The sequence below is a fragment of the Myxocyprinus asiaticus genome, chromosome 26 (assembly GCF_019703515.2).
Source record: "Myxocyprinus asiaticus isolate MX2 ecotype Aquarium Trade chromosome 26, UBuf_Myxa_2, whole genome shotgun sequence".
NCBI classification, from domain to species: Eukaryota; Metazoa; Chordata; class Actinopteri; order Cypriniformes; family Catostomidae; genus Myxocyprinus; species Myxocyprinus asiaticus.
Window position 1 is genome coordinate 13,288,350 of NC_059369.1, and position 144,179 is coordinate 13,432,528.

The 144,179-nt window shown below is 38.2% G+C and overlaps 3 protein-coding genes and 1 pseudogene across 12 annotated transcripts; 3 read left to right on the plus strand and 1 right to left on the minus strand.

Annotated features, from left to right (window-relative positions):
• The first annotated feature begins 2,057 nt into the window (after positions 1-2,057).
• On the plus strand, positions 2,058-16,068 carry napab (N-ethylmaleimide-sensitive factor attachment protein, alpha b). The gene is made up of 11 exons (XM_051656621.1): positions 2,058-2,239; positions 4,041-4,120; positions 4,308-4,424; positions 4,618-4,664; positions 6,180-6,257; positions 6,412-6,467; positions 6,819-6,903; positions 13,324-13,428; positions 13,531-13,599; positions 14,429-14,479; positions 14,933-16,068. The coding sequence occupies exons 1-11, from the start codon at positions 2,142-2,144 to the stop codon at positions 15,032-15,034; spliced, it is 888 nt and encodes a 295-aa protein (XP_051512581.1). The 5' UTR covers positions 2,058-2,141; the 3' UTR covers positions 15,035-16,068.
• Positions 16,069-20,001: 3,933 nt separating this feature from the next.
• Positions 20,002-56,400, plus strand: LOC127416961 (N-acetyllactosaminide beta-1,3-N-acetylglucosaminyltransferase 2-like). Of its 7 annotated transcripts, XR_007893211.1 has the most exons (4): positions 20,002-20,123; positions 36,605-36,659; positions 37,218-37,314; positions 37,438-37,576. XR_007893211.1 is itself a non-coding variant. In XM_051656612.1 (3 exons), the coding sequence occupies exon 3, from the start codon at positions 53,106-53,108 to the stop codon at positions 54,381-54,383; it is 1,278 nt and encodes a 425-aa protein (XP_051512572.1). In that variant the 5' UTR covers positions 20,050-20,123; positions 36,605-36,659; positions 52,838-53,105; the 3' UTR covers positions 54,384-56,400. The 7 variants fall into 7 exon arrangements, 5 of the variants coding, with proteins under 5 accessions (XP_051512570.1, XP_051512572.1, XP_051512571.1 ...); XR_007893210.1 differs by having other exon boundaries at positions 37,218-37,576; XM_051656612.1 differs by lacking the exons at positions 37,218-37,314; positions 37,438-37,576 and adding an exon at positions 52,838-56,400 and having other exon boundaries at positions 20,050-20,123.
• A 7,812-nt stretch (positions 56,401-64,212) lies between these two features.
• Positions 64,213-85,555, minus strand: LOC127416962 (sialic acid-binding Ig-like lectin 7). 4 transcript variants are annotated; one of them, XM_051656614.1, is made up of 8 exons: positions 85,326-85,555; positions 83,807-84,062; positions 82,773-83,135; positions 77,145-77,453; positions 72,537-72,797; positions 72,116-72,200; positions 72,003-72,024; positions 64,213-65,610 (listed from the first exon to the last, which is right to left on the minus strand). In XM_051656614.1, exons 2-8 carry the CDS (start codon positions 83,844-83,846, stop codon positions 65,464-65,466), a joined length of 1,227 nt encoding a protein of 408 aa, XP_051512574.1. In that variant the 5' UTR covers positions 83,847-84,062; positions 85,326-85,555; the 3' UTR covers positions 64,213-65,463. The 4 variants fall into 4 exon arrangements, with proteins under 4 accessions (XP_051512574.1, XP_051512575.1, XP_051512576.1 ...); XM_051656615.1 differs by lacking the exon at positions 85,326-85,555 and adding an exon at positions 84,377-84,673; XM_051656616.1 differs by lacking the exon at positions 83,807-84,062.
• A 49,057-nt stretch (positions 85,556-134,612) lies between these two features.
• Positions 134,613-140,770, plus strand: LOC127416710 (beta-galactosidase-1-like protein 2; annotated as a pseudogene).
• The last annotated feature ends 3,409 nt before the right edge of the window (positions 140,771-144,179 follow it).

The window sequence follows — 144,179 nt, forward strand, 5'->3', positions numbered from 1 at the left end:
CATTAGGAAATCAGTGTTACCGTTTACATAACGTTTCAAAACGCCGCTTTCTGCTAAAACCCTGGAATAAACTGTTTTCTTAAATGCATGTAAATGTGGTCATTGTGGGTCTGTTGTCCGATATTTTTTCATCAGTTCTACAAGTGTGTAAATAACAAAGCTTTACACTATACACTGCAAAATACTTCTGATATCATTGAGTGTAATGTCTAAAGTTTGAGTTTGAGGTACTTTGATCTAATATTTAATCATTTTACAATGTTGCAAATTTATCTATCTTTAATGAAAATCCCTGAAATTATCATATTTATTTTAAGACAAAATACTTGTTTTGTTCAAGGTGATTATATAAAGAATTGTTCAATAACTGTGCAATAAGTGAAAGGATAGTATTTGGGGTAAAAAGCATGCCTGTTGCAGGAGCTAAAGCCCCATAAAACACATTATTTTTCTTAAGTGGGGTGAATACATTTGTTATGAAAATTGTTCAAAGTGGGCTCACATTGACTGATTCAATCACAATAGAGATTAATTTGTTTGTAGAATACTTGAGATGTGATGAAATGCCAAATGTGACTGAAATGAACAAGACAATATGCACAAGTTGCTATTTTGAATAAGCTTCATTTTAATTTGAAAGAATCTTTTTTATTTATTTATTTATTTTTTTAAACATGTTACTGTCCCAAAATTATTTGCATGGTATAATTATAACCCCCTGGTGGCCTTTTACCACAAGTGTTTTATCCCTCACCACTTTTTCTCACAAAATGTCCTGGTCGTATTTAACTTCAAAATCAAGAGAAACAAATAAGATATTAATTTATTGTGTTTTGCAAAAAGAATAAGACTTAAGCAAATTTAACCCACAAATTCTCATTACGGCAATACATCTTTTATGTTTAACTTTCACTATTCCCATTGTTTATGATTCTTATTGCTGTAACACTTTAACGTGAAAAAAGATTGGAATTATGATATTGTCATTATCGCATTACCAAAAAAATAAAAATAAAATAAATGAATAAATAAAAAATATATATATTTCAATTGTATAAGGTACATTATAGTAGTAGTACTCCCATGTGTTACCTTTCATTTTCTCTGATTTTAATCAAATAAAATAAAAACATCTTGTTTACTTTAAAAAAGATACTAAGTTATGGTAATGAACTAAAAACAAAGGAACTAGTAAAAGTTACCACATTACTGTAATGAAAAATGTGAGAATTGGCGGGTAAAATATGCTTAAGTGTCCTGAAAATAATGTCACAATGCAAAAACTCTTTAGAATGCTAAATGGTGTCATTTTTTATTTTATTTATTTATTTATTTTGTATATGACTAGGACGTTTTCTTGACAGACTTCGTTAAAATCACTCTACTACTACTACTAATACTACACTGCAAATAATAATAATAATAATTTTCTTAATAATTTTTTTTAATTAATTTCTTAATTTACTTGACAAGCAAAATGGCATAAGATATTTTGCTTTGTTTTCAGAGAGATCTACATTTAGTGAGGTGTATGCTTAAAAAAAAACTATTTGCCAATGGGGTATGAAAAACAAACATTTATTTTACAAGTTATTTTTCTTGCCCCATTGGCAGATTTTTCTTTCTTTTTTGTTTTAAGTATAAAGTTTACTAAATTTTGTCCGATTTCTCTGACAACAAGACAAAATATCTTATGCCATTTTGCTTGTCAAAGTAAACGTATCTTGTTTTAAGAATGTTTAGCTATTTTTTACTGGAAAACATGAGAAGAATGCTAATTAATTTTATTTATTATTTTGTTTAATATTTTAATTTTTAATTTTTAATTATTATTATTATTATTATTATTATTATATTTTTTTGCAGTGTACAACTTCTACAACGGCTACTACTGGTACTACTACTACTACTGCTAATAATAATAATAATAATAATAATATGGCTATACATGATTGTTTATTAACTTTAAAGAATAAAGTTTTATATTTATTTGTTTAGTCTGCAATAAGCCCTTGAATAAGCCTAAAGACTTTTATTTTGAAATGGAACCGCAAGCGGCCTCGTTGAGAGTTTCCGTCGAGTTGTGTTGATGTGGCTGGATTCCAGAGTCTGCTGCTGCAGTTGAACTGTAAACAAACTTCATGGATAACTCCAGTAAAGAAAAAGAGGCTATGGCTCTCATGGCAGAGGCCGAGAAGAAAGTGAAATCCTCGCAGTCGTTCTTTGGCTCTCTGTTTGGGTAAGTTTTACGTCTATTTTCAACCGGGATAAATACACAGTTAGCCGTTTATATAAGTGACAATCAGAGCGAAAACAGTTATAAAACACTTGTTTTCTGTCACATGATATTGATAGGATGTGAAGTATGAAGACACTGAAAACGTCTTAACGTTTTTAGGTGCCAGTTCGAGTTTTGGCTAATTGTATTATACATTTTACTTCAAAAGATGTGTCAGGATAAATCTTACCGTTTTAACAGTTCGATATCGAGTCTTGTTAGCGTAATGCTTTAATGAAATATAGTATAAGAAGACCGTGTAATAACAGAAGGCTTTGACTGTAGTCAGCTGACATCCACTTGAGTCATAAGCGATATCAAGCGTGTTTGAGGCCACAGGCCCCTTTTAATAACTCAAGAAACATAACATTTGAAGTGTCAGATTCGTACATCGTGCTTTTACAGTATGAGATCTGATTTTTAACCCAATTTCAACTCAACAACTTGTTTCACCGCAGGTAAAAACCCTGAATAAACACAATGAATTGTCACATGATTCTCTCATTGGTGCACACACTGTAGCAGTAGTATTTTAATTAGCTGTATTTTACTGTATATTTCTACACTGTGTTCTTATTGGGGTCAAATTGACCAAATTTGTTTCAGTACTTTGTGTTAAACCCTAGAATTAAATCTTTAATAATATCTGTATGCTGAGTTTTGATTTGGTCAACATTAAGGGGCAAAATTTGTCCTGTGGATTTGATTTTCAGGGGCATTTTTTTACCTTAATGAGGGCAAAAAATGTTTTCTAACTATTTAAAAAAAGTCATCCTTTTATGCCAAATACGTTAAACTAATTCAATAATAAAAATTCTAAAGATTGAGAATATATTACCTCTTACCCCAAGAATTAGAATCAATAACTAATATTTATGCCATAATATTTATAACTCGGGGTCATAATAAAATATTAAGATCTATATGAAATGTTACAGATAAAAAAATAAAATTAATAATGAGGGCATTTTTTGCCCCCTTTTTCTCCCCAATCTGGAATGCCCAATTCCCAATGTGCTCTAAGTCCTCATGGTGGCATAGTAACTCGCCTCAATCCGTGTGGCGGAGGACGAATCTCAGTTGCCTCCGTGTCTGAGACCATCAATCTTTGCATCTTATCACGTGGCTTGTTGAGCGCGTTACCGCAGAGACTTAGCGCGTGTGGAGGCTTCACACTATTCTCCGCGGCATCCACGCACAACTCACCACGCGCCCCACCAAGAGCGAGAACCACATTACAGCGACCACGAGGAGGTTACCCCATGTGATTCTACCCACCCTAGCAACCGGGCCAGTTTGGTTGCTTAGGAGACCTGGCTGGAGTCACTCAGCACGCCCTGGATTCGAACTCATGACTCCAGGGGTGGTAGTCAGCGTCAATACTCGCTGAGCTTCCAAGGCCCTCTGCCCCCACATTTTTAATTTCGGGTGCATTTTTGTCTTAATTTCTGACCCTGGCTCAGAAAACATATATAAAGAATTTGAAAGGAAATGTATAGTTTAATTTCCAAATTACTATTATTGTTTATACATACAGCATTTGATTCCCTATGACCTCAGAAAAAGAGACATAAAAAGTTTGCCTAATTTTAGTAGAAAATGAGGATTGAAAGATGGAAAAAACGACTTGCCTTTTAATATTAGTTCACTTTTTGATGTTTGACTAGTCATCCATGTAATGTTTCTTATATTGTTATAGTATATATAGTGGTTGAGCTCCAAAGTGTTATAGAATGAGATCAGCATTTTGATATTTTACCAGGGGCTCTTCAAAGATGGAGGATGCCTGTGACATGTATGGAAGAGCAGCAAACATGTTCAAGATGGCCAAAAACTGGAGCGGTAAAGACAAAAAATCATCATACATTCAGTATAAACAGCATATTAACAAATCTCCATGTTACTTCTGTGAATCTGTCCTCTTTCTTTAAAATGCCTTGAATTCTAAAGGAGAGAGAGGATTCCTGTTACAGCTTACATGAAGGATGTGTCTGTTTAATATTTGGATTTTTTTGCATGTATATGTTAGCTGCAGGTAATGCCTTCTCCCAGGCAGCTCTTCTACACCTGCAGATGCAGAGTAAACATGATGCAGCCACAAACTTCATTGATGCCGGCAATGCCTTTAGAAAATCAGATCCCCAGGGTATTTATATGTAAAACACTTCATCTCGCTCATCATCATCCATCTGCTGTTAAAAAGTTTTTGTGTGCCAGAAAAGCCCTCTTTTAATTGGAGTGAATGATTATCTTGCTGTCTATGTATTCTCAAAGAATTCAGTAGAAAACTGTCAAGGGTCATTCACCTTTAAGTCAGTTGACTTTCATTCTCTCCGCAGAGGCCATAAACTGCCTGAACCGGGCCATTGAGATCTATACAGACATGGTGAGAGTCTTTCAGAGAGCTGTGAAGAACAGGGAGTGTTTACAGGGACTGATGTTTTAAATAGTTTTTTTTTTTTGTTTTTTTTTTTTGGTGTAAAATAAGTGTGCTCCATCCTTTTAGCAAGTTATGTTGTGAAAATAAAGAAAAATGGGAATTGGGTAATTCATGGTTAAAGGGATAATTCACCCCAAAATGAAAATTCTCTCATCATTTAGTCACCCCCATGCCATCCCGGATGTGTATGACTTTCTTTCTTCAGCAGAACACAAATTTAGATTTTTAGAAGAATATTTCAGCTCTGTAGGTCCATACAATGCAAGTGAATGGGTGCCAAAACTTTGAAACTCCAAAATCAACATAAAGGCAACATAAAAGTACTCCATAAGACTCCAGTGGTTAAATCCATATTTTCAGACATGACATGATAGGTGTGGGTGAGAAACAGATCAATATTTAATAACTTTTTAATCATAAAGGACGAGAATTTATTGGAGAGAAAAAAAGGACTTAAATATTTATCTGTTTCCAACCTACACCTATCAGATCGCTTAGGAATATATGGATTTAACCACCAGAGTTGTCTGGAGTACTTTTATATTGCCCTTGTGTGGATTTTGTAGCTTCAAATTTTGCCACCCATTCACTTGCATTGTATGGACCTACAGAGCTGAAATATTCTTCTAAAAATCTTAATTTGTGTTCAGCAGAAGAAAGTCATACACGTCTATGATGGCATGAGGGTGACTAAATGATGAGAGAATTTACATTTTTGGGTGAACTATCCCTTTAACATCCAATCATTAATAAGACAGATTGCAAGTTTCTCAAGGCACCTCCAGAGGGCACTGTAACACAACGCATATGTTTTTACTGCACACTTTGAGTCAGTGTGCAAACACCATAAAATGGTTTGTGCAGCCAAACATGACAATTATAGTCATTTACTCACCCTCATGTTATTTCAAAACCCATATGACATCCTTTCTTTCCACGGAACACAAGGAGAAATTTTGAAAAAATTCAACACAATGAAAGTGATTGGCGACTGAGGCTGTGAGTCCCTGACATTTTGTCTGACATCTTTTGTGTTTTACGGAAAATAAGGAAGTTGTACAGGTTTGGATTGACATGAGGGTGAGTAAATGATGACAGAGTTTTCAGTTTTCAAAACCTAAAAATGCAATTCTGTCATCATCTAGCTAGCAGAATGTCCTGGCAGTTTTTTTCCTGTCATTGAACAAAAGTGAGTAGTGACTAGGGCTGTCAAGTCTCATTAAGAACATTAAGTAATAATGTAAAAGTTAAAAGTCCTCTAAAGCTATACAGTAGCCTTTTATAAGGAACAAACCGAGATTCAAGTCATTTTTTAAAGATAAGTTGTTTGCAATTTATATGAACTATCCCTGGTTTGTAAAACTTTTTATATTAACCCTGATAATTGTTCTGGTCTAGAATGAACAGAGGATTATTCAGCAAAAATGACACTTTTGTTCATGTGTTTGTCTTGTGTTGTAGGGTCGATTTACAATCGCAGCAAAACACCACGTCACCATTGCCGAGATATACGAGAGCGAACTTGTTGACATTGACAAGGTCCAGACATCTGTTTTGTCACATTGTACATTTTTTTACTTAAAACCAGGATCTGTCATTCTTAAAACGTATCTGAATGCTGAAAGTTTAATATTTAATCACCTTATATGTTGAGGGGATGTAATTATTGTACTTTTAAATTTTTTTTTTGTAGGCCATTGCTCACTATGAACAGGCAGCAGACTATTATAAAGGCGAGGAGTCCACCAGGTAAGGGAATTGGTATAGTTAGTTTCACTCCTATTGCTCAATGTAAATCTTTTATAAATGATGCTAAATAGGATAGTTTAAAATGGGTAACTTATAAATTATCATTTACTCCAGTGTATTGGTATAGATTACAATTCATATCAGGATATGATGCATAGAAAGCATGTTTGTTGAAGGCAAACCTTTGCCCACCATCTCATATTTCCAATACGTGTATTAGGGTGAAGGGACCTGTAGGCGGTTTTTGACACATGACTCCTGTGATTGACTTTCTCAAGACTGTAATTGTATCAGTCATACTCTCTCTTTGTGAAAGGGTTGATAATCCATTTCTTCTGTCTTGTGCCATAGTTCGGCCAACAAGTGTCTTCTCAAAGTTGCCACATATGCAGCTCAGCTGGAGCAGTACCCCAAAGCAATTGAGATCTATGAACAGGTAAAAAAAAAAAAAATATTTATAATTGTTAGGCTGTCACTAAGGGTTTTCTTAACTATAGGAGTTGTCTGCAAAAGGGCTGCAGAAATGTTTAACCAGAAATGTTCATTCAATGGTCATTCATATTTAGCCTCTATTTACAAATATATAGTTAACATTTGTAGGTTTCAGATATGTAAATTAAAGGAATATTCTGGGTTCAATACAAGTTAAGCTCAGTCAGCAGCATTTGTGGCATAATGTTGATTACCACAAAATGTATTTAGTCTCCCTCTTTTTCGTCTTTTTTTTAATTAAAAAATAAATAAATAAATCAATAAATCAAGGCACTTACAATGGAAGTGAATGGGGCCAGGCCATAAACATTTAAATGTACACTGTTTTAAAAATATAGCCACATAAGTAAAAATTATATTTGTTAATATGATTCTAGTGTGATAAAATCAGGGATTTACCAGCATTATGCCATCTACCAGATTACAGGGTTTACCGGCATTATGTTACAATGGCTATAACTTTACACAGAAAAGGTTGGTGTGTGTATATATATATATATTTTTTTTTTTTTTTTTTTTGTCTTATTGTGTATTCTATATATACTTTATTTTCAATTACGTTTTTATTTTTAATAATTTTCTATTATTATCTCGTCGTCTTGTTGTATTGTTTGTGCACTGGAAGCTTCTGTCACCAAGACAAATTCCTTGTATGTGTAAGCATACTTGGCAATAAAGCTCATTCTGATTCTGATTAGTAAGTGATTTTATCACACTTAACTCGTTAAACTCTGATGCATGTTTGCGCTGCCGCCTGCAATTTTTTGCACTCAAATGTAAAAGCTCACCATTCACACACACTGACTAAATGCAAAAAATTTGGTCTAATTTTTTTCAGAAAACCCCACAAATAAAACAGATTTAATTATTTTTTATTTTATTTTTTTATTTCCCTCAAAACTTTGTAAGCATGTAATTCTGCTTCTTCACACTCTCTCACTTTGAAAAGTCTTATTTTGTTCCACTAGATGGCAGCAAGTACTAGAATTTTTTTTTTTCTCTCTATCAATCACATTCATCACAATATACAGATCTGAAATGTAGGTGGCGCTCTAACGTATTTTAGCCCTCACAGATGTGCTCGTCCATGGATACAGTCGGCAAGGAGACCCCGACCACTCATGGGGGAAAGCAAATTGTTACCATAGTTACTCATACATTCAAATGAGGAAAAAGGGGAGACATATCCAATAGGTTTGGCATTTTTAACAATGAAAAACATGATGAAAAGCTGTTGTGTAGTTTTTTGCTCTTCTAACAATGCCAAAAATCCATAAACTGATTTTTTTATTACCCATCAACTGACAGAAATATAAGCCTAAAGAAGAGCACTGTGGCTGCTGTTCAGCCATAAAGTAGTTTCTTATCAGTGCCAGGCCACCCCAAGAAAAAAAAGTTTACATGTTATGACTGTCACTTTAATATTTAGTCATTTGATTGTTATCTTAAAACATTTTTATTTATACCTTATTAATATGTTTAATGGTTAATGAAATAACTGTACACATACAATAGCTCAAATTTCATATTTAACAGCAACTTTACCAGAAACTCCATTTACTAAATACTTCGCCAAACCGAACTTACCAAGAAATACATCTCCTTAGAAATGTTTAATTGATTAAAGCATGAAAAACAATAAGCAGCGCTCCATCTCCAATCATGTCAAGTTTTCTCATGTATCTTGTCTTGTTTTGTGGTGTTAACTCATCATTATGTCTCTGTTGGAACCGCTGTTGTGATGATATGATAATCGATTTAGTCTTGAATCCGTTCTGATGTTTCCCACATACATTAAAGCACGTATCCAGCATATGGTTGACCACAGTGCTCTTGTTTGGGCTTCTATTTCTGTCAGTTGGCGGGAAATAAAAATCAGTTTTGGGGTTTTTGGCATTGTTTGAAGCGCACAAAACTACACAACAGCACAACAATTGTTAAAATAGCCAAATTTGTTGGATATTTCTCCCCTTTTTCCTCATAGGAATGTATGAGTAATTATGGAAACAAGGCTTTGCTTTCCCCCACGCTAAACCACACCCACTCGTATGACGCGTTGCCAACTGTATCTATAGACATTCAGTCTGATTTTCAGTTTATGCATCACCCTCATTGTTTCATTGAACATCTCGGCTTCTGAGAGAACTAGAAGCTCAATCTAGGTGTCAGAAAGCTGAGAAACTCATCTTTGCAATGATATATAACATTTGATCATCAGTAGTCGAAAACATATTTTTACGATTTGTTTAGCATGCTTTTCCTGCTGGATGGCATATTTTGTTCTGGACATCTAAGATTTAACATTAAGCTCACTGACAAGTAAAAAATGGCTAATTGTTTTGGACAACTGCCTAAGGTAAAAGCAGATATAAAGTTTTAGCTATTTGGGGCTTACAGCTTCAATAATTGGTGCATAAATGTATTTGATGTATATATTTGATGACTTACAGAAATCATATTTCAGTTTGTAATTCTTATGAAAATCTTTTGAACTGTGGTATTAGGGCAACAATATAAACTATGCAATCACATTCCTAAGAATGAGAGCTTTCAAATTATATGACTTGTCCATTTAAGTGCCATGTTATAGACTTTTATATTCAAATTAATATTTCTACCATTACCTCTAAGGGGCGCTAATTTCTGACGCAAATTATTTCAGGCCTTATTTTGTTATTTTGTGTAACATGCAAATTCTCTGAAAAGTTCAGATTCTAAGCTTTCAAACGATGCCTCATATGACCTATACATTAAAGTAAAAATTTTTTCGCGATATAGCGCCCCCCTGTGGACCCGCCAGCGGGAGGCTATACTTTTAAAACAGTGTGTATTTTAATATTTATGGACAAGCCCCATTCACTTCCAGTTTTAAGTACCTCACTGAAACTGCATTTCAGGACAAATGTAAATTATTTTTGTGGTAATCCACATTATGCCACGAATGCTGTCGATTGAGCTTAACTTGTATTGAATCCGGAATATTTCTTTAAAGTAACAACTTTGACAAACCACATACATTTTATCGGATCTTTCACCTTTAAGAGGTGCAATACATTTAACAAAACAAGTTATTACTCATGCATTTTCCTCAAAGACGTTTTGTTCTTTATTAATTAAAACATAATTCCCATAGTTCCATTTCTGTTATTCCATAGTTTTGATGACTTCACTATTATTCTAAAATGTGAAATAATAATAATAAAGAATAAGTAAGTGACCCTAAACTTTTGACCGGTAGTGTATTTGAATTTAACTGTTTCTCTTCTGGTTTATTTACAGTACAAAGATTAATTGTGAAAGTAAGATAAGAAAAGAGATACACTGTAAACTTAATACAAAATGAATATTTTTGGAGATAATATTTGAGATTTTTATAATTTCTTTTGGCTTTAGAACAATGAGAATATAATTATTTAAAATGTGAAAACCCCTGATCTAAAACAAAAACGATTTAGAGGCAAAGGTGGGTAGTAACGCACTTCATTTACTCCGTTACATTTACTTGAGTAACTTTTTGAGGAAAACAATTACTTTTAGAGTAGGTTTAAAAGTGGGTACTTTTTACTCTCACTCAAGTAAATTTCTAATGAAAAAAATGTACATTTACTTCGTTACAATGGGCGGCGATCCTGACATTACATTACAGGGTTTAATTTTAATTAATGCGTAATTTATTGAGAGATTACTGAATGGGACTTTTACAACAACGGATGTTCTCACAGCTGTGCGTGCTGTCACAGACTGTCACTCAAATGAGTCCATCACTGCTGCAGCATCAAGCTTTTCAAAGTTATACACTTTGTTTGCTCCACTTAATGAGAAAATAAGTTTCGTCATGCAGTGCCTTCATTTAACACCAAGACAAGTGGATATTTCAAGATTAAATTGAAGCTCCAACTTATGGCAGCACGGTAAGTTCTGGCTCTAATGATAATGCAGGCTTTTCTGTGACATGATGATGGTCATTTTCAGGGTGATTCTCTAAATATGGGCTCTTGAGACATCAGTTTTTGTGTACATTTTTAAATCAATGCAGCAATAATATATCAGTGCGCTTTGTCCCGCATGTCATGAGCAGTATTCACGCATTTACCACGCACCCTCTCGGGTGTACTGGCAATTATCGCAGCTACTTAGGGCTGATTAACTGAATAAATCCATGTAAACATCCAAGTTAAGTGTAAATGCCTTTTGCTCTGCCGTTCATGTGATTGACAACTGGAGCACGAACAGACAGCATTTCTGCACATGCACAGCGAGATGTGCAGGTGCGAGACGATCGTATGATAAAGAGAGTGCTGTGTCCGAAAACATTCACTCATTCACTATTTCCTATATAGTGAATGGTAGTTAGTGCACTATATCTCAGCAGTGAGTGAACGAAATGAGTGAGTGAATTCAGACGCTGACATATACATCGAGTGTCGGATCTCTGGGGTTGTTGCAGAAACAACGTCATGTATAAACTTTTAAAATACTTGGGCCTTACTTGTTATTTTTATTAAATATATTAATACAATAAATCTTCATTCTGTTTGTTATTTTTAATATATATGTTAATATAAAGAGTAAACACATTTTATCAAATGTACATTATTGTATTTATTTGTTATACTTTAGTATCTTTAAACTCCAATTCTCGGCACATAGCACCATCATCCGACCAAATTATCATAACCTACAGTACATGTTATAACCAAATATTTAAATCATCCACAGAATTATCATTTCCACTGTGTGCAGTCTCCTGAGTTAAAGTAACATCACCTCAGTAATTTTATTTAAATATAAATAAAGAGTACATTTTAAAATATATCTGTATGTTTTGCCTCTCTATATGTTATTGTTAATTTAATCAAGTAATGATTTGTCAAAAATTAATTTATTGCAGGAGTGAATGAAGTAGTAAACTGGCGTCTCTCTCTTGCCCGATCGCGCTCACATTTTCACTGTAATAATTACTAGAAATGTTTCCAAACCTCTCTTATTGACAAATTCATCCAGATCTGACAAGAACCCTTAAAGGGATAGTTTACCAAAAAATTTAAATTCTGATTATTTACTCACCCTCATGCCACCCCAGATTTATATGACTTTCTTTCATCTGCTGATCTCAAATGAAGATTTTTAGAATAATTTCTCTCTTTTGGTCCATACAATGCAAGTGAATGGGTGCCAACATTTTAAAGCTAAAAAAATAAATAATAAAAGCATAAAAGTAATTCATAAGACTCCAGTGGTTAAATCAATATCTTCATCACTTTCACATTCTTCTTCTTGTGTTTTTGGTGATTCACATTCTTCTCTGCATATCGCCCCCTGCTGGGCAGGGAGAAGAATTTCTAGCAAAAAATGACTTTAATATTGATCTGTTTCTCACCCACACCTATCATAGTATCACTTCTGAAGATATGGATTTAACTACTGGAGTCTTATAGATTACATTTATGATTCCTTTATATGCTTTTTGGAGCATCAACATTTTGGCACCCATTCACTTGCATTGTACAGAGGTGAAATATTCTTCTAAAAATCATAATTTGTGTTCTGCAGAAGAAAGGAAGTCATACATATCTGGGTTGGCATGAGGGTGAGTAAATGATAAGAGAATTTTCATTTTTGGGTGAACTATCCCTTTAAAGTGATAGCTCAGCCATAATTTAATATTCCGTCATCATTTCCCAACCCTCATGTTGTTCCAAACCCATGTTGCCTTCTGTGTTCTGTGGAACACAAAATATGTTAGACAGAATGTTAGAGACTGACAATCTCAGTCACCGTTCACTTTCAAAATATGGAGAAAAAAAAACACATTCACTGAAAGTAAATAGTGACTCAGGCAAACATTCTGTCTAATATCTCCTTATTGTGTTGCATGGAAGAAAGTAAGTCATACGGGTTTGTAACAACATGATGGTGAATGATGACAGAATTTCCATTAATAAAAATAATAATTCTGTAATACATGTGTGTATTATGTAATGGAATATAGGGGAGTAAACGTCTATTATGTCATTTGTGAAAGTAACGAGTTACTCACTACTTGAGTACTCTTTTAATTGGATACTTTCTTACAGTTAAGTAATTATTTATGTTAGTACTTCTACTTGAGTAATTATTTATTTATTTTTTTAAAGTAATTGTACATTTACTTGAGTACAGTTTTGGCTACTCTATCCACCTCTGTTTAAAGGATACATGATTTAAAAACAAACTAATCATTTGTTCAACTCTTTAGTCTGATGCAAAATGTAGCATGTTATTTATTTGTATATCTTTGTTTCCTTATGCTCATGGCAAAATGCAGATTACAAAATCGCAAAACACTATTCAGCAATTCTCTATATTTGTGATGTTTTTTTAGGTTGCAACACATGCAATGGACAGCAATCTGCTGAAATACAGTGCAAAGGACTATTTCTTTAAGGCAGCTCTATGCCACTTCTGTGTGGACATGCTTAATGCTAAGGTATAGAACACCCTGCCCACAATTCCTTCCTTCCAACTAACTAACAGCTGTGTCTTTAGGAGTTCCCTTTCATAATCCTTGTCTTGTAATCTCCCCCTGCAGCTTGCCCTCCAGAAGTATGAGGAAATGTTTCCAGCTTTTTCAGATTCACGTGAATGCAAATTAGTGAAGGTATGGTTAGCTCTCAGTTCATGTTTCCTAAGTTTAGCCCATGGGCGGCACTAGGGGTGGGCTACCGGATCTTAAACTCCAAATTAATTTAGTATAGCCATGGATGTTTTTTGCAGGAATGTCAAAAGTACCAGTAAATTGCTATTGAGATAATAAAATATAAATATATTGTAATGTTAAGTACTATATATGTGTGTCTATATACAGTATCCGTAATACCAAATTTTGAATCAGTTCGTTACCCACACACCCACTGGCAGCTGCTTTCTAGGGGAGAAAAAAATCAAGTTTTAAAATACATAGTGTTAAAAGCACACAACTTCTTATCTTTGAGCCAATCTGAGGCTGAGATCTAAGTTAGGAGGACCTTTTAGATTTTGTTCCAGTAATATTTAAAGATTTTCTTTATTCAAATGACTCCTTACTGATGTAACAAATGAACTTTTATTATAAAGTGTATTATATTCCAATATGTATCCACAGAGTTCTGGGCTAAGCCCGAAATATCCACTGAGCCTAGAACCGCCTCTGATAAAGCCACAGCAACCAAAAAAAAAAAAAAAAGGCAAATTACTCTCAAAAATAACTTTGCAGTCAGCTGAAAACTTAATGACACCTTTATGATACTGAGCACAAATAATTGTATAAAGGTTCCTGTTTTTATGTCTCTTGTTTTTTTTTTTTTTGTTTTTTTTTTTTATGTATGTGAATTTTTCATTTCTTTGTAAAGCTTTTGACTCTTGTGTTGGGGAACAGAAGCAAATGGTGAAGCATTGCATAAGATCATGGATGAATTATGTGCTTAATTTTCTATTCTTTCATTTATCAGAAACTTTTAGAGGCCTTTGAAGAACAGAATGTGGACACATACACTGACGCTGTAAGAGCCACTATTTATCATGTCCACTCTTTTCAACCTTTTGTTTTGTTTTTTTCTGATCTTTTGAACTTAACTAAATGTCCCATATGATGTCATGGTAAACATTTGCATGGCAACATGTATTGTATAGAAACAAGATGAACAATACTAATCTTCAAAGGCAAAAAGCATCAACTACAAAGCTTTTTCATGGTCCAGGCAAATGTGGATTATCACATTTTTCACACTCCATTTTCTCTGAATCTGAGCATAGTGGAGCCGAACCCGTCTGTTATACGACAGATCATAATAAAAGAGACCCGACGTGTAGTTACTGCATTTTCCCTTTGTATGGTTATAACCAGAAAAAGATTAATGATTATCTGAACAATACAGGCTTTGTAGTTATAAGAGAGTGTTTAGCACACCCTTTCTACATCAGTTTCACTCTCTCTCGCTCTCTTCGTATTTCAGGTGAAAGAATATGACACCATCTCTCGACTGGATCAGTGGCTCACCACCATGCTGCTGCGTATCAAGAAAACTATACAAGATGAAGAAAGTGACCTTCGCTAATACCTTCTTCCTTTCCTGTGGCCCATCTCCTGTCCATTACGCTCACTCTCCCTCATGCCTTAAACACTATGACCCTCTGTGACTGCAGAATGATGGTCAATTATCACCATCGTACTCTCTATTTTACCACCAGCTCGTTGTCTTAAAGGGATAGTTCACCCAAAAATGAAAATTCTGTAATCATTTAGTTCCAACCGCATAAGTTTCTTTTATCCACAGATCACAAAAGTAGTTGTTAGGGAGAGTCTTAACCTCGGTCACTATTAAAATGAACTAAATAAGGGTGATTTAATCATGACAGCATTTTCATTTTTGGGTGAACTATCACTTTAAATTCTGTGTTTCTTCTCAGACCCCTCTCTCTCTCACACACATACACACACATGACACTGCATGCTGCTCAGACATGGACACGGTTATACTGCCAGACCTCAAAGAACACTCAATGAAGAAAGGCTGGTTGTTGAAAATGGGATTTGAGGGAGCATTGGGTGGGAACTGAAACCAGCAACCAGTAATAATATGGGGTGCTGTGCACACCAGGCTTCAGAAGAGAAGCCAGTGCCTTTTTTGCTCTGCTTGACACAGAGCACCTGTATTGCTGTGCACAAAAAGCCTTTGTTATTCTATCATGCTCTTTAGTAAAGGCATATATTTGTATTCTTATCAGAAATATTACCTAGCATATTTTGCTTGCTGTTTCCTGCATAGACTAACCTTGGGAAAATATTTGAAATTCTCATGTCTTTTTTTTTTTGTTGTTTTTTTGTGTTTTTTTTTACATTATTTTGAAATAATCATAGAAATGATAGAAAAACTGAGTAAAAGGATGATTCAGTCCATACCTTGTTGAAATGATGCTTCACCTTTGAACATTTCTCATGATTGGGTTATCAAATGCTTTTAATTCCTTCTTAATTATTTAATTATTTAATGTCTTGCTATGAATGCATGGTCCTCTTTGAAATTAAATTCTGAACTACTCTAGGCTTATTAGAGTGGTTAGTTTCTTATTAAAAGTATATGCTCCATGATCTTTGAAATATTTTGACGTTTGTTGATAAAGGATAGTTCACCCAAAAATGAAAGTTCTCATCATTTACTCACACTTATGCCATACCAGATGTGTATGACTTTCTTTCTTCAGCAGAACACAAATGAAGATTTTTAGAAGAATATCTCAGCTCTGTAGGTACATACAACAAGTGAATGGTGACCAAAACTTTGAATCTCCAATAAGCACATAAAGGCAGCATAAAAGTAATCCATATGACTCCAGTGGTTTAATCCATGTCTTCAAAAGTAATATGATAGGTGTGGGTGAGAAATAGGTAATATATTTAAGTACTTTTTTACAAAAAAACTCTCCTTTCTGCCCAGTAGGTGGCGATATGCATGAAAAATTTGATTCGCTTAAAACAAAAAAAGACTGAAAGTGGAGAATGATGGTAAAAATATTGAGAACTTAATATTGATGTGTTTCTCACCCACATCTATTATATCACTTCAGAAGACACTAGAATCAGCTTTATTGCCAAGTATGCTTAAACATACAAGGAATTTGTCTTGGTGACAGAAGCTTCCAGTGCACAACAATACAATACAGCAACAAGACAAGAGATAATAATAAAAAATTGTATTAAAATAAATAAAAATTGAATAGAAAATAAAGTATATATAGAATACACAATAAGACAATATATATATATATATATATATATATATATATATATATATATATATATGTATTGTCTTATTGTGTAATGGCAGAAGAGTTTGGATGTGTTGGATAAATATAAAAAGACTAGACTGTGAATTGCACATAATTATTGCTCAATTGGGCAGTTTTAACTGTTCATGAGATGGATAGCCTGAGGGAAAAAACTGTTCCTATGCCTGATGGTTCTGGTGCTCAAAGCTCTGAAGCGTCAACCAGAAGGCAAGAGTTCAAAAAGGTAAATGTGGGAACAAAGAGCTGGTGTAGTTTAGTCTGGAAAATAGCTGGGATGATGGTGCTGAAAGCCAAACTGAAGTCCACAAAAAGGATCCTTGCATATGTCCCCGGTCTGTCCAGATGTTGCAGGATATGATGCAATCCCATGTTGACTGCATCCTCCAAAGACTTGTTTGCTCGATAAGCAAATTGAAGGGGATCTAGAAAGGGTCCAGTGATGTCCTTCAGGTGTGGCCAACACCAGTCTCTCAAATGATTTTGTGACCACAGACGTCAGGGTGACAGGTCTGTAGTCATTAAGTACTGTGATTTTTGGTTTCTTTGGGACAGGAATGATGATTGAGCGTTTGAAGCAGCATGGGACTTCACACTGTTCCAGTGATCTATTGAAAATCAGTGTGAAAATGGGGGCCAGCTGGGTAGCACAGGATCTAAGACACACGGGTGAAATGCCATCTGGGCCCTGCTGCTTTCCTTGTCTTTTGTTTTCAGAAGCCACGGCACACCTCTTCTTCACAGATCTTAAGTGCAGGTTGAGTAGCAGGAGGGGAGAGGAGGGGGGTTGCAGGAGGTGTTGGTGTTTGTGTGAAGTGAAGGTCAGAATGGGTGTGGGGTGTGAGATTAGGGCTTTCAAATCTACAGTAGAACACATTCAGGTTGTCAGCCAGTTGTTGGTCCACCACAGGGGTTGGGGGCATGAGTTCTGTAATTTGTAAGTTGTTTCATGCCACTTCACACTGATGCAGGGTTGTTAGCTGAAAACTTGTTTTTCAGCTTCTCAGAGTATCTTCTTTTAGCCACTCTGATTTCCTTGTTCAGTGTGTTCCTGGCCTGATTGTACAAGACTTTGTCCCCACCTCTGTAAGCATCCTCTTTGGCCTGACGAAGCTGCCTGAGTTCTGCTGTAAAGCATGGTTTGTCATTGTTGAACGTTAAATAAGTCCTAGTAGGAATGCACATATCCTCACAGAAACTGATATATGATGTCACAGTATCTGTGAGCTCGTCCAGGTCTGTAGCTGCAGCCTCCAATCAGTGCAGTCAAAGCAGGCTTGTAGTTCCATCTCTGCTACATTGGTTCATCCTTTACAGTCCTTATTACAGGCTTAGATGATTTTAGTTTCTGTCTGTAGTTTGGAAGAAGATGAACCAGATAGTGATCAGATAGTCCCAAAGCTGTACAGAGTGACACTGAGCACTGCCTCTACCTGTTAATTGGTCATTGCTCCTGAAGAGCCACTATTGGTGAACTTCATGTCATCATGTGCTCTTCTGTCATTTTTATGGGGATTAACAATACCTTATAAAGTAAAAAGCAGATTTTTACAGTTTCAGAAGTTTAATGTCAAGTTTATGACATTTTTTTTTATTATTATTATTTTTTTTACTGTAAATGTAACTTTGCCAGCATGGTCATGTAAATTACAACAGTTTTAAACTATAACATTTACAGGTTGTTCTGTAAAGTTGTTTACATTTTTACTGTACATTTTTACATGGTGGAACGACGTGTCTTAGGGGCCGTTTACACGACAACATTTTCAACTAAAAACGAAAAATGTTTTATGCGTTTTGGCTGTTCGTTTACACGACAACAGTTTTTTGGGGCCTGAAAACGCAAACTTTTGAAAACAGGTTTCAAAGTACAAATTTGTGAAAATGATGACGTCATGTGCACGCGTATTACGTGTTCAGTCTATAGGCATGCACGTGAGTACTTCAAAACAATGCGTGAGACATTCAAAACTACAATGGCGGACTACAGGACTGTGTTTGTGCTGCTCAAGATTTTGAGTTTATTGATGCTTCTCCGGCAAAGTGTAGATCTTCATTGTTTGTATTCACCGCTCTGTGGAGAATTCATATGTGCGCAGGTGCGTAGTGTTTCTTTACAAAGTAACATCGCCAACTACTGGCCTGGCATGCATAATACAGCGTTTTTAGTAGTTTTCGCGGATCCCTGTGAACGGGGATCATTTTGACAAAGTTGTCGTCTGTACGCAAAACTTTTCAAAAACGCAAAGGAAAAACTTTTCCATTTTTAGTACATCGTTGTTGTGTAAACGTACCCTTAGTTGGCTTCTTTTGAAGCTTGGTGCCATCTTGTATGCCACAGAAGTGGCACAGGTCTGACAGATCATCTAGACGAAATACATGCATAGATGGGCAATGCCAGGCAAATATTTAACATCATATGTAAATTTGAGTAGTTACAGCAACTGTAAAGTTTAATATAACACACCAACAAATGTGAAACACTGGTACTTGTTCGTCATAAATAGTAAATAGCAAAACAAAAACCATAGGGCAGTTTGGGTGCAAAGGTAGAAGACTTTTCCACTTATTTATGTATTTGCTTTCTCTGTTTTGAATTAAACACACTTGTAAATATCTGTAGAGGAAACCAAAAAATAAAACCTGTCTCTTCAAGTGAGTGCAATCTCCTTTCTGTATTTCTCCAGGTCATCCATAGAAGATGGGAAGTTAATGCCCTCAGATACCAGCAGATTTTCAGCAAACTAAATTAAAAGACAGCACATTAAAAAATAGCAAGCTATACTGCATACAATATTATTGTTATTACAATAAATATAATATTTTAAAGTATTATTAAAATGAACAACATTTACATCGCAAATTACGTCACACTTATATCATTAACAGAGAACAAATTCTAAACTTATTCTAAACCATTCTTTGGTTTACATGAATTATAATTTTGTACTAGTAATAATAATGCTGATAATAATAATTATTATACTTTTATAAATATACTTTATACATAAATAACAATCAAAATAGTAAACACAAAAACAATTAAAATGAACAATTAAAACATCCAGATGGACTACACATCGTTTTATTAATGTATTTGATGCATAAATAACATTCACAATGGCAAAACACAAACAGAAAACAACACTAAAGAGCATGGACAGCTTGTCTAATAAGGATATTTATTTAAGTAAATGAACCCGTTTTACAATATCGTATACTCGACTCTCCAGGCGCGGTCACGATAACCAGCACGTGCGCCAAGCGCGTTCTCGCGTCTACGGCTGATGAACAGCGATCTCTAGTCACAGATTTCCCTTGGTCACCAGTTTCAGCATAGCAGTTATAGACGCTCTCACGGTAAGTCATGGTATTTTCCCTTCTGTTTTCTGTTCAAACTCTTGATAGCAGTTGTCCACCAACACATCAAATAATCTCATTTATAAACGTTCACTTTAGTTCCATTTTCAAACGGACCTCTTTAATGCTCTTAAAGATTTGCCTTGGTAACTACTGAATAAAAAAAAAAAAACAATCGTTATTGTAACAACAAAGGATATTAATGCATTCTTGTGTTGATATCTGTATTTTACTCATGTAAAACCGTAATAAATTAATATCACCTGAAAAGTGTTCAGAATAAGCTTTTCAAAGGTATGTCTGTCATTCTAATGCAATTTTATGTCTCTGGTGGCTAATACTAAATTGGAGAAGTTTGTAGTGAAATTTTTGTTTCTGTCGAAAAATATGTCCTTGTAACCAAGTAAGGTGCCTACCTAGGCAGCATTTTTATTTCTAAATAAGTAGCAGTTCACTTAGTTTTGAGACACTTAAAAACATTAAACATTAATGTGTGTTAACAGACACGGGAGAGGATCAAGTTTCAATGACAATCATAATACCCCTCCTGAAAGATTATAATCCATCTCAGAATGTGAAATTGTTTGCTTAAGGAGCGTCAACAAGCTTTTAAGACCTCATGCTCACTTTCTCTTAGGTGCTGATTATTGTCTGTCATTGATTGTCACTGTTCTCATGGGAGTGAACTAAGCTGTACTTCAGGTTAGAGCAGGGCTACTGAACTTCGGAAAGGTCGGGGACCACAAAGCTGGATCCCTGTACCCTCGAGGGCTGCACTCTAATTTTTATGATATATATATATATATATATATATATATGAGTCATTCTGCGAAACAGGTTTTCAAAATTTTCATTAAGAATAAACTTTTTTTTTTTTTTTTTTTTTTTTTAAACTCACAACTTGAAAGATATGTTAATCCTCCAAAAAACATATTTTCCCACCTCAGGCACAAAATCCTTATTAATATTATCCTTTTTATTCAGGCAAGGGAGCCTTTCTTGTACCACCCCGTTACGGACAATATGTATGCAATTAGAGTAGTAAAACAAAAAATAGATTTTTAAAATCTAATGTTTTCCTAATAGTAAAATTTCCCTTTTTTGGAAACCATCAATAGAAAGTCTGTAATTTAATCAATTTTTTTTATTCTTAGATTTTTATTCTTGAAATATGAATTCGATATTTCAGTGGCCTCATTGTTTGTACTGAAAAAACGAATTCACTTAAAAAATAAAGTTACATTTATTTGATTAGTCCACACAACAAGAACATTATTCAACATTAATTTATGTAACGTTTCATTTCCATAAAATTTTAACAAAATGACCCTGTGACGGGGTGATAACTGATGTGGCGGGGTGGTTCACTGTGACAGGGTGGTATGGACAAAATGTTTCTGTATATGATCTGCTGGTTTTAAACTTTATAAAACTGGGGGAGGGGAAACATTACAATTGGAGATGTAATGGAAAACTTTGGTCATGGTCTGAAAAACTGAAAAGAGCATCATAACAGTGACTGGGAGAGTCGCATCCACACATCCCTCTGGATTTCCATGTGGCGGGATGTCACAGGCTGTGGTGCTTGAATGATTTCGAGCACATCATCAAAGAGATACCACAGGAAGTCATCTCTTGGAGGCCAGAAGAACCTGTTGGCACCAACACGGTGCATACATTTTACAAGGGCATGTGTTTCATCTGGATCCCAGGATAAAGGTCATTGTCGTATTTAAGCACGCACCACTTCCCAATGAGATCTCCACTTTCCCAAGCAATTGCTTCTGTTGGCACCTTTTGGGCTGTCTTGTTAAAAATTAAATGCTGTGTGGTGAAGCACTGACATCTCAGCTGCTTTTGCTTGGAGCACATGCAACTAACTTCCCTGTAAAGGATTTCTCCTGGAGTGAATGTGACCACTTAGTGGGTTTTCATTGTGAATGGCACTGGTGGAATCTGGCCTGGCATCTTTTCCATTGTCTGCTCCACTGCTTCAGATGCTACATAAAACAACTTAACAGTTGTAGATGTTTCTGTGAGGGCCTTATATAGCTCATGGGCATCGGGTATGTCATGGTCGTTGGTCACCAGCTTGTCCGCTGTTCTTTTCAAGGTTCCCCCAACACTGTCAGGGGCCCCCTTGCCATGGCTTGCCTCAAAAAAGTTCTATGTTCCACCTTTCAGACCTCGTCTTGTGAGCTCTGTGCTGAAAAGGAAGAAATTCCCTTTCTGTTTGTATTAGGTACATGGTCCATCACTCAAAGTGTAGAACAGATACATGTGGGTATGTGGCTTGTAGATAATTCAGCACCGGATTCATGTGTTCCCATATAGCTGGGGGGCTTTTGTGTTTGGAGGGTGACACTGTGCTAAAACAGATGGGCTCTTTTCACCACCTATGTACAAAACACCAGTGTGCAGAGTAGCTTGTTGGTGCGAGGAGCCAAAGTGGACAGCTTGAATCTCTGAGCTGTATTTGCATGTGTAATTTTCAGAGAAGTCAATGTGGATCCCTGCCTCCATTTTTGACAGGTTCTTTTTCAACTCTCTGCAGTAGGAGTACTGTTGATTTATGTTGAATGTGTGTCTTTTGAATTTATGAAGAAGAGTGTGGAATAACTCCACAAGATTGTCTTGTGTGTCCTCCATTGTTTTCTTCACTGTGATCTTAACAGTGGTAGGACCCTCCCTCACATCTTCCCTTGCTTTCTCTGCTGTGGCCCATTGAGTGTATGCAACCTTTGCTAAGCCATCAAATCTGGAGAGCCGAACAGTCTTGTCTTTGCATTCCTCGCACTCATCATACATGCACATTTTCCTAGAGGTGTCACAGGTTATCATTTTAGTCAAACTCTCGAGATCTGAAGTATCTGTGAGCCTCAAATTATGTAGCTTCTCAGTGACAAATCTGAGATTTTCATGGATCTTGCACAGACATATGCATTCCTTTCAGAGGGAGTGGGATGTACAACCCAAAATGGGTGAAGCTTACAGAAAAGGGAGTATGATATGTTGTTTGTGTTTTCAGTGAGAAATATTTTGTGAAAATTTTTCATTGTGTCAACCAGAAACCTTTTCTGCTTCTTCACCTTGTTTCTGGTAATTGTTTGTTTTCGTCCAGTCGTTATCCGACTGTTGTCATCTCGGGTGAAGAAGGTTTTGATTTTGGACTTGAAAGCAGCAATGAACCTGTTTGTGGGATTTCTGTTGGTGGAACAGAGGTCTTCACTCAGAACACTGCGATGCTTCTTTGAAAATCCGAGGGCATTTTCGGCAAATCCTTATTTGAATTTAAATTCCTTCTTTGCAATCCTCCCCGCTGTTACCTTTGCTATTAGTTGTTTTTCTTTTTCTTTTCTTGCTTTACAGTACTTATTCTTTATGTCTTCAATCAAGGCTTCATGATAGAGTAGTGTTTTTCTGATTTTGGAGCTTACTCTGCCTGTCTTAGTTAATTCATTTATTTTTGAACGAGGAGAGTCATTCTTATTTAAGCGCTTATATCTTTTTCTGTATTTGTCAGCGCGTTTTCTTTCCTTCTCTAGCGATTTCTTTAGTTTTTCAATTTCTTTGCGTAGTGTATCCCTGTTCTTCCTAGAAATTCACTTTCCTTCTTTATGTTGCCTGAAACAAAACAAAAATCTACTGGTAACTTAGGGGTTTAAGTCATGTACACCATATGTAAAAACAATTACTCATCAATGATAGGCCTGCTTCTTATTCTCTACATTTGTCCATTTATTTATAATCCTAACTGCGCACTACCCTGACCTTGAAGATCCTAACTGCTGCTTTGACTGTTGGACAGGGTCTGGACTTAGAGGAAAGGTGTCCAGTCTGTGCTTCCTAGCCTCTGCTTTCTCTTTTCTCTTCTTGTTCTGCTTCCTTCACTTTTTACGCAGCTGACGCTTTCCTCGCTCACTTAGATCACTAATCTTCTTCTGTTTTCCTTGCACTACATCCCGTCTCCATCTCTGACGCTCACTCTCTAGATATTTTTGCCTACTCTCAGGATCAGCATCCCGACGTGCACGGCATCACCGTTGTCTCTCAGCAGCGCTTAATGGAGCCATGATGGAAACAGATCTATCTGCAAATGTTATAAAATGTAACATTCTTCATTAAACACCGAGAGTGAGTGAGTGAGTGAGAGAACCAAACAGGGTTAAGTTAACAGAAAATATATAGATTAGCCTATATTAGAATCCTTGATTTCACACATCCTCACATTCAAATGGGAAGCAGAACCACCCCATCACATCCTTTACCACCACGTCACAATAAAATGTGATGGGGTGGTATGTGACGGGGTGGTAAATTTCATGCCAAAATGGCTGCAGATCTCACATGTGGTCAAGTTCCTCACCTAGCTTAAATGCATTCAATCTGAAATATAATTTTCTTTGCATTTTAATAATGTAAATTTTTTTTAATAAAAAACAGTTTTCCATTTCTATTTTGCATGACGGGGTGGTTGGTTTGAGCTTGATGGACCCTGCCTAACATGAAAAAGCAACACATAAACAATGTAAAAGAATGTCAGTACTTGCCTGCTTTTGTTCTTGGTGGCTACAAGGCTTAAATGATGTCACTTCTGCTTTGTGATGTCACTTAAAGCAACAGTACATTATTTATAGATAAAACAAGTTAGTTTGACGGGGTGGTAAGTCAAACTGAGGGATGCACACAAATCATAAAATATTTACAAAAAAATAAGGTTTATTTTGAATAAATATATCTTATGTAAACAGGGACACACATATAATCCTGAAAATAATAAATGTTTGAAAAAAATATATAACTTATTTGGTGATATTTTAGATGCAAATGTCATGTTGGTCAACATGGACATGTGAAATTGGCTATGTACTAATGAAAATTGATTTAAAATAGTATGTTACTCTTTAAGAATAGTATTTTTTTTAATCATATATCATGTTAACAAGAACACTTGAATTAATAACTTTAAGCTTTGGAAACACACTTTGGGACATTTTTTGTGCCTAATGCATCTCATCAAATGTTGCGGACACAAATGGCACCCGTTTCATAGAATGACTCATATATATATATATATATATATATATATATATATATATATATATATATATATATATACAGTACTGTGCAAAAGTCTTAGGCACATAATATGTTTCACAAAAGCATTTGTCTTAAGATGGTTATTTATATCTTCAGCTTTAGTGTGTCAATAGGAAAAATACATTTTAGACTCCCAAACATTACTTTTGCAAATAGAAAAGATTACAATAGAAGAACAGGGAGCCCTGCAACAGATGTCATGGCCCCCACATAGCCCCCCACTGAACATCGTGTCAGTCTGAGATTACATGAAGAGACAGAAGCAATTGAGACAGCCTAAACAGATAGAAGAACTGTGTTGAATTCTCCAAGAAGCTTGGTACATCCTATCTGCCAGCAACCAAGAAAAACTGTGTCCAGGTGTACCTAGGAAAATTGGTGCTGTTTTAAAGGCAAAGGTGGTCACACCAAATATTGATTTAACTTTTTATGTTTACTGGACTTTGTATGATGTTAACTGATAAATTAAAACTATTTATGGCATTATTTTTGAAGATATCCTCACTATGCAACATTTTTCACAAGTGCCTAAAACTTTTGCACAGTACATAGTATATATATACAACAGTTAGTTCCGATCCTCGAATCTGATTGGACGAGAGACGTTCGATGAGTATTGATGGTCACACCATCAGCACTCGGATGCTTCACTGTGTGTATCACTCCACTTGTGTTCGTGCCGTTCTAAACTAAAGTGTAAGAACAGTGCAGATGTGTTAAGAGCCATCTGTCTCTTTACATTTAATTTTGTGACTTATGTTAGCCAACAGTTGGAGGCAAAAGACAATTTTTGTGTGTAATATGAGCCAGTTGGTGACGTGAAGTCAGCATCACTCAGTGTATACATTCAACAGCACTACGTGATCACTCGTATTACTACTACACTACTAAAGCTAGGAAATAGCTGTAAACGGCTTTAAACTAACAACTTCAGCATTAAGGCTCATCACAGCTGAGAGACACAACAGACTGATTAATTACAGAACTCAAGGTGCTTACCCCTTACCGGACTTTCCACATCGGAGAGGACAAAATGGCGCAGGACATTGCAGTTTCTATAGTGAATGACTCTTGCGCACCTGCTACCGCGAAATAGGGAGGAATACCTCCGCTTGGACGGCTATTTTTCCACTGAGAAAATAGGATGCATTTCACCAAAATGACATTGTCTTCAGATAGCTGACCAACAGACTACAGCATCATCAACAGGTGATCGCACACGCTCCATCTCTCTCTTTCTCTCTCTCTCTCTCTCACTCACTCACACACACACACACACACACACACACACACACACACACACACACACACACACACACACACACACACACATCCTTGTTTCTCCAATAACATGTTAGAAACAGGCTAAGCTGTGATACTAGTACTTCTGAAGTGATGTTTTTGAGAGGCTAGGACGCATCATTTGGTTTGAACCAGCAACAGCAGATTCTGATACGTCACATAAGAAAGCAGTTCCATGTACAAATGCGTTTTTATGACCGTACTCAGTTTTTCCTAATTTTTTAAAATTGACTTGTTCATTGAACTGTTGTATATAAGCAATATCACACTTGCAATCTTGCGATATGGCCCTAAATTAGCACCTCTGTGATTACCTACGGCCGAATCACAGCAGTGCTAATGTAGGGCCATATCGCACTTATATATATTTATATACAGGGCCGGAGTGGGATTCATTTTCAGCCCGTCATGTCCAAGTCAGCTCATACCCAAAAGAGGGGTGGGGGTTGGCGGTGAAGATGATAACAATAAAAGGTCACAGCAAAAATATGCAATTATTGAAAATTATTTAAGCTCTCCATGTCATTATACCACATATGGCATTCACTAAGATTTTCACTTTCTGACATAAGACTTCATTGTATGTGTTGTAAAAATAAGTGAATGTTAAAGGGATAGTTGACTAATTTCCTCACCCTCATGCCATCCCAGATGTGTATGTCTTTCTTCTGCAGAACATGAATGTAGATTTTTAAAAGAATATCTCAGCTCTGTTGGTCCATTCAATGCAAGTAAATGAGAAGTCATTTTTTACTATAAATCTCCACTTTCACTTTCATAAGCGCTCTTCTCTCTTAAGAGTTCTTCTTCTTTTTTGCTCCCAACTGGGCAGGGAGGAGAATTCATAGTAAAAAAGGACTTAAATATTGATCTGTTTCTCACCCACACCTAGCATATCACTTCTGAAGACATAGATTAAACCACTGGAGTTGTATGGATTACTTTTATGTTGCCTTTATGTGATTTGTGGACCTTCTGAGTTCTGATCACCATTCACTTGCATTGAAAGTACCAACAGAACTGAAAAATTCTTCTAAAAAGCTTAATTTGTTTTCAGCAGAAGAAAGTAAGTCACACATTTGGGATGGCATGAGGGTGAGTAAATGATGAGAGAAATTTCATTTTTGGGTAAACTAAGTTTATTTTAAAGACTATCTAGGCACATAATAACACTGTAGAACTGTAACTGTTTATAACTCTTTCAAGATGTGCAGGCTCACACTTTAAATGGTCAGTGCTTTGTATTTTAGATAATTAAAATAGCAACAGATCCAGTGAAACAATTAAGGTTGAGTGATTGTTTTTACATTTTTACATGCCATTCAAAAACGTGCCATTTTACAATGATAAGAGTGAAATAAAAGACTAAAAATAACACATTTGTACTTTTCTTTTACTTGGAATGTAAATGTTCAGGACAAAGGCAAAATGGTTACTGTCTCTTTAAGAGGGTTTTATCGCATGATACAATATTGAAGGCACTCTGAACAGTTTGTTTTTGTCGAGTTTAATCTTTTTAGAGCTGTAAAGTCCCATTATTTTCATGTCGTGTTGTTGAATCTGTATTTATTTACTTTAAGTACTCTGTTATTTTGTGACAAAAAATAATTTTATTATCATTCTGCACTGCTAGGGAAGAGGATTTCAGAGATTAATTGATTGAGATTGTGATACTATAGTCAGTATTAAACTTGTGATGGTCTTGTACCTGAAGCACGTTCATCCATTCAGCTATTAGTAGCCTATGTGTTCTTGATGGATCTTCCACGATCCTTCTCGCGCTGTTAAGTGAAGCGCAACATCAGTTTCGTCTCTCACAGGCTACTCCCCCATTTGTTTGGGTGTGAGATGATAAAATACAGACTGCGTCCGCTATAATACGGAACACAATTCTGATCCCTTAAATACCGGATGTTACGGACTGTTGGCAACTGTTATGAGACACGTGATGAAAGTTTGTCAATCAACATGCGGACCTAACCGGCCCAATTTTTGACCGGCCCAGCGGGAATTATCCCGATCTTCCGGATTAGCCACTCCGGCTCTGTGTGTGTATGTATGCGTGTGTGTAATATATATATATATATATATATATATAATATATTAGAGGTGTAACGGTACATGTATTCTTCCTGAACCATCACGGTACTGACGTCACGGTTCGGTGCATGCAGTCAGACGAAGAATACATCTGAGTCAGTCATAGGCGATCCATTCCAATCCAGTATGGCGTGCGAAATGGTTCAAAAATAAGACTAATGATTTGCCGAGGGAAGCCACTCAGCTATTGAGTCACTCACTGATAGAGCAGCGCTGACTACTGAGAAGTTACTACTGTTCTTTTCTGCAGATCGCTGCCCCCTTCCGCATATCGCGGTGCCATTTTGTGGTGTGTTCTGCATAACGCGGCGGCCCCATTTCACGGACGGCCCACCGGGAAAAGTCCCGGTTCTCCCAATGACCAGTCTGTGCCGGTTCATAAGCAGAAACTTGCTAATAGAAAACCTAATATCCACTAATTATATCCCCTCTCCTTTTCTTAAATTGTTACATTGACCACCAAAAAACAACAACCAAATTTTTCATTGAAACGCTGTATCAGAGCTTTATTCATTTTTTTTTTTACCAAAAGCATGATCTACAACATCCGACGCCTGAAAACCACGTGACTGCTTCAGTATCTGGTTCAAGCAACCCCAGGGTGGTCTTCCTGACTTTAATCCATTATAATGTTTTGTTTAATATTATAATTCATATATGAAGCCTAGGAGTCTATGAAATAACAGATGAAGGAGAAGGACTGAGGCATGGTTAAATAGACGGATCGCAAATTTTCTTTTTATGAATTTTCTTTTATTTATTTGACTTATATTAGTTCCAATACAACCAAACGACTTAATTACTTCAACAAATGACTTTTAGTTATTTAAAATAAGAATCAGTTGCAGAACCAGATGTGAAACCAGCATCTGTAAAGAGACATAGCTGTTTCTTATGTGTTATTCTTTGCTTTGACCACCAGATGGCCGCAGCGTACACAATGTTGAAAAGCTTCCAGTAATGTATGAACCCTTAAGATGCAATTGAGATGAAACCTTAGTTTCTTCGCAAATCTTTGTTTCACCATCAGCGAACGTCAGCGGCTGAATTTCGCACTTTATTTCATTAACTCCTTGCTGATATAATGCATTAGGGATGGGCGGATCGATACTAAAGTATCGATACTTCCGATACTGATGTGGTATCAAGCATATCGATCCTCACAAAGTTCTTAGTTTTTTTTTTAAACTAGTGATCTTATTATTTAGATTACATGAATATTAATGCATCTCATAAGCTTTGAAGTGGAAAAAAGGGATTATATGAGCGAATTGTTGCATGGCACCGGAACAATTTTTTCTTCCGCTCATCTTGGCGTGCCAGAAATGCTAAAATACAGACAGCGCTCACTCTTTCAGTCATAGTGCACGTTCAAAGAGTGAGCATCTGGAGTTATTCACACTAAGTAATGACAAACCTAAACGTGAAATGTATTATAATGGGCTTGTGTGACTATATGTACAGGCTTATTTAAATTCAGAGGTGTTAAAACATTGATAATGATCTGTAATCCTTGTTAATAAATGATACCCTTATGAAAACTACCCATGGATTTACTGTAGTAATATTGTAGTAACCACGACGGTAGTAACCGTTTTTTTTTTTTTTTTTGGCACTAACAAAGGTTTTGATACAATTAACTATGGTTTTGCTACAGCATTACTGACGTATCCACATTGTAACTTGGTTTTAGTAATAGTAAACATATAATAATATCTATGGTTAATTTTGTGGTTTTAACGTTTCTTCCCCTCTCTGTAAGAAAACTCTCAAAGTCAGGAGTTCCAGGTGTCAAATGTTAGCGTTTATTGAACATACCAACAAACCCGAGATGTCAGCTGAGATCTGACTCTCTGTCAAAACCCTTTTGTTATCTAGCATTACCTCATGCCTACGCCATCTTAATATCTTTTGTATCCAATGGATTCTGTTTCCCACCATTATTTCACAGAGCCTCTGACTTCTTTTCAATGGTGGGAACCTGGCTTTTAATTCAAAAATAAAATTTTAATTAATTTATCATGAAACTATACTTTCAGTTACTTTGATTATTGGTTGTGTTCATTTTTTGACTTTGCTGTACTTTCCCAGAGCTTTCTCATGACTCGGTACCATTGTTCTGTGCATAGTCTTGCTCTTGCTGCTAAGCACTGAGGTGCTTGATTCTGTCTTTTGTGATGTTTAATTCTCTGGACCTCCAGTGGCACTTTCAGTGTTTTTAGAGTTCATAAATGCACATTCTATATTAATTTACTTGGTTATTAGTACCTTCAGAGATGATTCGAACATCTAAAACATTTATAAAGTACATATAGTGAAGATAATCACAGTAAACCTTTCATTTTAAACTGTGGCTACATTACCTAGTTAAATTACCTCATAACATGGATAATGATCTGCTTCAGACCTTCATCATTCACTTTCATTCACATAGTTTGATTAAACAACAAACATCTTTTAAAAGAAAATAATCACTTCAGGAAAGGGTACATGCCAAAATAACAAACATAATACCCTCTAACTTCCTGCCTACACTATACATTCTAAAGTACTACCTAATTTTATTATGAAAGAAAATACAGTGAGTATACTGACTCCCTTGCTATTCAAAAACAAGAGAAAATTGAAAATAGAGAGTCAAAACAAAAGGCTCCCCTTCCCTACCATTCTTGTATACTTCCAGAGATTTTCTAGAATTCGTCCAGCTCATTCAGACCAGGGCCTATGGTAAATACGGTGGCCCCAATATCAATTCCATATGGCTTTACAGTCACATTGATCATCTGTTTGACTGCAGCTCTGGCCAGCATTGATCTGAGAAGAGGCACAAAACAACAACACAAAAATAACAACAGCTATGGCTATTATTACTCCCACTTTAGTAAGCCATTCTCCCCAGGATCCAAATAGGTTGTCAAACCATTTGCCAATATGTTGATCTCTTCCAGCATTGGCAGTCACTTCCTCTTGTAAGTTTTTTAGCTTTTGCATGGCTATGGTAAAGGATCCATCAACAGCTGTATTGTTTGGGATATAAGTACAACTGTCAGCTCCAAACATTACACAAACCCCTCCTTTTTCTGCCAATAGCCAGTCTAGGGCCTGTCTATTTTGCCATGTCATTTTACTGGTTGCAGCTAACTGTTCACCTAAGACCTTCAATGCTTCATCAGTGTAATTAATAAATCTCTGCTGATTATAATAAATGTAATCAATCCATTCTGCATTGTTATTGGGTGTTATCCATACAAATATAGACTCAAAGCCTGATTTTATTTCATCTCTGGCCTTAAATTCTTGTGGTATTCCTCTTGGTTGACGATTGCATCTAAATAAACATTGGGGTCTGGTTTGTATGCTCCCTTTACTCTGTGTTTGTTTGGGACAATTTTTCTTGATTCAGTCTGGGTTTCAGATTCTTGGGGGTCCCATGTTAACATAGTTACTTCTTGTGCTAGTCTTACTCTAGTACATATTCCTTTCCAATTTTTAGGTAATATAGCTCTCAACCGTCTTCCTCCGCAAATCCAAAAGTAATCTGCTATGGCTGCTGTTTGTTCCTCATATATTTTTATTACAGGTGAGACTAGAGTCTGGTTCTCACAATTTATAAGGCAGTTTCCCGTGGGTTTGCCCACACACCTTGCAGCTTCTATTTGAGATGGTATGCCAAATCTTGTAATGTTATCACAGTTTGAGCTCCCTGGTCTGCTGATGGTACTGCCTCTACCCATCTGCTGAATCTGTCTATTATCACCAACATGTATCTTTTTCCTCTTATCAATCTTGCCATGTCAACATAGTCCATTACAAGATGTTTAAATGGTTCTTCTGGGACTGGTATGTGATCTATTGGTACCAATGTACCCTTTCTGACATTGTTTTGGGCACAATTTTCACATTCAGCCAAAAATTCATCTACCATTGCCTGTAGATATGGGGACCAAAATCCCTGACTTCTTATTTTCCTAATTACCTTCCCCCTTGCGCAATGGTCAAAACCATGCGCATCTGAGATTAAAATGGTAAAGAGTGCTGTTGGTGCAATCATATGTCCTTCATGAGATCGCCATATGCCATTTACATCTCTGCGTGCACCTCTTTGTTGCCATACCCCATGTACATAAGGGCCAGCTTGATGCTGCATTCGTGCAGTGTCATCTAATTGTGGTTGAGGCTGAAGCAAAACTGATACAGTTGCCATTACTGCTGCATGGCATCCTGAGGCCTTTTTGGCATGCAAGTCTGCAGCATTATTTCCCTGAATAACAAAATCATTGCCTTTATTATGTGCTTGACATTTGATGATGCCAATTTCTTTGGATGCATCATGGCTGAAATGAGCTTGATTATTTGGTCACAATGATGAATTGGTATCCCATCAGTCTTTTTGAAACCTCTTTGTTTCCAAACTGCTCCAAATAAATGACATACTCCATGTGCATATTCGGAATCTGTATAAATATTAACAGTTTGATTTTTAGCAAAGAGACAAGCCTCAGTCAATGCTTTCAATTCAGGCAATTGTGCTGAGCATGGCTGCTCACAATGCTGCATCACAATTGGAACAAAATTATCATTTCTTTTGACAACAGCGTACACGGCATGATTTCCTAGATGGTCTCTAAAGCATGACCCATCCACAAAATGATCTGCTTCAGCATCTATGATTGGTGTTGATTCAAGATCTGGTCTTAAACGAGTAAAAGCTAGAGAGTCTATTACGCATTCATGAGGTGTTCCCTCCCCTTCTAGAGGAATGAAATTGGCTGGATTTATTGTTCTACATTGTTTTATGGAAATGTCTGGGTAAGTTAACAGTGTTGAATATGTCAAACACCTTGCTTGTGTTAAAACAAATCTACCTTGCTCTAATAACTCTGTTACTTTGTGATGTGTGCAAATTATCACTGGATTGCCCATGGTCACAGTGGAAGCTTTATCATAAGCAAAATACACTGCTGCAAGTCCTTGATAGAATGGTGGGTAGCCTTGTGTTACATAGTCCAATTTGGTGCTATAATAAGCTATTGGTTGCTTTGTTCTTCCATTACAGGTCTCCTGCATTAAGATTGCTGAGGCATATCCATCTTTTCTATCTGCCACATACAAATTGTAGGGCTTTACCAGTTGTTTAGATCAGTGTTACTATCAGAAATAATTAATAATTATTTCTGTAGTTATTAATTAATATTTAAATTAATTAATTGGATCTAACTCATTAAAACCTCATATGGGGCTCCAGTAAATGTAGTGCGCTACGTTTAGGAGCAAGTTTGGTTATTAGCAATAATTAATAATTATCAAAGATAATTATTAATTATTAAAATCAATAGAACATTGATGAGAATCAATGTTAGCTTTTTAAAATCCTTTAAATCAACAATTATCAAAGATAATCGTTAATTGATAACATCGATGAAATATTAATTAAAATTAACACTAGCTTATTGATCATTCAAATTCAATCATCAAAGATAATGATCAATTATCAAAAATCAATAGAATATTAATAAGGATTAACATTGATGGGGCACCACCCTGGAATTAGGGACTAATAACCAAATAGTAAAACAGTCTCAATATTAGATTGTTTTCTTAGGAAAATCGACATCCGAAGAATATCGATTTTCGGGAAAAAAAACAATGAATGAAGGTTTGAATCCGAGCACTGACATCCCGTCAGCATGACACAGGCGTATGCAAAACAAACCAAAACACTTCTCTTTGTAATATAAACAAAGTTTATTTATGCAGTAATATCAATTAATAATTAATACAATGCAGTCAATAAACTTCCGACTTACAACTACAAACTAAACAGTGAAATGATTAGATATGGAAATCAAAATAATCCTATAACACATAAGGTGTGTGTGTGTGTGTGGGTGTGTGGTTAGTACGAGAGAGAGAGAGAGAGAGAGAGAGATGATTAAGTGACAGCCCTAAAGCCAATTTCGCGATAGCGGGAGAGAAAGCAGCTGTGTTTATCACTCAGAGACGCGGTGGACGGCTCGTAAAAGTCCCGCGTTATTTGACTCTTTAATGGATGAACTCAGTTGCTGTCTCGCCCGCGATGGCGAAATTGCACAACAGTCCAATTTGGTTGGACCACAATACAGCAAAACAAATTTGTGATAATTAATACCCTGAGTATTAATAATGAGCGGACATGGCGGTCCGTAAACTGTACAAGCAAAAACCTTGAAACACAAGAATAACACACTATAATATTCTATCTCTGCCCAGATGTAAACCTCTTACTTGAATCGCATGAGAACACAGGTAGAATGTGTTTTCTTCCGTCCTTTAACTCTGACCCAGTTCCTTGAGGCTTGGGTGATGACGGGAGGCTGTTTCCTCGCTCTGTCGGCAGGTGGTATGGCTGTTGATTCTCGGCGAGCTGGCGGAGAACTCAGAAATGTCGACTTGATTGAAGATGGAAGAGAAATCTTTTATCTCTTCACTTCTGTAGGCAAACGGATGAAGATGCGGATTGCTCGGCGGTCTCCTTCGGATCCGTTAGAGTGTTCGGTTGAACACAGAGTAATCTCAACTCGTCCAGCGAGATGGAGATTGTATGGCTACAGTTTCAAGTCGGACGTTACTTCCTCGTGCCACGAGGTTGCACCTGAGAGCAGCAAAGAGCTACGTCTATATTCGGTGAACAAAGTCGCTGGAAGCCACTCTGGAAGCATTTCAGAGGTATTTCAACTCCCGATGATGTCATGTTTGAGGGACATTCTGTTGTGTGCCTCATCCAATAGGAGTTGAGAGTTCGATCCTTTAGTAAGCAAGGCTTCATGGATTTGTAGTCTGTTTTGGATTCCCTTTGTTTGATTTTGGCGCGATTTTTATCAGTAAGATTTACGACTTGGAAGGTGGGGGCTTGAGTTAGGTTTTTATGACTGTATTAGGCCTGCCTTTGTCTTCTATCTGAATACATGAGGCCCAACAAAATGAAATGGTTTAGTATAGTCTGGGGTTGCTAGTGTTGGAGCTGTCTGAAGCTCTTTTTTCCAATGCATCCGTATCCCATGTTAGTCGAGCTCGGAGATTTTGATGCCATGTCTGTTTCATAAGTGCTCTTAAGGGAGCATAGTCTTAATAGCATAGTTTTCTATCCAATCAGCACTAAAACCTGTCATGCCCAAAAAGGTCATCGTTTGTCCCACTGTTTGTGGTTGGGGTGCTTTGCTTATACCTTCCAATTGGCTTGGTGATATAGCTTTAGTTTTATGTGCAATGATTCGTCCTATGTATTCAACATGTGGTAGGCAGTATTGAAGTTTCTCTTTTGAGACCTTATGACCTCCTTCAGCTAATTTAGTGAGCACTTTGAGTCTTGGTGGCATTGCTCTAATGTTGTTGAACAAATCATCTACATATTGTGTATCAATGTGCTATCTAATCTAAGGTCTTCCAAATCAGCTTTCAAAACTTGATTGAACACATGTGGTGATTGTTGTGAATTCTGGTGTATGTATATTGTTTACCTTAATAGGTGAATGCAAAAAGGTGTCTGCTTTCCTCTGCAAAAGGGATGCTGAAAAAAGCAGAGCACAGGTCAATAACAGTAAAATAATTGGCAGCAGGAGGAACATTAGCCAACAGCGTATGTGGATTTGGAACTTCTGCTGGCCAGTCTTCCGTTACCTCATTAACTGCTCTCAAATCATGCACTAAGCGCCATTTTGATTTATCTGCCTTAGCAACAGGCAATATGGGTGTGTTGCAATAACTTGCTGTTTCAGTTAACACCCCTGCCTTATTCAATCCCTCAATTGTTTTTTCAATTCCTTCTACAGCATCCTGTTTTAAAGGATATTGTTGTTTTCTTGGTAGTTTTACTCTTGGTTTATGTTTAATTCTAATTGGATTAGCAGATTTTACTAAGCCTACGTCTGTATCATGTTGAGACCACAGATCAGCAGGCATATGTTTTTCCATTTCTAACATAAATTTTTCTTTTTCTTTAGTAGTCACCACCACCCTTGGAATGCCCCCCATAGCAGTGTAACACAGAATTTTTAGGTATGTTTTATGTGCTGATTCAAAGATTAAAGGATTTTCTGTGGCTTCCCACTTTTTCTTTTCCGCTCTTTTCATCATTGGTCCTAGATCTTTTGCCTGACTTCCCTTACTCACGTATAAGGTCACAGGGAGGTGGTCTCCCTGTTTTTTCACTTTTATCATCTACTGGTCTTTTTGCCTGTCTCTCAGCTTTTATTAATTTTATTCCATGATTTTTAAACAACTGCAATACTTGCTCTTTTTCTCTCTTATCTTCCCTTTTTTGCTCTTGTTTTTTGGCTTTGTGATTTTTGATCAGTGCTTCCATTTCTCTACACATAGCCACATCAAATGCTCCCTCTGCTTGCCATTTTGTGTTTAAGCTCTTTGTTCTCCCCCCCCCCCCCCCCCCCCATTTTGTTTTTAGACAGCTCCCTTATTGTGTCTTTACATATTGGATACATTGAGCACATCTGCTCTACTGGTGTTGATGTCATTGTTGCTTAACTTTTATTATCACAGTGTATATTATATTTCAATGTACCTCTCTAACCCAAGCTCGTATCTATACTTAACTAGTCTTCACCAGGCTGGTCAGACGAGGATCACTAAAAGTATCCAACCCCTGACTTCCCCTGGGCTTTTGCTGAGTTGAGGACTTGTCACAGTTCCTAAAGTATTGTATTGGTCTTTCTCAGTTATTTCAGAATAGCGTTTAATGGTTTTAAAGGCACTTTCTCTGCTCCTAACCAATGTGAATTGTTCTGCATCCTGATAATGTCTCCTCCTGTTTCCCAAGGTCTCTCACTGTCTGTATCACATCAACTAATTTTCCCTTGACACAGAAAGGCCTTACACAGAGAGCAACTGCAAACTAAGCTGTTTTCCATAGTTTCAGACTGCATCAGAGTAAATCAGAGTATTAAATCAATAAAAGAATGATTAAATATGTAACACATCATTCATCTCCTCATACATATCTTCATTGGAGGAATCAATTTCCTCCCAATTTAGTCATTCTGTCCATCCAGGGTAGTTGTCATTGTATTGCACTAGACCATTCACATTGATCAGTGTCATCTGTTTCTTTATAGCTCAGATCAAGAATGATTTGATCAATGGTAACACACAACAGAATATTATTCCTCCCACAAAATTGTTGTTTCAATCATTATATCAATTTTAGCCAACCATGCACCCCTATTTCTTAAACAATTCCATTTAGATTGCTTGTCTTGTTTGTTTATAACAATCTTAATCTTTAGTCACCACCATGTTTTTTTTTTCCATTCTTCATTACTATTAAAATGTACATGAGTTCAATAAATGCATAAGTAATAAATCGTCTTCCAATCTAAATTAATCATACAAACATTCCCAGGCTTGTTTAATACTTCTTTATTAAGTCAAGCACTCCCTTGTCTGCAACGGCTCTCAAAACTTTACCCCCAAAACCCAATCTATAAATTATCTTATACACAGGGTATGATCCCCTGATGTCACAGTGACAAAATGCTTGGTATTTAACACTGTGATAAGTTGTTTTAGTAAAGCGGTTATTAAAATGCAGTCGGGCTGTGTGGAACTCAGTTTTTGAGCAGGTCTCTTCTAGACCTCCCTTTTGATGCTTCTGACCTAAGAGCATTCATCCACTTCCTTAAACCCATATCAAACCTTCTTGGGCAGTTTCCAGGGCGGTGATGTCCTGCCTTAGCTTGCCCCCCTTTTTGCCATTGGAGAGTCTTACCCGTCATTGGGTCATCACCTCTTGCCACTGGTCTCGATACCACTCAGTCCTATTGGCCAGTCCTTAATAATCTGGTATCAGTAAACAGATATTTTCTTTTCAGGGAGTATCACCTGAGAACCATCACAGCCAATGAAACCATCTACAATTGCTTAAATATGGAGACAGTTCAAAAATGGTTAAATTCAAAAAGCATTATTCAAAATTCACCAATCTATTAAAATTGTCCAAATTAAAAGTGAAATAACAATGCTAAAATTGAACTCATTTACAGATCACTAATTTCCATTCTGGTTGTATTTCAGCTACTTTAGCAAATGTCACAAAAGACCATGTACCATGGTGGGGACTAACATCAGAACAAAACAAAATAAAGGTAGTCTCTGTCAAGCTTCTAGGAAGCTTAATTTAAAAACATCACCTTAATTCAGTAATAGTCTCTAGATTGTTTTAAACCTACATTAAGTGTGTCAGATCAACTTTCAACTGAATCTCTTGTCTTTAGTATAAACCCTTAACTTTAGATTGCCCTCTGAATATATAAAATCTTTAATCATGATGAGAAAAGCTGTTTGAACCTTTCCTTCATATCACTGTATCTAACATTATTGTCAAATCACATCATTTTCCATATACAATCAAAAGAAAATAAGACAACTTAGAGATGTGCCTTTTAAGCTCTGCTCTTGTGTTTCTGTTTCAAGCAGACACTTATCAAACTTAGCCTGAGAGTGTGAGTGAGAGGAGGGCGGGGGAGAAATTAGGAGGACGGACATTCCACTCCCTCACGCTGTTTCTAATCTCATTACAGCTATTCCTTCTTTTTTCATTTTAGTATCTCACAATAATATATTTAAGTTATTCTTCAACAGTGAAAATAGTAATAATAACTCTCTTTCCTTACTCTCTCAGGATAAGGAACTTCCATTCTATCTAATAAAGTAACATTAATCAAATTTTTAAACTAACAGAAAAGTAAGTAAAAGTTTAAACAGAATAAAGTAGTAAAGAGGCACAATGGAAATTCAAACAAATCTCTTGTGTTTTGAAATAATTGCTCATTACACTACGTCGTTTTAATTTCTCATGACTTAATTTCTCATGATTTTCACCTGCAGTATTAGTAGCTTCAATAAATCATCTGGCCCAGCCATCTGCAATGGTGAGAGACTAGTTCCAGAATGAGTTAGTGAAACAACATACACATAATGATGACAAAAGAAAGGGTAAAACATAGTTAGTATCAAGAACACACACAGAATAGACTCATGAATATGAAGTTATTAACATTCATAATTGAGGAAGTTATGATGTTCAATTTAATCTTAATGTTTCTCCATGGGTTTCACCTGCCTCCAATGACCAATTTTTCCTTAGCATTATCAATATTTTTTTTTAACAATCAAATACATCAAAGATAATTCTTAATTCTTAAAATCAGATCTTCTAGCACGAATAACATTTTCCATTATATGCACTTTCAAAAGAAGAAAACTTCTCTTTTATTAGATACCAGAGCATCTATGCAAAACTGTTTACAATGTTTGCTTAGTTCTTCCTCCTTATTAGGAGGTTGGAACTTTATTTTCCATTTTTGGTCACAGATCAAACCCAAGGAAAAGCATCACAATGTTGGTAAGGCTGCCACACATAAAAATCAGAAAACCAGGTATTAAGAACACAACTTCAGCTGGTTGGAACTGCAGAGAACATGAAATGATCCAAATCATTCTTAAATTTCTTTTCCTTTAATTTTAGTCTCAAAGACAGCTTCTCAGTGTACCCATGACCAACCAATGCCTACAATGTGCATATAAAACAGGAAAATAAAAGAAACAATATCTAATCTTAACTAAAAGAGTCTGCTATCTATCTTTTCTAAATTCAGGGTGCCCCTGTCTGAGTGGAGACACCGAGAGAGACGATTTTCCCATTCAGAGTCTGCAAACAATCATTTGCAGTACGGAGTGTAACCCAATCCCTCTATCAGACAGTCCCTAACAAAATAATAAACTCTACCTATCTTATTTTTGTTGGTTGATCAAGTTTACACCGACAAAGCTGCAACTCGCATGTAAATTTGCTCTCCAGTCATACTCAAATACATACTCCAAAAAAAAAAATAAATAAATATAATAATAATCATGGGTTCTTACATTTAAATATGTGAGACTTTACAGCGTTTAATATTGTTCAAAATTGTATTCTCTCATAAACTGGACCAGACAGAATGTAAAACAGACACATGAATGTGAAGTCTTCTCATTTAAGGTTTACTTTTCATACTCGAGTTAAAAAAAACAAAAACAAATTATTAGTCGGTTTCACCTTTTTTCCTCTTTCCCATTTCTTTGATTTTATTAATCAGTTTTTTACACAGTGGATTTCTAGATGTTAGTATTTCCACTGGAGTGTTTGCCATAATTATACCTTATTGTAATATGACTACACTTATCTTCAATACAACTTTTGTTTAAAATCCAATTATTTAGTTGACTTTAGTTTAAAGTAATACACTGGACTCAAAACGTTATTTTTTTACATTTTCACAAACACAGAAACTTTCACACTCTTTACAAACATAAGGCCTTTGTAAACACAGAGCTCTCAAAAATACAATACAATCCTAAAACAGAACTATGACTTCAGCCCCTCCCTTCGCACTCCTCCTCCTCTCAGTCATACACTCTCAATCCTGTACTCATTTACTCCCACTGTGGAAGAGAGAAACAGGTGCTTTTTCTTAAGTTTAGTTTCTTTATTAATAATTGTGTTTGTTTATCTGGATCACACCAGCTACAATTTGGATGATGTCCAGATAAGCAACAAAGCCAATTTCTCTGAATATTGTAATTATTTTCTCAATTTTTATCTTCATTTATTACTATCCAATAGTAGGCCTAATAACTCTTATTTGCTTTACAACACATTTCTCATGAGAAACTTACATGGATACATATTAACATCACACATAGTACAACACATTGCAGCCAGCATAAGCAAGTACATTACAGTCAGTCAACATAAACACATCAACCCACGCAGCCTAAATACAACAACAATGCAACTGATTTTGTACACAACTTAACACAACCAACATACTTATTTACATCAACGTATTCAACACAAACATGTTTATAATCTTCAGCACATTCTTTGAAATATCCAGATAGCACCTCTTGGGTGACCATGCCTCTTGCGTGCCTGCCAATTCAGCTCAAAATGCAGCGCTATTTTGAGAACAAGGCCAACCATCCAATGTGGGCTACCTGTTTCTCAGCCAGGTCAAAGGCCAACCATCTATGTGGGCTCCTTATCATTTACTGGTGTCGCTACACATTGTGGTATCCGCAGGTTTTCTAACACTGCCAATTCAGCCCACCTCCAGACTCCTGGGGGTGCGGTATCTGCAGGAATTTCAAACTTGCCCATTCAGCCCTCCCAGGGGTGCTATATTTACAAGCAGTGCTAACCATCAAAGTGGGCTCACTGCCTCTCTACCAGCTCAGGGGCCTCTGTCTCTGCAGGCTCCCCTTCGTCGCTGGCGCTCCCCTGAGAGCGGTATCCACAAAGTTTTTGTGCACTTCAACTTATTTACAAGACATATTTACATTTGCATGCATAGTTTTTTTAAACCTGAAACCCAGTCCTCTATTTCATCCAATTAGTCATTCAATTCAGTTCGAGACTGGAAAGGCCTTTTTCAGAGTTACCACCTGGGCCAAACCTTGCAACAGACTGCACAAAAACACCATTTAAGCAAAATGCTTACCTCAGTTTTTTTGGCACCAGTGAGTCTGTTCAGTCAGTACAAGGAAGCCCACAGCAGTTCCCCTTGGCCCTGTGCCAATCCCTTCGTGGTCACCAAATTATGTTGTGGAATGTAGAAGATGTTTCTTCCCTCTCTGTAAGAAAACTCGAAGTCAGGAGTTCCAGGTGTCTAAGGTTAGAGTTTATTGAACAAACCAACAAACCCGAGATGTCAGCTGAGATCTGACTGTCTCGGTCAAAAACCTATTTTTTGTATCCAATGGATTCTGTTTCCCACCATTATTTCACAGAGCCTCTGACTTCTTTTTAATGGTGGGAACCTGGCTTTTTTTTTTAAATAAAATGTATCATGAAAGTATACATTCAGTTACTTTGATTATTGGTTGTGTTAATTTTTTAACTTTGCTGTACTTTCTCAGAGCTTTCTCATGACTCAGTACCATTGTTCTTTGCTTACAGCTGAGGACACAGAGTGTTTTCTTGCAACATCAGCACTGTCAGTAACCTCATATGCCCTCTACTGGGTCACACAAAGTCCACACTTGTAGTATTTTTCTACATTTTATATATAAAAATCTACTTTATTATTTCCTTTTTAAATCCGCACGTAAGTTTAAACATTTGTTTGGCGGGTGATTGACTGGTGAGAGGTGGTGCTTTGCTGCCGTCCGGGATGCATCAGGACGGCATTTTAAACCTCAAATGCCATGTGGTATTTAACTACCTCTGTATGTATTTCTTGTGATCCAATCACAAAACACTTTGCACCCCATTTACAACTATATTTAGCGCTGACCATTTGCAATCAGATAATCCAAAACATGTTTTAATACCAGGGTAAACAGGGTCTAAAATGACTGCAGCCAGAGCAAGGGAATGCTATAGAACGACTTCTGGCGGAAGTCCCACCCACGTTCGTTTCCTCAGGAAGTCCCCCAGGAAAAAGGTGGATACTGTAAATCCCATTCACTGCTTTATTATGTAGGTCAACTTGTTTGAGAAGAGTGGGTTGAAGTTATGGGAAGGGAAGTCCAGTTTTCAATGTGCTGCCAATTCTTAAATGTCAAATGCCCTCATGCAACTCAAATCAATGCAGTTAGTTGACTCCCATTGAATCTGTATGTTACTTTTGAGTATACACTATGTTGAAGGTGAATTATCAAATAGATTTGAAATTATAAATATTCCAACATCCAGAAAAGAAAGAAAATACAACTTTATTTAGTAGAAATCTATTCATATTTCAGTTGCCTTCTGAATTTTTCTGAAGATTTGTGGTATAAAAGTATAAATAGCTGGCCTAAAATCATTCAGAATATTTTAACTTCTGCTTTTGCATGAGTCATATCACACTTTTGGTATCCAATCTGTAGCAAGCGTTATTATTTGAGGTGTTTGTTGATCCTGATAAGAAAAAATTTGTGAAAATTAAGTCGATCTGTTAAGGGTGCTGTTTGGGGAACTGCATGTATCAGATCTACCATGGTACTTGAACAAATATGATGGTAAATTACCAGGGTTGGGGAGTAATGGAATACATGTAACAGGATTACGTATTTAAAATACAAAATATAAGTAACTGTATTCCACAACAGTTACAATTTAAATCATTGGTAATTAGAATACAGTTACATTCAAAAAGTATTTTGATTACTGAAGAGATTACTTTGCATTTTATTGTCATTTGTTTCATTTAATATTTAGTCCTTTCAGATGGAAAACATTTATACATATAAATGATGCGATCCAAAGTGCATTTGAACAGCGGTGAAACACTTTCTTATGATGTGTTACATTCATACGAGCAGACAGAGAAGTAAGTTTGAAGTAAGTTTGGAGCAGAAGAAATAGAAATAAACCTTGTGTAAATGGTCAGCTTTAGGCTAAGCTAAAATGCTATTTCTATCCATTTTACATGCACGTTACCAGGCACGATCTTATTTTATCAAGAAAATTTACATTGGATCATAATTTCTTTTTTCTAGTAAGACCTTTGATATTAGGGCAAAAATCATATTCTTGATAAGTTTTGTATTGTTTTCCTGTAAAAATATCTAAAAATCCTTAAAACAAGATCAATTTGATTTATCTTGTTTTAGAAACAACACTGCATAAGATATTTAGGTTTTTCAGAGAATGTATTTTTAACATGTATTTTGTCTTACTGTACTGGCAGAGTTTTTATAGTCAAAACAAGTGAAAAAATCTACCAGTGCTGAAGAAGTAATCCAAAGTATGTAGAATACGTTACTGACCTTGAGTAATCTAACGGAATACATTACAAATTACAGTTTACAGCATGTATTCTGTAATCTGTAGTGGAATACATTTCAAAAGTAACCCTCCCAACCCTGATTATTACCATGTTAATGTACATTGGTCTTTACTCATACTTTAAAAATGCCATGATACAACCATGGTATATCGCCACAAAAAAAAAAAAAAAAAAAACATGGTAATGCCATGCTTTTGTGTACTATTTTTATACTCTTTTGGTTGTAAAATGGCTTTACCTACAGAACAGAGTCGTTCACAAGCTGCACATGCAGGTGTTGAACTTGAGACCTTCTTCACATCTGTAGGTTTTGTTTCAATAGATTTAATGGAACAGTTCACCCAAAAATGAAAATTAGCTGATAATTTACTCACCCTCAGGCCATCCAAGATGTATCTGAGTTTCTTTCTTCATCAAAACAGAATTTAAGACTTTTAGGATTTCATTTCAGGCCGCCTCCTCTAAACAATGCAAGTGAATGTCCTCCATTTTTTGGCGGTCCAAAATGCATATTTAGGGTGCATCAAAATAATCCACACGACTCCAGTCGACAAATAAAGTTCTTCTGAACCCAAACGATTGATTATTTTGAGAAACAAAACAATACCTATAAACTTTTTAACTACAAATGTTCGCTTCAGTACATCTCTGTGACATGTGCTCATGAGAGGGATGACGTAAGCTCGTTGGTAAGGTCACGCGTCATGTGGAGTCAGGAAGCGCGTCATTGTATACAAGATAAAGTTGTGCTGTTCAGAAATCAAAACAGTCCAAAACAATTTCAAAACAATATAAAATAAAAAATAAAAACATTTCCAAAAAAAAAAAAACAATGTAAACAATGACGCGCTTCCTGTCTCCTCCACGTGACGCTTGACCTTACCAACGAGCTTACGACATCCCTCTCATGAGTGCACGTCACAGAGATGTACGGACGCGAACATTTGTAGTTAAAAAGTATAAAAGTATTTTGTTTCTAAAAATAGTCAATCGTTTGGGTTTGGGTGATCTGACCATTTGTGATCGGATCATCCAAAAAAAAGTGGGTTCACATTGAATGAGCTCCAAGTCACAACTGCAGCGATGTGAACCAATGACAGGAAAAAGGTGTTTAGTAGTGGTACAAAGTTTTACTGAAATTTTGCACTGGCGAGCTGTTACGACCCACAGAATCTAACTAAAAAACACCATCGTTTTGGCCAGATTTTGTTCTAAATTACGTCACACCCGTTCATTCTTGAAGTATGCCGGGGTCTTGAGGGTCTTCATTTCCATGCTATTATCTTCATGAAATTAGTTGCATCAGGGATTTATCTTTACTACTATTAATAGATTTGTATCAGCTACATGTACTGAAAGTATGTGTGTGCAGTGTGGTTTTTATTGTGGGGGCAGAACACAGCAACATTAAAGACATAGCAAACCAAACCCAAACACAACAGCATCCTGTGTTCTGGGTTAATGTTATTGTGCCATTGTCACTTAAAGGGGTATTTTGCCCAAAAATGGCAAAAAGCACCATAAATGTAGTCCAAATTACTGGTGTGGCATATTCCATGTTTTCTAAAGTCATGCGATAGCTGTTTGACCAGACCAAAACTGAAGTCATTATGTAAGGGATAATGTACATTCATACACATTATCGCTAAATAAAGCCTGACAGGGTGATCAGGTCTTAAATAAATAAAGGGGTTTATTTTGTGATAACAACAGGCTGATTGTACATTATCCCGCTTCTTACAAGGCAACAAACAAAATAAATAAATAGATGGACATACAATATTGACATGCGTTGAAATTATATAATTATATGAGAAAAATGAAATCGCTGAACAGCTGAAATCCATCGTCGATTTGTGTCAGAGTTCTGCTGGAGTTTATTTTGTAATAAATGACTGCTCATTATGCATCTTATTACAAGACTACTTGCCAAATAAATATATAAATGCACATAAAACATTTATTTGAGTTGAAATTATTTTATTAGCTTACTTGTAGAGACTGCACAGTGATCTCAGAAGCAGGAAAGATGACTCGCAAATTCGCAGTACCAATATGAGCGATCTGCAATGTGGATGTGCAGTTGTTACTCTGAGATATCAGACCACTAGATGCCGCCATTGACCAATCAGAATAGAGTATTCCAGAGAGGCGTGTAATAATCACTGATATTCTTCCTCTCCAGCAAGCTGAGAGCATAAGTCAATTCAATATTTCTATAATATTTTTATAGTTTTTGGGGCCTAGATTTTATTTTAGTTATGCCATTTGAACACGAACAAGTGTAATCATTTAGTAAAATTATAATATTCATTTCATTTTAATTATTCCAAACAAAGGCTAAATTTAAAGTTCAGGTTTTTGGTTTTGTGGCCGGACAAGAATTTTCATTTGTGTGCTTTACTACAGTTTATCAGTGTTCAAATAAAAAGTCATTCATTGCAGCCTTATATTTCTGTTCTTGAAAGTTTAAGGAAGACTAAAAGGACACATTTGTCAAGACACTCAGTCAAGGGTGTTAATTGTGAGAACTGCAGTTTCCTTTGATACAATTCAGTTCCTTCACATCTGTGCTGAATTCAGAGAAGTAAAGGTTGGTTGGTCATCTTTTTCTGGGTTTCTGTTCAGTGTCATGAAAAACTACTCAAGGTAAACTATCATATTTCTCTTGAATTGCAAATCATTTAAATGTGAATTGTTACAATTAAGACAAATGGGCAAAAAATGAGAGATGCTTTTAATGCTGCACATTTAGAGCTGTTTATTATTAAGACCTAATGGCTTTTATTAATTCCGTAATTTGATAGTTGTTTTATGCATTTTTATATATTTTTGAGTGTTTAAGCAAGGTCAGATACAGCCTGCATTAGGCCGTGTGTCCACCAAAGCGTTTTTTGCCAGTTCAAAATGCCAGGCATTCTCCTGAAAATGCCCAGCTGGCAGCGTTTGTGAGCCCTTTGGAGGCGCAGCATTTTTTCGCTTTGGTATGATACAGAATATCCGCAGGAGTATTGCAAGTACCTAATTTCACAGATAGTTTGTGTTATCAACAAGTACTGAATGTAAAAATGTCGGCACAAGGAAGTGTACTTGCTCTGGATGAAGGGAAGACTGAAGCATTATTTTTCATATTAATATTGTGGTAGTCATAAACTGTATGAACTGTTTAATAAACTGTCAAAATTAAGTTACTTTATTTAACTGCAAAAGTGAAAAATCTGGAGTGGGTTTATAAAAAACATGTGTACCAATTAAGCCCACATGTGTTCTTAATAAGCCCATGGGGCAGACCTCTGCCTTCCCTATCGAAGGAGGAAGTGGGAACTGGTAAACACTTCACATAGGACTTAAAACAGTTCACTCAGACACAACATACAAAGTGCTATCTAGCACACACGCCGGCAGACACACGCACATCTCCGTGTGACGCTCACTGTTGACCTTCCTGGCCCAATGCAGAATGCACACGTTTGCATGTTGTGTGAAACTCTCTCTCGAACTGGCGTCTCCAGCTGCTCTTTAACCCTCTCCCGGCTGATTGGGGTAATTCAGCGGCAGGCGTCCATCCTCACGGCCCGGACACGCCCTCCTCCTCGTTGCAGCACACTATGCTTTTAAAAAATTTAAATGCTTTACATTTGACTAAATAAACACCTACATTTTGATTATTATTTTAGATTTAGACCTCAAACCAGTAAATGTTTAATTTCTGAATCTGACAGTCCTAATAATTTTTTTTCTGTACCTATTCATTTTTCTCCCTGCAATGAAAATGGATTCAGTATGTAGCGTTGACAAGGAGTTCAGTTTAATGAGGATCAATGGGTTATTTGCTCAGTGGGCTTATTAGGAACTATAGTGGTCAGTGGGAAATAAACCGAAATAATTTAGAGTCAAGGTAAACACATAATATATATATTTTTTTAATGAATAAAAAACACAATGTTTCACATTGTAGAACATGTTTGTTATTGTTTAAACAAATAAAATAATTATTCTGCATTTAAGCAATGAGCAAACAGGCTTTTCAAAGGCACTGTTCTTTATAAGCCCACATGAAAAGAAAGTTATATTTCTGGATTATAATTATAGACAGATCAGTTAAACTTGTTTGTGTTTATCAGCTGTTTTTATTCATTTATTTTCTTGAGCATCACTCAGGCAGTGTCCTGCACTTTTGAAAAATCTTTTGAAAATCCATCTTTTCAAATACTAAGTATTGCTGTTAAATACAAATAAAATAAATATGATCAAGTATCATTTGATTTATTAATCTCTAAATGTGAGATTTTTTTTTACCATTCCTCTCCTGGTTTGTTCATCTGTTTTTGAGGGCAAAACAGAGAAAGTTTGAGCAACTTCCAAACTGGCAGCCATACAGTGGTAGCACATGTTCCCAAATAAAGGCCAAAGTATACTTTGCGCGTTGCGGATCTCTCTGCGCACAGTATGTGTGACGCAAATTGCATCATCAGCACAGCTGCACAGCTTGACCGTGCTGCCTAGATTTTCTTGAGTCGCGCACGTGGTCCTCGGCTGCACGTGTCGTCTGTGCATGCGCTGGCCATTGCCTGTACTAAAAGAGGGTGAATTCCAAATGGAAGTGAGCATCTCTATGCCCAACTCCCTCCAAAGGGCTGAGCCCTTGACGTGGGAACTCTGGAGGGAGCAGGGCACTCACGTCTCATGTATGGCTGTTCGGAACACCCTTGATGATGGGAGTAATGAAAGACACACACTTCCACTTTATCTTCGCCTGAAACGTTACCATGAGGACGCAGCGCAGCCGTTCTAACAAGAATCTCTTATTTATTGCTGTAAATTTGTTGCAAATAAATATAGTTTTTGCAGTAGTTTTTATTTTTTCAAACATTACCTTTTGTGTTTTATTTAAAATTGCTTAGGCTACTGTTGCTGTTATAATAATAATAATAATAATAATAATAATATTAATATATCTGTACATAAATGTATATAAAATACATGAATGAACTTTTCCAGGCGAAAGTTATTTGTTGCATGAGAGGTCTTAATAATAAATAAATAATAATAAACCACAGGGTTTAGACTAGCCAAAAGGAAAAATTAGCCATTTTTGGAGTACCTCTCTGCTTATGGCTGTCTACTATCTTATGTATGAGGATGATTGTAAACTGTGGAGGAGGAGAAGTATCTGTTATAAAAGTGTTATAGTGCTTGCCTGAGTGTTTGAACATGTAATATGTTCCCGAGGACACGCCACCCAGGGTCTCGTGATCATAAATGGTAAAATTACTTCCTCAAAGTGAACATCGCATGTACCCTTTGCTAACGGTGTTGTGCAAGGGCCCTTCGTGGAGGGCTTGAGTTGCCCACTTTCGTTTGAAACACCCCTTCGTATGGTGTCCCCTTTCTGCAGTGCCCTTCAAGGGTGTCACAAAGCAGCGTTGAACGCCCTCCTATTTATTCGCAGTCAGAAAAGTATACTCGGAAAGGCAACACGGTCGACCAGGTGGTCGGCGATCCGGAACATGCAAAAAGTATACCTGGGACTTAACTCAAGAACTAAATATTTTATTGGTTACAAATAAAAAGTAAAATGATACCAACAAATGTGTGCATTTCCTCTGCAACAGCAATTGTTTCTCTTGCTTTGACTTTTTTATATTTCAAAATAAAACAGTAAGTAGGCTTATATTAGGACTGCAACGGTACACAAAATTCACGGTTCGGTACCTCGGTTTTGGGGTCATGGTTCGGTTTCGGTACAGCAAGGAAAACAAAGAATCTTTAAATTATTTATTTTGAAAACACAGTGTCTGATGGGCAACAATTCTTATTCATTCTGTGAATGCTCATTTATACATGACTGCACTATGCATTTTTCTTCAACGAAATTACAATACAAAACTTAAGAGGCTCTTCTATGCACATTGTTTAAAAACATAATTATAAAAGTAAAAAAAGTGCAATTATAATAAGTGTAACAAAATTAAGACATTAGCAGTGCAGATTTCTGTGTCTTTTGCCTTTCAGCTCACCACTTGTACTTATCACTCAATTTTCAGGGGTTTTTTTTCCCCCAGGAAAATCAAAATATCCACTTTATCAGAGGAGAGGGCAGGTCTGTTAGCACTGATAATGTCCCCTGCTGTACAATTACAGCGCGTGCTTGTTTATATAGAGTGGGCACAACAGAATTGCCGAAATGCATTCTTGTAGGAACTTTATAACGGAAACAATCCAGAATGTAACTCCTTTTTCACTCTAAATCTTGACATCCAGCCCATTTGGAGTCTAAGACAGCATGTGGGTGAGTAAATGATAAGAGAATTATAATTTTTGGGTGAGCTATCCCTTTTATGTTTGCTATATCAGAACGAACCAGATAATTTAAAGTGATTAATCTAAACTGCATTTGAGCTTACAGAACAATAAGGTTTTGTTATTTTTAACCCTTATCAAAAGTCTACTTTATACACTGGTGGCCAAAAGTTTGGAGTAATGTACAGACTTAGCTGTTTCGGAAGGAAATTGGTACTTTAATTCACCAAAGTGGCATTCAACTGATCACAAAGTATAGTCAGGACATTACTGATGTAAAAAACAGCACCATCACTATTTGAAAAAAGTCATTTTGATCAAATCTAGACAGGCCCCATTTCTAGCAGCCATCACTCCAACACCTTATCCTTGAGTAATCATGATAAATTGCTAATTTGGTACTAGAAAATCACTTGCCATTATATCAAACACAGTTGAAAGCTATTTGGTTCATTACATGAAGCTTAACATTGTCTTTGTATTTGTTTTTGATTTGCCACAGTATGCAACAGACTGGCATGTCTTAAGGTCAATATTAGGTCAAAAATGGCAAAAAAGAAACAGCTTTCTCTAGAAGCTCATCAGTCAATCATTGTTTTGAGGAATGAAGGCTATACAATGCTTGAAATTGCCAAAAAACTGAAGATTTCATACAAAGGTGTACACTACAGTCTTCAAAGACAAAGGACAACTGGCTCTAACAAAGACAGAAAGAGATGTGGAAGGCCAGATGTGCAACTAAACAAGAGGATAAATACATCAGAGTCTCTAGTTTGAGAAATAGATGCCTCACATGTCCTCAGCTGACAGCTTCATTGAATTCTACTCGCTCAACACCAGTTTCATGTACAACAGAAAAGAGAAGACTGAGGGGTGCAGGCCTTATGGGAAGAATTGCAAAGAAAAAGCCACTTTTGAACAGAAAAACAAAACTAAAAGCTTAGAGTGGGCAAAGAAACAGACATTGGACAACAAATAATTGAAAAAGAGTGTTATGGATCTTAACCCCATTGAGCATTTGTGGGATCAGCTAGACTGTAAGGTGCATGAGAAGTGCCCGACAAGACAGCCACATCTATGGCAAGTGCTACAGGAAGCGTGGGGTGAAATGTCACCATTTTTTTTCAAATTGTAATAGTAATTTTTCACATTATTAATGTTCTGACTATACATTGTGATCAGTTGAATTCCACTTTGGTGAATAAAAGTACCAGTTTCTTTCCATAAGAGCAAAATCTGTATATTATTCCAAACTTTAGGCCGCCAGTGTAAATGTGTTAGGATTTTGACAATAGAAACATAGGGCATTTATACACCTGGCACCTGCATTTGTTTCAGAACCTGGTGCGCTTTCTCCACTTTGGTTCGTTTAGGCATATATGAACACAGCAATCGCACTTGGATCCGCACCTAATCAGTCTGAGAGCACCTCGACGAGGTAGCCTCTGCCCAATTGCGAACTAATTCTGGGCCAGTCAAGTCACGATTAATTCAATAGGAATAATTTTGTAAGTGCATAAACAATAGCAGAAGTGTGATTTTTATTTTTTTTTTATTTTTTATTTTTTATTGCCTATGACATCAACAACAAAAGCCATGGGAAGTGTTTTCTCATCCCTTTTCATAAAGCCTCTTTATTTTGCTATCTTATGTATGCACGAAAATATAGGCTAGATGCTTTTTAATTTTGGAATTTAGCATTGTTGTTTCACTGCTGTCCACGACCCTATCAAAACAGACCTGTGACCCATTTTTGGGATGTAATCCATCAGTTGAGGACCACTAATGATTTTGGGTTTCTTAACTTAGGCTTATTAAAGTTAGTGAGTATTAAAGCAAAGCTTACAATACTTCTATTTTTTCCACTTGCCTCCACATAAACCCACAAACCAGGGACTTGTGAGAGGTCTGTTATATCTTTGACACCAAAACTGTTACTGTTTAAGACGACTTGCATTGTACATAAAGTGCAGTCACATGAGGCTTCAGACTACTTTAAGTTGGCATCTAAACTGTTTTTAGTCCTCAATATGTGCCATTACAGAAATTGTCATTGTCATGTTCCAATGATCTCACTAGAATTTTTTTCTTTGTGTCTTCTAGGCGTAATTTGAAGACCCTGAATTCAATTTGGAGTTCTTTTTCTTTAAAAAATATGCAAATAATTGTGTAACAGGATGTGTTGGTCTTGACTATAAAAAAAACAACGTAACATCAGCACACACTGATCCCCAAGGACAAACAGAGACTGTGGGTGGTGCTTCAACACAAGTTCGTTCTGTTGTGTGAACCCACTACCATTTCCTGTACAGGCCAACATCCTTTCTTGTTTTTCAAGTGTGAGCTACTTTTAACACAGAGTTGCTTTAAAATGAGAATAAAGTATATAATGTTCTTTCTCATAGCATTTGTTAGCAGCCTTTGCCTTGTCATATTCTATTCCAAGCTAAAGGATGTGGCGCATTCTCAAAGAGACTTGACTGAAATTCCTTTAGTGACAATAGCCATCCTTCGAAAACCCACCGCTATTGTGATTACACCAGTCAGAAAGAAATTCAACATCGTTTCACCAAATAAACTCTCACCACTCACTATTTCCGAGAGCTTCAGAAATGACATTCCAAAAAATGGTGCATTCTGGAACAGAAAACTTAATTCTCTCCTCAGGCATTATGATGTAGCTGAAAATCAAACACGTGAGGACCCCCGTAGCAGGTTTCGCTGTCAGCCTGAGAATTTTGATATACTGCAAACAAACATTCAGGATGTTAAGTCATACCCGCTGCTCTATGGGGATTTCCTAAAAGGCATGGAATGTCGAGATCCACAGATTCTTATCGATCAGCCTGGCAAGTGTGCTTTGGAGAAGGAAGAGGATCAGATTTTCCTTCTCTTTGCAATCAAATCCACCCCAAAGCACTTTGAGAGGCGTGAAGCCATTCGAGAGACCTGGGGAAGAGAAGGGTCATATGATAATGGAGTGCAGGTGCGAACGGTCTTTCTGTTGGGTCGATCATCTGCGGATGATCCCAATCTGGATAAACTGGTTTCATTGGAGGCTCAGCAGTTTCAAGACCTTCTCGTTTGGGATTTACAGGACTCCTTTTTCAACCTGACTCTCAAGGAGCACGTGTTCTTCAAATGGATGCTTGATCGTTGTCCTTACATATCTTTTGTTTTTAAGGGCGATGATGATGTTTTTGTCAACACTCAAGCAATACTTAATCATTTGCAATCACTAGACCCCGCACAGGCCTCATCATTGTACACCGGGCAAATCATTGAACAAGCCAGCCCCTTACGAGACCCTAAAATAAAATATTATGTTCCTCAATCATTCTATGAAGGTCCTTACCCTCCTTATGCTGCTGGTGGTGGTTTTCTCTTTTCTGGAAACCTAATCCCATCTCTTTACCATGTTTCCTTCTACATACCCTTCTTCCCTATTGATGACGTCTACACAGGGATGTGCTTCAAAGCACTTGGAATCAGTCCAGTGAAACATAATGGCTTCAGGACATTTGACATTCGGGAACAAGATCGAGAGAATGCATGTGTACACCAAGACTTGCTTCTGGTGCACCAGCGCAACCCTCAGCAGACCATGAGACTGTGGAGGAATATGCACAGCTCTATGCTGGCCTGCTGAAAATTCATTGGTAGTCTGCCACTCACAGTTAGTACACTCTAAACAGATGATTGATTTCAGCTGTTGTGTTTAAAGTCAATTCTGAAAAACCTTTGAGACCCGTTGTCAAGAATAAGCTGGTCAAAGCCTGTTACTGGGTCAAAGATGGAGTCTAGTCCTGGTTTAAGTTTTTAATGTAATTCTAGTCCAGGTTTTGGAATTTTGAGTGGGGTTTTGTGAGGTCTATGGATGAAAGCTTTTTGGGGGATTATTTCCTGCTGGGTGGAGGTGACTTTGCTGTATTACTTTTAAAGTTTGTACTTGAGAGAAAATAAAAGAAAACCTTTGATCTAATGCAATGTTATCAGCATGATGTTAACCACTAGCATTTATGTTTCAGTGCAACAGTACAACTTGACCCTTTACAGGTTACCTTAGACAGGCCAATCTCATAAATTACTGTGGTGATATTTTTATGGTTTATGACATGTATCGCGGCAGTTCCAGAGGTAAAATGTCCACTAAGGGGCGCTAAAAATGAGTTAAATTCTCTCCCGAACAGATTAGGTTTGTAAGGTTAATTTTCTATTGAGTTTTAAATCAATGAAACCTTCCTCGCTACCATAACCTGAAACTTAAACCTAACCGATATTGTCATAAAAAGCAAATGTGAGATGAAAACCTCAATTGCTGAAGAAAATGCTTTTTTTTATTTATTTTTTTATGGTGCTTCTATGACACTTTCGTCTCACATGTCGACTTGCATGCTCTTCAGGACTCGTACACTGATGCTTTGCATCACAAGTGCAACTAGGGGTACACCTATTCTTTCAATTGCCGCACTCACGAAATCACACACACGAAGCATGATACTGCGGCCACTGGAAGGTGAGTTATTGGCAAATAAAGCATTTGCAAATGTACATTTTCAGACATGCTGTAATTTAGATGAATATGCCAGTTTGTGTTAAAATGTATATGAATTACATGTGTATGAATATTAAGGTGCTCAGTAGTAATTCTGACTTGATGTACGGTTAGACACGGAAAGAACAAAGGTGCTGCAAACAGATGTACAAATTAATTAAACAACAAATAAAGAAGCAAATGCATATCTGAGTATATGTGATGTTGCATCAGTCTCTGCAGTTAGACGGTCTGTGGAGTGATAGAGAACGTTTGAGCAATTTATGCGTGCTTTCAGTTTCGCTTTCAAACATGCGGCTGTGTTCCACTTCAAATTTTAAGCCCCTTTCCTCGCTAACTTCTATCCATCTCATGTACTTGGATGTACTTGGATGTACTGCTTACGTTGCGTGAGTGCCCACTACTGGTGGAACCCGTGCAGTGGGTTGAAATAGAATGGCCTAAACACTTGATCACTTGAAGCTCATTATCGCTCTTGCAATGAGACCAATGTTTTTTGGAGGAATTATTTGATGATTTTTGCACCTGAGAAAACCACATCTTCAGAGATTGATGCAATCACAGATTCAGGTAAAGTTTAGTTGTATTTTAAGAGGCTTATGTGTAAATCGTGGCATGTATAACTTTTTTTTTATTAACTTTTTATTCAAATTAATTTTTAGAAATGATTAAACAAGTTTTACCCAAACGAAAAAGGTAATATTGCATTTAATACATTGGATATGAACTGCTTAATTGACCTAACTTAACATACAGCTGTAAGCGGCTAGCCATTATCATTCACTAGAGTTGTGTAGGGTGGGGGAAGGTGAAGCGTGATCTGCTGTTACGTCCGAATCCAATTGGATTGTGGGATATGGAGCTGCCTGAAACATACATCAGCGTTGGCTTGTTCCCTCGGTCAAAATCAAGGGGTTTAGAGTAAGGTGACCAGATTTCTGAAATGAAAAATGTGGACATTTCTAGTTCAGTGGTAAATATGTAATTGAAATTTTGCATGTTACTCATCTATTAATTAAAAAAGGGGGACAATTCGGATGTTATGTATTTTGACCATGGTAAATGTAGTAATCATGGTATACCATACACTGTTGAATATGTCTCAATAAAATTCCGATACGCAGGTAAAGTTGATCGTATTTAATTGTTTTCTGTTACATATGAGTTCATTCTTTTCTACACTGTATACAGTAGATGACATTGTGGCATAAAAGTGAACTTAAACATATATAAACAATGATTGAATATAGGAACTATAGGTGCTTAGGGAAGTTAGCGGGTGGATGTTTTAAGTGAAGTGGAACGCAGCCAGCCATCCCTCCAGGTGCTCTCAATATCTCTTCAGTCACTTATCCAAGCGCTATACTGTGGGAACCCTGATTTATATTTGGTAGCCTGTATCATGTTTGTCACAGTACCACTAATTACAGTTTAACCTTCAATAATGGCACCATGTTTTCATGCAGTTGCTTAATAATTAGTGAGTTATATTACAAGAAAATGCCAAAGACTGTAAACAAATCACAGATATTAATGATTTCTCACTAAAGCGGTTTTGGAGCTTTTAATAGACATATTTCTCTTATTTTTGAATGTATCTCTGCTGTGTACGATGCTCTCATGGTGTAAAAGTGTTTAGGCTAGATGTCATTAGAAAGCATTGTATATGGAATAGGGTGAAAAGTATGACTGATAGTATACTGGTTACTCGTGATTTGTGAAAAAAGTCGTTGTTGTAGCGCCTCTAGTGTTCAGTTCTCGAAGGAAACTGCTGTGATTCGTAAAATGAGCCAATTTTGCAAAAATGTAGAAACGTTATTCTATACTAGTAGTTCACTTCAAAACGAAAATGATCATTATTTACACACTCAAACCAAATGTTCCAAACCTGTATGCTGCTGTTTTTTTTTCTTTAGAACACAATCTTTGAAGTATCTTTTCATTTAATCTTTTTTAATGTATTATTAACAAATCTTCCCTTTTCTTTAATACTGCATAGTGACACCATAAAAGTGCGATGTAATGAAACCATACGATAGCCTTGTGTGACAAACAGACCAAAATTAAGTAATTATGTAAGTTATAGTGTACAGTCAGCCAGTCGTTATTGCAAATGAAATGTTTTTGAATCACCCTAAATAGGTTTCTTTTGCAAAAAAGAAATGGGTTTCTTTTTTCTCTAGAAAAAAAAATTCCATCTCAGGTTTGCGTCGGTGTTCTGCGAAAACGGCCACCTGACTGCCCGTTATCCAGCTGTGGCAAGGAGGAGGGCCGGGCCGTGATGACGCATGCCTGGCCCCTAATCAGGCTAATCAAGCCCACGAGAGGGATACAGGCGGCCGGAGGCGGCAGTACGGGAAGCTTGACCTTAAGGCAAAACTCCACACTTTGGGGCATGTAACGGGGTAAAAGGGAAAGGAGGCGGCGAGAACCGGCTTGACAATATAAATAATCATTTAATGATAAATTAAAACATAAAGACAAAACAAACACAAACGCATACAGGGCAGCTGCCTGTAGCTCTCTCTCTCCCGAACTGCCGCCTCAGGCCACCTTTATCCCTCTCATGGGCTTGATTAGCCTAATTGGGGCCAGGCATGTGTCATCACGGCCACACCAGCTTATTACAAGACTACTTGCCAAATAAATAAATGGACATGAGATATTAATTTGAGTTGCATTATTTTATTACCTTGTTGATATCACACAATGATACATTATGTTGGAAATATGACTCACAAACCTGGATGACTGATCACTTAATACTGTGATGTGCGGTTGTTATCGAGAAATATCAGACTATCGCTAGATGATGCTTTTGACCAATCAGTATCGAGTACCACTGAGACCTGTGTATTTTTTCTATTTTGTATTTTTTATCCCTTTTTCTCCCAATTTGGAATGCCCAATTCCCACTACTTAGTGGGTCCTTGTGGTGGCATGGTTACCTCAATCCGGGTAGCGGAGGACAAGTCTCAGTTGCCTCTGCTTCTGAGACTGTCAATCCGTGCATCTTATCATGTGGCTCGTTGTGCATGACTCCGTGGAGACTCCCAGCACGTGGAGGCTCATGCTACTCTCCGCGATCCACGCACATCTTGTGCACTCAAAAGTTAAACATGCACTGATATTATGCTCTCAAAAATTAGGAACCTACATTGGTCTAACCATCAACTAAAGTGGCATGAATGAGCAAGTACCGGTGTGTCCTACATTCTTTGCTTTTCTCCAAGAATTATGTGATTGTTCTGGTATTTAAATCTCTTTGTTCAATACATTCTCATACCTTCACGTTGTTCCAAACAAGTATGACTTTAGTTCTTCCAAGGAACACAAAAGGATAAACTAGGAAGAATGTTAACCTTAGCCACCTTTCAAATTTATGCATCTTTTTCCGTAAAATGTAAGTGAATGGTGGCTGAGGCCAACATTTTTTGCCTAACGTCTCCTTAAGTGTGCCACTGATAAGGGAAAAGTTGAACTTTATCTTTGAAGGAATATTCTGGGTTCAATCAAAGTTAAGCTCAGTCGACAGAATATGTGTGTAAGGACACGCCAACTCAGGAGCTTGAGATGAACCCAGATGCAGGAGTTTATTACACTGGACACAGGAAAAGCAGGTAAGCAAGTGAGGTATGTATTCAGGTAAGTTACAAAGTCTCTGAACAGTCTTTGATTATACACTGAACCAAGGCAGAAGGCACAGATCCATAAACGGTTAATTCCAAATCAACACGTGCCCAAACAGGCAGGGTTGGGAGGGTTACTTTTGAAATTTATTCCACTACAGATTACATGCTGTAAAATGTAATTTGTAACGTATTCCGTTAGATTACTCAAGGTCAGTAACGTATTCTAAATACTTTGGATTACTCCTTCAGCACTGGTAGATTTATTCACTTGTTTTGACTATAAAAACTCTGCCAGTACAGTAAGACAAAATACACATTAAAAATACATTCTCTGAAAAACCTAAATATCTTATGCAGTTTTGTTTCTAAAACAAGATAAATCAAATTGATCTTGTTTTAAGGATTTTTAGATATTTTTAAAGGAAAACAATACAAAACTTATCAAGAATATGATTTTTGCCCTAATATCAAAGGTCTTACTAGAAAAAAATTAATTAAGATCCAACGTGAATTTCCTTGATAACAAAATATGATCATGCCTGGTAACGTGCATGTAAAATGGATAGAAATAGCATTTTAGCTTAGCATAAAGCTGACAATTTACACAAGGTTTATTTCTATTTCTTCTGCTCCAAACTTACTTCAAACTTACTTCTCTGTCTGCTCGTATGAATGTAACACATCATAAGAAAGTGTTTCACCGCTGTTCAAATGCACTTTTATATGTATAAATGTTTTCCACCTGAAAGGACTAAATATTAAATGAAACAAATGACAATAAAATGAAAAGTAATCTCTTCATTAATCAAAATACTTTTTGAATGTAACTGTATTCTAATTACCAATGATTTAAATTGTTACTGTAGTCGAATACAGTTACTTATATTTTGTATTTTAAATACGTAATCATGTTACATGTATACTTAAACAGGTAACTTAAACTTCAGACAGGGTCACAGGTGTCACTTTCATAAACAGAGGAGCATGTTTGCATAACGAGACAGTATTTTCAGAGTTCTCAAAGTCACATTTCCAGTACATTCCGAGAGGTTCGTAGTATAACAGGCAAGTTTCAAATGGATAAGTAGATATGCCGTAAACTCAGGTATAACAAAGTCACTTACCTTGTACGTCTGGAGCAGATCGTTGACAATCAGGTAAGGTTAGCACAGGTGAGTAGAAATGCCATATTCTCAGAGTCACTTATCTTGTATGTCCAGAACAGATAGTTGACAAACAGTTGGGGGATGTTGCAAGCCGCTGGCACCCCTCATGATAATATTGGGAGGAGACTTTAATCTATGGACTCAGTCCTTGATCACAGTGAAGCAAAAGTGTGTAAACCCCCTAGAGCAACATTGATGCTTCAAAGGATGTGTAAAAATCTTGGTCTTAAAGATATTTGGAGACTTTTGAAACCATCTGGTTGGGACTATACATTTTTTTTCATCAGTCCATAAGATTGATTCTAGAATAGATAGATATATATATATAAGTCCCTCATTTCATCTGTTGTGGATTGCTCAATTGGAAATATCTTAGTCTCATATCACACCCTGGTGAGTTTAGAGATTTTGCCACATACGGAGAAAAATAAATCATATAGTTGCCGCTTTATGTATCCCTTTTGCAAAATCCTGATTTCCAACAAATGTTAAAGACTGAAATCAATGTTTATATGGAGACAAACTGGTCCTCAGTATTTTCTGTGGCCGTGGCATGGGAGGCACTTAAGGCAGTTCATAGGGGCCGGATCATACAGTATGCCTCATTCATCAAAAAATCCAAAGCACGAGAACTCATGGAGTTGGAAGGGAATATTAAAAGTGCAGAGGCAGAGCTGAAGCGCCGAATGTCATCTGATGGCCTCAGAGCATTGACCAGATTGAAATACAGATATAATACTGTTTTGTAACGGAAAGTGGAGTTTTGGTTATTCAGGGCAAGACAGTCATACTTTGAGTTGGGGGACAAAGCAATGAAACATTTGGCTAGATATATAAAGCAGAGAGAGTCTTTTTCTACCATTCCCTCAGTGAAATCTGCTGGTGGTGAAATTTTTACCTCATCCACTGATATTAATAATGCCTTTAAAGAGTTCTATCTTGATCTCCATAGTTCCACGTCTTCGTCTACTGATGAAGATATTAGAAAATTTGTGGAACCATTTGAACTCCCTAAATTGACGACTGAGCAAAAACATTCTCTTGATTCTGAGATAACCTTGGAGGAGATTGATGAGGTAATTAAGGCCTTACCTACAGGCAAAGCACCAGGGACAGATGGTTTTGCCCCTGAATATTTTAGATCTTATGCTACAGAATTGGCTCCACTTTTGTTAGATGTTTATACCGAATCATTAAAGAATGGAAAGCTTCCCCCAACCATGACACAAGCCCGGATCAGTCTGATTCTTAAAAAGGACAAAGATCCAAGCAAGTGTAAAAGTTACCACCCGATTTCCCTGATCCAGCTAGATGTAAAAATTTTGGCTAACCAATTAAGTAAAGTTATGACATCTCTTATACATATAGATCAGGTGGGGTTTATTCGAGGCCGCAGCTCTTCTGACAACATCAGGCGTCTCATCAATATCATGTGGTCAGTAGCGAATGATCAGTCTCCAGTCGCTGCCATCTCACTTGATGCCGAATAGGTGTTTTATATGGTAGAATTGGTTTATCTTTTTAAGATTTTGGAAATGTATGGGTTCGGGAGTACATTTATTGGTTGGATTAAGTTACTTTATAGACACCCTGTAGCAGCGGTACAAACAAATGGATTAATTTCAGATTATTTTACTCTGAATAGGGGCACTCGGCAGGGTTGTCCTCTTTCCCCATTATTGTTCTGTCTTGCCCTGGAACCATTAGCAGCCACGATAAAAAAGAAGGACGATTTTCCAGGGGTGATGGCGGGAGGTGTGGCGCATAATCTTCTGCTTTACGCAGATGATATTTTATTATTTGTCTCTGAACCTACTAGATCTATGCCTTGCCTCTACAGAATTATTCATTCCTTTTCCAAGTTCTCAGGATACAAAGTCAATTAGTCTAAATCTGAAGCTTTGGCTCTGACAGCGTACTCTCCAGTAACGGCCTTCCAGCCGTGCACCTTCCAGTGGCCCAAACAGGGCATTGAGTATTTGGGTATTTTATTCCCAGCAAATTTGTCTGATTTAGTAAGTTCATTTTGACCCTTTAATAAAAAGGTTTTAGAGTGATGTGGACAGGTGGGCTTCATTACATTTATCGATGATTGGGAAGGTTAATGTTATTAAAATTAACTGCATTCCAAAATTCAACTACCTGCTACAGTCACTCCCTATAGATGTCTCTCTCTCTTATTTCAAGCAATTTGATAGCATAGCGAAGTCCTTCATTTGAAATGGTAAACATCCCAGGCTACATTTCAGCAAATTACATAGGCCGATTGACAAAGGTGGGCTAGGCCTACCCAAGATTTTGTTTTATTATTATATGTTTGGTCCCAGACATTTGGCTCATTGGTCGCTTCCACCTGAAAGAGCCCCTCCCTGGTTTTCTATTGAACAGGAAGTCCTTGCCCCTATTTTGCTATTGCAAAGCCTTTCTATCAAACTAACTGTCACACCCAGTTATTTCACATTTGCACGTGATTTGGACAAGAGTGGCCAGAGTATTTAATTCGGACATTTATTTAAATGTTGCCTCAAGCATATGGCTGAACCCCAAATTATGCATCACCAAGTCCCCTTTCTGTTGGTCAGAGTGGATTGTGAGGGGTTTTACTACACTCTGCGACCTGTATGAGAGTGGAGTGTTGAGATCTTTTTAGAATTTGGGTCATCATTTTGGGATTCCCAGACCTCCATTTTATAGGTATTTACAGCTGCGCCACATGCTCTGTACTGTTTTTGGGAGTAGCACACACCCCACTAAGGTGGCAGGTGCTTTGGGAGAGGTGATTGCTGCTTTTGGAAAAGGTCATGAGGCATCAGTGTATTACTCCCTGCTAATTCAGAGTCTGGGGGATGGAGCTTTAACTTCTATCAAGAGATTATTGGAGAAAGATTTGAATTTGGTATTGGAGGAAGGAGTGTGGACTAGGATTCTAAAAAATGTCAAGTCTGCATCTAGAGATGCAAGAGTTCGCCTTATGCAATTTAAGATTTTACATAGATTTTATTGACCCCCTCTAGATTATATAGGCTTGGTCTTCAAGACACACCCACCTGTTGGCGATACCAATCAGAAGTTGGAGACATAACTCATGTCTTTTGGGGGTGTATTAAGATTCAAGATTGTTGGTTGAGGGTTCAGAGTTATTTGTGTGACTCTTAAACTTAATTTACAGGTCTAATAATACATCAAATCTTAATATATAAATATCAATTCATGAAATATATATATTCCCCCTGTAAAGCATTTAATTTGGACTGAGAGATACAAGGTGTGTGAATTTATTGCATCAGAGATGTCACTTTACTCACAGCTGATTGGTTCAGTATCAGTTTGCGATCTGTAACCCAGAATAAAAATGCTCCAGAGCAGGAAAGAAAGTCTCCGCTTTCTAATGTTATAATTATTGTTTCAATGAACAGTAATGATTGCTGAAAGAGCGCTATATGTAGTGCATCCATTACCATAATTGGTCACCACAATAAGAAGCTTCAAAACAACATTTATTGTTTGAATTTGGTGATTACATTTACATGGTTTACAAGCTGAAAATTAAAATATAATTAAACACAAAACAGTCTAAAACAACATTTCTATGTAAACAGCCCACTGTGACTTCAGACACAACATGAAAAACTCGGCCCTAAATTCATTAAACATCTTACCTTTAAAAACGTTAAAAAAAAAAATTAATGCGTCTTAACTTTTTTCTTAAGAGAAAGGTGAGAATTTTCTTATGTTTTTTTGGGAATATAAAATATTCTTAACTTTTTTTCTTAAGTTAGAAATTAAGAATAAAATGGTAGTTATGAAGAAATTGCTTAAGAACGTTTCGTGAATCCGGTGTTCTGACAATCTGTGCTACCTGCTCAGGATGTGCTACCAGCAGTAAAAAACAGTGATATGTAAAGTTAAAACATGGGTAGCACATGTTGGGAGGCACAGGAGAACCTGTTGGTATGTACTACAACAGCATGAAATGTGTTAAAAACCTAGGTAGCACATCTTGTCAGGCAGATAATACCTATCAGGATGTGATACCAGCATAACTTTCAGAGTGTGATATGGCGTGAGGCTGTCCTAAGCCCTAACCCTACCCCAAACCCCAACCCCAACCCTAAAACTATGCGAATATAGCATTGGTAGCACATTCTGATAGGTAGCATATATTTACAGGACACTGGCCCTAGATTACTAGTAATTACACTAGTAATGTTATGTCTCCTTATGATGAATCGCTTGTGTTTTATTCTTCCCTTTTAACTCTTAAGTTTGAATAAAAGCATCTGCTAAATGAATAAAAGTAGCTTGAGATTGTAAATGCTAGACTGAAAAATTTGAAAATATAAATGATAGCTCCCTTATATATGGTTATAGTTGTGTTCGCCTAAAACAAAGAAACAAAAACCATTCCATTCAGCCCGAATATTTCATTGGAGTAAATGGACTTTTGAAAAACGCCTGTTAATTTGTCCAAGGTTGGGCTTTATTTCATTAACATTGTTTAGGATTTTGCTTAACACTGTTAAGAATGTTGCACAGCCATGTTTTTGTCTATGTAAAAGTGATTTTATATTTTAAACAGGTAGCCTAATGTTTTTCTGTCCCAGACCTGTTAACCTATGGGCTTTTCTTACAGTCAGGGTTCCTACGATTATAAAAGAATATGGAAATATTACGGAATTGTGATTTTCCTTCTTCCTGATGTAAGCAAAATCTTTGTGTACCGCCTTTCACAAAATGTGTAACAACCTGTTTTTATTTCCACAACAACTTAACTATGGTTGGAAGTGATGGGACAAACAAAGCCTTCTGAAAGGTGCAAAGGAGTCACTTTTTCAAAGTGCTCAAAATACTGCACATTGAGGACATCTGCTGGTCACAGACATGTAATGCAGTAAAGTTGTGCTAAATAAAACACAACATAACATGTCACACTAGAACTGAGAACTAATATTCCCAGACCTGTGTGACCTTCAATATCTTCAGAATCATTGGGTGGGTATGTACTCAAAGACTGTGGGAATAAAATCAATAACTGAGAACACCGTTTATTCTGTATTTCCTGTGTTGGATAAGACTCTATGGAGATCAAGTTTGACTCTGCGCAATACAGATTTACAGTTTTGTTTACTTTGTGTGCAAATCAAAGTCTAGTAGGAGTATCTAAACTTTTTACAGAATTTGAAATCCATTTACTCAATTTGGACTGAAAATTGTGGTCCCCACTGTCATTCTGAATGTAATTGTAGAAGAATTAGTTCTGTGTACAAAATGCTCAAGCTTATCAAAAATGTCATTACCAATATAATACCGATAGTGGATCAGTTGTTCAAGGCTGATCTTTGAAAGGACAGTGTTTAAAATGTCCCATTCCTCATTTCAACAGTTTGCATAGATGCTTTCATCGGGGTCATTCTCATCGAATGTGAACATGTCCTTTTCCCCACATGGCCTTGATTGAAGTTGCTGGGTTTCTGCTGCGCTTGCAGACACATTGGCATAAATATTCAGATTTTCATTCGTGTCCTGAAATGCATTGATAAAAGAGCTGTGAACTTTCTTGCTGTTTTAAATGGTTAAGATTATTCTAAGAAGTGTGTGAACTAACAATCCACTAGGCACAACACAACAGCATTAGCATAAAAAAAAAAATATCTGAAAACGATGACATATCATACTGTTACACTTAAAGGGATAGTTCACCCCAAAATGAAAATTCTCTCATCATTTACTCTTACATTACCCTCATGCCATTCCAGATGTGTATGACTTTCTTCTGCTGAACACAAACATTTTTAGAGAATCAGCTTTATTGTCAGGTATGCTTACACATACAAGGAATTTGTCTTGGTGACAGAAGCTTCCAGTGCACAACAATACAATACAGCAACAAGACAAGAGATAATAATAAAAAATTATTAAAAATGTAATAGAAAATAAAGTATATATAAACTAATATATTTATTTAGGCTGTCTCAATTACTTCTGTCTCTTCGTGTAATCCCAGACTGACCCGATGTTCAGTGCGGGGCTCTGTGAGGGCCATGCCATCTGTTGCAGGGCTCCCTGTTCTTCTATTCTATTCTATTTGCAAAAGGAATGTTTGGGAGTATAAAATGTATATTTCCTATTGACACACTAAAGTAGCAGATATAAATAACCATCTTAAGACAAATGTTTTTGTGAAACATCTTATGTGGCTAAGACTTTTGCACAGTAATGTGTGTATATATATATATATATATATATATATATATATATATATATATATATATATATATATATATATGCATATACACATATGTATGTATATATATATATATATATATATGTATGTATGTATGTATGTATATATATATATATATATATATATATATATGTATGTTTATTACTTATTTGTTTGTTAAATTACTGATCGACTCGAATTTGGGATTTTCCTTAGTTGTCAGTTATAATCATCAAAATTAAAAGAAACATTTGAAATATATCAGTCTGTGTGTAATGAATGAATATAATATACAAGTTTCACTTTTTGAATGGAATTAGTGAAATAAATCAACTTTTTGATGATATTCTAATTATATGACCAGCACCTGTATATGTGTATGTATGTGTGTGTGTATATATATATATATATATACAAAGAAAAACCCACAGGTAACCTCAGGAGAAATACAGGCTGCTCTGGAAAAAGACTGTGTGGTTGTTTCAAGGAGCACAATACTTGTTGACCCCTCTTCAAACATAGCACTTATGGTTGTGACCATAAAGCTCTATTTTTGGTCTCGTCACTCCAAATTACAGTGTGCCAGAAGCTATGAGGTGTGTCAAGGTGGGCATATTGTAACCAGGCTTTTTTGTGGCATTGGCTTCTTTCTGGTAACTCGACCATGCAGCTCATTTTTGTTCAAGTATTGTCGTATTGTGCTCCTTGAAACAACCACACCGTCCTTTTCCAGAGCAACCTGTATTTATCCTGAGGTTACCTGTGGGTTTTTCTTTGTATGCCGAACAATTCTTCTGGAAGTTGTGGCTGAAATCTTTCTTGGTCTCCCTGACCTTGGCTTGGTATCAAGAGATCCCTGAATTTTCCACTTCTTAATAAGTGATTGAACAGTACTGACTGGCTTTTTCAAGGCTTTGGATATCTTTTTATATCCTTTTCCATCTTTATAAAGTTCCATTACCTTGTGACGCAGGTCTTTTGACAGTTCTTTTCTGCTTCCCATGGCTCAGTATCTAGCCTGCTAAGTGCATCCACGTGAGAGCTAACAAACTCATTGACTATTTATACACAGACACTAATTGCAATTTAAAAAGCCACAGGCGTGGGAAATTAACCTTTAATTGCCATTTAAACCTGTGTGTGTGTCACCTTATGTGTCTGTAACAAGGCCAAACATTCAAGGGTATGTACATTTTTGATCAGGGCCATTTGGGTGATTTCTGTTACCATTATGATTTAGAAAGGAGCCAAACAACTATGTGATAATAAATGGCTTCATATGATCACTATCCTTAAATAAAAGACCAGTCATATGATCAGTCATATTTTCAAAATCAATGCCAAAATTTCACAATTTCTGCCAAGGTATGCAAACTTTTGAGCACAACTGTATATACATACACATACGTAGAGCAAATTTAAAAACAAATGTTATATACAGTACAAGGGAGTGTAGTGGCAGAAGAGACAGGATGTGTTGGATAAAAATTTAACAACGGAGTCAATGTGGGTCTCCCACTTCAGGTCCTGTGAGATGGTAGTGCCCAGGAACCTGAATGACTCCACTGCTGCCACAGTGCTGTTTAGAATGGTGAGGGGGGTCAGTGTTGGGGTGTTCCACAATCATCTCCACCATTTTGAGTGTGTTCAGTTCCAGGTTGTTTTGATTGCACCAGACAGCCAGCTGTTCAACCTCCCTTCTGTATGCAGACTCATCGTCATCTTGGATGAGGCCGATGACAGTAGTGTCATCTGCAAACTTCAGGAGCTTGACAGAGGGGTCCTTGGCGGTGCAGTCATTTGTGTACAGGGAGAAGAGTATTAGGGAGAGCACACATCCCTGGGGGGCACCAGTGCTGATTATACAGGTGCTGAAAGTGAATTTCCCCTGTCTCATAAGCTGCTGCCTGTCCGTCTGAAAGCTGGTAATTCACTGACAGATAGATGTGGGAACAGAAAGTTGGTGTAATTTAGTCTGAAGAACAGCTGGGATGATGGTGTTGAAAGCCAAACTGAAGTCCACAAAAAGGATCCTTGCATATGTCCCTGGTCTGTCCAGATGTTGCAGGATATGATGCAATCCCATATTGACTGCATCCTCCACAGACCTGTTTGCTTGATAAGCAAATTGAAGGGGATCTAGAAAGGGTCCAGTGATGTCCTTCAGGTGGGCCAACGCCAGTCTCTCAAATGATTTCATGACCACAGACGTCAGGGCGATGGGTCTGTAGTAATTAAGTCTGTAATTTTTGGTTTCTTTGGGGCAGGAATGATGATTGAGCGTTTGAAGCAGCATGGGACTTCACACTGCTCCAGTAATCTATTGAAGATCAGTGTGAAGATGGGGGCTAGCTGGTTAGCACAGGATCTAAGACACATGGGTGAAACACCATCTGGGCCCTGTGCTTTCCTTGTCTTTTGTTTTCAGAAAACACGGCACACCTCTTCTTCACAGATCTTAAGTGCAGGTTGAGTAGCAGGAGGGGGTAGGAGGGGGTTGCAGGAGGTGTTGGTGTTTGTGTGTAGCGAAGGTCAGAGCAGGTGTGGGGTGTGAGATTGTGCCTTTCAAATCTATAGTAGAACACATTCAAGTTATCAGCCAGTTGTTGGTTCCCTACAGTGTTGGGGGAAGGTCTCTTGAAGTTAGTAATGTCTTTCAGGCTGCTCTGCACTGATGCAGGGTCATTAGCTGAAAACTTGTCTTTCAGCTTCTCAGAGTATCTTCTTTTAGCCACTCTGATTTCCTTATTCAGTGTGTACCTGGCCTGATTGTACAATAGTTTATTCCAGCTTCTGTAAGCATCCTCTTTGGCCTGATGAAGCTGCCTGTAAACCATGGATTGTTGCTGTTGAACATTAAGTCCTAGTAGGAATGTATATATCCTTACAAAAACTGATATATGATGTAACAGTATCTGTGACCTCGTCCAGATTGGTGTCTGCATCCTCAAAAACACTCCAATCAGTGCAGTCAAAGCAGGCTTGCAGTTCCAGCTCTACTTTAGTGGTCCATCTCTTTACAGTATTTACTACAGGCTTAGCAGATTTTAGTTTCTGTCTATAGGTTGGAAGAAGATGAACCAGACAGTGATCAGATAGTTCCAAAGCTGCTCTAGGGACAGAGCGATACGCATCCTTTATTGTTGTGTAGCAATGATCCAGTATATTTCTGTCTCTGGTTGGGCAAGTAATGTTTGTTTTGTTAAAATCCCCAAGAATTGTAATAACTGAGTCCGGGTATTGTTGTTCCGTGTCTGTGATTTGATCAGCCAGCTGTTGCAGCGCGGCGCTCACGCACGCATGTGGCGGGGTATAAACACTCACCAGAATAAACGAATAAAACTCCCGCAGCGAGTAGAAAGGTTTACAGTTAATAAAGAGCACTTCCAAAATAAGACGGCACATCTTCTTTAACGTTGTTACATCTGTACACCAACCTTCACTGGTGTAAAGCATGTTCCACCTCCTCTCGTTTTCCCCGTTAATTCTGTGATGCGATCCGCTCTAAATTGCTGGAAGCCCGGCAAATGTTATGTGCTGTCCAGAATGGATTCACTCAGCCAGGTTTCTGTGAAGCACAAGGCAGCAGAGGTTGAAAAGTCCTTGTTTGTACGGGTGAGATGTAGTTCGTCCGTTTTGTTAGGGAGCGGAGATTCGCTAGATGAATGCTTGGCAGGGCTGTTCAAAATCTGTGCCGACGGAGTTTGACTAGCGCGCCTGCTCGTCTCCCTCGCCTGCGTCTCTTAAATAGCACAGCTGCGCCTCCAACTAAAATGTCCAGCAAAGCATCCGAATAGACAAAAACCAGGAAAAGATTGTCTGGTATATGCTGCCGAATGTTCAGCAGTTCGTCCCTGTTAAAACTGATTGGAAAATGTTTACCAAACACAGGACAAACAAACCAAAACTACAAAAGAATTGGAGCGCTCTACAGCGAGGCGGTCATCCATGGTGCCATCTTGAAGTTTTAGAAGAATATCTCAGCTCTGTTGGTCCATACAATTAAGTGAATCATGACCAGGACTCTAAAGCCCCAAAAGCACACAAAGAAAGCATAAAAGTAATCCAAATGACTCCAGTGTTTAAATCCATATCTTCAGAAACAATATGATAAGTGTGGGTGACACAGATAAATATTTGTCCTTTTTTACTATAGATCTCCACTTTCAGATTCTTCTTTTGTTTTTGGCGATTCACATTCTTTGTGCATATTGCCCCCTACTGGGCATTGAGGAGAATTTTTAGTAAAAAGGACTTATATATTGATCAGTTTCTTACCCACACCTATCATATTGCTTCTGAAGGCATGGATTTAAAGGGATAGTGCACGCAAAAATGAAAATTCTCTCATTATTTACTCACCCTCATGATATCCCAGATGTGTATGACATTCTTTATTCACCAGAACACATTTGAAAAAAAATATCTTAGCTCAGTAGGTCCTTAAAATGCAAGTGGATATTGATTTCTTTTTTGAAGCTCCAAAAATCACAGGCAGTCAGCATAAACGTCATCCATACAACTCCAGTAGTTAATGTTTTCTAAAGCAATACGATCACTTTTGGTGCGAAAAAATATCAACAATATCAAGTACTTTTTACTATAATCAAAAGCTTCTGGTAAGATTCATGAAAGGGTGGAGTTCAAGCCGTCTCTCATATGACGTATTCACGTTGCCATGATGCAGAGGTAATCTCATGATCTCCACTTGGTTGAGACATCCAGGGTAAGCACACATATGAAGCATTTTGAAAAAAAAACAACTGATAAATACAGATCTAAACCAAAACCAACAAAGCTACAGTACGGCGTTCCTCCTCACTTGTAAACAGTGCTGCTCTTCCGGCTGTGACGCATGTGTCTCAGTTCTCATGTGTTTCAAATGCCAATGCAATTACGTCACACGCACATGCTGCTTCAGACCGGAAGCATGATTTAGAGTTAAAAAAGTTTTATACTGACTCTCTGTGATTTTTGGAGCTTCAAAAGAGAAATTACCATCCACTTGCATTTTAAGGAACTACTGAGCTGAGATAGAAAGTCATATATACATCTGGTATATCATGAGGGTGAGTAAATAATGAGAGAATTTTCATTTTTGGGCAAACTATCCCTTTAACCACTTGATTAATTTTATGCTGCCTTCATGTGCTTTTTAGACCTTCAATTTTGTTTTGTATACATTCACTTGTATGGACCTACAGAGCTGAGATATTCTTCTAAAAATCTTTGTGTTCAGCAGAAGAGAGTCATAAACATCTTGGATGAGTAAATGATGAGATTATTTTCATTTTTGGGTTAACTATTCCTGTAAGTGACCACACAATAGCATTAGCCCGCAAAACAGGGTGCTGTAGGTTAATGTTGTGTTGCTAATTTTAATGTTTTTTAATTTTTAGAAATGCGCTTAAAAATGTGAAACATTTGTATGGAAACCCAGCTAGTTTTACTTGTTTCACAAAGTGCAAAGGGGGCATTTCTTATATAGCAGGAAAGACCCAGCAGGAAATATGGACCATTTAATTGTATCACTCAGAGAGAAGGTTTTCATCATGAAAAACTAAAATTATAAAATTATCAGTGGACCTCAAAAAAATGAAATAAAAAATATGACCCCTTTCATAGCAATGGAGAAATAAAGTTGATCCAAATGACTTCGTGAAGGATTTACCATGGCAGAAAAGATACTTACATGTATATTTGATCCTTTGCACCTGCATATACCAAAATAAAAAATATTCTCATTTATTTCAAACAATCAATCAAATATTTTTATATCTTATAAATAATTTTGTGAAACCCTACCTTCTATAAATCAGGTAAAGGATGACTGCAAACATAAGCAACAAGAGCGCTGCCAAAATTGGGAGCAATGCAATGAAGTATATGCCTGCAAAAACCAGAGAGCATAGTAAACATAGCAAAACGTTTTGTTGCTTATTGCAAAGAGAAGTGTGATAATGCTGCAATTTGGGCAGATATGGGTTGCATTTTTTGGATGGGTTTTGAACAACTTGAGGGTAAGTAAATGATGACAAGAGTTTTCATTTTTGGGCAAACTAACCCTTGAAGCTTACTTTGGTGAGACAAGTCATTGAATTTGGAGTTGTTTTGTCAGACCAAGTTGCAGATATGGCAACACTGCTTGAAATGCCTCAACACAGACTACTCCGGTAAAATAAGGATGTGAAATTTCAGTCTCAAGCAGAGAATTTGTCAAACTGACCTGGCAAATCGATCAGTAGCTTTGTGGAGTTCATTCCTCCCAGTAGATTCTGCGCCTCACAAATGTATTCTCCACTATTCTCATGGGTCGCAGTGAAGGAAATGACTTGTGCAGTAATGCCCAGTTCTTCCTCTTTACCTGCCCATTGCCTGAACCACCTGTGGGATGCTGGAGGGTTGGCATTACTTAAACACATGAGGGTCAAATTATTGCCAAGCCTGACCCAACCCGTTAGAGAGATCCAAGTTTTCTTGGGAGGATCTGTGATGATCAGAAGAAACAGAGGGTGTTTTTCAGATACGCCTTTTCCAACAAAATAGTGCTGGTTCTTGAGCCAAAGCTGGTGCTGGACCAGAGGATCTGTGAACCTCTCTCAGAAATGGCCTGTGTTTTTACTGACGTGGGAGCCAAATGATGATCTGACACCCAGGGTTGGGAGGGTTACTTTTGAAATGTATTCCACTACAGATTACAGAATACATGCTGTAAAATGTAATTGATGTAATTTGTAACATATTCTGTTAGATTACTCAAGGTCAGTAATGTATTCTAAATACTTTGGATTACTTCTTCAGCACTGGTAGATTTTTTTACTTGACTATAAAAACTCTGCCAGTACAGTAAGACAAAATACATGTTAAAAATACATTCTTGGAAAAACCTAAATATCTTATGCAGTGTCGTTTCTAAAACAAGATAAATCAAATTGATCTTAAGGATTTTTAGATATTTTTACAGGAAAACAATACAAAAATTATCATCAAGAATACGATTTTTCCCCTAATATCAAAGGTCTTACTAGAAAAAAAAAATTATGGTCCACTGTGAATTTTCTTGATAAAAAATATGATTGTGCCTGGTAACATGTGCATGTAAAATGGCTAGAAACAGCATTTTAGCTTAGCGTAAAGCTGACCATTTACACAAGGTTTATTTCTATTTCTTCTGCTCCAAACTTACTTCAAACTTACTTCTCTGTCTGCTCGTATGAATGTAACACATCATAAGAAAGTGTTTCACCGCTGTTCAAATGCACTTTGGATCGCATCATTTATATGTATAAATGTTTTCCATCTGAAAGGACTAAATATTAAATGAAACAAATGACAATAAAATGCAAAGTAATCTCTTCAGTAATCAAAATACTTTTTGAATGTAACTGTATTCTAATTACCAATGATTTAAATTGTAACTGTAGTGGAATACAGTTACTTATATTTTGAATTTTAAAAACGTAATCCTGTTACATGTATTCCATTACTCCCCAACCCTACTGACACTGATACTACACAACCTGCCCACAAAGAAACATAGAACATCACTGTGTTTGTTAATAGTGTTACAAGGATCAAGAGTAATTTGATTCACAGCTTTATGCCACCACAATCTGCTTTTGATGCACCGTTCAGAATTTCTTAATTCTTCAGGAGAGGCTGGAGCCTCTGTGCAATTCAACAGTGTGCATAGACCGACTGATCAAACTGAATTTTGCAACAATAGATCAAAAGTTCTGCTGCTGAAATTCGTCTGTTCTCACCAAAATGGGAACCACTGCCCTCAGTGGCCGAAAGCAGGAAGTGTTGTTGACCAGTTTGAAATGTCTACAGGTTGGCACCAAAAGCTACTTTTAGTTCTAAATGATGTAATACAGTAAACAGGAATTCATATTTATTAACTCTACCGCCTAACCCAAATTAGGGATGGGCACGAGTACTCGGGTACTCAGAGTGGCAGCCAAGATCAATCATGAAAACGATGATCGATGGTGATCACGCATGATGTGACTTTTCACTTAATTCGAAATTCAGTGACAATTACCTGACATCTAAATATAAACGTGTCAAAGAGGGAGCTTATTTTTAATGTTGAGATTGATTACATTGTGATTTTGAGGGGAACATTGATTGTCAGAGACATCTCATAGCAACGAAACTGATATACGACAAAGCAATGCTATCGGTACGATAATCAAAAGAGTGTAATTAACTGTGTTTTGAACACCTGTCTTTGCAAAACATTTGCTAAACACATTTTAATATCATTTAATGTAAGAACTTTGATTTCTAAATGGATATTATTCAGTAAAAGTGAATGTTTGTCACTGACTGTAAACTGCCCTGGGTGGGGACATGTCAGCGTGAAGTAACACACACCTGCATCTCGATGAAATTGAAGATTTTGAAGATTTCCACACAAGTTTCCAAGTTAGAAGTGCACTTTCCCCAGATGAAATGTGGAAATTCAGGCTCTCCGAGTTGAATGGAATGCTTCATGAATCATCACAGCAACAATACGGAGCACTGTGGCTTTCCCACAGGAGCGAACACTTGGAGACACACACACCAGGCGTGTGTGGCAAAGGACTCAACGCATATACAGTAGGCGTGTGTTTCGAACAGCTAGACAGAGCTCAACTAAATGGAACAGAATGTGGCGTCTTCAAAACTGAAAGCGATTTGAAAATAGTCGGTTCAGACAGTCACTAAAAAAACTGGTGCGCTCTTACTAAGAATACTACGGTAACCTGAAGGAAGAACAGACATACGCACGTTGTATCCATTCTTTCATTGAGTTGGGCAGCGAATCTTCACATAATGACAAAATATGATGCATTATATTTTGATTATGCAATCTTTTGTACATTTTGTAACAGATTATTTTATAACAGCCTATAAAAATGAATAGACGATACACTGGAACAACAAGAGGCAATTCAGCAGCCAAAGACGTTTGTCAGACATGTTATTATATATACAGTTACGTACATGTTATTGTCCCTCAAGTACTCGACAAGTACTCCATTAATTAGTCAGAGTACTCAAGTAGACAAAATGACCAAAATGCCCATCCCTAACCCAAACCCTTAACATCAGTGGAGTAAGAATAAAATTTTAGAGCGACAAATAGTGCATGAGAGTTCATGGCAAATTCGGCACTGATGCAAATGTGCTTTGTGGCAAACTTGCGGATTGTCCATTGTTGCCAAAGGTTTGCTGTAAGTTTACCACTAGTGGTGAAGAGTTGCAAACATATGGCAAACATTTGCGGTGAATCACAAGCTCATTTGCAGCAAATATGTGGCAAGTTTGCGGCTAGTTTAGATTTTTTTGGATGCTGTCTCAGATCTGGCTATATTCACACATGCAGAAAAAAATAGAATTTTTTTGGATGCTGTCACTCAAATCCGTTTAGGTTTTTGTAATCTGAACAGGACAATAACACATTTTTATAAGCCTCATCCAACCACATTCGTAGGTGGTTTGGAATCCTATTAAAATCAGATTTTTCTTAATGCATCTCAGTCTGAACGGTCAGATCGGATTTCATGCGGTTTTTTTCGTCATTTGCTGTGCACGACGGTTGTTATACGTCAGGTTTTGCGACGAGAAAACATACTGCACTCCAAACGGCATTATTAATGCCTTCACAGGGCACTTCGAATTTAATACAATAATGATGGCCACGCAGTAGGATCATTACAAACAGAATTTTCAATAATAATGACTTCAAAAGTGAGTTCAGCCTGTATTACACATTTCAGCCCTTCAAAACACTCACAGTGGAAGGTAAAGTCTTTAGAGAACAGGGCATAGAGATCATCGCTTCTGAATGAAACACCCATATGTCATTTATATGTTACAGGGCACGCAAAGCACTTAAAACCTCTTATAATAACAGATATTGTCTTAACTTACCCAAATATATGAGCTAAGGTACAGTAACCCATACCGGTTGTGAGAAACCACAACACGATAAAGTATCGAATGTCATTTGGGACACTTGAGCATTTTATCATAGGACGCAGGTCCTCGTCTCATCGTCCGAAATTTTTATGCTTTAAAACAGGACACAAAGCCTTCAATAAGGGATGTTTCGCTCTCTGTTAAAATACAGGACCCCAAGATAAAAGGCATCCCATAACCTCATGCATGGTGAATATACGCAAGTTTGCTGCATTATCATACCAAACGACTGTAGTCTGAACAGAAAAAAATCTGATCTTGCCACATATAACTTGCAGTTTGAACAGTCACTCAAAAAAATCTGATTTGAGGAAAAATCTTATTTTTCCTGCAGTGTGAACAAAGCCAGAGATTACCGCTTGTCAGTAATCCAGGAAATGGGGGCGGCACTTGTCAGTAATGTGACAGAATGGGATTGATTTCAGGGTACATGAACATTCGGAAGCAGCATGTTGATTTCCCATGTGATCCTGTTGACAGGAATGGAATGTTCATCAACTTGACTCGTATGGCCGAATCGAATGTTTAGTGTAAATTACTTTAAGGAGATGAATGTCAGTGATCTAGTTTTGTTTTATGTTAATCAGTCTTCCCAGACTGAGTTGTTGTTTTGAAAACTTTTTTTGGTGTGGACACTTTCCTGCCCCCAGCCTCTGACGTTAGTGGCTCTTGGTTCAAGACCATCAGGTTTTAGTGGCTCGTGCAGAGCCAATTTTATTGGCCTAGTGGCCCAGGTCTGCCTTTTCTTTGGTGAAAATAACCATAATGGTTCCAGATCGGACCAACACCCCGTCGGTAGAAAAGGGACAATTAAGACTACAAGAATGAGAAGTTTGATGCAAAACTTGTTGGGTTAATAACTCACATTGCACATGGAGGATGATGGTCTTGCGGCTGAGCAGTGGTTTGTCCTCTCTGTGTAGAGGATTAATGGAAACACAGCTCACTTTCAGCTCATGATGGTGAAATGAGGGGACAAATTGCAAAATGTCAAAAAGACTCAAAGTCCCATCAGCATTCAGCCGTGTTTCCCGTGTTATGTTACCACCTAATGCAGGAACCCAAGTTACATTTGGAGAGTGACTGGGGCAAGGAGCTGGAACAGTGCAGGTCAGATTCACCTGCTCACCTTCCTTGAGTACTGGCACCATCACAGTCGGCTCAGGCATGGAAACTTTTGGAAAAATGAGAGGAGAACTAAGTAAAATGCCATTTATTTGTAGAAACATTAGTGTGAAAATAAGCATTTACTATTTAATAAGTAGTCTCACATTTGCTCATCAGCATAAATTCTGGTCCACTTTGCAGATTTTTCTGATCAAGAAGTGCTCATTTGAAAGTTGTTTAGGGCCGATTTAGATAGCTTTTTTTTTGTGGACTGTGGCTACTAAAATTGCCCACTTCCCACCTCAAAGCGTTCCAGTCCATCATACACCAAGGTCAAATGTACACACTACAAGATGTCACCATGACTACTGGAAAATTGTGTTTTGATGCCAATTATGCAAAAACATAAAAGTCATGAAAGCGAAATACTTGCGTTCGCTTTAACAAACAGCCAGCAAAAAGCAAATATTAAGGTATAATTTACATTATAATTAATCAAACTTTATGCCTGCTAAGATATACGTTAGTCGCCACCATCTTGAAAATGACATCAAATGATGCAGCTCACTCAGTATGTTTACATGCGCTGTTACAATCAAGCCACAGCGAGTTTTTGAGTAGTCTAGCTACAGTCTTCATTTTTCTGTCCAAGTAAACATGACACCAATAATCGAATATTTGAAGGACATCAGGTGTGGACGTGTTAAATACAGGTCTTGCGCCACCTCAGAGCATGCACACAACAGCGAGGCAAATTGCGGTTCCGATTAACATGTATAGTACATATTGGAGGAAATCGAGCTTCAATCTATTTGCCTAGGTCTGTTAGTCTGACTTTGCAAAAATTGGACTTGTACAATTTTAGGTGGAATAAAGCATTAATATGACATTTTAAAAAGACAAATTATTGTTTTAGTCCGACTGAATATCTAACTCAGGGGTCGGGAACCTATGGCTCGCAAGCCACAAGTGGCTCTTTGTTAAAAATCAAGTGGCTCGCCTAGTGTCACACCATTCACCAACACATGATTGTTTAAAACTTTCTAGAGAGAATTTTTTCTGCAGAAAGTGTGGGTGCAATTGCAATGCTTTAAGTCAATGACACTGTTTTGATTTCCTTTCTTCTGAATTTGTCGTAAAGCCAACTCCTGATGAACAAGGTTTGAAATGAACACCCGCCAAATGTGGATTTTTCATGCAGAGTATACCAGCCACTGTGGAGGGCGACCTGTAAGACTTTTCAGAGTGATATGACAAGAAATTAGACACAAAGATGCACGTTTGACGAAACATGTGTGATTATATTTTGAAGAACAGACGAAGGAAAAGCCACCGATGCATGTCTGATTTGATATACACTACAGGTCAAAAGTTTTGAAACACTTGACTGAAATGTTTCTCATGATCTTAAAAATCTTTTGATCTGAAGGCGTATGCTTAAATGTTTGAAATTAGTTTTGTAGATAAACATATAATTGTGCCACCATATTAATTTATTTCATTATAAAACTAAAATGTAATAATAATAAAAAAAATAAAAAAAACACATTTTGAAATTGATGACTTGGACCAAATAATAAAGAAAAGCAGCCAATAAGTGCCCAGCATATAGATGGGAACTCCTTCAATACTGTTTAAAAAAGCATCCCAGGGTGATACCTCAAGAAGTTGGTTGAGAAAATGTCAAGAGTACATGTCTGCAAATTCTAGGCAAAGGGTGACTACTTTGAAGATGCTAAAATATAACACAGTTTTGATTTATTTTGGATTTTGTTTAGTCACAACATAATTCCCATAGTTCCATTTATGTTATTCCATAGTTTTGATGACTTTACTATTATTCTAAATGTGAAAAAAAAAAAATAAATAAATAAATATATATATATATACACTATATTGCCAAAAGTATTGGCTCATCTGCCTTTAGACGCATATGAACTTAAGTGACATCCCATTCCTAATCCATAGGGTTTAATATGACGTCGGCCCACCCTTTGCAGCTATAACAGCTTCAACTCTTCTGGGAAGGCTTTCCACAAGGTTTAGTAGTGTGTTTACGGGAATTTTTGACCATTCTTCCAGAAGCGCATTTGTGAGGTCAGACACTGATGTTGGTTGAGAAGGCCTGGCTCGCAGTCTTCGCCCTAATTCATCCCAAAGGTGCTCTATCGGGTTGAGGTCAGGACTCTGTGCAGGCCAGTCAAGTTCTTCCACACCAAACTCGCTCATCCATGTCTTTATGGACCTTGCTTTGTGCACTGGTGCGCAGTCATGTTGGAACAGGAAGGGGCCATCCCCAAACTGTTCCCACAAAGTTGGGAGCATGGAATTGTCCAAAATCTCTTGGTATGCTGAAGCATTCAGAGTTCCTTTCACTGGAACTAAGGGGCCAAGCCCAGCTCCTGAAAAACAACCCCACACCATAATCCCCCACCACCAAACTTCACAGTTGGCACAATGCAGTCAGACAAGTACCGTTCTCCTGGCAACTGCCAAACCCAGACTCGTCCATCAGATTGCCAGAAAAAGAAGCGTGATTCGTCACTCCAGAGAATGCGTCTCCACTGCTCTAGAGTCCAGTGGTGGCATGCTTTACACCACTGCATCCGACGCTTTGCATTGCACTTGGTGATGTATGGCTTGGATGCAGCTGCTCGGCCATAGAAACCCATTCCATGAAGCTCTCTACGCACTGTTCTTGAGCTAATCTGAAGGCCACATGAACTTTGGAGGTCTGTAGCGATTGACTCTGCAGAAAGTTGGCGACCTCTGCGCACTATGCGCCTCAGCATCCGCTGACCCCGCTCTGTCATTTTACGTGGCCTACCACTTCGTGGCTGAGTTGCTGTCATTCCCAATCGCTTCCACTTTGTTATAATACCACTGACAGTTGACTGTGGAATATTTAGTAGTGAGGAAATTTCACGACTGGACTTGTTGCACAGGTGGCATCCTATCACAGTACCACGCTGGAATTCACTGAGCTCCTGAGAGCGGCCCATTCTTTCACAAATGTTTGTAGAAGCAGTCTGCATGCCTAGGTGCTTCATTTTATACACCTGTGGCCATGGAAGTGATTGGAACACCTGAATTCAATTATTTGGATGGGTGAGCGAATACTTTTGGCAATATAGTGTATATATATATATATATATATATATATATATATATATATATATATATATATATATATATATATAAAATAAAGAATGAGTAAGTGTTTCAAAACTTTTGACCGGTAGTGTATGTGCACAGTGAGCTCTGCTGTTCAATGAGTGAAATGAAAGTGCTTCTCCAAGACATAAACATGCATGAGTTCTGGGCCTCATTTGCCAATAACTATTGATCTTAGCTGTTAAGAGCATTTTCGATGAGCGATTTTATGAACGTTCATTATTTTTTTTATATGCGCCCAGGGTGTGAAATAGCACCCGCCACACTCCAAATGAGACGAGGCCCAATCCAGTTCGCAAGCTCCTCCTCCAAATGCAGGTATTTCATGCACGAGTAATTTTGCTCATCTACCCGCAACAGGCGGGTGATCTGTAAGATGTCTCGGAGTGATTCGCTGTTTGTTCAGAGACTTGCAGCGGGACCCTGTCTCATGGAACAAGCTCATGTAAAGAGTTATCACTCCTTTTTCTTTGTTTCATTCGACTGAAGACTGTTTGCAAGAATAATGTAGTCTATGAGAATGCTGCAAATGATCTCTGATCATCTTGTGAGGTGCTGTGAGTTTAGTTTGCTTTATTTCCATGGAGCAGTTCACTCTTACACATTGTGAACGCAACTCTGCAGGTTCAGTAATGTATACAGGTATCTTTGTATTAAAGAAACAAAGACGAAGGTGATTAAATCATAAAGTAATAAACTGAGTTCTATTTTCTTTTCTTTAGGCAGCATTAACTGTATTACCAAAACGCAATACAAATACATTTGATAAGAACACACATTTGGCAGCATTTTTTGGGAACACAAGGGAATTTATTAGGCTTATTTATTATGATTATTATTATAATTATCTTTACATTTATAATTGTTCTTAATTTGTAGGCTATTAGTAATTTTTCACCTGGTGTCGATGATGGATGCTTGCATGATAGCAAATGGATCGTTTGAGACAGTAAATGTTTGGATTTGGGGAGGTGGTTATATAAAATATTTTTTAATCACTTCATTATTTTATTGCTATTTTCGTTTAAGAGCAATTTGAATATGAAAATATTCACCGACCCTTGGCAGGGGGTTGTCGATATAATCGGATATCGTGATATTTTAAAGGCGATTATTATTAAAATATTTTTTACATATTGCCCAGACCAAAAGGGATGTTAAATATTTCACGAACAATTGTAAAATTAAGTAATTTTACAAAGACTCGCACAAACATGTGTAATCAATTCCATATTGCAACATATTACCTATTAATTTTTGCAGATTTGTTTGTTTTAATATAAAAATTTTATTTTATGAAAATAATAAATTATTAGTTTGTGCTATGGCACTTTAAAAAAAAAAAAATGCATCAACCAAAAATTTAAGAAATTGGCTCCTTAGTGAAAAAAGGTTCCTGACCCCTGATCTAACTTTTAACGTGCATGTAAACTTACATGAAGATCTGTTAGTCTAACTTTGCAAAAATCTGACTAATATATTTGATTTCAGTGAGACTAAAGCATTTAAATTACTTTTTAAAGACAGATTATTGTTTTGGTCTGAACGACATTAAACTTTTATAGTGCATGTACTATAAACATACTGACTGAGGTTGGGGTTGATCAATCTGCCCCAACTTTGGGGCCTGGGTAGCTCAGTGGTAAAATACGCTGGCTACCACCCCTGGAGTTCGCTAGTTCGAATCCCAGGGCGTGCTGAGTGACTCCAGCCAGGTCTCCTAAGCAACCAAATTGGCCCGGTTGCTAGGGAGGGTAGAGTCACATGGGGTAACCTCCTCGTGGTCGCTATAATGTGGTTTGTTCTTGGTGGGGCGCATGGTGAATTGAGCGTGGTTGCCGCGGTGGATGGCGTGAAGCCTCCACACGCGCTATACGTGATAAGATGCGCGGGTTGATTGTCTCAGACGCGGAGGCAACTGGGATTCGTCCTCCGCCACCCAGACTGAGGCGAATCACTATGCGACCATGAGGACTTAGAGCACATTGGGAATTGGGCATTCCAAATTGGGAGAAAAAGGAAAAAAATAAATAAATAAATAAAAAAAAAAAAAAAAAAAATCTGCCCCAACTTCACAAGTCAGATGTCCAACTTTGTGTGCCATTCCAGTGGTTAAGTTGTAGGTGGGAGAATTCTGAGTTGTCTGGAACGCACTATAAGTAACAGGTCTTTAATCTGTAGCCTGCTTATTGATCCACATTCTTTCCCTTACCTGACACAGTTATCAGTACAGCTTTTGTTTCAGTCCAAATAAAGTGTTTAGTTTGAAGCCTGAAGAAATAACGGTCTGAATGCAGGCTGTTGAGATTCCTCATGACAGAAGTGCAGTTTTTCTTTTGTAGGTCACCCACCACCTCAGTCAGAGGCTCTAGCTGACGGTGTGTGGCATTGAAATGAGCTGTATCATAGATGGTCCACAGAGATCCTCTTCTCCATGTCAGTACTGTGGAATTGTCAAGCATTTCCTCTTTCTCCTTTGGAACGGTGAATAGGCAGGGAATCATAAGGCAGAGACCGTTAGTGGTGTTCAGGGTTTGAGGGACTGACACCAAGATGTCCGAATGACACCAAGCAACTGGAAAACAAATTAGCTAATGTAATCGTTACACAAAAACTGTGGTCATTTCACAATTTTTTAAAAATCTTATAGGAATATATCACCCAAAAATGAAAAAAAAAAAAAAAAAAAAATCAGTTCTGAAAAAAATAAATAAATGTTTTTACATAGCATTAAAAAAAAAAAAACTTTTTTTAGCCTGACTGCAACCAGACTTTAAATGTGCATGTAAAACGTACATAAAGATCTGTTAAAAATTTTTTCGAACAGAGTTGTTCAATTTCAGTCGAACAAAATAATTTTGGCTTATTTAAATATTAAATAGTTTGCCAATTTTTTAAAATTCTGTTATGAAAAAAAAAAACATTGTTCGTCATACAAAGCTATCCGATAATCTCGATAGAAGACAAAATATATGGCATAGTGCACGTATGGAGCACTTTTACATTATGATACGTTTACAGTGTTTTGGATCCTTTTTGAAGCTGGAAAGCTCCAGTCCCCATTCGAAACTGCAAATAGAGCGACAACTACATCATTCAAAATTTCTCCTATTGTTCTGAACATTAGAAACACATACAGGTTTGAAATGACACGAGGGTGAGTGAATAATGACAGAATTTTTGGGTGAACTGTTCCTTCAAAGGTAATATGAATATCTGTCTTTATTAGTGTATAAAAAGAGCAACCTGATAGGGTGCTGAACACAAGAAATTCCACTGCAAGCATTCTGAGTCACCAGAGGTGATCTGTGTGTTCAGAAATGATCAGCAGCTCAGTAACACAGATTGTAGCAGACCCGCCCGAATGATGGCCGAGACTTGACTGATGATTTTAAGATGATTTATTTGAGTTTATAGGATCCTTGAAAACTCCTTTTACTTTTGTAAAATCACCTTAAACTCCTACAATTCACCGTATAACTCCAGCAAAACATCGTAAGAGCTAAATAACATAGGCAAAAAAAAAAAAACACAACACAAAAATGTACACATTAAAACTCATTTCTATCAAATAGTAAGGCTGAATCGTTACTTTGCTATTAACATACACCATACATTTTACTTTACAAAAAACCCCATACATTTTTATGTTTGATGCATGCAACAATACAAATATGATCCATTTTAAATCAATTATGAATTATCTTTCTGTTTTATAATCTTAACCTTGTATACCACGACTTTACTTGCAAAAAAGTGCATCAACATTTCACAAAGATGCTCATTTTAATTAACAATTGTTTTAAATGTACAAACCTCATGCCTTTTCGGGGGTTGCTTATAAAACTCTTAAACCTTGTAATCTTTGAAGAGATCTAATCAACGTGTGGTGCGTTTTCTCTGTTTCACTAATAAAATTAACAGCTCCTCACTCAAAGAAAAGTCCAGCTATTGTACTAGATCTAAGGCCGTGTGACTACTAAAGCTTTTTTTCCTGAGGCCAGCGTATTTTTATTTTTTTTGTTTTTTATTTTTTATTTTTTCAATTGTTTGCAATGGGAGCACCGTGCAGCGGTACAGGGTCGCTTGGCGTTATTTCTGGTCGCTGAGAGTTGAAAAATGTTCAACTTTGGGTGTAACGCAGCGCTTTCTACCCAGCCGTCCAATCACAGTGGAGGAGGGGCGGGACAAATACCACACCGACCAATCGTCACATCCTACTTGAACAATGACTGAACAACAATGGAGAAGTTTGCTGGTCTCTGAGTATTCATGTCTGTACTAGATGATATTCCCGGAATATGAAAAACAATGCTTCAGTCTTCCCTTCATCCAGAGCAAGTACTCTTCCTTGTGCCGACATTTTTACATTCAGTACTTGTTGATAACACAAACTATCTGTGAAATTAGGCACTTGCAAAACATTACTTCCACAGATATTCCGTATCATACCAAAGCGAAAAAAACGCTGCGCCTCCAAAGCGCTGCCAGCTGGGCATTTTCAGAAGAGCACCTGGCATTTTCAGCTGGCACAAAACGCTTTGGTGGACACACGGCCTAATGCAGGCAGTATCTGACCTGGCTTAAACATACAAAAATGCATAAAACAACCGCTATCAAATTATGGAATTAATAAAAGCCATTAGGTCTTTTACAGCTCTAAATGTGCAGCATTAAAAGCATCTCTCATTTTTTGCCCATTTGTCTTAATTGTAACAATTCACATTTAAATGATTTGCAATTCAAGAGAAATGTGATAGTTTACCTTGAGTAGTTTTTCATGACACTGAACAGAAACCCAGAAAAAGATGACCAACCAACCTTTACTTCTCTGAATTCAGCACAGATGTGAAGGAACTGAATTGTATCAAAGGAAACTGCAGTTCTCACAATTAACACCCTTGACTGAGTGTCTTGACAAATGTGTCCTTTTAGTCTTCCTTAAACTTTCAAGAACAGAAATATAAGCCTGCAATGAATGACTTTTTATTTGAACACTGATAAACTGTAGTAAAGCACAAAATTAAAATTCTTGTCCGGCCACAAAACCAAAAACCTGAACTTTAAATTTAGCCTTTGTTTGGAATAATTAAAATGAAATGAATATTATAATTTTACTAAATGATTACACTTGTTCGTGTTCAAATGGCATAACTAAAATAAAATCTAGGCCCCAAAAACTATAAAAATATTATAGAAATATTGAATTGACTTATGCTCTCAGCTTGCTGGAGAGGAAGAATATCAGTGATTATTACACGCCTCTCTGGAATACTCTATTCTGATTGGTCAATGGCGGCATCTAGTGGTCTGATATCTCAGAGTAACAACTGCACATCCACATTGCAGATCGCTCATATTGGTACTGCGAATTTGCGAGTCATCTTTCCTGCTTCTGAGATCACTGTGCAGTCTCTACAAGTAAGCTAAAAAAATAATTTCAACTCAAATAAATGTTTTATGTGCATTTATATATTTATTTGGCAAGTAGTCTTGTAATAAGATGCATAATGAGCAGTCATTTATTACAAAATAAACTCCAGCAGAACTCTGACACAAATCGACGATGGATTTCAGCTGTTCAGCGATTTCATTTTTCTCATATAATTATATAATTTCAACGCATGTCAATATTGTATGTCCATCTATTTATTTATTTTGTTTGTTGCCTTGTAAGAAGCGGGATAATGTACAATCAGCCTGTTGTTATCACAAAATAAACCCCTTTATTTATTTAAGACCTGATCACCCTGTCAGGCTTTATTTAGCGATAATGTGTATGAATGTACATTATCCCTTACATAATGACTTCAGTTTTGGTCTGGTCAAACAGCTATCGCATGACTTTAGAAAACATGGAATATGCCACACCAGTAATTTGGACTACATTTATGGTGCTTTTTGCCATTTTTGGGCAAAATACCCCTTTAAGTGACAATGGCACAATAACATTAACCCAGAACACAGGATGCTGTTGTGTTTGGGTTTGGTTTGCTATGTCTTTAATGTTGCTGTGTTCTGCCCCCACAATAAAAACCACACTGCACACACATACTTTCAGTACATGTAGCTGATACAAATCTATTAATAGTAGTAAAGATAAATCCCTGATGCAACTAATTTCATGAAGATAATAGTATGGAAATGAAGACCCTCAAGACCCCGGCATACTTCAAGAATGAACGGGTGTGACGTAATTTAGAACAAAATCTGGCCAAAACGATGGTGTTTTTAGTTAGATTCTGTGGGTCGTAACAGCTCGCCAGTGCAAAATTTCAGTAAAACTTTGTACCACTACTAAACACCTTTTTCCTGTCATTGGTTCACATCGCTGCAGTTGTGACTTGGAGCTCAGTCAATGTGAACCCACTTTTTTTTGGATGATCCGATCACAAATTGTTGGGTCACCCAAACGATTGATTATTTTTAGAAACAAAATATTTTTATACTTTTTAACTACAAATGTTCGCATCCGTACATCTCTGTGATGTGAGCTCATGAGAGGGATGACGTAAGCTCATTGGTAAGGTCAAGCGTCACGTGGAGGAGACAGGAAGCGCGTCATTGTTTACATTGTTTTTTAAAATTATTATTTGGAAATGTTTTTTTTTTATTTTATATTGTTTTGAAATTGTTTTGGACTGTTTTGGTTTGTGAACGGCACAACTTTATCTTGTAAACAATGACGCGCTTCCTGACTCCTCCACATGACGCGTGACCTTACCAACGAACTTACGTCATCCCTCTCATGAGCACATGTCACAGAGATGTACTGAAGCGAACATTTGTAGTTAAAAAGTTTATAGGTATTGTTTTGTTTCTCAAAATAATCAATCGTTTGGGTTCAGAAGAACTTTATTTGTCGACTGGAGTCGTGTGGATTATTTTGATGCACCCTAAATATGCATTTTGGACCGTCAAAAAATGGAGGACATTCACTTGCATTGTTTAGAGGAGGAGGCCTGAAATGAATCTTAAAAGTTTTAAATTCTGTTTTGATGAAGAAAGAAACTCAGATACATCTTGGATGGCCTGAGGGTGAGTAAATTATCAGCTAATTTTCATTTTTGGGTGAACTGTTCCATTAAATCTATTGAAACAAAACCTACAGATGTGAAGAAGGTCTCAAGTTCAACACCTGCATGTGCAGCTTGTGAACGACTCTGTTCTGTAGGTAAAGCCATTTTACAACCAAAAGAGTATAAAAATAGTACACAAAAGCATGGCATTACCATGTTTTTTTTTTTGTTTTTTTTTTGTGGCGATATACCATGGTTGTATCATGGCATTTTTAAAGTGTGAGTAAAGACCATGGTACATTAACATGGTAATAATCAGGGTTGGGAGGGCTACTTTTGAAATGTATTCCACTACAGATTACAGATTACAGAATACATGCTGTCAAATGTAATTTGTACTGTATTCTGTTAGATTACTCAAGGTCAGTAACGTATTCTAAATACTTTGGATTACTTCTTCAGCACTGGTAGATTTTTTCACTTGTTTTGACTATAAAAACTCTGCCAGTACAGTAAGACAAAATACATGTTAAAAATACATTCTCTGAAAAACCTAAATATCTTATGCAGTTTTGTTTCTCAGACAAGATAAATCAAATTGATCTTGTTTTAAGGATTTCTAGATATTTTTACAGGAAAACAATACAAAACTTATCAAGAATATGATTTTTGCCCTAATATCAAAAGGTCTTTCTAGAAAAAAAGAAATTAAGATCCAACGTGAATTTTTTTGATAAAAAAATATGATCGTGCCTGGTAACTGTCACAGTCTGTCTTCCTCAGTTCTTCAAGGACTCTTATTTTATGCACTACATTTCCCAGAATTCACTGCCCTAATCACTTCCACCTGTTTCCAATCATCCTCACCTGTCCTCCATTCCATCATTAGTCATTGTTTGTATAAATACCCTCTAGTTCTGTTCATCTTTTGTCAGTCCTTGAAGTGTTGTGTTGAGTTTTTGGTGTGTTATTTTGTCGGTTTGTTTTGTTAAGATTTATAGTTTGTTTCCACTCCAGTGATTGTTCTACTCCGATGATGATAATAAAATATTTAAGGATTCTACTGCTGTGTCTCCTGTCTTCCAATCCTAGACAACAATGTTACAGAAGGACTGACCCACAAAAATACGGATATACTTCCCTGCATCATCCTCTACTCCAACGATAATAATTAAGATTTAAAGATTCCACTCCTGCGTCTCCTCCGCTCCTAGACACCAACGTTACAGTAACGTGCATGTAAAATGGCTAGAAATAGCATTTTAGCTTAGCGTAAAGCTGACCATTTACACAAGGTTTATTTCTATTTCTTCTGCTCCAAACTTACTTCAAACTTACTTCTCTGTCTGCTCGTATGAATGTAACACATCATAAGAAAGTGTTTCACCGCTGTTCAAATGCACTTTGGATCGCATCATTTATATGTATAAATGTTTTCCATCTGAAAGGACTAAATATTAAATGAAACAAATGACAATAAAATGCAAAGTAATCTCTTCAGTAATCAAAATACTTTTTGAATGTAACTGTATTCTAATTACCAATGATTTAAATTGTAACTGTTGTGGAATACAGTTACTAATATTTTGTATTTTAAATACGTAATCCTGTTACATGTATTCCATTACTCCCCAACCCTGGTAATTTACCATCATATTTGTTCAAGTACCATGGTAGATCTGATACATGCAGTTCCCCAAACAGCACCCTTAACAGATCGACTTAATTTTCACAAATTTTTTCTTATCAGAATCAACAAACACCTCAAATAATAATGCTTGCTACAGATTGGATACCAAAAGTGTGATATGACTCATGCAAAAGCAGAAGTTAAAATATTCTGAATGATTTTAGGCCAGCTATTTATACTTTTATACCACAAATCTTCAGAAAAATTCAGAAGGCAACTGAAATATGAATAGATTTCTACTAAGAGTTTTATTTTCTTGCTGTTGGAATATAATTTCAAATCTGTTTGATAATTCACCTTCAACATAGTGTATATTCATTAAACTCAAAAGTAACATACAGATTCAATGGGAGTCAACTAACTGCATTGATTTGTGTTGCATGAGGGCATTTGACATTTAAGAATTGGCAGCACATTGAAAATAATTTCCACCCACACTCCTCAAACAAGTTGACCTACATAATAAAGAGTGAATCGGATTTACAGTATCCACCTTTTTCCTGGGGGACTTCCTGGGGAAATTAACGTGGGTGGGACTTCCGCCAGAAGTCGTTCTATAGCATTCCCTTGCTCTGGCTGCAGTCATTTTAGACCCTGTTTACAGCTGGTATTAAGACACGTTTTGGATGATCCAATCGCTAAATATAGTTGTAAATGGGGTGCAAAGTGTTTTGTGATTGGATCACAAAAAATACATACAGAGATAGTTAAATACCACATCGCATTTGAGGTTTAAATACGCCGTCCTGATGCGTCCCGGACGGCAGCAAAGCACCACCTCTCACCAGTCAATCACCCGGCAAACAAATGTTTAAACTTACGTGCGGATTTAAAAGGAAATAATAAAGTAGATTTTTAAAAATTAACACAACCAATAATCAAAGTAACTGAATGTATAATTTCATGATAAATGAATTTAAAATATTATTTTAAAAAAGCCAGGTCCCCACCATTAAAAAGAAGTCAGAGGCTCTGTGAAATAATGGTGGGAAACAGAATCCATTGGATACAAAAAATATTAAGAGGGCGTAGACATGAGGTAATGCTAGATAACAAACTGTAGAAAAACAGAGGGTTTTGACCAAGACAGTCAGATCTCAGCTGACGTCTTGGGTTTGTTGGTTCAGTAAACTCTAACCTTTGACACCTGGAACTCCTGACTTCGAGAGTTTTCTTACAGAGAGGGAAGAAACATCTTCCACGTTCCACAACATATTTGGCGAAGGGACTGGCATAGGGCCAAGGGGAAATGCTGTGGGCTTCCTTGCACTGACTGAACAGACTCACTGGCGCCAAAAAACCTGAGGTAAGCATTTTGCTTAAATGGTGTTTTTGTGCAGTCTGTTGCAAGGTTTGGCCCAGGTGGTAACTCTGAAAAAGGCCTTTCCAGCCTCGAACTTAATTAAAATGACTAATTGGATGAAATAGAGAACTGGGTTTCAGGTTTAAAAAAACTATGCATGCAAATGTAAATATGTCTTGTAAATAAGTTGAAGTGCACAAAAACTTTGTGGATACCGCTCTCAGGGGAGCGCCAGCGACGAAGGGGAGCCTGCAGAGACAGAGGCCCCTGAGCTGGTAGAGAAGCAGTGAGCCCACTTTGATGGTTAGCACTGCTTGTCAAAATAGCACCCCTGGGAGGGCTGAATGGGCAAGTTTGAAATTCCTGTGGATACCGCACTCCCAGGAGTCTGGAGGTGGGCTGAATAGGCAGGTCCTCTGGATACGGCACCCCTAGGAGTCTAGAGGTGGTCTGAATTGGCAGTGTTAGAAAACCTGCAGATACCGCAAGGTGTAGTGACACCAGTAAATGATAAGGAGCCCACATAGATGGTTGGCCTTTGACCTGGCTGAGAAACAGGTAGCCCACATTGGATGGTTGGCCTTGTTCTCAAAATAGTGCTGCATTTTGGGCTGAATTGGCAGGCACGCAAGTGGCATGGTCGCTCAAGAGGGGCATTGTGATAGTTAAGATATTTGGATATTTCAAAGTATGTGCTGAAGATTATAAACATGTTTGTGTTGAATACGTTGATGTAAATAAGTATGTTGGTTGTGTTAAGTTGTGTACAAAATCAGTTGCATTGTTGTTGTATTTAGGCTGCGTGGGTTGATGTGTTTATGTTGACTGACTGTAATGTACTTGCTTATGCTGGCTGCAATGTGTTGTACTATGTGTGATGTTAATATGTATCCATGTAAGTTTCTCATGAGAAATGTGTTGTAAAGCAAACAAGAGTTATTAGGCCTAGTATTGGATGTAATAAATGAAGATAAAAATTGAGAAAATAATTACAATATTCCGAGACATCGGCTTTGTTGCTTATCTGGACATCATCCAAATTGTAGCTGGTGTGATCCAGATAAACAAACACAATTATTAATAAAGAAACTAAAGTTAAGAAAAAGCACCTGTTTCTCTCTTCCACAGTGGGAGTAAATGAGTACAGGATTGAGAGTGTATGACTGAGAGAAGAAGGAGAGCGATGCGAGGGGCTGAAGTTGTAAGACTGGCACCAGAATGTCTACAACCAAAAGGCACCATTTCCGGTAAAAGTCAAAGAACTCTGCGAGAATCAACATCATAGAACTCTCTCACAAAAGCTGAAATCTACACCTGAATATCACCACGTGTGATAAATTGCAAATCGCCTTACTGCCCCCCCCCCTTCTCTCTCCCCATTCTCCCCTTCAACAGCTCTGGACCAACACAAAGACATAAGATTTATATTTAAAAATATAACAAATACCATGAAAACAAAGAATGCAACTGTATGTGTTTGATATCATTTAAGAGGTCTCTGTGCGACTGGTATAGTGGTCTCTTTCCGATGTTGATAAAACTAATGGTAACAAAGTTATAAGGTTTTTGCCAAATACTGCATAATTCTGGAGGTCTATCCCCCTCCTTGACCTACAATTGAAATGATATCCTATATGTTAACAAGGTTAAACCCCAGGAAGTCAAGAACCCTTCACCCCCAAATTCTCATTGTCCAAAGGATAATACCATTTGGTACACAATGTTTATTCTGTCTAGATATTTAAGGAAAGTTGGCATGAAGCTCTGGGGATCTGTAAGCAGATCTCCCATGCTGTACCACTGCATGTAGTTTTGTCAGGTATGTTTCTTTGACTTGTCTTTTATTTTTAGTAATGCTTGTTTATTCTGATCATGTGAAATTGGCTTTGATTTGAATTTCTGCAACAATGATTTATATCCTACCTGACAAATAAATTGTTATTATTTGATTTATTCTGAATTCCTCTGAAATCATTACAGGATCTTTAATATAGGAGGAAGCCATTTAAAGACTCTCAGTTTGAATTTAAACCACTCAGGACAACCAGGTAGGACAACCACTTAGGACATCCGGGTAGGATTTGAATTTCATTAGACCAGGGTAGACCATACTGGAGCTTTAATATAGGAGAAACAACTCAGGACAACCGGGTAGGAGAAAGCCATTTAAAGACTCTGTGACTGCTCACTGCCTGTCTTTGCAAGTTGTATGTACGTGACTAAGCGGCAATATTGTCTGGTTATGAGACAAGCCATACCAGATGATATTAGTTAACCCTACAACCGCTGACTAAGAACGGAACTGGCTATCCATTTTCGGGAGGTTTACGTAATTTAATAACGGCCGGCGTAAGTCTTCAAAGATCAAAAGGACAATGAATAGAAGAGGATTTAGAGTAATCAATAACCTAAAAATGTTAAATTAATAGAATGATCAGAAATTAATTAGAGCTTAAATATAAATTAGAGGTCAACTTAAAATTGGAGTCAGATTAATATAAAATTGGAGTCAGATAAAGTGAATAACGGAATCAAATGTGTGAATTAACAATAATTGATTTACTTCAGCGCTCAGAAAAGACAGAACAACGCAGAGACCTTCAAGGGCAATTTATTGATGTTCCACTCTGGAATGGATAGAAATGTATCCTCTTTTTTACAGAGTCATAGTTCTGTTTTAGGATTGTATTGTATTTTTAAGAGCTCTGTGTTTACAAAGGCCTTATGTTTGTAAAGAGTGTGAAAGTTTCTGTGTTTGTGAAAATGTTTTTATCTGTGTCTGAACGTGTGTGTGAAGTGCGACTGTTTGTAAAAGTGTGAGTGAAAACAAAGTTAACTAAGCTGGCTGGATAAGATTCAGCCTTGAGCTGTTCTTTTCATGCCATGAAGGAAGCATAATATGAGATTAACCAAACTGAGAAAGAACCAGTGGTTTATCTGTGCAGAAGAGAAGAGAAGTTTTCTTCTTTTGAAAGTGCATATAATGGAAAATGTTATTCGTGCTAGAAGATCTGATTTTAAGAATTAAGAATTATCTTTGATGTATTTGATTGTTAAAAAAAAATATTGATAATGCTAAGGAAAAATTGGTCATTGGAGGCGGGTGAAACCCATGGAGAAACATTAAGATTAAATTGAACATCATAACTTCCTCAATTATGAATGTTAATAACTTCATATTCATGAGTCTATTCTGTGTGTGTTCTTGATACTAACTATGTTTTACCCTTTCTTTTGTCATCATTATGTGTATGTTGTTTCACTAACTCATTCTGGAACTAGTCTCTGACCATTGCAGATGGCTGGGCCAGATGATTTATTGAAGCTACTAATACTGCAGGTGAAAATCATGAGAAATTAAGTCATGAGAAATTAAAACGACGTAGTGTAATGAGCAATTATTTCAAAACACAAAAGAGATTTGTTTGAATTTCCATTGTGCCTCTTTACTACTTTATTCTGTTTAAATTTTACTTACTTTTCTGTTAGTTTAAAAATTTGATTAATGTTATTTTATTAGATAGAATGGAAGTTCCTTATCCTGAGAGAGTAAGGAAAGAAAGTAAACATAAGAGAGTTATTATTACTATTTTCACTGTTGAAGAATAACTTAAATATATTATTGTGAGATACTAAAATGAAAAAAGAAGGAATAGCTGTAATGAGATTAGAAACAGCGTGAGGGAGTGGAATGTCCGTCCTCCTAATTTCTCCCCCGCCCTCCTCTCACTCACACTCTCAGGCTAAGTTTGATAAGTGTCTGCTTGAAACAGAAACACAAGAGCAGAGCTTAAAAGGCACATCTCTAAGTTGTCTTATTTTCTTTTGATTGTATATGGAAAATGATGTGATTTGACAATAATGTTAGATACAGTGATATGAAGGAAAGGTTCAAACAGCTTTTCTCATCATGATTAAAGATTTTATATATTCAGAGGGCAATCTAAAGTTAAGGGTTTATACTAAAGACAAGAGATTCAGTTGAAAGTTGATCTGACACACTTAATGTAGGTTTAAAACAATCTAGAGACTATTACTGAATTAAGGTGATGTTTTTAAATTAAGCTTCCTAGAAGCTTGACAGAGACTACCTTTATTTTGTTTTGTTCTGATGTTAGTCCCCACCATGGTACATGGTCTTTTGTGACATTTGCTAAAGTAGCTGAAATACAACCAGAATGGAAATTAGTGATCTGTAAATGAGTTCAATTGTAGCATTGTTATTTCACTTTTAATTTGGACAATTTTAATAGATTGGTGAATTTTGAATAATGCTTTTTGAATTTAACCATTTTTGAACTGTCTCCATATTTAAGCAGTTGTAGATGGTTTCATTGGCTGTGATGGTTCTCAGGTGATACTCCCTGAAACAACAGAAAATATCTGTTTACTGATACCAGATTATTAAGGATTTGCCAGTAGGACTGAGTGGTATTGAGACCAGTGGCAAGAGGTGATGACTCGATGACAGGTAAGACTCTCCAATGGCAAAAAAGGGAGGCAACCTAAGGCAGGACATCACCGCCCTGGAAACTGCCCAAGAAGGTTTGATATGGGTTTAAAGAAGTGGATGAATGCTCTTAGGTCAGAAGCATCAAAAGGGAGGTCTAGAAGAGACCTGCCCAAAAATTGTGAGTTCAAAATCAAATCACTTTATTGTCACACAGCCATATACACAAGTGCAATGGTGTGTGAAATTCTTGGGTGCAGTTCCAATCAACATAGCAGTTGTGATGAGACATATACCGATTTACAATAACATCAAATTAACACAGCACAATTTAAACATCTGTTATACACATAATTACACTCAACAATATACAAATAATAACATACACTGTACAGTATACAATACGCACTATATAGATACACATTATTCAATAAAAATAAAAAATATATAAAAAAAGTATATATAGTAGTATATATAGAATGTACAGTAGGTTGTATTGTACTGTATTGACATTCAGGCTGTCGGTCTATAGTAAGTTGTTAAGAGAGAATATATATAATAATAATATAATTTATGACAGTCCGGTGTGAGATATAAGAGTAAGGGTAATAAAGTGAGGTGCTGATGTATTTTGATCGTGGGAAATCAAGAGTTCAAAAGTCTGATTGCTTGGGGGAAGAAGCTGTCATGAAGTCGGCTGGTGCGGGTCCTGATGCTGCGATACTGCCTGCCTGATGGTAGCAGTGAGAACAGCCCATGGCTCGGGTGGCTGGAGTCTCTGATGATCCTCTGAGCTTTTTTCACATACCGTCTGGTATATATTTCCTGGAGGGAGGGAAGCTCACCTCCGATGATGTGTCTGGCAGTTCGCACCACCCTTTGCAGTGCTTTGTGGTTGTGGGCGGTGCTATTGCCGTACCAGGTGGAGATGCAGCCAATCAGGATGCTCTCTACAGTGCAAGTGTAGAACCGTGTGAGGATGTGGCAGTTCATTCCAAACTTCCTCAGCCGTCTCAGGAAGAAGAGGCGCTGATGAGCCTTCTTCACAACGACTTCAGTGTGGACGGACCATGTGAGTTCCTCAGTGATGTGGACACCCAGGAACTTGAAGCTGCTGACTCTTTCCACTGGTGCTCCATTGATGGTGATGGGACTGTGTTCTCTGTCTTTTCTTCTGAAGTCCACCACAAGCTCCTTTGTCTTACTGACGTTGAGGGAGAGGTTGTGCTCCTGACACCAGTGTGTCAGAGTGTGCACCTCCTCTCTGTAGGCTGTTTCATCATTGTCAGTGATCAGACCTACCACCGTCGTGTTATCAGCAAACTTAATGATGGCATTGGAGCTATGTGTTGCCACACAGTCATGTGTGTACAAGGAATACAAGAGTGGGCTGAGAACACAGCCCTGTGGGGCTCCAGTGTTGAGGGTCAGTGATGAGGAGATGTTGCTGCCTATTCTAACCACCTGGCGTCTGCTTGACAGGAAGTCCAGGATCCAGCTGCACAGCGAGCTGTTTAAGCCCAGAGCCCGGAGTTTCTCATCTAGCTTGGAGGGCACTATGGTGTTGAATGCTGAACTGTAGTCTACAAACAGCATTCTCACATAAGTGTTCTTTTTTTCCAGGTGGGAGAGAGCAGTGTGTATTGTAGATGCAATGGCATCATCAGTGGAGCGGTTGTTGCGGTAAGCACACTGCAATGGGTCAAGAGAGAGAGGCAGCACAGAGCAGATGTAATCTCTGATTAGTCTCTCAAAGCATTTGCTGATGATGGGGTTCAGAGCAACAGGACGCCAGTCATTTAAGCAAGTTATTTTTGATTGCTTTGGAACAGGCATAATGGTGGATGTTTTAAAGCATGTGGGGACTACAGACAGAGAGAGGGAAAGGTTGAAAATGTCTGTAAAAACACCAGCCAGCTGGTTCGCGCACGCTCTGATGACGTGGCCCGGAATGCCGTCTGGGCCCGCAGCTTTGCGGATATTCACCTGTCGGAAGGATCAGGTTACATCCACTACAGAGACGGAGAGTGAACTAACCTCTGTAGCTTCGGCCACGAGAGCCTTCTCCACGAGGGCGGTGTTATTTCCCTCAAAACGAGCATAAAAAGTATTTAGCTCGTCCGTGAGAGAGGCAGCGGTGTTCATGGCGGAGTTTTTATTCCCTTTAAAGTCTGTGATGATGTTCTGATTTTTCGGAGGGCATAACTGACTTGTTTATGCTCCTCCGCATTCCTGGAATTAAAAGCGGAGGTCCGCACATTAAGTGCCACATGAACATCGCTATTTATCCATGGATTCTGGTACGGATAGATCCGTATTGTTCTGGTCGGAACCACGTCCTCCACGCACTTTTTGATGAAACACATTACGTTATCAGCGTAAAGCTCGATGTCATCATCAGAGGCGGACCGGAACATCTCCAGTCCGTGTGATCAAAACAGTCCTGTAGCGTAGAGTCTGATTAGTCTGACCAGCACTGGATCGTTCTGAGGGTGGGTGCTTCCTGTTTCAGTTTCTGCCTGTAAGCGGGCAGAAGCAGAATGGAAGAGTGGTCCGATTTGCCAAATGGTGGGCGGGGGAGGGATTTGTAGCCATCCCGGAAGGGAGAGTAGCAATGGTCCAAAACCCGGTCCCCTCGTGTGTTGAAACTAATGTGCTGGTGGCATTTTGGTGCGACTGATTTGAAACTGCCTTTATTAAAGTCCCCAGTCACAATGAACGCGGCCTCAGGGTGCGCAGTTTCCTGCTCACTTATAATCCCATACAGTTCCTTGATTGCCCGGTCTGTGTCGGCTTGTGGCGGGATGTACACAGCTGTGATAATGATCGCTGTGAATTCCCTCGGTAGCCAGAATGGTCGACACAGAAGCATGAGAAATTCCAGATCAGGAGAGCAGAAAGACTTGATAGAATGAACGTTCCTCTGATCTCACTAGGATTTGTTGATCATAAAACATACACCACCACCTCTGCTTTTACCTGAGAGGTCTTTCGCTCTGTCCGCTCGGTGCACGGAGAACCCCACGGGTTCAATGGCTGAGTCTGGAATCTCCGCAGACATCCAAGTTTCCGTAAGGCAGATAATACAGCAGTCCCTCGTCTCTCGTTGGAAAGAGATCAAATCGTTCTTGATCCGAGCTATAACAAAACAGATGACACTGATCAATGTGAATGGTCTAATGCAATACAATGACAATTATCCTGGATGGACAGAAAGACCAAATTGGGAGGAAACTGATTCCTCCAATGAAGATATGTATGAGGAGATGAATGATGTGTTACATATTTAATCATTCTTTTATTGATTTAATACTCTGATTTACTCTGATGCAGTCTGAAACTATGGAAAACAGCTTAGCTTGCAGTTGCTCTCTGTGTAAGGCCTTTCTGTGTCAAGGGAAAATTAGTTGATGTGATACAGACAGTGAGAGACCTTGGGAAACAGGAGGAGACATTATCTGGATGCAGAACAATTCACATTGGTTAGGAGCAGAGGAAGCAGATTTGAAAAAACAATTGAGGGATTTGAATAAGGCAGGGGTGATAATTGACACAGCAAGTCATTGCAACACACCCATATTGCCTGTTGCTAAGGCAGATAAATCAAAATGGCGCTTAGTGCATGATTTGAGAGCAGTTAATGAGGTAACGGAAGACTGGCCTGCGGAAGTTCCAAATCCACATACGCTGTTGACTAATGTAACTCCTGCTGCCAATTATTTTACTGTTATTGACCTGTGCTCTGCTTTTTTCAGCGTCCCTTCTGCAAAGGAAAGCAGACACCTTTTTGCATTCACCTATCAAGGTAAACAATATACAGTGCATCCGGAAAGTATTCACAGCGCTTCACTTTTTCCACATTTTGTTATGTTACAGCTTTATTCTAAAATGTATTAAATTCATTATTTCCCTCAAAATTCTACAAACAATACCCCATAATGACAACGTGAAAGAAGTTTGTTTGAAATCTTTGCAAAATGAGCCTTTGCTCAATACTTTGTTGAAGCACCTTTGGCACCAATTACAGCCTCAAGTCTTTTTGAGTATGATGCTACAAGCTTGGCACACCTATTTTTGGGCAGTTTCTCCCATTCTTCTTTGCAGGACCTCTCAAACTCCATCAGGTTGGTTGGGGAGCACAGCCATTTTCAGATCTCTCCAGAGATGTTCAATCGGGTTCAAGTCTGGGCTCTGGCTGGGCCACTCAAGGACATTCACAGAGTTGTCCCGGAGCCACTCCTTTGTTATCTTGGCTGTGTGCCAAGGGTCGTTGTCCTGTTGGAAGACGAACTCACGGGAAACTGCCTTATAAATTGTGAGAACCAGACTCTTGTCTCACCTATAGTAAAAATATATGAGGAACAAACAGCAGCCATAGCAGATTACTTTTGGGTTTGTGATGGGAAAAAATTGCAGGCTACATTACCAAAGAATTGGAAAGGAATATGTACTAGAGTAAGACTAGCACAAGAAGTAACTATGTTAACATGGAGCCCAGAGGATTCTGAAGTCCTGCCTGCATCTAGAAAAACTGTACAAACCAAACATAGAGTGAAAAGAGCATATCAGCCTGACCCTAATGTAATAATAGATGCAATTGTTCAACCAAGAAGAATACCACAAGAATTTAAGGCCAGAGATTAAATAAAATCAGGATTTGGTCTACATTTGTATGGATAACACCCAATAACAATGCAGAATGGATCAATTACATTTATTATAATTAGCAGAGATTTATTAATTACAATGATGAAGCATTGAAGGCCTTAGGTGAACAGTTAGCTGCAACCAGCAAAATGACATGGCAAAATAGACAGGCCCTAGACTGGCTATTGGCAGAAAAAGGAGGGGTTTGTGTAATGTTTGGAGCTGACAGTTGTACTTATATCCCAAACAATACAGCTCTTGATGGATCCTTTACCATAGCCATGCAAAAGCTAAAAAACTTACAAGAGGAAGTGACTGCCAATGCTGGAAGAGATCAACATATTGGCAAATGGTTTGACAACCTATTTGGATCCTGGGGAGAATGGCTTACTAAAGTGGGAGTAATAATAGCCATAGCTGTTGTTATTTTTGTGTTGTTGTTTTGGGCCTCTTCTCAGATCAACGCTGGCCAGAGCTGCAGTCAAACAGATGCTCAATGTGTCAGTAAAGCCATCTGGATATATATATAGGGCTCACCATAGGCCCTGGACTGGATGAGCTGTATGAATTCTAGTAAAATCCTGGAATGACACAAGAATTGTAGGGAAGGGGAGCCTTTTTGTTTTGACTCTTTATTTTCATAAGTTTTTTTGGATAGCAAAGGAGTCAGTATATCATTGTATTTTCTTTTATAATAAAATTAGGTAGTACTTTAGAATATATAGTGTAGGCAGGAAGTTAGAGGGTATTATGTTTGTTATTTTGGCATATACCCATTCCTGAAGTGATTATTTGTTGTTAATCAAACCATGTGAATGAAAGGGAATGATGAAGGTCTGAAGCAGATCATTATCTGTTTTTATGAGGTAATGTAACTAGGTAATGTAACCAGAATTAAAAATGAAAGAAGGTGTTCTATGATTATCTGCACTATATGTACTATATATATATGTTTAAGATGTTCGAATAATCTCTGAAGGTACTAATAACCAAGTAAATTACTATAGAATGTGCATTTATGAACTCTAAAAACACTGAAAGTGCCACTGGAGGTCCAGAGAATTAAACATCACAAAGACAGGATCGACGAGCACCTCAGTGCTTAGCAGCAAGAGCAAGACTCTACTAGTGGTTTAAAAACCCGCTGTCTGCTCCAACACCACCAGATAGCGCTCCAGGCTACCGGAAATGTCTGTGAGTTCCTCTGGCACCGTAGGACGTATCAGATACTGATCTGCTACTATTGTCTAATCACTGTAATATGTTAACCTACTGAAAGAAGTTGAATCGCTGATGTATTCTACATAACGCAAGGGTACCTTGGCATGCACATGCTAATACAAGAGTGTAATTACTGTTACCCTCCAGAAAAGAACTTAGCTAGGGAGCGATGAGATCATTTACTTCCTTCTAGTCAAATGTGGAGGGAGATGTTTGGTCTTGTTGCTTCTCCGGAGTGCAGTTCCGTAAGTATAAGCATTGTTAGAGGAATGTGTGACTTCTATTGGTCACTTGGAAGAAATTATGAAGCTTGTCTTGTGAGGTTGCACTCTGGGAAAAGGGCGATAGAAGAGGTGAGATTTTTTTATAAGTCTCAAAGGAGGGAATATATAGTAGATTTTTATATATAAAATGTAGAAAAATACTAGAAGTGTGGACTTTGTGTGACCCAGAAGAGGGCATATGAGGTTACTGACAGTGCTGATGTTGCAAGAAAACACTCTGTGTCCTCAGCTGTAAGCAAAGAACAATGGTACTGAGTCATGGGAAAGCTCTGAGAAAGTACAGCAAAGTTAAAAAATTAACACAACCAATAGTCAAAGTAACTGAATGTATACTTTCATGATACATTTTATTTAAAAAAAAAAAGCCAGGTTCCCACCATTAAAAAGAAGTCAGAGGCTCTGTGAAATAATGGTGGGAAACAGAATCCATTGGATACAAAAAATATTAAGAGGGCGTAGACATGAGGTAATGCTAGATATCAAACTGTAGAAAAACAGAGGGTTTTGACCGAGACAGTCAGATCTCAGCTGACGTCTCGGGTTTGTTGGTTTGTTCAGTAAACTCTAACCTTTGACACCTGGAACTCCTGACTTCGAGAGTTTTCTTACAGAGAAGGAAGAAACATCTTCCACGCTCCACAACAATAACCGTCCGAACTTGGAAAAAGCGATTACATACACAAGTATGAGAACTTCACAGCTCTTGCTCAATGTGTCTGTCTAATTTGAACATGCAGGGTGACAAGATGATAAGCACACACATCTGATGCTGAACTAACACAAGTACTCCAATAAAACAACTGATAATTTTGCTCGAAATGTTGCGTTTGTGCATAGATTAAATCTTAACTGAATCTTGGAGAAACAGTGTGCCGGTTTTGTTTGCCTCCCTTATCATCATTCTATTGTCTGTATTCTGAACACTCTTTAAACACCCATCTTTGCAGTAGTATCAGTGTCATCTATCATAAAATACAATAACAGAGTGTTACCTGTGCATATTATGCCCGCGTATAGTGTGTTAGCACAATAGCGCAATAAAATCAGAATGTGAACATTACAAATTATACTGCATATATATTACTTTAAATCAGCATCCAGTGGTTAAACAGCTTCTTTTACTGGTCTTGTGTGAATTCTTCTCATAGAATGAGGCATGAAGTCATTGAAAACACATTTTAATGTCACATCAGTTATGGTTTTACATGTAGTGTTGTTCATCCTCATATTTAAATACTCTTCTAAACACCTCCCACACCGGCATGGTTGGTGTCTGAATGTTTGCAAATAGTACACTGTTGCTCAGCTGTTTCAAACTTCTATTTGGCTCTGAGCGAAGAACTTCTCAGTGAGTATGCCGGGGCCTTTACACATGCAGTTCCCCAAACAGCACCCTTAACAGATCGACTTAATTTTCACAACTTTTTTCTTATCGGAATCAACAAACACCTAAAATAAAAATAACACTTGCTACAGATGGGATACCAAAAGTGTGATATGACTCATGCAAAAGCAGAAGTTATAAAAATATTCGAGCTCTGCGCACTTTGCTAGTTTTAACACTATTAATGATATAAACCGGTGAGATTCGATACACTCTGTTCCATAACTGTTCTAGGAGTCAAGTCAAGTCATTGACTTTTTATTTGTATAGCACCTTTCACAACACACATCGTTTTGAAGCAGCTTTACAGAAAATCATGCACTAACAATATCTATAATATCTTAGAGTCAACATTGTGTAGTTTGATAAAATACAATTGTGAACTGTGTTTAAAAATAAGTAATTAAATAATAATTGTATTTAGAAGCCAAGTGAGCATGCCGAAGACGACTGTGGCAAGGAACACAAAACTTCATAAATTGTTGGTTAATGGAGAAAAATAATCTTGGTAGAAACCAGGCTCATTGTGGGGGCCAGTTCCCCTCTGGCTAACATCATGAATATAATGGCAATATTAATTATATATAGTGCAAGTCATGGTTTAAAATTATTTAACTATGTAAGCATTAAGGGTCAGTGTTTAAAACAAAGATATTGTAAGAACTGTAAGATTAATGACTAATGTCTTTGAAGTTCATCCTGGATTAACTGCAGAAGTTCACATAGATGCAATTGTCCTTGTTAGTTGGCTGATGAAGGCTTTTGTTGGCAATTAATTGATAGTCTATGTATTCCATTATAAGAGTGTAGTCCATCATTAGACAAAGGTGATGCAGGCAGAGATCAGTGAGGTGCATCACAGTTCAACCGGACGGTAATTTCGGTGAGGTCTATCCTAAGTCCAAGGCTCAGGCAATGGCATATGATGTAGCCCATGTCTTATGGTTGGAGATGGCATCAGTTCATCCTCTGAAGTCCATCGTAATAGACTGAAGTGATGTTTAGCTGGCACCAGCTGCATTTAGTCATCGTCACTCAGAGACACATAGCAGTGGAGTCCAACACGAAGCAGGAATGGGGCTGGATCCAACCGGTTCTGGCGACCTCAGGATAGGAGTCCCGAGGTTGAGACAGGGATACAAATAGAATAATATTAGCATAGATGTCATTCAATTTATTGTAGAGTTACAGACCATGATCAATGTTTCTGGTTTCTGGTTCCGGCAGACCTTACTAAAGCAGCCTAATTGTGAGTTGTGTTACACCTGCAGCACCTGCTATCTCTCCTGTATGCCGCCAGAGGTCGCCATCTCCAGAGTACTAACATTTCATGAACTACATTTCCCATAATCCTCCATTCAAACTGATTACTCTCCCACCTGTTCCATATTAACTCTGTCTATTTAAGTTCCCTGTTTACATGCATTCATTGCGAAGTCTTGTTTGCCTGGTCTACATTTCCTGTTATTTACCGTTCCTGTTTTCCCTGTGTTTTGACTCCTGCCTGTTCTTCATATTTCCCAGCCTGCTTGTGTGTTTTTGGATTTATTGCCTGTTTACTGGATTACCCCTCTGCCTCTCAGATTTACTTGGTTTGACTTTCTGGACTGTCTGCCTGTGTACTGAACCCTTGCCTGCATTTTTTCGCCTTTATTGTGCTACTTTGTTTTACTATTTATACTGTTATTAAACTGCACATGGATCTTAACACAACTGCCCCAGCGCCTTTGCTAGAAGTTGAAGGATAAATTAGGTGTATGCCTGGCTAAATAGATGAGTCTTTAGTCTAGACTTAAACTCAGTGACTGTGTCTGCATCCTGAACAGTGTTAGGGAGACTATTCCATAGTTTAGGAGCCAAATATGAAAAGGACCTTCCTCCTTTTGTGGATTTTGATATTCTATGAACTCTTAACAGGCCAGAATTTTGCGATCGTAATGGATGTGATGAAAAATAGCGTGGTAGAAGGTCACTTAAGTACTGCAGAGCTAGACCATTCAAAGCTTTGTACGTAGTTAACAGAATTTTAAAATTAATATGAAATTGAACAGGTAGCCAATGTAATAATGATAAAATGGGGCTAATATGATCATATTTCATGGTTCTAGTCAGCACTCTGGCTGCTGCATTTTGAACCAGTTGAAGTTTATTTATTGATCTTGCTGGACATCCTTCCAGTAATGCATTACAATATCTAATCTTGAGGTCATGAACGCATGAATTCATTTTTCGGCATCAGCAACAGGGAGCATGTGTTGTAATTTAGCAATATCTTAGGTGGAAGAATGCTGTTCTACAAACATTGGTAATTTGATTTTCAAAGGACAGATTGGTATCAAATATAACACCTAAGTTCTTTGCTGTTGATGATGATGTAACAGTACATCCATCAAGAGTCAAATTATATTTTAGCGGCTTGTTTTTAGAGGTTTTTGGTCCAATAATTAGTACCACTGTTTTGTCAGAATTTAGTAGAAGGAAACTTTCTGGCCATCCAATCTTTGATTTCATTGATACAGTCTCTGCTAATCTGGAGAATTGTGAAATTTCATCAGGTTTTGAAGAAATATAAAGTTGGGTATCGTCGGCACAATATGTAAAATAATTTAAAATCCTCAGGCTCTGGAGACATTAAAAGACACTTACGTGCTCATGCTGACACCCCCGAGAAGGCCCCAAGCCAGGGAATCAATTTGGTCAGAGAAATGAGGGAAATTCGGCGAGAGATGTTGAACATGTCCACAATGCTGACGAAGGTCGTTGCTGACTTGGAGGATCTTGCTGTAATACGTCGAACGATCACTGCCTTGGAGATGAAATTCTCTGAGGTGGTTACAAGAGTGGGGGATGTCGAGAAATGGATTTATTATCTGGAGTCATCAGAGAGGGAATTATCTGCTAATCTGCTAGCAACCAAGGTGGATTTGGAGTGTGTCTGGGAGAAGTTTATTTTTTCTCATGTCAAAATGTCAAATGTTAATATGAGTGGATTGTCTCTCTCCACGTGGAATGTGAATGGGTTGGGGCACCCCATAAAAAGCATAAGAAATATTATATAGTGTTTCTTCAAGAAACACATATTTCCCCGCAGGAAACTGAAAAATTTGGGAAGATATGGGTTGGACATATTTTCTTTAATGCTGGCTCAAGTAAGAGCAGGGGAGTCATTACACTGATAAGTAAGCATCTACAGTTCAAATGTTTCAAACAGATTAAAGATAAATTAGGAAGAGTCATTATTGTTTTAGCAGAAATTCAGGGGCAAAGTCTTATTTTGGCTAATATTTACGCACCTAACGTTGATGATCAGGGATTTTTTATAGATCTTGAAGGAATGTTGCAAGCCGATGGCACCCCTCATGATATAATAATGGGAGGAGATTTTAATCTTTTGATGGACTCATCATAGTGAAGCAAAAGTGTGCAAGCCCCCTAGAGCAACATTGACACTTCACAGGATGTTTAAAAATCTTGGTCTTACAGATATTTGGAGACTTTTGAACCCATCTGGTAGGGACTATACATTTTTTTCATCAGTCCATAAGATTTACTCTAGAATAGATTTTTTTAAATATATATATATATATATATATATATATATATATATATATATATATCTAAGTCCCTCATTTCATCTGTTGTTGACTGCTTAATTGGAAACTTTTTAATCTCAGATCACACCCTGGTGTGTTTAGGGGTGTCGCTACATATGGAGAAAAGGAAATAATAAAGTTGGCACTTTAATGTATCCCTTTTGCAAAACCCTGAATTCAAACAAATGTTAAAGGCTGAAATCAGTGTTTATATGGAGACCAACTGGTCCTCAGTATACTCTGTTGGCATGGCTTAGGAGACACTTAAGGCGGTTCTTACGGGCTGAATCATACAGTATGCCTCAATCACCAAATAAATCTAAAGCACGAGAACTTGTGGAGTTGGAAGGGAATATTAAAAGTGCCGAGGCAGAGCTGAAGCGCCAAATGTCGTCTGATTGACCCGACTGAAATACAGATAAAATACTATTTTGTCGTGGAAGGTGGAGTTTTGGCTATTCAGGGCAAGACAGTCATACTTTGAGCTGAGGGACAAGGCAGGAAAACTTCTGGCTAGATATATAAAACAGAGAGAGTCTTTTTCTACCATTCCCTCAGTGAAATCTGCTGGTGGTGAAATATTTACCTCAGCCATTGATATTAATGGTTTTAAAGAATTCTATCTTGATCTGTGTAGTTCTGTATTAGAACTACCTAAACTGACGGCTGAGCAAAGACATTTTCTTGATTCTGAGATAAAATTGGAGGAGCTTAGCGAGATAATTAAGGCCTTGCCTACAAGCAAGCTTCCGGAGCCAGATAACTTTGACGCTGAGTTTTTTAGATCTTATGCTACAGAATTGGCTCCACTTTTGTTAGAAGTTTATACGGAATAATTAAAGAATGGAAAGCTTCCGCCAACCGTGATGCAAGCCCGGATCAGTCTGATTCTTAAAAAGGACAAAGATCCAAGCGAGTGTAAGAGTTACCGTCCAATTTCCCTGATCCAGCTAGACGTTAAAATATTGTCAAAATTTTGGCTAACCGATTAAGTAAAGTTATGACATCTTTTATACATATAGATCAGGTGGGGTTTATTCGGGGCCGTAGCTCTTCTGATAACATTAGGCGTTTCATCAATATTGTGTGGTCAGTGACAAATGATCAGACTCCGGTCACTGCCATCTCACTTGATGCCGAAAAGGCATTTGATATGGTAGAATGGGATTATCTTTTTAAGATTTTGGAAATGTACGGGTTCGGGAATACTTTTATTGGGTGGATTAAGTTACTTTATAAACACCCGGTAGCAGCGGTACAAACAAATCGATTAATTTCAGATTATTTTACTCTGGATAGGGGCACCCCGCAGGGTTGCCCTCTTTCACCATTATAGTTCTGTCTTGCCCTGGAACCATTAGCAGCCACGATAAGAAAGGAGGATGATTTTCCAGGGGTGGTTGCGGGATGTGTAGCGCATAAGCTTCTGCTTTACGCAGATTATATTTTATTATTTGTCTCTGAACCTACTAGATCTACGCCTTGCCTCCACAGAATTATTAATTCCTTTTCCAAGTTCTCAGGATACAAAGTCAATTAGTCTAAATCCGAAGCTTTGGCTCTGACAGCATACTGCCCGGTAACAGCTTTTCAGCCAGGCGCCTTCCAGAGGCCCAAACAGGGTATTAAGTATTTGGGTATTTTATTCCCAGCAAATTTGTTTGATTTAGTAAGAGTTCATTTTGACCCTTTAATAAAAAGGTTTTCGAGCGATGTGGACAGGTGGGCTTCATTACATTTATCTATGATTGGGAAGGTTAATGTTATTAAAATGAATTGTATTCCAAAATTCAACTACCTGCTACAGTCTCTCCCTATAGATGTCCCCCTCTCTTATTTCAAGCAATTTGATAGCATAGCGAAGTCCTTCATTTGGAATTGTAAACATCCCAGATTACATTTCAGTAAGTTGCATAGGCAGATTGACAAAGGTGGGCTAGGCCTACCCAAGAATTTGTTTTATTATTATGCATTCGGTCTCAGATATTTGACTCATTGGTCGTTTCCACCTCAGAGAGCTCCTCCCTGGTTTTGTATTGAACAGGAAGTTTTTGCCCCTTTTTCGCCATTGCAAAGCCTTTCTATCAAACTAATCTGAGAAGTTAAGTTACACCCCGTTATCTCGCATTTGCACTCGGTATGGACAAAAGTGTCCAGAGTGTTTAATTCGGACATTTATTTAAATGTTGCCTCGGGCATATGGCTAAACCCAAAATTATGTATTAATAAGTCCTCTTTCTGCTGGTCAGAGTGGATTGTGAGGGAGGTTAATACACTCGGTGACCTATATGAGAATCGAGTGTTGAGATCCTTTGAAAATTTGGGTCAACATTTTGGAATTCCCAGATCTCAGTTCTTTAGGTATTTACAGCTGTGCCACCTGCTCTGTACTATTTTTGGGAGTAGCATACACCCCCAAAAAGCAGCATATACTTTGGGCGTTGTGATTACTGCTTTCGGAAAAGGTCATGAGGCATCAATGTATTCCTCCCTGCTAATTCAGAGTCTGGGGGACGGAGCTTTAACTTCTATCAAGAGATTATGGAAGAAAGATTTAAACTTGGTATTGGAGGAGGGAGTGTGGCTAGGATTCTAAAAAATGTCATGTCTACATCTAGAGATGCAAGGGTGCGCCTTATGCAATTCAGGATTTTACATCGATTCGGTTGGACCCCCTCTAGATTGTATAGGCTTGGTCTTAAAGACCCACCCACCTGCTGGCAATGCCAATCAGAAAATGGGGACACAACCCATGTTTTTTGGTGGTGTTAAGATCCAAGAATTTTGGTTGAAGGTTCAGAGTTTTATGTGTGACGTATTGGGCACTCAAATTTCATTTTGCCCCAGACTCTGTATTTTAGGTGATGGGTCATCAATATAGGGGATAAACACATAAAAAATTGGGTCCTAACCAGTGTTATGATCGGCAGACATATTGTTCCAAGGGGATGGAAGTCGGCTGGAGCACCCTCATTTCAAGAGTGGTGCACAGAGATGGGGAGGGTGGTGGCATTCAAGGAAATGTCATGTAGAAGGCTTGGAACTTAGATTCATTTGATAGAAATGGGGCAGCTATTTTGCCTTCTTGGAGGGCTCTCGGGGAGGGGCAGTGGAGAGAGAAGTATTGTTTTAAGAGTGTGTGATTATTATATATTTTTTTTGTGTGTGTATACTCATGTGTGACCACAGGGATGCTTGTTGAGGGTCAGAATGGGGTTGGGGATTGGGAGGGGGAGGGGTAATAGTGGGGGTTAAATGTTGATTCTGTAAATATATGTTTTTTGCACTTCTTTGTTAATTGTATGAATCAATAAAAACTGTTAATCAGGAAAAAAAAAGAAAAAGTATAGTAAAACTCAAAAGTAACTTACAAATTCAATGGGAGTCAACTAACTGCATTGATTTGAGTTGCATGAGGGCTTTGATGTTTTTTGTTATTAACAGTTTTTTATTGATTCCATGCAGCAAATCAAATAGACATAACAGAAAATACAAAATCAAACAACATGATATCATAACTTTTGCTCACGAACATTATCCATCACCCATATTCAGGAACGCCCCATCACCCAAAATACACAGTATGGGGCAAAATGAAAATCAAGTGTCCACTATGTTGCACATGAAGCTCTGAACCCTCAACCAAAAGTCCTGGATCTTAACACATCCCCAAAAAACATGGGTTGTGTCCCTGTCTTCTGATTGGCATCACCAGCAAGTGGGTGTGTCTTTAAGACCAAGCCTATACAATCTAGAGGGGGTCCAACAGAATCAATGCAAAATCTTAAATTGCATCAGATGCACCCTTGCATCTCTAGATGTAGACTTGATGTTTTTTTTAATCCTAGCCCACACTCCCTCCTCCAATACCAAATTTAAACCTTTCTCCCATAATCTCTTGAGAGAAGTTGAAGCTCCATCCCCCAGACTCTGAAATAACAGGGAGTAATACACAGATGCCTCATGACCTTTTCCAAAAGCAGTAATCACCACTTCCAGAGTATCTACCGCTATAGAGGGTGTATGCTACTCCCAAAAATAGTACAGAGCAGGTGGCGCAGCTGTAAATACATAAAGAATTGAGATCTGGGAATCTTAAAAAGGTTGAACCAAATTTGCAAAAGATCTCAATACCACTCTCACATAGGTCACCGAGTGCAGTAACCCCCCTCACAATCCACTCTGGCCAGCAGAAAGGGGACTTATTAATACATAATTTTAGGTTCCGCCACATGCTCGAGGCAACATTTAAATAAATGTCTGAATTAAACACTCTGGACACTTTTAGCCGCTCATCACCTGGCCAATACCATCCCTACAGTGAAGCATGGTGGTGGCAGCATCATGCTGTGGGGAAGTTTTTCAGCGGCAGGAACTGGGAGACTAGTCAGGATCGAGGGAAAAATGAATGCAGCAATGTACAGAGTCATTATGCTGAAAACCTGCTCCGGAGCGCTCTGGACCTCAGACTGGGGTGAAGGTTCATCTTCCAACAGGACAACGACCCTAAGCACACAGCCAAGATTACAAAGGAGTGACTCCGGGACATATCTGTGAATGTCCTTGAGTGGCCCAGCCAAAGCCCAGACTTTAACCCGATTGAACATCTCTGGAGAGATCTGAAAATGGCTGTGCACCGACGCTCCCCATCCAACCTGATGGAGCTTGAGAGATCTTGCAAAGAAGAATGGGAGAAACTACCCAAAAATAGGTGTGCTAAGCTTGTAGCATCATACTCAAAAAGACTTGAGGCTGTAATTGGTGCCAAAGGTGCTTCAACAAAGTATTGAGCAAAGGCTGTGAATACTTATGTACATGTGATTTTCTTTGTTTTTTATTTTTAATAAATTTGCAGAGATTTCAAACAAACTTCTTTCACGTTGTCATTATGGGGAATTGTTTGTAGAATTTTGAGGAAAATAATGATTGAATCCATTTTGGAATAAGGCTGTAACATAACAAAATGTGGAAAAAGTGAAGCGCTGTGAATACTTTCCGTATGCACTGTAAGAGAGGGGGACATCTACAGGGAGAGTTACTACTTAGTTACTACTAACAGGTAGTTTAATTTTGGAATACAATTAATTTTAATAACATTAACCTTCCCAATCATAGATAAATGTAATGAAGCCCACCTACACATATTGCTCGAAAATCTTTTTATTAAAGTGTCAAAATTGACTTAAATCACACAAATTTGCTGGGAATAAAATGGCCAAATACTTAATGCCCTGTTTGGGCCACTGGAAGGCTCCCGGTTGAAAAGCCATTACTGGGCAGTACACTGTCAGAGCCAAAGCTTCGGATTTAGACCAATTGACTCTGTATCCTGAGAACTTAGAGAAGGAATTAGTATTTAGAGAAGGAATTAGCCAAGGCATAGATCTAGTGGGGTCGGAGACAAATAATTTAATATCATCTGTGTAAAGCAAAAGCTTATGCGCCATACCTCTGCCACCACCCCTGGAAAATCATCCTCCTTTCTTATCACGTCTGCTAATGGATACAGGGCAAGACAGAACAATAATGGGGAAAGAGGGCAACCCTGCTGGGTGCCCCATCCAGAGTAATATAGTCTGAAATTAATCCATTTGTTTGTACTGCCGCTACTGGGTGTCTATAAAGTAACTTAAACCATCCAATAAAAGTATTCCCGAACCCGTATATTTCCAGAACCTTAAAAAGATAATCCCATTATACCATATCAAACGCATTTCTGGTATCAAGTGAGATGGCAGCGACCAGAGTCTGATCATTCACCACTGACCACATGATATTGATGAAATGCCTAATGTTATCAGAAGAGCTACAGCCCTGAATAAACCCCACCTGTTCTATATGTATAAGAAATGTCATAACTTTACTTAATTGGTTAGCCAATTTTTACATATAGCTGGATCAGGGAAATTGGACGGTAACTCTTACACTCATTTGGATCTTTGTCCTTTTTAAGAATCAGACTGATCCCGTCTTAAGTCATGGTTGGCAGAATCTTTCCATTCTTTAATGATTCTGTATAAACTTCTAACAAAAGTGGAGCCAGTTCTGTAGCATAAGATCTAAAAAATCAGCAGCAAAACCATCTGGCCCTAGAGCCTTGCCTGTAGGTAAGGCCTTGATTATCTCGCTAAGTTCCTCCAAGGTTATCTCAGAATCAAGATCAATTTTTTGCTCAGTCATCAGTTTAGGGAGATCTAATGGTTCCACAAAGTTTCGAATATCTTCATCAGTAGATGAAGACGTGGAAATATAGAGATCAAAATAGAATTCTTTAAAAGTATTGTTAATATCAATGGCCGAGTTAAAAAATTCACCACCGACAGATTTCACTGAGGGAATGGTAGAAAAAGACTCTCTCTGCTTTATATATCTAGCCAAAAGCTTCCATGCTTTGTTCCCCGACTCAAAGTATGACTGTCTTGCCCTAAATAGCCAAAACTCCACCTTTCGTGACAAAATAGTATTATATCTGTATTTCAATCAGGTCAATTCTCTGAGGCCATCAGACGACATTCGGCACTTCAGCTCTGCCTCGGCACTTTTAATATTCCCTTCCAACCCCACGAGTTCTCGTGCTTTGGACTTTTTGATAAATGAGGCATACTGTATAATCCGACCCTCCCAAGCCACACCCACAAAGGATACTGAGGACCAGTTTGTCTCCATATAAACATAGATTTCAGCCTTTAGCATTTGGTGGAATTCAGGATTTTGCGAAAGGGATATATTAAAGCGCCAACTATATGATTTCTTTTTCTCTGTATGTGGCAACATCTCTAAACACACCAGGGCATGATCCGAGACTTAGATGTTTCCAACTGAGCAATCCACAAAAGATTAAATGAGGGGGAAAAAAATCTATTCTAGAATAAATCTTATGGACTGATGAATAAAATTTATAGTTCCTACCAGATGGGTTCAAAAGTCTCCAAATATCTGTAAGACCATGATTTTTACACATCCTGTGAAGCATCAGTGTCGCTTTAGGGGGCTTGCACACTTTTGCTTCACTATGATCAAGGACTGAGTCCATTGAAAGATTAAAGTCTCCTCCCAATATTATATCATGAGAGGTACCAGCAGCTTGCAACATCCCTTCAAGATCTATAAAAAAGCCCTAATCATCAATGTCAGTTGCATAAATATTAGCCAAAATCAACCTTTGCCCCTGAATTTCTGCTAAAAATAATAATAACTCTTCCTAATTTATCTTTAGTCTCTTTGAGACATTTGAATTGTAGATGTTTACTTATCAATGTAATGGCGCTAAAGCAAACATGTCCACCCCATATCTTCCCAAATGTTTCAGCTTCCTGCGGGGAAAGATGCATTTCTTGAAGAAACACAATATCATATTTCTTACGTTTAAAAAAGAAATAAACTTCCTTCTTTTTATGGGGTGCCCCAACCCATTCACTTTCCATGTGGAGAGAGACAATCCACTCATATTAACATCTGACATTCTGACATATTAGAAAAAATTGATTGTGATTATAAAGATTATAAAGACCACATTCCAACATTAGTGCAACAATCAAACCTCAAACTTCCCCCCGAACCAAACAAACATAAAAAAAAAAAACATGCGCATTAACCCCGTGCATGACATTGCCAACCACCGTCCATCCCTCTAAACTCAAACAGTCTACGTACGCCTACAAGAGCCCCTGCGACAGCTTTGCCTTCAGATTGCTCATGTCCGGTGCTTCTATACAGATTTTGTGAGACAGAATTACATAACAGAAGAAAATCTATAAAACAAACTCCAGCCAATAGGCAGAATAAACACAAAGAACATTTCGATTCATCCACATACTGTCCCAAAGGTGTGTTCCTCCCCAAAACAAGCTCCAGCCTCTAGTGGAACCAACACACACACACAAAAATAAATAAAAGATAAAAAATGAAAAAGTTTCCTCGGGCAGTCAAACGAATGTTCAGTGAGCCGGCTGTTTCATAAGTGCAGCAGATGACCTAATCCTTCCAATGTCCTGCAAAAAAATATTCCACAAAACAAACTCCATCCAATAGGAGGCATAAGCACATAGAATGAGCAGATTCATCCACAACTGTCCCAAAGGAGTGTTATTCCACAAAACAAACTCCAGCCGCTAGGCGGAACCAGCACAAAAAGAAAAAAAAAAGGTGCCCAGTTTCCTCGGACAGTCAAGTGAATGTTCAGTGACTCAGGTCCACTTGGCTACAAAGTGAGCACCACACAATGACTTACTCACTACCTTGACTTTATAAAGGACAATGCTTGTTGGGGACAAGTAAATACTTTGCAGCCATCCTTAGCATCTATTCTCAATCTGGCCGGGAACTTCAGTGTAAAAGCAACCCTCTGTCGATGCAAAAGTTTCTTGAAGGAGTGTTATTCCACAAAACAAACTTCAGGCGCTAGGCGGAACAATCACAAAAAGAAACAAAAAAGGTGCCCAGTTTCCTCGGACAATCATGTGAATGTTCAGTGAGTCAAGCTCACCTGGGAGCATCATACCATGGCTTACTCATTCCAATTACTTTATGAAGGACAATGCTTGCTGTGGGCATGTAAATACTTTGCGGCCATCCTTAGTATCTATTCTCAGTTTGGCCGGAAACATCAGTGTGAAAGCGATCTTCCATTGATGTTTGAGTTTCTTGCATTCCTTGAATCGATCACGTTTATCTCTTGTCGAATTCGCAAAGTCTGGAAACAAGAAAATGCTGTGGTTCTTTCAAGAAAGCCTTCCTTTACTCCTCGCCTCACGTAACACGAGCTCTTTAATGGATGATCTCAGAAATTTGGCCAGAATTGATCGGGGCCTGTCTCCTTCTGTGGATCTCCGAGACGGATCTCTGTGAGCTCGCTCGATTTCCAGCTTATGGCATGTTATGTCGAGCAGACTCGGGAAGAGCTCGTCTAGGAATTTCACCATATCTCGGCCTTATTCATTCTCAGGAATTCCAACAATTCCAAGTCAGTCTTGGTCGCTAGCAAGTTAGCAGCTAATTCCCTCTCTGATGACTCCAGATAATTGATCCTTTTCTTGGCATCCCTGATTCTTGTAACCAACTCAGAGAGTTTCGTCTCCATGGAAGTGATCGATCGACGTACTACAGCAAGAACCTCAAAGTACGACCTTCGCCAGCATTACAGACATACTGGACAGTTGATGCTGAATTTCTCCTGCTGCACCATCCAAACTGATTCCCTAGTCTGCAGCCCTGTCAGGGGAATCAGCTTGAGCACTTAAGTGTCTTTTAATGTCTCCAGAGCCCGAGGATTTTGAATTTTTTGACATATTGTCCTCACAGAACAGTTATGAGACAGCAGAGCTCACCGTTCACACGTCCGACCCTTACATGGCGCCACGCGACTCCCCCGAGGGCTTTGATATTTAAGAATTGCCAGCACATTGAAAACTGGACTTCCCTTCCCATAATTTCCACCCACTCTCCTCAAATATGTTGACCTACACAATAAAGCAATGAATGGGATTTACAGCATCCACCTTTTTCCTTGGGGTCTTCCTGGGGAAACGAATGTGGTTGGGACTTCTGCTGGAAGTCATCCTCTAGCATTCCCTTGGTCTGGCTGCAGTCATTTTAGACCCTGTTTACAGCTGGTATTAAGACACGTTTTGGATGATCCGATAACAAATGGTCAGCGCTAAATTTACTTGTAAATGGGGTGCAAAATGTTTTGTGATTGGATCACAAAAAATACATACAGAGATAGTTAAATACCACATCGCATTTGAGGTTTAAAACGCCATACTGATGCATCCCGGACGGCAGCAAAGTACCACCTCTCACTAGTCAATCACCCGCCAAACAAATGTTTAAACTTACGTGCGGATTTAAAAGGAAATAACCATCCGAACTTGAAAAAGCGATTAAATACCCAAGGATGAGTACTTCATGGCTCTTGTTCAATGTGTCTGTCTAATTTGAACATGCAGGGTGACAAGATGACAAGCACACACATCTGATGCTGAACTAACACAAGTACTCCAATAAAACAACTGATAATTTTGCTCGAAATGTTGCATTTGTGCTTAGATTCAATCTTAACTGCATCTAGAAGAAACAGCGTGCCGGTTTTGTTCACGCTTTCTTTGTCTTTATGACTTTTTTTGCAGTTTATTATCGTTCAGTAACACACTGGTATAGTGACTGATATATGTCCTCTTGAAATCATATACGCTCTCCTCAAAATCCCAACACCGCAATGAAAGAATCAATCTATGTACACTGCAACAACAACTGTGTTAACTTGACAACGGAAGTAACGCCCATATTTCACGCTAAGCATCACAGGACGTAAGAAAAAGGTGGATATTGCAGTATGTCTGTCTATCACCATGTGAAAAAGTAAAAATGTTCCATAGTCTGTTCCGTGTTCATTAGTTTTTTGTTTAACCATATGCCTATTTTTTCTAGCTATTTATTTGAATGCTAACCATTATTTAACTTTCTTAATTGAACAGCAAATGCACGTCACAAAATATTAGGTATGTAAAAAATAACAGAGTGTCTATTTGCACCCCGGTGTAAACAGCATCTACCACACAGCGGAGCTATTTGCACCCCAATAGTCTGGTGGAACCACAGAACTATACGACAAACTAACCATTAGATGTCGCTGCAGTGGCGTGGGGTGTAAAGACGGTGCGTGATTGTGTACTGTTGTCCTAGCGACCATGGTCGAATTCGCGTTTTGTCCCATTCTTTTCCCATCCGATTTCCTGTTTCCACTCTTAAAATTTCTTTTAATACTACTTATAATAATAGTTAAAAATGAATATAAATGTTTATTTTATCATGTGATTTGGTCACGGTGAATGTCTGGGAATGCAGAGAAGGGTTTGATTCGGAGGCGTGGTCTGTCAATCGCACTTGTTCCCGCGTGAAACCATGGTTACTGTAGTAAAAAGTAAGGTAAGGTTAAGGTTAGGTTTAGGGGTACTGGTTAATGTAGTGTCTATGCGGGACTCTAAATAAACACAATAAACACAATGCAGTGATGCCCATACTTTATGTTAGTATTTAAATATGGGTGCAAGTAGTATCTTACACATTTGCACCAGGGTGCAATTAGTATCTACCATTATTTGCACCAGGGTTGGGGTGCAAATAATAACTGCCATTATTTGCACTGGGGTGTAAATAACATATACCATTATTTCCAGTGGTGTGCAAATAGCATCTGCCAAACAATAATTGTATTGTATCATTCAATACGACACTGTCGATTCAATGCGTCTATGTATGATTTAATACATGAATAAATACAAAACTGGTAGTGCTAATAGGGCTGTGCTGAGCGCTCATGGGAGAAAGCAAAAACGTTAATGTTTGTACTGTAAACATGGTTCCCTGAAAGGAAGGAATGAAATGCTGCATCATAACTGACGCTGTGGGTTTATCCCACAGGCATAGCCAGTCTCTGAAACGCTTTTCATTTTAATTGGCAGATAGCACTTTGTGCTCCATCTCCCTCGCAAGCATCAGTGGCCGTATATAACGGTGGTGTACAGCGCTATCTCTTCAGAATATTTGACTGAAGGGTGCAAATGATACTTGGCTTTGTAGCAAAGATTCAGTAGCACGGCCAGCTTACGCAGCATTTCATTCCCTCCCTTCAGGGAACCGTGGTTAGAGTTGTAACCTTATCGTTCTCTTTCAAGTCAGTCATTCATGCTGCGTCATAGCTGACGCTGTAAGGAATGTATACCATCATGCAATGCTATTGATTTACATGTGTAAGGATGCCTACTAGCCAATGGGGTAGTAAAAAGCACCAAAAAAAGTCTCCTCTTTGCATCACAATAAGAAGGGTGAAGCAGAATGATGAATGGATGGATATACACTGGCGGCCAAAAATTTGGAATTATGTACAGATTTTGTTCTTATGGAAAGAAATTGGTACTTTTATTCACCAAAGTGGCATTCAACTGATCACAATGTATAGTCAGGACATTAATAACATGAAAAATTACTATTACAATTTGAAAAAAAAATTCAGAACTTCTTATACTACTTCAAAGAGTTCTCATAAAAAATCCTCCATGTGCAGCAATGACAGCTTTGCAGATCTTTGGCATTCTAGCTGTCAGTTTGTCCAGATACGCAGGTGACATTTCACCCCCCGCTTCCTGTAGCACTTGCCATAGATGTGGCTGTCTTGTCGGGCACTTCTCACACACCTTACAGTCTAGCTGATCCCACAAAAGCTCAATGGGGTTAAGATCCATAACACTTTTTTCCAATTATCTGTTGTCCAATATCTGTGTTTCTTTGCCCACTCTAACCTTTACTTTTTGTTTTTCTGTTTCAAAAGTGGCTTTTTCTTTGCAATTCTTCCCATAAGGCCTGCACCCCTGAGTCTTCATTTTACTGTTGTACATGAAACTGGTGTTGAGTGGGTAGAATTCAGTGAAGCTGTCAGCTGAGGACATGTGAGGTGTCTATTTCTCAAACTAGAGACTCTGATGTACTTATCCTCTTGTTTAGTTGTACATCTGGCCTCCCACATCTCTTTCTGTCCTTGTTCGAGCCAGTTGTCCTTTGTCTTTGAAGACTGTAGTGTACACTTTTGTATGAAATCTTCAGTTTTTTGGCAATTTCAAGCATTGCCAAAATTCAAGCAAGCACTTAATTCCTCAAAACAATGATTAACTGACGAGTTTCTAGAGAAAGCTGTTTCTTTTTTTTTGCCATTTTTGACCTAATATTGACCTTAAGACATGCCAGTCTATTGCATACTGTGGCAACTCAAAACAAACACAAAGACAATGTTAAGCTTCATTTAATGAACCAAATAGCTTTCAGCTGTGTTTGATATAATGGCAAGTGATTTTCTAGTACCAAATTAGCAATGTAGCATGATTACTCAAGGATAAGTTGTTGGCGTGATGGCTGCTGGAAATGGGGCCTGTCTAGATTTGATCAAAAATGACTTTTTTCAAATAGTGATGGTGCTGTTTTTTACATCAGTAATGTCCTTACTATACTTTGTGATCAGTTGAATGCCACTTTGGTGAATTAAAGTATCACTTTCCTTCAGAAACAACAAAATCTGTACATTTTTCCAAACATTTGGCCGCCAGTGCACATGGCGATGATGTTAACCAGTTCAGGTAGCACAGTCATCACAGGGAAAATAAAATCACTACTATGTGTGAATAAGAATTTATAAGGGCTTAACCAAATGGCTAATGAAAACTTATAGAGTAACCGCTATCTGCGATTTATGGCATGACCATGTATAAATAAGCTGGTAGTAAGCAGCAGAATACACAGTTTAACTGTCCTTCACAGTAAGCACCTGGAAAGAGAGAGAGGAGACATCCAAGTTTTAAAATCTGCTGAAAGTGCTAGAGGAAGACCACCCTGAAGCTAGGTAGATGTCTTCAAGGGAAACACCATTAGACAATGCCCATGAAGATACCATGTCTCCAGTGGAATGAGCTTTTACTCAAGGGCACTGTATCACTTGAGAGTCGTATGTGAACGCAATGGCATCCACTATCCATTGTGAAAGCCTTTGTTTGGAAACAGCCAAACCTTTAGAATGACCTGTGACGCAGACAAAGAGCTGATCCGAAATCCTCATTTGTCACGTGCGATAGACATATGCATGCAGTGCTCTTACAGGACACAGTGTGTGCAGCCTCTCTGCTTCATCCAAAGCCAATGGAAGGGGGGAGAGAGCCTGAAGGGTAATAACACGTGCCCTGAAGGGAGTTGTCAAAACTTTCAGCATGTAGCCTTTCCTGGGTTTAAGAACAACCTAGTCCAAACTCCAAGCAGGAATTATTGACCGACCGTGCTTGAAGGTCCCTGACACGTTTTAATGAAGCCAAAGTTAGAAGCAGAGCAGTCTTTAATGAGAGTACACATAAACTCACTGTATTCAATGGCTTGAATGGCGGGCCAGTTAGTGTTTTTAATCGAAGCGGTGATGGGACGAGACAGTCTCAACCGACGGAGGGAATGCATATTTGCATCCCGTTGACCATTTGTGGGCTAGAGCATCCAGGCCCAGCGGGGCATGAGTCAGGGAGTACCACAGGCAACAGTGTGTTGTCTCTGGTGATGCAAATAGATCTATTTCGGGTTCCCTGAATTGATCCCATATAATCACAACTGTCTGAGGAGGAAGTCTCCACTCTCCTTTTATAACGCCCTGTCGTGAGAGCAAATCTGCGCCGTGGTTCAGGTGACCTGGTCCGTGTGTCACACGTATTGATAGGAGATGTTTCTCGCATCTGAGGAGAAGCTGGCTTGCCAGGTTCATCAGTGGCCATGATCGAACTCCCCAAATTATGTAGGCCACAACCACTGTTTTGTCGATTCTGAACATGAAACCCTTGGACGGCTGATCGGAAAGTCATTAATGCTATAAATACAGCGAGTAGTTCCAGGCAATTTATGTGCCAGGTCGCTTGAGCACCTTTGCAGGTGCCAAAGGCTGGGCGTGCATTTCACAGGGCTCCCCAACCCATGTTCAACGCTTCCGTCGTGAACACTTTGCGTCTGGACACCTGAACGAGTGCCACACCCGTCTGATAGAATGTGGCCATTTTCTAAATGGTTAACGCAACTAGACAGTGGTGTGACACCACAGGATGTAAGCGGCTGTGTCGCCATGAATGATGGGGTACATTTAATCTAAACCAACACTGAAGTGGTCTCATTTGCAGTAGTCCCAGTGAAGTGACCGCTGTTGCAGAGGCCATGAGGCCTCTCTTTCTCCCTCTTGTGCCTGCACACACACACACACACACACACACACACACACGCACACACACACACACACACACACATACACACTGAAAGAGTGAAGCCACATTTTTATTTGTAAAAAAGTTGTTGACGCTGTTCTACCTGTGTCCATTCTTCCGCTATCCAAAAGAGAGAAGCGATCGTAAAGATCGACCTATATCTAATATAGCTGCCAAAAGGCAATATTCACATTTTGATGATAAATTACAGTGACGAGCTGACCAACAGATTTCTTCTCTGTCTAGGATTGTTTTGGTGCCGATTTGAGTGCGATTGCCGTGTTCATACTGTATATGCCAATACAAACTGAACCAAGGGAGAAAACATACAAGGTTCTGAAACAAATACTGCAAACGAGCCAGGTGTGCGATTCTTAAGACCTTGTAAAAGTGCATGATTGTGTATTTATCCCCTCAAGGCTTGCCGAAGAACTTGTATGTCCAAATGCATCTTTCAGTGAGTAAAGAAATTATACTCAATAAAAACAGACTGTTGTGGCTCTGCTTTCTGATGTCATTTTAGTGTAAGAAAAAAGGCAGGAAAAACGCTTGCTGAAGGATTCACTATGAATTGTAGTCAGCGTTTGTGATGACATGCAGCTGAGTGCGATGAAAATGTTCAGATCATCTTGACGTCTTGTCAGTTCTTCAGTAAAAGAACAAGCTCATTAGTCACTTGAAGGGAACACAAGACCCCACCTCAGCGAAAGAAAGATTTTTTCTAACAGTTTTGATGTGCTTTTCCATTTCTGGGACCATTAACTCAGCAGGGATTCCCGACGGTCAAGTGATTGATGACCTCCTGCGGACAGACGCTAATGTACACTTCCTCTCCCTCCACCTGGCCAGCAGTTATGTTAATGAAGCTCACACCTGAAAATCACTGGAACAATTGGCTAATGTGGCGCCGGCTTTAGCAGAGACTTTATTGTAGAGTTCAGACCAACACCTCGACTGATGGGGCCCAGTAAAAAGACAACTCATTGACTGTTGATGCAGGCTTTATACCTGCCAGAGACTTGGAGAAGAAAAGCAAAGATTTTGCTACTATCTATACATTTAGTCTGCAAAAGTATTTTTTACATTAAATTTTTTGATTCAGCATGTCACAAAATGCATTTGTATTTGTACATTCCATATTTGATTCATGTCAGAAAATGCATTCCATCCACAAAATACTTTAGTACATTCCATTTAGTGATTTATCATGTCACAAAGTACATTTTGTCCAAAAAAAAAATGATTTTTGAAAATTAAATTTCATGATTCAGCATGTCACGAAATGCATTTCATCCAAAAAATGATTTTTGAAAATTCAATTTCATGATTCTGCATGTCACGAAATGCATTTTCAAGATCCACAAAAATAATTTTCTGCATTGCATTTTTTTTATTCATCTTCATGTCATGAAATGCATTTCATCCAAAAAATGATTTTTGAAAATTCAATTGCATGATTCAGCATGTCACGAAATTCATTTAATCCAAAAAATGATTTTTGTCAATTCCATTTCAAGATTCATCATGCCACAAAATGCTTTTCATTCATGAAATGATTTTGTGCATTCCATTTTATGACCCAGACAACCCCTTTTGTGCACGAAATGCATTTGTGACATGATAAATCACGAAATAGAGTGTACAAACATAATTTCATAGACAAAAAACTTTTCATAATCCAGACAACCCTTTTCGTGGACAAAAAGCATATTGCTACATGATAAATCATGGAGTAAGTCCTGCTAACAAATGCTCTTGCAAGAAGCAGAGTATCGTCTTCACAGGACAAAGCGCTGAGTCCTCACATTGGGAGGAAAATTAATCAGTGAAATGTTGCCATTTTAAGGCATACAGCCTCCTCGTTGAGAGGGCCTTGGTTTGCAGTATGGTGTTGAACACTGGCTGTGACAACCCAAGTGTGTCAGACGAGCCCCGTTCAGTGGCCAAACATGAAGCCTCCAAGCCTATTGTGCCTCAAGCTTGCAAGAGTAGATCCCTCATCAGGGGAATTTTCCATGAAGGAGCATCCAACAGCTCAACCAGCTTGGGAAAACAAAGGCTGATGGGTCACTTCAGCGCAACTAGCAGCACGGATGTCCTGTCCTCCAAAATCTTGCACAGCACCTTGTGTAGCAAGTGAAATGGGAGTAAACGCATGCTAGCATTTTGATGGCAATTTGTGAGCTAGGGCGTCCACACCCAGTGGAGACTGATTCATCGAGTACCAAAGGCAACAGTGCGTGGTCTCCAGAGAATGAAAAGGACAATCTTTCTGAACGATCGACGCAAACCAGTCCAAATGACAGTCTTGAGACAAAATATGTCTCTTAAAGGGATAGTTCACCCAAAAAGGAAAATTCTCTCATTATTTACTCACCCACATGATATCCCAGGTGTGTATTACTTTCTTCACCAGAACACATTTGAAGAAAATTAGAAAAATATCTTAGCTCAGTAGATCCTTAAAATGCGGATGATTATCCAATTTTTGAAGCTCCAAAAATCACAAACAGTCAGCATAAACATCATCCATACAACTCAGCTGTTATCAATTAACATTTTTTATTGATTCGTTGACATATAACAAAGAAAAAACACAACATATATATATTGAATCAACATTTAACATTTAACCCAGACTATTACCCCTCCTCCTCCCCAATCACCAACCCCACCCTGACCCCCAATGAACACCCCTGTAGTCACAAATGAGAATACATACACACACACACACACACACACAAATATATATATATATATAATAATCATATATAATTAAAACTAAACTTCTCTCTCCACAGCCCCTCCTTGAGAGTCCCCCAAAAACACAAAATAATTGCACCATTTCCTATCAAACAAATCCCAAAACCCCAGCCTTCTGCTTCACAACTCCTCGAAAGCTGCCACCCTCCCCATCTCCGCACACCTCTCCGGAAATGAGGGCACTCCATCCGACTTCCATCCCCTTAAAATAATCTGCCTGCCAATCATAATACTGGTCAGAACCCAATTTTTTTATGTGTTTATCCCCCAAACGGATGACCGTTCCATCGCCCCAAAATACAGAGTCTAGGGCAAAATGAAATTTGAGTGCCCAAAACGTCACTTATAAAACTCTGAACCTTCAACCAAAATTCTTGGATCTTAGCACACCCCCAAAAAACATGGGTTGTGTCTCCATCTTCTGATTTGCATTGCCAGCAGGTGGGTGTGTCTTTAAGACCAAGCCTATACAATCTAGATGGGGCCCAATAGAATCAATGTAAAATCTTGAATTGCATAAGGTGCACCCTTACATCTCTAGATGCAGACTTGACGTTTTTTAGAATCCTAGCCACACTCCCTCCTCCAATACCAAGTTTAAATCTTTGTCCCATAATCTCTTGATAGAAGTTAAAGCTCCGACCCCAGACTCTGAATTAGCAGGGAGTAATACACTGATGCCTCATGACCTTTTCCAAAAGCAGTAATCACCTCTTATCTGCCACTTTAGGGTGGTGTGTGCTACTCCCACAAACAGTACAGAGCATGTGGCGCAGCTGTAAATGCCTAAAGAACTGAGATCTGGGAATTCCAAAATGTTGAACCAAATTTTCAAAAGATCTCAACACTCTACTCTCATATTCACCGAGTGTAGTAACCCCCCTCACAATCCACTCTGACCAGCAGAAAGGGGACTTATTAATACATAATTTAGGTTTCAGCCATTTGTTTGAGGCAACATTTAAATAAATGTCTGAATTAAACACTCTGGACACTTTTGTCCATACCGAGTGCAAATGCAAGATAATGGGGTGTAACTTAGCTTCTTTGATTAGTTTGATAGAAAGGCTTTGAAATAGGGGCAAGAAATTCTTGTTCAATACAAAACCAGGGAGGGGCCCTCTCAGGTGGAAACGACCAATGAGCCAAATGTCTGAGACCGAATGCATAATAATAAAACAAAATCTTGGGTAGGCCTAACCCACCTTTTTCGATTGGCCTATGTAACTTTTTAAAATGTAATCTAGGATGCTTACCATTCCAAATGAAGGACTTCGCTATGCTATCAAATTGTTTGAAATAAGAGAGGGGGACATCTATAGGGAGAGACTGTAGTAGGTAGTTGAATTCTGGAATACAATTCATTTTAATAACATTAACCTTCCCAATCATAGATAAATGTAATGAAGCCCACTTGCCCACATCGCTCAAAAATCTTTTTATTAAGGGGTCAAAATGAACTCTAACTAAATCAAACAAATTTGCTGGGAATAAAATGCCCAAATATTTAATGCCCTGTTTGGGCCACTGGAAGACGCCCGGCTGAAAAGCCGTTACTGTGCAGTACGCTGTCAGAGCCAAAGCTATGGATTTAGACCAATTGACTCTATTAATAATTATTAATTCTGTGGAGGCAAGGAACAGATCTAGTAGGGTTGGAGATGGATAATAAAAAATCATCTGCGTAAAGAAAAAGCTTATGCGCCATACCTCCTGCCACCACCCCTGGAAAATCATCCTCCTTTCTTATCGCGGCTGCTAATGGTTCCATGGCAAGACAGAACAATAATAGGAAAAGAGGGCAACCCTGCCGGGTGCCCTTATCCAGAGTAAAATCATCTGAAATTAATCGATTTGTTTGTACCGCCGCTACCGGTTGTCTATAAAGTAACTTAATCCACCCAATAATAGTATTCCCGAACCCGCACATTTCCAAAATCTTAAAAAGATAATCCCATTCTACCATATCAAACACCTTTTCGTCAAGTGAGATGGCAGCGACCGGAGTCTGATCATTCACCACTGACCACATGATATTGATGAAACGCCTAATGTTATCAGAAGAGCTACAGCCCTGAATAAACCCCACCTGATCTATATGTATAAGAAATGTCATAACTTAATCGGTTAGCCAGAATTTTTGACAATATTTTTACTTCTAGCTGGATCAGGGAAATTGGACAGTAACACTTACACTCGCTTGGATCTTTGTGAGAAAGGTCTATTGAATTTTAAATAAGGTATAAACAGAAAATAGATTTAAAATGTATTATAGCACCACAATAAAGACACAGGAGGCCCATCTCATAAATAGTGTTTATTCAAGGCTGTTGTCGGCCACAGCCTCACCGTACACTCTGTAACAGCTGGCTAGCACCACCGGCACAGAAGAAACCAGGGGACCACTTATTGGCCCAGAGGTAGATAACAGAGATAAAATAGATAGTTAGGAAAGGGACCATAGGTGGACACAAGCAGGCTGCCTGAGAATATCTCTCAAGTCTCTCGTAGGGCAAGGACTGTGCCTTCAGCGTGATGGCGCGGACAGGGAAGTCCAAATAATTTTTAACTGATGTGTTTGTATATGTTATGTTCTGTCTAAGTTCACTGTGCAGAGTCACATGTGTGATTGCGCCTGTATGAATGCAGCTTATAACTATCTCATGTGTCATATGCATGGGGTTTTGTGCATTACAAAATTTCTTTGCTGTGTGCTGTGTAAGGGATTTCTTACTTTATTATGTGCAATGAAATGTAGCTGAAGTGAGGTTTTGTTTTGTTTGTGTGTTACACTTCAAGGAAATCAGATGTTTTGAGTGTATTTTAGAGGGGTAATAGAATGTGATGAATGCCAGATTGAGCTGTTGTTTTATGAAATTATTTAATAAAGATTTCTCTTTTTGTACACCCTCTTGTGCTTCATGTATGGAGTGCTCCTCCCGGACCTTACTGGGTTAGAATTACACTCACAATATCTGATTTCCTTGAAGTGTAACACATAAAAAACTGATAAAACAAACACTTTGCCATTTAGCCTTTAATGATGGAGGAATGCTACAGTAAGTGATTGTTCATGTCTGCAAATGTAAACATTTAGGTCCTGGGTTGATTTTGTCAATATTACCCTAGGATCAGACAAAGGTACCAAAAAAAAACCCTACTTCAGATATTATACATGTGTCTTGTGTAAATAGTTCTGTAATATGGCTTTTATTATTTTATATGAATTTCATTTTAAATATGTATTGTATTTTTAGTCCTATAAATGTTAGTTGGAAAATTAGTCTGTTAATCTCACCTCAGCATTTTCTGCTCCCTGTTTTTGTTGTTCATAGTTTTGTCAGTAGGTGCCTTTGTCTGATCTTAGGGTAAAATTGGCAAAATCAACCCAGGACCTAAATGTTTACATCTGCAGACATGAACAATCACTTACTGTAGCATTTCTCCATCATTAAAGGCTTAATGGCAAAGTGTATGTTTTATCAGTAACAGTTCTTTTAACTACAGCCCAACTGCAGGTCTAACTTATGACTGAGATGTATTCCTATAAGTCCATAGTTATTTTATTCAGTATTGTATTTAAATCACCACTATCCAGTAGCCATTACTATTACATATATTAAAGTTTCTTATTATCATTATTTATGTGTAAATTACAGTTCGAACTCTTCTGAAGCAGTGCATTAGCAGCGTTGTCACGTGGCACCTGTGACTTTTCTCAGCACTGTTCAGGATGCACCAATCACAGTCGTTTGTGATTACTAAGTAAAGTTTTTACAAAAAATGTAAAGTGATCACTTCTGGTAGGCTATGTGTTTGTTCCTATGACAACATAGGAACATACTACATTTGACTGAATTTCAATTCATGTCCCTTGGATATCAATTGAATTTTATTTTGACTAATTCATTTTAGGTTTATCGCACATTGCCATCGCATAAGTTTGTAAAATATCACATTTTCCCTTCCTATTGTGCAGCCCTAGTGGTCAATTCTAAACCTGTTTATTCTTCAGAAATAATAATAAAAAACAGAGAAATATTAAATGAAACTTATTATATCAGGAAATAATGTTATTTTGCCTGTATTACTAGACTGACTTTCTCAAGTGTTCTTAATATGATAATTTTGAATAATATTCTCCTTGCAATATGTCCCTACCAACTTTCAAACCAAACCTATGCCCTTGTTCTGTTCATTTTTTTAAGGTTGTTGATGTTGTTGTTTTCCTGTTTCCCTAGCTGGCACAGATTTTTATTATTAATGTCATCGTTGCCAGGTTCTCCTCTTTCTCCGCTCAGGAGCCAAGGAGTTGGTGGTGTATTTCAAAAGGAAAAGGAACTAACTCATCTCTGTCTGAATCCACAGATGTGATGTACAAAGGGGCAATAACCTCAAATATTCCATTGAGGCGATTTGGATATGATATAATATTTTAGTAAATGTTGTCTTGTTCAATTAATAGCCTTGCAAGGTTAAAACAGATGCCTTTGTACCTTGCATTGGTTAAAATAAGATCAAATACTGAACGCTGATTTATAAAGAGAGTCTCATACTAAGTTAATGCATTTACAGCAAGGTATTCATAAAATATATATTACAGGTTACTAGGCCTACTGTAATTGATTATTTTAAAAAATTGTCACTGTAAAACTATTTTACAGTAACATCTTTCCTGTTCTATTTACAGCATTTAATTGGCAATTTAGTTACCAGGTAACTACTGTAATTCAATAAAATAAAAAATAAAAAAATACAAGCAGTGGCAGATTTAAGCATGGGCGACATGGGCAGGGCGTCATACAAGCTAGAACCGCTACTGAATACACGTTTAATACAATGCTCTTCTAAAAAGAAATAATTAGGCTATCTACTGTATTTCACATACAATAATTAGACTGACTGCAAGCCTAAATTGCCCTCCAGTATTTTACTGTTTTTACAGAAACTAACTAGCCTATGTTTTTACAGTTCTTTATTGGAAAATGTTTTGGGACTTAAAATGACTTGAAACATGAAAACGTATGTGAGTGAGCTGGTTTTCAGTGAGCACACATTTTGTTCATTTAAAGGTGTGTCTTTGTGCTATCATGACAAGTGTTTCAGGAGGCAGATGACTAATGATTCAAATGTAAGGAGACGATTTAAAATAATAGCGGAACAACACTTTGTTGTAACAGATAAAAAAAAAAATACATGAAATATATTTGTTATTGTATTATACTTATTTTTGAATCAATGTAAAACAATAAAATGCATAAACTTGATGTCTATAATTTGACTTGGTTTAATAGGGAGTTTTATTTCATTGATCAGTACAGATCAGAAAAGGAGAGACCGGGGCTAGTTGTCTCTTAACTCCTGAATATCAAAGTCATCTCTGTACAGCCACATACTTAAATGTCTTGATTTAAAAAACAACAAACAAAAAAAACAATTCCAACAACATTCAAATTTTTATTCAACGATTATGAAGTACAAAATAATTCATGGAAAATGTAACACAAAATATCAAACCATTGTTTTGGCCAACAAACAATGCCATTGACAAATTGCATAAATTCATGACACATGACACGACTGATCTCCCTCTATATCAAAATAATGTCTCTCTTTAATAATAATAATAATAATTACATAATTTTACAAAAATAATTAAAATATTTCACATATAGAACTGTCAATCTAAAAAATTGCTTAATAATTTACACATATCATTGGGGTAGGGGTGTCTTGTGAACTTGTGATTTGTAACTGCCTGATGTTTCTGTTCTTGACTTTGTAATATAACAGTGCTTGCTTACCCCCTAGTGCCCATAGTTAACATTACATTGAACATTACAGTAAGGACTGAATAAAAATAAACTGCAGCCTAACTATAATTATTTATTACATGGCATGGAGCAGACTCTGGCGTGGCAGTGACTGCTCTGTCAAATAGCAACATCAAATCTTTATTATGGCATCATATCAATCAATCAATCAATCAATCAATCGGTGAAGACATTTTTACCTCTGTTTTCCATTGTATCTGTCCATGTTGTCATTATTGCAGTGACTGTTGAAAAATTAACTGGTTTTCTCCTGTGACGGTGTCAAATTTCGCCAGTGTTCTCAGGACCTCGTAGAGGTAGGTTTCAGAGGTAGGTAGAGGAGACTATGCAAACTACAGTATATATATGACTATATGATGATATTGATACTTTTCACGGGGCAGGGTAGACCGAGTACAATTGTAAACAGGGATATGCACAGAGATTTTGAGGGGCAGGGGCTCTAAATTTGTTTGTTGGACTGGTTGGGTGCAAGACCTCAATTTCTTTTTCGCTATAATTTTTTAAAACCCTATTTTAAATTTTTAAGCATTTAAAAAACTAAACAAATGAGTGACACTTTTATCAATGGAGCAGATAGGCCTGTTTGGTTGATTATGATTACATAAATGTTATGCTTAATAATTAGTCATAAAATTTGATTAAATTATTTTGTATTCATAATTGTTTTCCAAAATATGCTAAAGACAAAAATATAAATGGTGCGCTAATTTGCACTATACAGGAAAATTGACCAAAAAACACAAACTAACAAACTGGGTTTGGGTTACATTCACTGGTTCAAATATTGTGGATAAGAAATAAACGCGTAACTCATTGTGTTGAACAGAAGAATAATTACAGTCGTTATAATAGATTATTAAATGTAGTTCCAAGTGTAAATTCGGAAGGCGCTTGTTCATCTAATCCTATCATTTACATTTCATGGGTATATAAGCGTCGCTTACCTTGCTCCAGCGACATTCTTCCGGCATCCCTTTTGCCATGTAATTTCTAAAACCTTGTTTAACATATCTTCCTTACTACATAACGGGGGGATCTCAAGGCTCAAGCCCTTCAGTAATGAGCAGCACGCCAAACCTGTTTACCATATCGCGCTCCGGGATTATATGAACCAGCGAACTAGTAAAATTCCGTTATCGATGCATTTAAGTTTCAGCATAATATTTATGCATTTTTACACACTTAAAAATACTATTATTAAGCATAAAAAGTCATTTCATTTGGGTCTGCAAGCATTGGCATTTGAGTGGCACCTAAAAAAAATGGGCAGGGGCTTGAGCACCTAGAGCCACCCCCTCTGCACGTGCCTGGTTGTAACTCTGGGGGATTTGTACATCTGGGGGATCTTCCAATCTCCGTAGGACTGGGTATTTCGCTACAAGTATTTTGTATTTATTTATTTATTTTGTAGCTTTAACTAAACAAATGAATGACACGTTTATCAATGGTGTAAGTAGGCCTGTTAATGTATCAAAATATTAGGCTTAATAATTATTCATTACATTTTAATAAATTATTTTGTATTTATAATTATTTTCCAAAGTATGCTAAAGATGAAAATATAAATTGTGGAATAACTTGCACTAAGGCAGACAACATACCCAAATAGTAGTTTTGCTTAGTTCTATAGTTTCCTATTACACTTAACTAGCATAATATTAACATTAAACAGGGCTCATGACTAATGCTATTTGGACGGGTTGATCAACATTACGTTGTCCCAAATAGTACTTTCTTTTAGCCTTTACAGTCTATTACATTTAACTAAAGCCAAATGGTTAGTCAGAAAGCTAAGATCTCAGTTGACATGCATCATGCTCCATCAAACTGAATCTTCATATGTACTTACCCTGACTGCAGATTTGCGGTAACATGGACTTAATTTAATCTATTAAAGCCAATAATTTCAGAATAAATCAGAATAGAATCAACTTCAACAATTTATTTGTCTGATAAACATGTATTATGCCAATTACATAATTAATCAAATTCAGAAATAATCAATACACAACATGGGGAATTTTGTGTTTCATAATGCAAGTAAAAAGCATGGTTCTTTCAAAGATCTTAAGCGGAATGCGAATGATTTGATGCATAATACACATTAATAAATTATCCTGACCATTGTTTCCATATCAAAGGCTGTGTGATCCATTGGAATATTATGGCATGTTTAGGCAAACTCTTTGAATGGCTTGGCTCCTTGCCCAGACAGCTTTTAAGCCACAGGGCACAGGAGTGTGAATAAATCAGGAGTCCAATGAAAGACAAAGAAAGATTGAGCCTCCAAAAAAATGAGGTTGGAGGAAGGGAGAGTGGCTGAAAGACAGGGAGCATTGGAAGAATGGGAGAGAGATAAGGAGCAAATAGATCAATCATCCATCACTGTGACAGAAGCACTGGTGATTAAGGTTGCTTCTCAACACCAAATGCACCTGATATTGCCCATCCAAAAAAATAGAATGGTAGAGGAAGAGAAACAGAGGCAAGAAAGAAGAGAGAGAAAGGAAGAGCATCCAAATAATAGAAAACTTGCAACAAGACTTGCTTGGATGGAGACATGTAAAGTGCAAGTTACCCATCCAGAAGTGGTGGAGGTGGAGAGAGGGCCTGAAGTGCAAGAAAGAAAAATGAGGAGAGAGACTGAGATTACAAAAGCTCTACCACCTGCTAAGCAAAAGCTTGTTTGGCCTGAGGAGACATGTAAGATACTAGTCACCCCTCTTGAAAATATAAAGGTGGAGGAAGTCAGAGGGTCCAAAAGGCAAGAAGAAAGAAAGATGATAAAGGAAAGAACAGTTGAGAAACCAGAAATCATAATGGAGAAAGAGAAAGAGGGCGAAAGACAAGAAAACAAAGATAAGACAGAGACAATGGTTGAGCATCCACTAAGACAAAAGTTGCTTGGCTGGAAAAATGTACATACAAGTCTTCCATATAGAAAAAAGAAAGGTGGAGGAAGAAAGAAAGAGTGAGCATCCTGGAAATTTAAATCCACCACCTGCTAAGTGGAAACATATTCAGAAGGAATTTCCTCACATTTACACTATGACAAAGCTAAGGTTCGCTGAAAGGAGAGAGCAGAAGAAAAGAATCGAAAATAGAGCAACTGTTGCGTTTATTGGTAAAAACGTAACATCAATCAGACATTTACAGATAAACAAACGCAACGGTTACTCTGCATCTAAGAAACAGAGGCTGGTCTCTCTCTCCACTTTCATGAATTAGATCCTCTACATCCCAGAAAGACCTCCTGTGCATTAAAAAACACAGTAGCCCTCAAATAAAAAAATAAAAAAAATGAATCTCAGAACATCATGCTATCCTACTGGTGTTATATTCTCATTGTGACTTCTGAATTTCAGCTTGGTAAACAATTTCTACTCCAGGTAACTGATACAACATATTAATATAATTAATAATATGACTAACAATCTTAACAATGTTTTTAACTGAATGTTGGTTATGCTAATAATCTTTGAAAGATACTTTGAATTTCACCATTAGAATTAAAAAACAAAACAAAAAAAAAAAAACAGTGTACTTGGTAACAAATGTACAATTTCATTACACTTTGAAAACTGAAAGCTAAGATGACCTGTAGTTCCTCTGATCAGCTAATCTCATTGTTACCTTTATCAAAAGGTGTATTAGATCATCTTAAAAGGCAGATGCTGTTTGCACCTGTAATGATGCTGGCAGTACTAGCAATGACGAAGACGATGATGTGAAGATGAAGAACCCAAGTGCAGGTTTATTTACAAACGTGATAACCAATAACGCTAACTACAAACAAGAACAAAAACAAAATATGAACTAGACTTAACATAGCATGACTTGACAGCATACCAAACATGTACATTCACATTCAATACTTGACAAAGACACAATGGAAAACATGAGGCTTAAACACATGGACATGGGGGAACATAAACCAATGAACAAACAGAACTGATAACAAGCTAATTGAACAATCAACCAATGAAAAGACAAGACACATGAACATGGAGGGAAAACATGAAATCACATGACAAGGGAACAGGAACTAAACTTTTCAAAATAAAAGACATGAATCAACAAAAAACACATGACATATCCCCCCCACTAAGGGGTGGCTCCCGACGACCCAACACATAAACAAAACATGTAAAACATGACAAATTCAAAGTTCTGTAGGGAGCTGGGGGGGGGGGGGGGCTTGGGGTGTGGCGAGAAAGGGCGAGGGGCATGGGACCAGGGCAAAGTCCGTGGGGGGTGGAGCCATGAGAGGCTTGAGGGGCGAAGCATGGAACTTGTTGCCCGGAGAGTAGCCGAAGGCTCGAAGGGCCAGGGTGGAACCGATGGCAGGGAGGAGCAAGGCAGAGCTGGGGGAAATCGGAAGACTGAGGTGGAGCCGGTGGGACTGAGGACCAAGGTGGAGCCGTAGGGAAGGAGGTCCCCAGAGGAGCTGACAGATTGGAGGGACGAGGGGCAGCCAGAGGATCAGAGAGCCAAAGCAGAGCCAGGTGACCGACAGACCAAAGGAGGAGCCGGAGGGACGAGGGACCCTGGCAAAGCCAACAGGCTGAAGGACCACAGTGGAGCCGAGGGAACGCCGAGACAAGGCAATGTCGAGGGACCGACAGGCCAAGGCGAAGTCCAGGGTTCGGAGGGTCCAGGCGGAGTCGGAGGGCCGAAAGTTCCCCTTGCCTGCTCAGGAGAACTAAGGGTGGGTATAAGGGTGGGAACCATCTCCAGGTCCAACTGCTCAGGTGTTGCTGTAACGTGGCATGGAGCAGGCTGAGGCGTTGCTGTGATGTGGCATGGAGCAGGCTGACTCTGGCGTGGTGGTGTCGTGGCATGGAGCAGGCTGACTCTGGCGTGGCGGTGACGTGGCATGGAGCAGGCTGACTCTGGCGTGGCGGTGACGTGGCATGGAGCAGGCTGACTCTGGCGTGGCGGTGACGTGGCATGGAGCAGGCTGACTCTGGCATGGCGGTGACGTGGTATGGAGCAGGCTGACTCTGGCGTGGCGGTGACATGGCATGGAGCAGGCTGACTCTGGCGTGGCGGTGACATGGCCTGGAGCTGACTCGGGTTTGGTGGCCATGACGTGGGGCAAAGTCATGGAATGTGGAGCCATGGGAGCCATGGGAGGTTCAAGGGAGGAAGCTGTGGCAGGCAGAGCCGTGGTAGGCTCGAGACTAAGAGTCCTGGATGACTGAGAAAAGATCTCAGTGGTCGTGAACATGAGCAGAGTCTAGGGTGCAACCTCTGTGGTCCTGGGCATGGACTGAGTCTCAGGAACGACCTCTGGGGTCATGGGCATAGACAGAGACTTGGAAAACGACCTCCGTGGTCGTGTACATGGGCTGAGAATTGGAAACAGAATTCACAGCTTCACTGCTTCCACTAATGCTCATTTCTTTACCGCCAGCATAATAGCTTTGTATGCTTTTATATGAAAGGTAAAACTCATAGTTTGGATATTATTAATAATTTGTACATCTTTGTTGTTACATTTAATGTGTGCTGTGTTTAATTAGAGCAGTACCATTTGATACATTTGATGAAATGTTCAGTGCTTTAATACCATTACTACTAATAATAATAATTCTCAAAATAATTTCAAAAGGAAGTGTGGTTGCGCAGAAGAGAATGTCAATTATTTAATTTAAATATGCATTGCGCAGTGCTATACAAGAGCAGAATGCGCTTGGTTAAACTACATTTGATGGTTTGTGATATGTTCCAAAATACTGCGATGCCACTGTTTTGTGAATTTACCTCATAATATCTCAGATGATATTACAAACATGCTAATACGTATATTGCCCTTCAAAGACAAAACAGTAACTAAAGCAAAAATTAAAAAAATGGCTTCTAAGTTAATTGGTTTTGGTGTGGATTTTGTTGTTACTGCAGTTTCCAAACTTTGTTCTCTCTGAATCTGAGAATAGCTCATCTGCCACAGGACAGATCATAATTTAAAAAACCTGACATAAAAAATCCATTTTGACAAAATTTGCGGCAGAATAGATATAAATTATATATATATATATATATATATATATATATATATATATATATATATATACTGTGACACCTTCAGCCACTGGAGAGACAGATAGAGAGGGACTGAGAACTCACTTCACTTTGGAGGGAGCACCATTTCGAATCCTAGGGGGTCCACTACTTTCGGGTCCCCAGGGCCCACTGGAGAGACCAACTACTAAAATTGAAGGTCTTAACACTCTCACTATGTAATATGATGACATATTTTCAAGGACAGTTGTGTGAAAAATGGCTTTTTATCTCAAAACTTTCTTGAAAAATCTATCAGTTCTGTCTTTCAGGTATGTGCCATGGAATCTGCATGAACCTGAATGAGGAGTTTATCTGTTTCACAAGCAGCTGGATCTGGAGTGGGAGCTTTCACTAAACTTTTTAACTATAACGAAAGAATAAGATAAAGAATAAGATCAATCTAGAACTTTTTTTTATTTTTTATTTTTTATTTTTTTGCTGAAAAAATGCAAGTGGTGTTATTTTGCAGTTGCCAAGTTTTTCTGATTGGCTGGCAACTAGCCCAAGTCAAAAGAGCAAACCACCAGAGGTGTCTATGACCTTTTGGCGTTTCTCAATGCAAGTCTTACAGCTTCTTTTTTTTATTTTTTTATTTTTTTATCATCCATTTGATTGCTGATAGCTTAGAAAAGTGATAGCACAGCATTGTAAAAAACATTGTCATCATTAAACCACAACATCTTTGTTTCCATCCATTTAACTCAATTCATGTACTTTATTTATGAGCTTTCAGAGTTTCAACTCGATTTTCTAAATCAGTAATTAAATTCAAAATGTTTGAAAACGTTTAATGAACTTATCATTGCAGTTTTTAACCTTGCCACCACTTTGACTGGCTTTGATTTTACTTAAAAATTGAAGGCAGTACGTTGAGTAGCAGACAAGATTTGTAGAAAAAACCAAGTGCCGTTTATTATTCAAAAATGTGAAAGTAGCTGTAACGTTGTTGCTGGCAATGACAATGATGATGACGTGTTATGAACCCAAGTGCAGTTTTATTAACAATCGTGAAATCCAAAACCCATAACTCCAAACGTGAACAAAATACAAAAACATTGACAAAGAACTTGACGTAACTTGACTTGACAAAACTTGACATGAACAATCCTACAATGTTACATTCAAACAATCAATACCTGACAATGGACAAAGGAAAACATGAGGCTTAAATACATGAACATGGGAGAATACATGACAAAGATAACCAATAAACACTGAGAACTCTAAACAAGATAAGACAATCAACCAATGAAAAACAAGACACATGAACATTGAGGGAAACATGAAATCACATGACAAGGGAACCACACGAAAGACATGAAAAACATGAACCAACAAAATACACACGACATATCCCCCCCACTAAGGGGCGGCTCCCGACGCCCCAACACATGAACAAAACTCATTAAACATGGCATAAACCCAAAGTTCTGAAGGGAGCTGGGGGGGGGGGGGGTCTTGAAACATGACTAGGCAAGACATGGTGTGGCAGAGTCAATGGAAAGTAGGGCCCTGAGAGGCTCGAGGGGCGGGGCCATGAGAGACTTGAGGGGCAACACCAGGGAACTGGTGCCCGGAGAGTAGCCGACGGCTCGAAGACCAAGGTAGAGCCAAAGGCTTGGAGGACCGAGGTGGAGCTGGGGGATCGGAGGACAAAGGCGGAGCCGTAGGGAAAGAGGTCCCTGGTGAAGCCGCAGGCTCAGATTGACGAAGAGTAGCTGTGGGATAGGAGAGCTCAGGCGGAGCCAGGTGACTGATTGACCAAGGGAGAGCTGGAGGGACGAGGGACCCCAGTAAAGCTGATTGGCTGAAGGACCATGGTGGAGCTGAAGGGACATAAAGCCAACGTGAAACTGAGGGCTCGGAGAACCAAGGCTGAGTCCAGGGCTCGGAGGTTCAGAAGTTCCCCTTGTCTGATCCTGAGGAAACATCCATAGGGTGGATACAAGGGCAGGAACCATCTCCGGGTCCAATAGCTCAGATGTGGCTATGACATGGCGTGGAACAGACTCAGGTGTGGCTGTGACATGACATGGAGCAGACTCAGGCGTGGCTGTGACATGACATGGAGCAGGCTCAGGTGTGGCTGTGACATGGCATGGAGCAGGCTCAGGTGTTGCTGTGACATGGCATGAAGCAGGCTGAGGTGTTGCTGTGACATGGCATGAAGCAGGCTGAGGCATTGCTGTGACATGGCATGGAGCAGGCTGAGGCATTGCTGTGACATGGCATGGAGCAGGCTGAAGATCCAGGTCAAAATATGGTGCTAGCTCAGCGACCATGATGAGAAACTCTGGCTTGGCGGCCATGATGTAGTACTCTGGCTTGGCGCCATGACGTGGAACTCTGGCTCGGCGGCCATGACGTGGAACTCTGGCTCGGCGGCCATGACGTGGAACTCTGGCTCGGCGGCCATGACGTGGAACTCTGGCTCGGCATCCGCCTCCCCCACAGTGAACGTAGGACCAATAATCTGCAGGGCAAGGTCAATATACTGAGCCAGGCTGTGGGTACTCTGACCGCCTGGCATCATAGAAGAGATGGTCTCATTCAGTCCAAATCGGAAACAGTCCTTGAGGGCCACCTCATTAAAATCCACCCTGCAGGCCAGAGCACAGAATTCCTCCACATAATCCTTTAGGGGACAACTCCCCTGGTGTAAACGGAGGAGCTGAACTGCTGGGTTCATCTTGTGTGGGTCAGGTATTCTGTAACGTTGTTGCTGGCAATGACGATGACGTCTGATGAACCCAAGTGCAGTTTTATTAACAATCATGAAATCCAAAACCCATAACTCCAAACATGAACAAAATACAAAAACATAAACTTGACATGACATGACATGAACAATCCTACAATGTTATATCATATTATATATGTATAATGAACAAGAACCATAAAAAAACATTACCAGATCAATACACGACAAAGGACAAGGAGGACATGATGGCTCAAATACATCAAGGCAAATAAGATAACAAGACTAATCAACATAAACCAATCACAAGACAAGACAAACAGGGACATGCACAGAAATTTTGAGGATCAGGGGCTCTAAACCTTTTTGAGGGGCAGTCGCTTCAAAATTGTCCCTTGGGGGTTATACAATCTCCGTCAGACAATATATTTTTTGCTATAATTATTATTATTATTTTTAATCCTGTGTTTTTAACACTGTGTTGCATTTTAATGCTTGGCTCATGGTTTTTTGAAGTGCATTCAGTAATTTTTTTCCTCATTTAAAAGTTTTCTAAAGAAATTAATAGTAATATTGAAACGTATATATATGAAATCATGACCACTCATGTGAGATGAAGATTTCAGACAAATCAGTAACCTTATAAAAGCTCTTTTATTCTACATGGGGCAGTGGTGCCCTCATGGGGGTTGCCAAGTTAGAATCACATGACCAGCTGAATACTACTCGCTTAATCTCAGTAATCACCCTGTTACTGGACAGTTTCATTCATGGATTAAATTAATCCTGGTTTACTGTGCATAGTGAATTTCTACAATGACATTGGTAACTGAAAACTACTGTGTTTGAATGATTCAGCTTCCAGGCCACTAGCTGTCACTGTAAGCTAATGTAAGTCACTATGACATACTTCAAAAAAAATACTGAGTGCATCTTTAATGGTTTGGTTCATAATAATAATTTTAAAAAAGTAAAATAACACTGTTGTTATGTTAATTACTGAGCCAATTTCAATAAAGGATAACATAATGTCTGACTTTATGCAAACTAACACAAACAAATGGTAAGACTGCTGAATATGCGTAAAAGATTTGCATATCATCACAGGAATATTTACTGAACAAATAATTAAAGTATAAATAAAATATTTTATCAATAAATGTAGATAAGTCTGATCTTTAAGCCAAGCAGGCTCATAGAATTAAAAATTAATAATGTGTTAAGTATAACATGTTAAGGAAAAATAATGATCGCAAGTAAAGGTTCAGTACAGTAACACCTACCTTTACAAATTAAGTTCCGTAATCGATGCATCAAAGTTTCAGCATAATACTGATGCATTTTACACCTATAAAAGCTTTTAATTTGGGTGGTATTTGAGGGGAACCTCAGCAAAAAGGCAAAAAAGTCACCCCCTCTTCATGTGCCTGAAGACTAATAAACAAATGACAAAACTAGAAAACACATGAAAGGGAAATGTGAAGACATGACATGAGACAATGAATTTCAAAATAAAAGACATGGCAAAATAAAAGACATAAATGAAACCCAATGAGCATGGCCTGCCAAGATGGGCGTGGGCTTTGGTACTGGCTCTTGGATGGACGAAATGGGGTCTGTGGCAGCTGTGGTCACAGGTTCAGGGTTCATGGCTGCCTTGACAGTGGTCCCTGGCGTGGCAGCCATGAAATAAAAGACATGACAAAGCAAAAGACATAAATCAAAACAAATAATAACCCACACAAACGCCACAGTTTTCAATTTCAGTTGAAATCCTTCTCAATCCTTCTCTTTTCAATGCCTTCCCATTAATCATCTTTCACATCCAACTCAAAGTAAATGTACATTTAATGTCATGTTTAATAGTAGGCCCTTACATTTATTTTCAATTAACTCTTTTGATAATTTGCAGGGCATTCATTCGTCTCGCAGAGGAATTAGGCCTCTGGGTGATTCTGCGTCCAGGGCCGTACATATGTGCTGAGTGGGATTTGGGTGGGTTGCCAAGGTCATTTGTAAATGTGTGTACATCTTTTTCTAAAAATTATTATTATAATTTTTTTTTTTTTTTTTTGGTTAACCAGTCATCCTATAACACATTATTGCTTTATTATTCATTAAAAAATATATATTGCCTTGTTTAACTTTGTTTTTTTTTTTTTTCAGCTGGCTGCTTCAAAATAAGAACATGAAATTAAGAACAACATACTCTGGCTTCACAACCACTGTGAACTTGAACTTTGATAAACTCATTCCAAGAATCATACGGATAAAGGTAACGTATCAGATTTTTGGTTGGCATGTTTTTATCAGTTTATTTTGGCCATGACATTGTCTTCCCTCCTCTCCCTACAGTTTAAAAGAGGGGGCCCTGTTATTGCTATTCAGGTAGAGAAAGAATATGGTTCATATGCGAAGGATGAGCAGTACCTGCCATTCATCAAAGAGGCATGGAATGTAATTACATATAGCACACAATAACTAAATAATCATAATCTGCATGAAAGTAAGCCAAAGTTAGGGAGGGGCGGGAGAAAAACCAAGGTGGAGCCGGAGGCAGAGACCAAGGCAGGACTGGCAGGACAGACCAAGGGAGGGAGGGTGGGGTAAACCAGAGGAAAGGCTTTAGAAAGGGGGCAGGGATGAGATGCCACTGGCGAAGGGTCAGAATTGGCAACAGCACCCGCAGGAGAAGGGTTAGACTTGGCAGCGGCATCCACTGCCAAAGGGTCACACTTGGCGGTGACCCCTGGACAGAGGTCAGACTGGGCAGTGGTTGCTGGGCAGGGGTGGCAGCCACAGGAAACTGGACTGACTGGCCGATGGCCACTGGATTGGGGTCTGTCTGTGTAGCGGCCCCTGGACAGGGGTCAGTTTGGGTGGCAACCAATGGGAACTGGACTGACTGGGTGGTTGCTGCTGGATGGGTCAGTCTGGGTAGCAGCCACTGGACAGGGGTCAGTTTGGGTGGTGGCCGCAAGGAATTGGACTCACTGGGTGGTGGCCGCTGGATAGGGTTCAGTGTGGGTAGCGGCCACTGGACAAGGATCAGTCTGGGTGTTGACCGCAGGGAGCTGGACTGACTGGGCAGCTGCTGCTAATGAGAGGTCAGTCTGGGTGGCAGCCACTAGACAAGTGTTAGTCTGGGTGGCAGCCGCTGGTGAAGGGTCAGACTGGGAGGCAGCCACTGGACAAGGGCCAAGTAGAACAGTGGCTGCTGGACAAGGGTCAGGTAGGATGACAACCGCTGGACACTGGACAGACTGGGCGGCAGCCACTAGTGAGGGGTCAGACTGGGGGATGGCCATTAATGAAGGAGATGGGATGTTGGTGACCTCCACGGAAGCTGCTGCGGCTTTGGACCCCTCATGGCACACTGCAGTGGACTCGGATGCAGGAACCTGTTTGTTTGTATTGGATTTTATTGCCTTATCAGCTTCAAAGGCTATAATATGCATAATGATGGCGCTGCGGATGGCCACCTTGGTGTGGAGCGCTCCTATTGTTTTGTTGTTTTTGTTTGTTTGTCCTGTGTTTAGTAATCTTTTTCCAGTCAGTTTTACCAGAGACGAACTGCTGAACATTCGACAGAATATACCAGACAATCTTTTCCTGGTTTTTGAATATTCAGATGTTTTGCTGAACATTTTAGTTGGAGGTGCGGCTGTGTTGTTCAAGAGACGCAGGCAAGGGAGACAAGCAGGCGCACTGGTCAAGCTCCTTTGGCGCAGCTTTCGAACAGCACTGCCGAGTATTCATCTTACGAATCTCCACTCTCTTCCTAACAAAATGGATGAACTACATCTCCTCACCCGCACAAACAAGGACTTTTCAACCTCTGCTGCCTTGTGCTTCACAGAAACTTGGCTGAGTGATGCCATTCTGGACAGCGCGTTACATCTGCCGGGCTTCCAGCTGTTCAGAGCGGATCGTATCGCGGAGTTAACAGGGAAACATGCTTTTACATCAATGAAAGTTGGTGTACAGATGTAACAACGTTAAAGAAGTTGTGCTGTCCTAATTTGGAAGCGCTCTTTATTAACTGTAAGCCTTTCTACTTGCCGTGGGAGTTTTCCTCGTTTATTCTGGTGAGTGTTTACATCGCACAAACGCATGTTTGAATGCCGCGCTGCAACAGCTGACTGATCAGATCACAGTCACAGAACAACAATACCCGGACTCAGTTATTATTATTCTTGGGGATTTTAACAAAGCAAACCTCACACGTGAACTGCTCAAATATACTGGATCACTGCTACACAACAATAAAGGATGCATATCACTCTTTCCCTTGAGCAGCTTTCACTGTCTGGTTCATCTTCTTCCAAACTACAGACAGAAACTAAAATCTGCTAAGCCTGTAGTAAGGTCTGTTAAGAAATGGACCAATGAAGCAGAGCTGGAACTACAAGCCTGCTTTGACTGCACTGATTGGAGTGTTTTTGAGGCTGCAGACAACAATCTGGATGAGCTCACAGATACTGTTACATCATATATCAGTTTCTGTGAGAATATGTGCATCCCTACTAGGACTTATTTAACGTTTAACAACGACAAACCATGGTTTACAGCAGAACTCAGGCAGCTTCGTCAGGCCTAAGAGGATGCTTACAGATGTGGGGATACAGTCTTGTACAATCAGGCCAGGAACACACTGAATAAGGGAATCAGAGTCGCTACAAGAAGATACTCTGAAAAACTGAAAAACATGTTTTCAGCTAACGACCCTGCATCAGTGTGGAGTGGCATGAAACAACTTACGAGTTACAGGACTCCTACCCCCAACCCTGTGGTGGACCAACAACTGGCTGATGACCTGAATGTGTTCTACTGTAGATTTGAAAAGCCCAGTCTCACACCCCACACCCGCTCTAACCTTCACTTCACACAAACACCAACACCTCCTGCAACCCCCCTTCCTACCCCCTCCTGCTACTCAACCTGCACTTAAGATCTGTGAAGATGATGTGTGCCGTGACTTTCGAAAACAAAAGATAAGGAAAGCACAGGGCCCAGATGGCGTTTCACCTGCATGTCTTAGATCCTGTGCTAACCAGCTGGCCCCCATCTTCACACAGATCTTCAATAGATCACTGGAGCAGTGTGAAAATCCCTGCTGCTTCAAACGCTCAATCATCATTCCTGTCCCAAAGAAACCAAAAATCACAGGACTTAATGACTACAGACCTTAATGACTATAGACCTATCAGACCCTGACGTCTGTGGTCATGAAGTCATTTGAGAGACTGGTGTTGGCCCACCTGAAGGACATCACTGGACCCTTTCTAGATCCCCTTCAATTTGCTTATCAAGCTAACAGGTCTGTGGATGATGCGGTTAACATGGGATTGCATCATATCCTGCTACATCTGGACAGACCAGGGACATATGCAAGGATCCTTTTTGTGGACTTCAGTTCAGCTTTCAACACCATCATCCCAGCTATTCTCCGGACTAAATTACACCAACTCTCTGTTCCCACGTCTATCTGTCAGTGGATTACCAGCTTTCTGACGGACAGGCAACAGCTTGTGAGACAGGGGAAATTCACTTCCAGCACCTGTACAATCAGCAATGGTGCCCCCAGGGATGTGTGCTCTCCCCATTACTCTTCTCCCTCTACACCAACGACTGCACCGCCAAGGACCCCTCTGTCAGTTGAGGAAGTTCAACCTGCCACAGGCGCTGCTGATACAGTTCTACTCAGCAGTCATTGAGTCTGTCCTCTGCATTTCTATAACTGTCTGGTTTGGTTCAGCTTCGAAATCGGATATCAGAAGACTACAAAGGACAGTTCGGACTGCTGAGAGGATTATTGGTTGCCCCCGCCCTCCCTTCAAGAACTATACACTTCCAGAGTGAGGAAAAAGGCTGGAAAAATCACTCTGGA

Excerpts from the sequence above, each read along its gene's own strand:
- napab (XM_051656621.1), top strand. The coding sequence starts at position 2,142 with ATGGATAACTCCAGTAAAGAAAAAGAGGCTATGGCTCTCATGGCAGAG. Across the intron at positions 4,665-6,179 it reads TTGAGATCTATACAGACATG|GGTCGATTTACAATCGCAGC; the intron begins GTGAGAGTCTTT and ends CTTGTGTTGTAG. Across the intron at positions 13,600-14,428 it reads GTGAATGCAAATTAGTGAAG|AAACTTTTAGAGGCCTTTGA; the intron begins GTATGGTTAGCT and ends TTCATTTATCAG.
- LOC127416961 (XM_051656610.1), top strand. The coding sequence starts at position 53,106 with ATGAGAATAAAGTATATAATGTTCTTTCTCATAGCATTTGTTAGCAGC.
- LOC127416962 (XM_051656614.1), bottom strand. The coding sequence starts at position 83,846 with ATGCTTGCAGTGGAATTTCTTGTGTTCAGCACCCTATCAG. Across the intron at positions 83,136-83,806 it reads TGTGTTCAGCACCCTATCAG|TTGCTTGGTGTCATTCGGAC; the intron begins GTTGCTCTTTTT and ends TTTGTTTTCCAG. Across the intron at positions 72,201-72,536 it reads GCTACTGATCGATTTGCCAG|GCATATACTTCATTGCATTG; the intron begins GTCAGTTTGACA and ends TGGTTTTTGCAG.